Source organism: Acomys minous (assembly GCF_964271855.1).
Source record: "Acomys minous genome assembly, chromosome: 8".
Taxonomy (NCBI): Eukaryota; Metazoa; Chordata; class Mammalia; order Rodentia; family Muridae; genus Acomys; species Acomys minous.
Genome location: NC_140489.1, coordinates 68,401,426 through 68,545,604, shown reverse-complemented (window position 1 = coordinate 68,545,604; position 144,179 = coordinate 68,401,426). Strand labels below are relative to the sequence as shown.

Below are 144,179 nucleotides of genomic sequence, written 5' to 3'. Positions count from 1 at the left end.
GCTTGGAAGAAATGTGGCCTTTTCTTCCCAAGTGAATGGGGAGGAAACAACATCCTTCACCTGGGCATAGTATTGCAAGAAGCAAGCAGTGCCTCCTTGGTGCATCGGAGGATTTGCAAACATGCACTCCAATCTCACAGACACGTATGGTCCAAGGGTTGCTGTTCACTACCAATGATCGGCCATGTCTGGGATGTTTGATATATTGTTATCTACCAGGAAATACAAGTCACCTGAATGGCAGGATGGGAATTTACAACATCCTTTAAAAAATTATTATTCATTACTTTACTGAATATTCTCAGAGAGTCAGGCAAAGAGGGCCTGCTGTAATTTACCTTTTAGAAAATAGAAATTAAAACTTACATGAGCAGGGCATGGTGGGCCATACCTTTAATCCCAGTACTTCAGGAGGCAGATCTCTATGAGTTCAAGGCCAGCCTGGTCTACAAAGGGAATCCAGGACTACACAGAAACCCAGCCTCAAAAAACAAACAAACAAACAAAATATTAACTTAAAAACATTACATGAAATAACTTTCCCAAGCGGGTTTAAAAATTCTTTCATTTTTGTAAATATTGCACACCTGATTTTATTATTGTAAACCATTGTGTAATGTAATGTTTTTCAAATGGATACCTGAGTCCATTTAAGTCAGAAATGTAATTCTTTTCTTTCTTTTCTTCTTTGTTAATTTTCTTTCTTTCTTTCTTTTTTTCCTGAGACAGGGTTTCTCTGTGTAACAGCTATCCTGGACTCAATTTGTGGACCAGGCTGGCCTTGAAATCACAGAAATCCACTTGCTTTTGCCTCCCAAGTTCTCAGATTAAAAGTGTGTGCCATCACGTCTGGCACAAAAATGTGGTTCTTATTATCCTTTGTGAGGGACAGGGCACTGAGTATGATATGAGCTTGTGACATACATGCTTGCACGCACACACACATATATAATACATGCACATATATACATACTATATATATATATATGTAATGAAGAATATATTTTTTCAGTATTTGTTGCTAGTAGATAAGATTTCCACATGTAATACACTGCAGGAAAAATATATCATTCTTTCAACACACATGGACACACACAAATAGACAAACATGTATACACATATCACTCATTTACACCATCAGAGCATAGTTTATCACTTTCCTCTTGATGGCTAGAAAGTTAAGTAAAGCTGCACTCATAAACAATTCCAATCTCTGCATTATCTTTGTTCTCTGTGGTAACCTATTGTAACTTTCTTCAGATGAGTTCTGATTCTCTTAAGTTTTAGAACTTAGATATTTGAGAGAAATTGCTTTAAATATATAATGCAAAACATCAAAGTCTAGGCTTGAAAACTGAAAAAGTGTAGGTAATTAATTTGGTTTGGTATCCTCTTTTTCTCTTCGTGTAAGACTCATCCCCAGTGAAATGACCTTGCTCTGTCTCCCTCCAGTTCTAACACTTTAAGGAATCCCTTGCTGTGAATCACACTGTTTCTCAGTTCTAAAGAAGACTCTTGTGAGTGGCTCTCCCCTGTGGTTTTGCTTTGGCTAATTTGGATGGACCACAATGCTAACTGAACTTCCTAGAATATCATTTGAGTGGTGAGTTGTCATCACACTAAAATTTCAATGTTGTTGCAAATTTGCAAATGTGTATTTTTGGAAGCCAATTTCTCAAAGGTCAATACATTGTAATTTCAAAAGCTGGACAAGATTTTTTACACCTTTATTCTGGCCCAGCTTTTAAAATCTGTAACAATAATTAACAAAAGAGTTTGGCCATTTCCTTTGCTGACAGATATACAAACATTTGTAAATATGTGTACAAATATATATATTTACATATATTTGTACATATCTGACATATGCATGTATAATTTGTACTTATCTGTACATATGCATATATATAAGCAGGATGTACGACTGTATGTATGCCTAGATTTCTCTAAAGCATAGGATAGAAACTTTTCAAAGGAAAAATGTCAATGCAAATTGTGTAAAAGTCAACTATTATCTTCAATTAAAAAATATATCATTTATTCCTGATAAATCACCGGTTCACATGACTTCCTGGAGCAGGAAATAGGCTTAGAATATAGGAACAGCTATTGGAATGTCTGCACATTATGCCAAGTCTGGCTCTTTTCAGTGATCAGAATGAAGGTCTTTTGCTGCACTTTGACAGTACTACACTAAGATCTGTTAGAGAAGATGATTATATCAACATGTGCCATTTGGTACCGGAGAAAGATGAGAACATGTTGGTAATAGTTAGTGTTTCTCAATTTGCATCAGCATTTGCTTTCAGTAATGTCTAGGTTTACATTGTCATTTATCTACAAAGGGAAATTAGTATCTTACAGCAGTATATTCATCTAATGACATTACCCCTCATTTGTATAATTTGAAATATATAAACAACATGGAAACATTTAGGTAAATGATAGAATTGTTAGGATAACTATTCAGTAAGACTGAGCAAATTAAAAAGGTACATACCCTGAAAATTGGCCATTGTGGACTTCCAATGCCTCTTGTCATTGTTAAACATTTTTCACCATCTTTCTTACATCCCTTATCTTTCTTTTGGCTAACAACAATGATAATTTTTACAGTTTTTAAAAAAGGCTTAAATGTTTAAGGTCAAGTTGTTGAGAATTTATGTTTCATTTTATTATGCATGATACAGAGGAGAACATATATGTGTGTGTGTGTGTGTGTGTGTGTGTGTGTGTGTGTGTGTGTGTGTGTGTGTGATCATTTCTTTATTCTAAGTAAAAGCTAGAAGTTGGCTCGTTTCAAATGGAGAAATTTGTAATAGCTCTAACGGTCAATTAAAGAGAAGACCTCTACCTTCTCCTTGTGGATGGAGAAGCCTAGAGAACACTGATGAGAGAACTCCTTTGTCTATCCCAGTTTTTAAGATTTCTTATTCTACATGATTATATGATGTAGATACAATAGGTTATTTGATACAATAGGTTTCATTTGGCATACAAACTATATGGGCAATATATACATGATATTTTTGTCTCCAAAGAAGCAGTGAAACTTAGAGGGATGGTTATAGGCTTTTAGGAGGTGAGGATTATGATTTATGCTCCGCTATAGGTAAGGCACTGCAGCTTTTTCAATTTCATTTTCCCCTCTATAAAAAAACAACTACTCATTTTCTTGGTAATTAAAGTTGTTCTGATCTTATCAGGCTTTGAGAAAACAGTATGCTCCTATAGGCTTCACAATATCAAAATTATAGGGAGTCACCAAAACCAACATTCTGAAAAGTAAGTTATTATCTGACTGAACTTCTCTGCATCCCTTCAAATATTAAAAATGTAAATTTCCTATGCAGCACTGTTATTAAGGTAATGCCAAGTTATTGCTGTTTTCTCAAAGCTTCATTTCCCATTTTATAAATGGACTCTATGCCTTACATATAGCACTGGTTTGTTCTGAGGATCATTTCTCATGTTTAGGTATATTCTGTTTGAGTTTGGTAGCTAGGCATATTCTTTTCTGAACAGTAGCAACTCATTTTCATAGCTAAGTTGCACTATATATACAAGGAACAGATTGAAGCCCAAGGGTTTTGAAAACTTCTCATTTTTCATATAGATGCTCAATCATTGCTGTTGGGTGAAATAATCTGCCAGGTTGAAATAACAGTGTAAGTAATATTGATGGAGCTATGATGTGATTAATGTATTTTAAGATACAAGGACATCAAAAAATAAAATGAGGCATGCTGCATTAAGCCAAACTTTTCACACACATACACTCTCTTTTGAGGGAATTGTGCTTTGAACCTTAGGCCACTTGGTCTTGAAAGGAGTCATAGACTATTATTCATTAACCAAGACTTTGGAAGAAGTGCTACTGGAGCCAATAAATGAAAATAAATCATGGTTTTCTTTCTTTAAAAGGAAGTCTTTTATCAACTGAGAGGGGATTCTGGAAGTGGTTATTGTTCTAGAGGCCTCTCTTCATTTTATGTTTTTTTTTCTTCATAGCAGCCTTATTCTTTTTTTCTTTCTTTTTTATTAATTTATTCTTGTTACATCTCAATGGTTATCCCATCCCTTGTATCCTCACATTCTTCCCTCTCTCCCATTTTCCCCTTATTCCCCTCCCCTATAACTGTGCCTGAGGGGGACTACTTCCCCCATTATATGCTCATAGGGTATCAAGTCTCTTCTTGAGTAATGAAGATAACTTGAGAAAGATGAATAGAATCAAGTAATTCTCATTAACACATGGTAACGCATCACATCTGTGCTCCTATGTCTAGCACAATAAATCCGAATGTATTTTGATACCAGACATATTCACCGAATTGTAAAGTTTTACAGTTACACAATTTATCTCATGTACTAAAACAATATAATATATAAAATTATGGCTTGAGATTAAATAGAGTTTACTAATCAAAGAAGACTGAATTTAATATGAGTTCAAATCTCCTAGTTAGGGATTTTAGAAAACAATCCTGTAGCCAATGGCACTGGGAAAATTTAAGGTGACTCTCCTAATAACCTTATTAGCTCACATTATTGACTTAGACCATATTCAGATCCTTCAAAAGCAGTCATAATTTCCCACAAACTCTCAAATCATTTTAAGTACAATTTGCCTCATTATTTTACATAACTTGTTAATTATAGTCAAGTCAACAATGAGGCCTCTGATTGAGCACTGTTGTTAAGTTTAAAAAAGAAACTAGCATGTAAATATCATGATCTCCTACTTTTTAATAGCTGAGTAGTAGCCCATTGTGTAAATGTACCACAGTTTATTTATCTATTGTTTGATTGAGGGACATCTGGGCTGTTTCCTGATTTTAGCTATTATGAAAAAAACTGCTATAAACATTGTTGAGCAAATGTCTTTGCTGTATAGTGGAGTGTCTTTTGGATATATGCTTAAGGTGGCAAAGTTGGATCTTGAGGTACAACTATTCCCAATTTTCTGAGAAAGTGCCAGGTTGATTTCCAAATAGGTTGTATAAATTTGCACTTCCACCAGCAATGGAGGAGTGTTCCCCTTTTTCCACATCCTCGCCAGCATGAGCTGTCACTTCAGTTTTTTTATCTTAGCCATTCTAATATGTATAAGATGGAATCTCAGAGTTGTTTTTATTTGCATTTCCCTGATGACTAAGGATTTTGGGTGTTTCTTTAAGTGGTTCTTGGCCATTCAAGATTCCTCTGCTGAGAGTTCTCTGTTTAGCCCTGGACTCCATTTTTAATTGGGATATATAAATATAGTTGGTGTTTAGTTTCTTGAGGTTTTTTTGTTTGTTTGTTTGTTTTGTTTTGTTCTTCAATATTGTTTTGATATTAGTCTTTGTTGGGCAAGATCATCCTGAGTGAATTAACCCAGAACCAGGACAACACGCATGGTATGTACTCACTTATAGGCAGATATTAACCATACAGTTCAGGATAGGTATATGGCAATTCACAGTCCTAAAACAGTTAAGTAACAAGGATAGTCCAAGGGGAAATGCTTAATTCTCACTCAAGAGGGGAAATAGAATAGACAGAAAAGTGGATGAGGAGAAGGAACAGGGTAGGAGTGGGAATATGGAAAGAAATGAGGGTGGGGATCAGATGTGGGGAGAGTGTGGCCAAGAGACCAGAGGGCTTAGAAAGAGAAGAGAAACTAAGGGTAGTGACATCTCTGTGACACTGGAGACCTATAAGAGTGTAGTCTCCTGGGAGGTTATGAGGGTGACTCTAGCTAAGACTCCTATGAGGGGGAGATCATGGAGACTGAGGAGACCACCTCTCAGCCAGACAGGGCTTCAACCCAAAATTTACTTTGCCTGCAAGATGGACAGGGATAGAGATAGAGCAGAGATTAAGGGAATGTCCACCAACCTAGGGCCCACCCTGTGGGAGAGAGCCAACCACTGTCACTATTATTGATACTCTCTTATGCTTGCAGACAGAGTAGCATAGTTGTCTTCTGAGAGGCTCTACCCAACAGCAGACTGAAATATAGGTCACAGCCAAACATTAAGTAGAGTGTGTGTGGGTAGTTTTGTGGAAGAAGGGGAAGGACAGAAGAACTCAGAGGGTACAAGAATTCTACAAGAAGACCAACAGAGTCAAATAACCTGAGATTGGTGGGACTTACAGAGACTAAAGTGCCAAACAAGGACCATACATGGACTGTACTTAATAGGACCCTTACACATATGTAGCCAATACGTCACTAAGTCTTCATGTGTGTACTCTAGTAAGGAGAGCATGGGCTGTCTCTGACAGATTCTCTGTTGCCTGATTTCTAATCATGAAAACCTGGTGGGGCTACCTTGCCTGGACTCAGTGGAAAAGGATGTATTCAGTTGTGGGGGGTTCCTTTTTCTGAGGAGTAGGTGAGAGGGATAGGGAGTGTAGGAAGAGAGGGTGGGGCCAGGTGGAAGGGAGGGAGTTAGGTATGCTCAGGATGTAAAGGGAATAAATAAAACTTTAAAAAAATAAAAGAAAGAGAGAAGGAATGAAAGAAGGAAAGAAATGAACTAACCATGTCTTGTCCACTCATTGGTCTATAATGTAGAGCATCGCTGAGGATCTTGGGCAGGCAAGAGCACATTAGGTAAACTACTGATATACCACTGAGTTCTATTTTGTACAACCTGGCACATATTTATTATGTCTCTCCTAATTTTTGTGGATCTTAAGGATAAAAATTTATCTTTTGAGAATCCACACTCAGTTAAGGGACATATTATAAATGTATGTATAGCTGTATACACACACACACACACACACACACACACACACACACACACACACACACACATTCACACACACACACACACACACACACACACATCGAGTATTTGAAGTAAAATACACAGAAAAATAAAAGCTAAATTTCAAAGTAGGAAACTGATGTTCTTCACTTGGAAAGATCAGGAGAATTTCAAAGACTAATAGGATATGAGAGGTGAAAAGGACTAACTTTGGGACTGGCAAACATTACATGTCATATGAATGAGGTTGGGTTTCTGTCATGATGATGTGCTACAGCAGTCATAAACATAAAGAGTAAGATAAATGAGGGCATTTGTTGGCATATGATTAATATTTTAACTATTAAGGATTTTATATCTTAAAAATCATAGAACACACATGTGTATGTTAATAGACATGCAAACTTGTATAGAGGATAAGGCGGAGCTAACAAAGCATAAATGAATAAATACAGCTATTTATCAATAAATGTTATTCATAACAATGTTGATATGTAGTCTATTCTTTCTAATACCTGTCTTAGAGAGTCAAAATATCAGTAACTGGGAAATTAATTGATTTGAGAAGTATATATATTTATAGATTATATTGAAGTGTTTGTTTATAAGTCAGTGATATATAATCATTGTTGTTGATGAATAGTATAAAATCATAGTTAATGCTTATTTTACATCAAGTATTATGTTGTACTTTCTACAGATAGACTTTAAGTTGACACTCACTCGAGCATAGAGATTTTCTTTGAGGTAGCGTATCTTAAAGGTAGTTCCCCTTATGTTCATAAAAGTAAATGCCTCATATACTGAAACTCAGAAATGCCTCTCAATTTGTTCAGAAGGCCTTTGGCTTGTTTGCCCCAAACATACCCATTAATGATCATGCATACCTGCCAGATGATATCTACACTATAGGTAGAGAGATGGATAAAACATACATGACTCTATAGAGCTCATGATTTACTAAAACATAAAATGTGTCAATAAGCAATTGTAATATTAAATAGTATACAGCAAATATATATATATATATTAGAATTCTAGCCATAATAGACCATGTATAGGAAAGTCAACGCTAATATTATAAATATACTATTCAAGACAGTATGTAGGAACATTTCATCCTATATTTCCAGAGGACATTGAAGATATTGCAGGCACAAAAACAAAAGCATCTATGTGTCAGAGACAAATTAACAGCTTCCCTATGGATTTTGCCTTCCACTGCAGTGCATCAGACTGAATGCAATGTTTTTTTAATTGCTTATACAGTGAACAGTTATATAATATAAAACCAGTAATTATGAGAGCAGAGTAAGGGGAACGATGGGAAGAAACTGGAATTTTTTTTTAACTTTGATATATGCAGAGGAGGCATGTGTGCTGGGACTCATGTGTCTGGAGGGAACAGGTAATATGGCTGGAGCTGCTTTCTTCAAGAGGCCCATTATGAGAGTTGTCTAAGTGGCAGGAAAGTCGTAAACAGAACTCAGGTACTTTTTTGTGAAGAAATGGCTACTTTGGGGACAAAAAAGCATCCCTTGTGCTAATGCTCAGAGAATAAGAAAGGAAAGAGAAAGAGAGTGGGAACAAGTGATTTCTCCCTACGTTTTCTCATCTTGAAGCATCCATTTATTACTCTGTATAGGCTGACCTGATGGAGAGGCACCAACCAATGCAGAAGTGCTATGTGCAGAGTCTTTGGTTTCATTTTCACAAAACTGAAGCTGTGGAACTGGGTAGAATTGAAAGGCAAAGGCTGAACAGATCACAGCTTCAACACACAAATGTCTAAGGTGTGTGTTGGGAAGTTATGGCATATCATGGTCTGCTTTTTTACTGTAACAAAAGTCAACTTCAAAGGAGAAAACTGTTGTCTGGGCTCAAATATTTGAAGGTTTCAGTCCACAATTATTTGATGTTTTGCTTTTGGTCTGTGCTGGAGCAGTACATCAGGCTGTGAGCATGTGGCAGAGGGAACTGCTTATCTCATGGCAAGCAGGAACTGAACGATAAGTAAAGGGTTAGAGTCTTAATATCACCTTCTAGACCATCTTTCCTAGTAAGCCAACTTCCTCCTTTTAGGTTCCATCTCAAAATGGTTCCACCATATCTCAACAGTGTCTCTGGCTGTTGACCAAGTCTTCAACACATGAGGATCTATGGGACAGCTATCCAAAGTGTGGGAAGCACAATGTTTCATCTGATGCCAGGTGAGAGGCTCAACTTAACCCTCTCAGGAATGAAAAGCTACCCAATATGTTTGGGAAAGTAAATATACAGGATCCTTCCGTCTTTTATTGTACACTGTATTCTTGGTCCTGGAATAAACTTGCTTAGTGTTTATTTATTATTTCAGAAATATTTTGGTAGTCCTTACAGCTGGATTAACTGCCACTTCACTTTTTTGGATCTTGGGGTGACTATAGTGTTAAATTGGTCTTTACTGAGAGAACTTCTGACTTGCCACTGATCTATCTGCAGAAAAAGTCTTCCCAATTCAGCACTTGTTCTTCTATTTTTATATTGCAGTTATTTTTAGTGAAATATGTTTTATAGCTTGATCTTAGCAGTCTCTATGCAGGGCTTCTGCATGCTGTAAGAATGTATTTTTCTAGTCCAGATACATGAATAAAATTAATACATCTTAAAATATAGGAAGATAATCAAGCATTGGTAGATATAAGTGACGTAGAGATGGGCACATTTGTAATGATACTCTCTTGCTTGCCTTTTTAGACTACTATTCTGGATGAATAAAACAAAAAGGGAAAGATAGAAAGAGTTAAAAGAGTTAGGAATTGTCAGAGATTTCAAAGAGAATTGCTCTAAATAATTCAGGGAATGAGAATAAATCTTATATTCACTCATTAACTTGAATTTTTAAAAATATCTTAAGGACTTTGTAGAACTTTAATGGGGACATTTAAAATGTGATGAGCTATAGAAAGATTGAAACTAATAAGTATATTCAGAATTGTTCACAAGGAAATCATGGGTCTTTGTTAGTCTTAAATATTGGCTCTATTTTTTTGGATGACAAATCTAAAATAATTACGAATGCCTCTAAATAATTTTAAAGCAACTAAAAATTCTGAAGGAAGATGATTTCTTCTGTGTAGAATATTTTTCTATGCCCAGTGTGTCATCATTTAATAGCCTTGATATTAATAAATTATTGCAATAGACTCTAATAACAGTGGGTTCTATGTGACAAGAGCAAATTTTCATTGCAAGTGAGAACATATATTATGATCAGACACAGGGTACTTGAATTGAAGATAACCACTCTATTAAAATAAAAAATAATGAAAGTGATATTAGAAAAGAAAAACATGTCAAGTAGATGCATGTGATAAAGTATATAGTAATTTTAATTTTTTCTCTTAACTCTTTATTCTCCTGAGGATTTAATATCTGAACAGTTAGTCATAAAATATGTGCTGTAGCTAATTGGGTGACATGATTTGAAATCAGACCAAGTAGTTTGGCTCTCTTTTATTTGAACCTCATGTTATAAACAAATAAATAGAAAACCATACATACTCTAGATAAAATACACAGAAATAACCTGGATATTGTGCTACTGTATGGAGGGCATGTAAGCAACACCATTGTGCTCTGAAACTGAGTATATAAGTCAACATTAGTGTAGTGTAGGAGACAGTTACCATAGTGTTGGTATCTCTTCGGGAGGTAAAGCCAAAACTAGATGTGATGTGGAGGAGAGATGTCTAGAGAAGTTGAAATTGTGTTGGGTTACAGGTTTGGAAGATGTTTCAATGTACGCATTCCCATCCTGTGGGCATTTTTTTGGCTTACTTCTGGGCAGGATGGTAGGCTAGTAGTCATCTAATATTAGTTGTATACCTGGGTTAACAAGACAGGTTAGATAAATGAAAAAAAAACATGCAAAGTAACATAAGCCACTTATTAACAAGTAATCTAAAATGTCATGACTCTGACCACAGAACATTAAGGCAAGTGTTCTTTCTTTGAAGGGGTTTCTGTGAACTGCATTTATTGCATGTCCAAAAGATATACCAATTGGAAATAGAAGTATAATTCATTCATTCATTTGATTAATCTACTTTTTTCTTTTTTACATATACATTTATATTATTACATATATATACATTAAACTACATATAGCAAGAAGAACCACAAAACAATCAGGAATTATGTAAATTACATTCACAATGTTTTTGCTATTTGCATTTGGAAACCTTGGAGATAACATCTTTCCTATCTTGGTGAGTCTAGTAAATCAATATCTATCATATTTCATCTCTATCAACTTAAAACATCTAACTAGACCTAAAAACATCTTAATCCCTAAACAACTAATTTTAATTCTAAAACTGAACTATCTGGTCTTCTACTCTATCAGAGACTTGAGAAGGAATCAAATTTAATTACCTGAGCAAACAGGAAATTCGGGTTAGCAGCTTCCAAAATGAAACAATGATAGATTAGTCTACTTTTTAAATAAGTATATTAAGCATCTACTATGTTCTGACAATATGATAAGAGTTAGGAACAGAGAAAGTAACGAACAAGACTAGTTGCACAGCCATTTTATGTGTGTAGTCAGTGGGATTTGATAACAGGCTCATGGACTTCACCTAAATACTTCAAGGTCATGTTGCAAGACCTTACCATCAAATTTATATAACATTATTAGGATATAAACAATATTGTCGGCTTCCACATTTACTTCTCTTTCATTCATCCTTGAAATGTGTCATCCTATAAGTAAAACAAAAACCATGTGTTGTCTCTGGAGACATCTACTGTTACTTATTTAGCCACTTGATACCTGATCATATGTTTCTCTTGTTCCTCAGGATCCCTTGTGCACAATTTAATTAGAAATGCAACATGCTCATTTGGGTTTTGGTTCCTATGAGTATTTACACAATTGATTAATCATTATGGTTTTTGTGAGCACTTGATCTGGGTCTGGTATGGGGCTAGCTAGTGCAAAATTCACTCGCTGAATGCAAAGTCTCCTAAGATAAGGTACAGATCACACGACAGAATCCTGAAGAGAATATCAATATGGGTCCTCATATTGACCATTGGACCCAAACAAAGGTCATTTTTAAGTTGTCGTCATCTACATTGTCATTCCCAATCTTCATTTTAGTGAGATGATTCTCATTACTAAAAAATGAGAGAAAGAAAAGAAGGAAGGAAGGAAGGGAGATAGAAAGAAACAAAAAATAATTTCCTTGAGACTCGACAGCTAGCAGGCTCTGGAGGAAGTATTACATAAAAAGTGCTAAATAGGACCTCGTTTTGAATGAGCAGCATTTGGTAGTCTTTCTGAGGATGTTTCCCTATCTAGCTGCTTTTTCTGAGAATTACCTATCTGCCCCGTTCTCAGTATGTGGCCCTGGAATAATAGTTGTAAGGGAAGGTTACACATACCTTAGTTGTTTTAAGTAAATGCAGACACTTGGCCAAATCTATACCCATTAGATTGCTAATCCAAAATCGGGACCGATTTTTAGTTAGTCTTGCTTTTCTAGGATGCATTTGTGGACAAGGCCTAGAGCTTTCTTGATTACTTTTCTGAATTTAGTAGAAGAAATGTAAGTATAGGGTGATAACAAAGAAAATGGGAGGAAGATGCAGATAGAGGTGGAGGTAGAGAGAGTGGGGATAGATAGATGATAGACAACAGAGATACATAACACTTCACTAAGCTAGGATGACAGAGACACAAGGGTCAGAGCACACAGAGAAATGAATAGAAAAACACATAAGACACTGAAGGGCAGACTCCCATAGTTATGCCACGGAGAGGCTGAGATAGACATGTGTAACACAGAGAACAAGAGCAAGTTAGAATGACAGAACAAGAGTGAAAGAGATGGAGGGGTGGAGCAGTGAAGGAGAACCCAAGGAGAAGGAAGAATAGAGGAGAGTCATCACCATCCATTCTCAGTGCTTCACAGTCTTCAAGTCATTGTGTATCACCGGTGTCTTTGTGCCTCTTTTTCTTCTCTCCATATTTTTCTGTTCCTAGATAAACCCGCACAGCTGGTATTTATTTGGGTTTCCTTTTATAGCTTGAAAAAAATATTTAGGCATGTTTACCACAGTGGGAATTTGGAGACAACTTATGTATACATAGATGCATATATATTTTGAAATGGATTTATAATAAACACTTTAAACTATAAGCAGATTAATATACTATAGAGGTTTAAAATAACCCATTCTCTTGCCACAGCCTCTTTCTTCTTCCAGTTCAAAATGAAAGCTGTTTTATGAAAGCAAGATTCAGGAAAATGCTATTAAGACGTTAAATGTTGGGTATTCTTTCATTTCTAAGGAAATAAACAAGTAAAATTTAATTTCCTTACCAGGCACCAAAAGCTTGAAATGATTTCTATTACTTTGTCAACTGCAGTCATGGATGCCTCTTACCAGGGAGCATCATCTGGCTTGTGTCTCTGCTTTGGAAATTGCTGTGCTTTGTGTTGTGGGTGCATGGTCTTCAGTAAAGGAGGTTCACAACTCCCCTGAGGTAGCAGAAGTATATCTCCTAACTTGACAGAAAGTTCACAGCACATCTTTATTCATTCCTGGAAGCTCCATCCTTGTAGAGCTCAGGAAGGTGTTAACTGTTCTTTAACCCTGCCAAGCACATTTTCAAGCACTTCACATTTATACCTTGTTTGGCAAATATCTTGATTGCCATGTCATTGGTAGATGTGTTTTATTCCGGTCTAAATAAACTGTTTGTTAAAGCTGTTCAGAGAATCCAGTGAAAGTATCAACTCTTTATGGGAGAGCAAGGGTTACCACCTTTACAAGAAGGGAAGTAATTCTGGGCATATTAAAGCCTTCTATGGTGTTATATGTTGAAATAATTTGAAATTCCCTTCTGTTGGAAATCATTCTGAAGCAAAGGGAACCATCTATTGTAAATAAAGGATAAATCCAAGTAGTTCCACAGAGATGAGGAGAATAAAAATGTCTCATGATTTGCAGTTTCAAGAGTCCCAGACTTCTTTGTACCTAAACCCAAATACACTTGTACTGCAGTCATTATTTTCTGTTACTTCTTAGTCTTTGGGTTAGAGGAGTTGATAATGCTTTGGGGCTTACCTTTGACACAAAATGTTACTGTCCTCTGTTTTTCTTCTATCAAGCATTATATTTTTAATATTTGTCATTTTCCTTTTAAAATAATTGTGATTAAACCTAAGTATCAACATCAAATTTCTGTCTATATTCCCTAAATAAAATATTAAAATGTTCAGAATCTCCTTGTCCCTGGTTTTTCTCCTTCTCCTCTTCCTCTTTCTTCCCTCTCTCCCTCTCTCCCAAGACAGTATGACTGTGCTCAAGAAGGACCAAAGCTATAAGTAAATGAGGCAATTATTAATGGCAGATGTGATGATAGAAAAACATGCTCCAGTGAAGTAGCTGGAGCCGTCATATCATTTTTCCATATTTGTATTACAGTGAGCACCTTTTGAAAGTTAAAGATGTCATATTTCTCGTGTCTTTACAAAGTCACTAGATGCTCTTCCATCTGAAAGTTCTGTTAGCCTTATAGGCTCCTACAAAACCCACATGATTGGTACTTCTGCTACTTGACTGAACTCTTTATAATGTGGTAGCCACTTATGAATAACCACTTACATCCTGCATGGCTATAATTATTAAGCATTACAGTGATCATATTACCTTTTGACTTCATGATATTCTCTCTCTCTCTCTCTCTCTCTCTCTCTCTCTCTCTCTCTCTCTCTCTCTCTCTCTTTCGTTTTTTGAGACAGGGTTTTTCTCTGTAGCCTTGGCTGTCCTGGACTCTGTAGACCAGGTTGGCCTGGCATCACACTCACAAAGATACACCTGCCTCTGGCTCCCAGTGCTGGGATTAAAGGCATGCGCCACCACCACTTGGCTCATGATTCTCTTTTCTATACTACAACCTATGTAATATGTCATATGGTTGATTGTATTTCTTTTGTTGAAAAATACAGAATTCACGAAAAAAGTATGACCCTGCCATTTTATAGGAAACATTGTGTTTTTTAAGACTTATGTTGGGGGCTGGAGAGATGCCTTTGAGATTAAGAGCACTGGCTCTCCTCAAGAGTACCTGAGTTCAAGTCCCAGCATTTACATGGAAGCTCATTGCTCTCTGTAACTCCAGTTCCAGGGTATCTGACACCCCTTCTGGCCTGTATGGCACCAAGCACACACATTGCACACAGACATTTATACACATTATATTAAATAATCATAACAATTTTAAAATAATTATTTGGGAAATATTTATAATGCATTGTTAATGACTATAAGTAATAAACCATTTTAATGATATATCCAATATATTGATATTTATTTGTGTACATATACAGAAAAAAAGAATGTGGAAAGATATCCTACAATGTTATCATGAGTATCATGGTACCGGTAGTGTAAATTATTTTATTGTTATTTGCTCTTTTAAGCAATTAAAAAGTGACCATTTAAGTGCTTTGAGAAGAGCACTGGTCCTTGAGAAGAGTGGTTTCAGAAGCCTTACTTCATGTTTTATTTCAATGTCAGCCCTGATGTAGATGTTGATGTATTTAGGTATGACAATTACCACTGAGGCCCAGAAGCCATTTGTACAAATGAACACTACTTTGCATTCTGTTTAGCAAATGTTTTGAATAGAAACACAATTTACAAGAGACCCCAAGGGTATCTCCACAAGATCACAGTCCTATCTGTAGACAGAATACAAGAGGACCAGATAGAGAAGAGGTGGGAAAGGCTATGCCATCACTCAGATGTTTAACGCTTTTTTTGATGTTTTAAGTTTTACATGTCCCTTATAAAAGATGCCACTGTACATAGCAGCAGTCTCTATCCTTTCATGTTCTGCTACTGTTTGGACTGTTTTTTTTTTTTTTTTATGAAAATTGTGTCCTTGCCATTTCAGAAGATTAATGCCCTCAGATCTCATTATTGTGCTGTTGTTCTCTGGTGGTTTCTTTGTTTGCACATTGTAATTATGGATCACATTAATTGCTCATGAAACTACAATTTCTTCTTTTTATCTTTGCATATATTTCAAATACCCATTGTAACTTCCCATGTTGTACGAGGTGGATCTATTTCACTGCAGTGCAGCAGTCACAGTCATTTGTCTTTTGCCAAGCTCTGAGCAGTGAGAGCTGTTAGTGGAATATCCACACTGCTGTTTACAGGCTGCCCTGAGTGTGGGTGTCAGTGCAAGGCTCCACAAAACACTCCATGGCAGCCTGTTTGGGTCTTCAGAGTTACCATAATGTGGGGCTATATTTGTTACTTCCCTTAGCAACCAAATGCCCCATCACAGCAAATTGATGGCTATAAAACTGGCCTTTATGATAGATACCCTTTTTATTTAGTTACCTCAAAAGGGTTTACCGCATTATATTTTGTTGTCACATTGACTACTAATGGGAACCATAAAAGAATGATTCCATCTTACATATCCTTTTGATTTTCTGAAAGCTTTGGCAGTATTTACCAACAAGACTTCCACATTTGAAGATCTCCTTTTGGATAACTCAATGGGAGTTTTATGAAACCAAATCTTCTTACTTATGTGAAGTACATATCCTGCTATCTAGCATCAAAATAATGAAGTGCTTCTTATAAATCTGGCCACCTAAAAATGACAAATGATTGTATACAGAACACTAAAAAAATTCTGTGGGAGAAATCCAAACTACAAAGTAATTCAAATCACTTCATTTGTAAATAATGAGAATTTAATGAGTGTCATATTCAAAACCTCTCTAATTTCCAGTGTTACAGCACAGACTTTCAGAGTACCTGGCTTTTCCCTGCTTCATCTGGAGAGTGCCCACAGAGAAAGGTAACATCTTCAGTCTGGAAGGGAAGGGCATAAGGACCAGGCTTTATTTGCGAACCCAGACTACAAAGGCAGGCTCTCTAAGGTGTTCCTAACAGAGAAAGGATTGTTCCTGGAGGCATGGGCATGGGAACACGTTCAGGAGAGCTGTGGGGAATGACTAGATGGAGTTATCTGAACTCATCGTGGACAACACAATATATGGCCTGTTATAGAGGTCTGCCTATGAAGACAGCGTGAGCACAAGGCAGAAGCAGGGCCAGCTACAATTCATAGTTCTGTCTCTACTAATATATTTACTAATAAAATGATTATCCAAAACTTTTGCAAGTTTCGACAAGTATATTAAAACGAACAAATGAAACAACTTAAGCCCATCTCCTTCTTTCCATAATAATAGTGTAGTTTTTTGAGTTTTCTAATTCTTTTTTTCCCTTTTTTAAAATTAATTTATTCTTGTTACATCTCAATGGTTATCCCATTACTTGTATCTTCCCATTATCCCCTCCCTTCCATTTTCCCCTTATTCCCCTCCCCTATGACTGTTCCTGAGGGGGATTACCTCCCCCTGTATATGCTCATAGGGTATCAAGTCTTAAACATAGGGTTAAACACCATTAAATTAATAACCTGTTTTAATTTCAAATTGGTATTTTGCTATTTAATATTCTAAATTTAACATTTATATTTTGTTTTAGTTCTGAAAAAGTTATACAAGTTTTAGTACTAAAACATGGCTTTGATTCTTCAAAATGGTAATGATAGTAGGGCTACAAATGCCATAAAGTTCTCACCAAAAAGAAGAAAATATGAATGCACAACAATAAAAGTAACGATTGTAATAATTTTGCCAAAAATGAACTGAGAAGTATTTCACTCACTCCTGTCCTCTTTGTCTCCTTTTCTACCCCCATAGACTCTAGAAAGAATCAATACGTCCTCTGTCAATGTAACTCATTCAAAATGATTAGACAAGTCTAAACCTTAGTAATTTCAGCCAATATTTCAATTAATAGTTTGTGTATATGACATTTGCTTTGTGTGCTGTTCTGTTGGCAGAATATATTTCTATGAGTGAAATTGCTTAACCAAATGTAAAATACACTTGTCACTTTATTAAATACACCAAAATTGCCCCATTGGGCCAAATGACAAATGCACTTGCCATTTTGTAAAATAGGCCAAAAGTTGCCCACCCTAGAGTATTACCACTACAGATGCACGAAAATGTTCTCTTTCTACATTATGAGAATGAATTATCATGTAGAAACACTGATTTTGTAAAATCAATATGCAAAAACTTTATGTCAGGACAGTTCAAGTTCGTATTCTTAAGTTTGTATGAATGAAGCTGTGCATCTTTTCAGAGCTTGCTTTACAGAGTCAGGGAGACTTCGGAGACAGGCTGCTCTGGTTGAACATTGGCCAGACCCGGAGCTGATGGTCAGAGGCAAGTTTGTCAGGAAAATGGTGAGCTATGAGGACTTGTTAAAACTACAGAGCTAACAAATGGAAATGCTTGGAGTAGCGCCTTGCAAAGAGTAGGATCTGATGCTTTACAATGTCCCTGTAATGGTGAGAAAATATAAGTGGGCCCAGTGGCTTTTAACCGCTCAGCCTTAGTTCTGACAGGACATAAAAAATCCAGAGGAAGCAGAGATACTTGAAAGACCCTCTCAAAGCCTGTCTGAGATTTGCTCCCAAAGCACTTGTGATCATTTATAAACTATTCTTTTCTCCCTCACCAATCATGTCTGTGCAGCCTCAGTTCTAGTCCCATCAGCCCGTTCACTTCAGAAGATATAATGTCCCAATCCCTCCTGACCTGCTAAGACTAGATTCGTTCTCAGCTCCCGACTCTTCTGCTGAGCACACTGAAGTGTTCCAGAAGAGATTTGATGCTCAGGTCAAGCCTGAGCCATGATCAAGTCTAGCCTGAGAGATGTTAACACTCAGCTTGTAGTCTGTGTGTGTAATCTGAGCCCAGCTTTAATGGGTGTTTGTGGTTTGCTCCTTTATCTTTGTTTCTCTGAAAACTCTAAGCCAAGCTTTTATTAGCCCTGTGGCCAGAATCAATAGGATAGTTTCTAAATACTTTCTCTAAAGATCTGTTCAGAGTTTACCTTTCTCTTAACTTCTCATAACATTCAAGAAAACATAAAACCAATAGGTGGCTGAGTTAAGAAACTTTTTTGTTTCTGGCTTGGGGCTTGTTCACTTAGGCCAGATCTTCCATATTGCAGAATTCTGAGAGTGCTGGAAAGCCCATGTGCTTGGACTCTATGTACGTCATGTTGCCAGAAAGCTTCTGCCCATGGTTTCAAAGTCTGACAAATACCAGAGAATGAGTTTATGAACTGAACTACCAGCTCAATATTTTATCTGATAGTTTATTTACCTTTGAGAAAGGAACAAGATATTAGCAAACTGGGAATTCACTGTATATAAGAGAGTTTTCAGTGTTAACTTCTTGATTTTCCCTTTCTATATGCAAGTTTCCCAGAAAAGTTGTGAGGGGTGTGTGTGTGTGTGTGTGTGTGTGTGTGTGTGTGTGTGTGTGTGTGTGTGTGTGTAGCCGTATGAGTGCAGGTACCAGACATGAGAGTTGGGAACCAAACTTGAGTACTTACAATGCTCTTAGCTTCTGAGCCATCTCTCCAGTACCCTCTTCATCTATAATCTTTTATTATTTGCATTGTGCTAGGCAGAAGGCTCCACTGAAAGGCAATTTTCCTAACTAGTAGTCTCCTAGAGGCAGCTAGAATTCCAACAATTCATAGAGGACAAACTGGATACAGAAAATTCATGAATGTTTCCTAAAGTCTTATCACCAATAATTAGTAAGATTAGAACTTAGAAGAGTCCTGCCGTGAACAAAGGATTCTTATTCATTTGTAATATTATTTTTCTATGAAAGAAAACTCAGCGGATGGCCCCAAATATGCAATCAAATTAGACAAGTGGACAGAGAGCAAGCAGTATTATACAAGTTCCAAGAAGGCTGTGCTTGGGTTAAGAGGACTTGTAACAACATCTCTTGGTGTATAGTCAGGCTATGACAATTGCAGAGATTTAGCAGAAACAGTAACTAGTAGCTGTGTATCTCATATACTCCATACATTTACTGTCCTGAGCCTGACATCACTCTGACATACACTCTGTATGAGTGGACTATATTATCCCAGCCTTAGGTAGGAGATCTAAAGACCCACTGAATGTTTGCATTGAGGCTGGGAGGTTGTAGAGTGAAGAGAATTACCAGGGCAACTGAGCCTGCACACCTTCACCCACTGTCCTTGATTGTGTCCTTTGATGCCGAGCAGATGTAACAGACCCCTAGATAAGTACACTTTCTATCAACACATACTGGTTTTCAGTGGCAGCTTTAATTTGTAGCCTTGACTATCACAAAATGATAGTTTCAAAGCAAAGTTTAAAATTACTTAGAAAAATCACAACATAAAATGTGTTTTTAAACAACGTAAAACAATTTTCGCCGGAACAGTAAAGACCATGATTTAAGTAGAGCTATTTAGAAACTTATTTCTTTAAAAAGCTTCTTCACCTTTCAAAATGTTACATACACAAATGATTGGGCGGCAGCCACTTACGGCAGAACGCATTATACAAATATTTTTATGACTTCCAAACGTCTATAACCTTTACCTCTAGCATGCATTCTCAGGTTTTTCAACCAGTAATGATTTTCTGTTTCCACAGTGATTATTTCAAAAGACAATATGTTTCCAGTAGATGAGGTCAAGGAATACTAGGTTCCCTTCAGTCTTTTATTCTTTGTTGGTTTCATCTCTAGTAATTTGTCTACAATAACACATATGACTTGGAGAACACTAGAGGAAGACAAAAATAATCAGAAGATAGTTAATTATCGAAATAGCCTGTTTATTTCTATACTGAGAAAAGAATTATTATCTGATGTAGAATGAAAGATTAAAAAAGTATGAAGGCTAAACACATCTGCTTCTTTGTTTGATTTAAGAATACAGAGCTCTTGAGGTTTTTTTTTCCTGTTGACTTCACAAGTTAAGGCATAGAAGGAACGTGCCAGAGAGAGTTCATAAAACACCTCAGTATGATAACACATTTTTTCTCCTCTTAAATTATGATTATTTTCTGTTTTTAGCCTGTACACTTAAAAAGAGCCTTCTTTATAATGATGCCTCAACTTGGATTCATGGATCTACAAAAGAAATATGGATCTTGTCAAGTAGGCTTACCATCTGAAGCCATTTCTGTTTCACCTTATAGCTGAGGTGTAGATAAATTCCCAAAAACAAGTTCATGAAATTGGACTTCAAATTTATAATTACCATGACATTAAATTGGTGGATTTGTATATGATTGTATGCATATGTATGTATTTTATATATACATACTTTTGTTTTATTTTAATTCATTTCTTGTTTTCTTTTTATTGAATATAGATTTTTTCCCTCACATAATATATCCTGATTATGGATTCCCTTCCCTTTATTCTTCCAAGTTCTTTCCATCCCCCCTTATATCTGGATCTATCTCCTTTCCATTTGTAATTAAAACAAAAAGGCCTCTATGGGATAACAACAAAGTAAAATATAATAAATGAAAAATAACTATTCAGAGTTGGACAAAGACAAGCAAACAGAAGAAAAAGAGCTCAAGATACAGCACAAAAATCTGAGACCCACGTATTTGCAAACTCAGGAATCCCCCAAAACATGAAATTGGGAAAATAATATATATGAAGAGAACCTGGTGCAGACCTGTGCAGACCCTATGTATGCTGCCTCAGTCTCTGCAACTTCATATGAGCTTTGATCGTGGTGATTTAGAGGCCTGTGTTCTTGGGATCCTTCATTCCCTCTGACTCTTACACTCTTGCTTTCTCCTGTTCCATGGGGTTTCCTGAGCCTGGAGGAAGGGATTTTTTACGTACATCTTTTTTGTTGGAGGTTGCCTAGGGAACTATACAATTCTTTTATTAATTATAAGTGCAGAAGAAATCAATTTTAGTGAAAATAATAACTGTACCATCATGTTCAAGCTTTTAAAGCTACATTGAGTCAATGATTGCAAGATTAAAAAAAAAATCTTTGACTTGAGTTCCTATACAAATGTAAACTATAAATTATATTTTTCAACAGTTCAGATAAGCTCTAGATAAATTTCAGTGCTCAACTGTTTTTGGGTAGTGGTGCCACGTGCCTTTAATCCCAGCACTTTGGAGGCAGAGGCAGGTAGATTTCTGTTCATTTAAGGTCACCCTGGTCTACAGAGTGAGTTTCAGGACAACCTGATCTACACACAGAAGCCCTGTCTAGAAAACCAACCAACCAACCAACAAACAAAAAATTCTCAAATGTTTATTTTATTCACCCATCAGTTTATTTTGTATCAGTTGCTTCATTCCTATCTCTATAGTATTGTGATAGATACATAGGCATTAATACAATTTTCTAATTTGTTTTAAGAATGTAACAATTAGAAAACTGCTGAAAGTTAGCTTTGGCTTGAGCCCTCTATGTATATGTTTAGTTTGCAATCAGTTTGTACATGGAAGGTGACGGCCCTTCTCTTCCTACTCTTTAGTATCTTTATTTTTACTCCACGACACTATAAAGTGTGCACCCCTAAAACAACTAACAATAGAATTGTGGGGAATTCTTAGCAATAAACTAATTTTATACTTATTCAGACAATTCATTTTCAGTATTGTAGGGTCTACAGAGAAATAAAAGTGTAGTCTTTTCCTACCATAATATACAAAAGCAAACAGCAGTAGCCTGGGAAACACTACTGGTTGTGAGTGAACAGGAACCCGCAACTCAAAATAAAGCTACTGTGTATTCAGCCCATGTGCTGCAAAGCATGGGCTAGTACTGCTGCAAGGATGGAAGCTCACTGCACTGTCAGCAGGGACTGGGAAGGCCAGGGGGGGGCCTCTAAGCATAAGAGTAGCTTCTGCCCAATACTTATGAAGCTAGGGAAATGAGAATCACTTCATTTTATTTATTCAAGAGATTAAGTTATGGTTTGCACTTGTGTGGTACTCTATCCAAATACAATTTCCAGTTCTCTAAAGGTTCAAATTCATTCTATGTCCAGTCATGCTAGCCTCCAAACAGTATTCGGTCACAAAAAAGTTTCAATCTTTGTGCTCTTGCATTATTGAACACTCTGAATATTCCCCAGGCCTACTCACTCCGAAAACACTTTTCTACCATATGCAACTGTCTGAGAAAGTCTACTTGTATGCAGTAGATTGCTGTTATTCATTATTCATTACAACATTATTTAGTTGAACAACATACCAAAGAAAGCTTGGTTCTGTTGTGGGAAATGTACAAACTCACAGAACTAAATTATTTTACTATAAATGCTTTAAAAAAGAGCAGGCTTTATGGTCCTCATTATTTGGTCTGTGCTGAGGAAACAAGTTTTCTCCAATGGAAAATAAGCCATAAAGGCAGAAGCTATGTGATACAGTGTATCAATAAAAGCTGGAGGTCTAGATTCTGCTAGCAACACAGCAGATGAATATGGAAATCTCATTAAAAGTTTTACAATTGACAATCAATAAGTATTTAGTGAGGAGCCACTATGTGCCTAGAAGTGCTTTAATTTCAAGAAATACAAATTTTACTGGTCATAAAATGTGGCTGCCTTATGACCTTCGTTGCTATTCCTTACCATGTTGGGATAAAAAGTTTTTTAAATTTTTTTTTTTAGCAAGATGCAACTGTAAACTGCTGTTGTTTCTCTTTGCTACAAGAGAACATCTTCATAAGAAGGCCTTTATATTTCTTCAGCAGTATTAAGTAATAATTTATCCAATTAAACTTATAAAAATTGTAAACCATTAAGTAGAAAATTTTTCCTGTCTCTCAACTTCCCCATGTCTCTCTCCTCTTCCTGCTTTCCTGAGTTAGGTGTGTAGGGGCGTCACTAGTTTCTCCTCATTTTTCTGTGGATTTGACCTAAAGAAAATTGACAAATCTGCCTTGAAAACTATAGTTTCACAAATGACATTAAAATAATAGCTATCTTTACTTTTTAAAAGATTTTTATTTTCAATTGTATGTGGGGGAAGGAATCAGATTCCCCCTATAGCCTGAGGTACTGGCTTTCGTCTTCTGAGTTAGCTGCTTCTGAAGGTCTACTAAAGAATTTGAATTTTGAGTCTGAGAACTTCGGTTGAATAAATGCAGTTGGGTGTGTAACATAATAATAGAGCTAGAGCTCTTGTCTAACATGCAGAAGACTGCTTTCAATCACCATGGCTAAAAGACAATACATGCAGGGACTTTCCTTGATATTGCATGAACTCTGCAAAACACTCTTTTGTGGTATTATATTTCAGTTTGGCAAATTGTTACCATTAGAGAAAACTGGGAATGTAATATAATGGACTTCTTTGTATTAGTTTTTAAAAATTGCATATAAATCTATAATTATTTCAATAGAAAGCACAAAAGAAAAAATAGATAAATGATGTCTTTTCTAATTATGTTTCCAGTGTGACTGATGGCTATCAGGGCAGTCAAAAACTTGCAAGATGGGGCAGGTAAGGCTGCAGCTCAGTGGTAGGGAGCTTGTCCTGCACGTACAAGGTCCTAGGTTCAAATCTCAATTCTGAAGAAAAAGAAAAATAATAAAGAATAAAGGAAAACAATTTGAAGTTGAGCTTAAATTTTACAAACATGAATTACTTCAGATCAAAACAATGTATGTTGGGACTCTCTAAGCCCAGCCAACAGTAGCTTCTATATTAGCTTGATGTGCCTTGGGCAGATATGTATTTTAGAAATGACAGCCATTTAAAACATCTAAATAAAATGAACTTTAAACCAGCTTTTAAATCACCATTTCCACAAATGTAAAACTAACATTTTAAAATTAATAAAATATAACATGTTTTTATTAAAATAATATAAATGGTAATATCTAAGTGACTGTAAAAGCACTTAAACTAAAAAAAAAAAAACCCCTTTAAAGTTATTATTAGTTCTATCTTATGTTGTTGTAACTACAGTCATTTACAGTTAAGACAAATATGCAAGTGTATGTATATTAGAGCATTGCTATTTTTTTCCTGACTTAGTACACAATGGAAATGCTTAGAGCACCTTGGTCTTCAAGAGACAGAACGACTGAGCTGAAATGTAAGCATTTTTTTTTTTTGCCTTTCAGTCTGTGTGTATGTCTACTACAATGGTGCAGGGCTCTCCTTTCCTTTATTATCACTTCCTTTTCAGCATATTCACCTTGTACCATCCCTTTGATAATGTTCTCCTGTGTCTATGACATATTTCAAATGGCGGTGACTTGACTTGTCACCTCTGCCACCCTCATACACCAAGTCTCTCTATGTATTAGGTTAGTATCCTTTGTAGATTTTATGGATTAACTGCTGTCTATCCCTCAAAAGTGTGCCTACATTCAGTTTCTTGAATTCTGCCATGGCACTTATTACTCCATATAGTTCAAATAGCTTGACTGTGTTCCTTTCTTAAGAATGCAGGTTCGCTGTTAAAAATGAGAAATATGCTGTGTCTGTGCCTCTGGAAATTTGGCTGCATTATCTTTATTTTAAAAATGGTAACAAACATTTATTAAGAGTTATAGCCAAAAAAACCCTTAAAATGCTTCGCATTAATATAAATTGGTTTATGTAATTTCATAATACCTTATTAAAAACATTTCACTAACCATATTTTACAGGTAGTAAGACTGAGGCATGACTAATATTATATTATAACTGAAAAAAAGATTTAGTAAGTGACAAAAACAGCATTTACACCAAAAAATCTAATTATTTTATTAAATCTGAATATCCAGGGTGAATAGTGGCTTTGATCTATATGTCCAAAAATGCTAGTGTCAAAACCTTTGGTGTTTGTGGAAATGAGCTGCTTTCAAGGTAGATTCATTTCACATGTAATTAACACTAAAGTCTTGAGGTGGAATCTTTATAGATCAGAATGAGCCATGCACACAATATGATATTTTATAAGAGAATGAAAGGAAAAAATGTGGAAGATAGGATGTTCAGAGAGAGGCCAATTCATTACAATAGAGTGAGTTTTACATTTTGAAATGAGAAGTGAGGCCAAGGTTCAGATGATTCAGCCACAAAGTAAGGAGTGCTAGTAGACACTAGAAAAAGAGAGCAAGGGATGCCATTCCAGAGAAGTTTCAGAATGACCAGAGACGCAGAGTGATGGTTATAGGAACAGCTTCGTTTGGGCATTTTCTCCCTAAAAGTTAAGAAAAATTCTGTTGTTTGGAGGAAAGAAAACCTTTGAAATACCTTCAATAAGAATTCATCCTGCTTATAAAACCAAAGACATAGAAGAAAGAAACGTTCACAGTAAAAACTCTGTTTAATGTAGATGCAAGAACTCCCAACAAAAATGTTACCACATTTAGCTTGGCAGTGCATCCTAGCAATTATATGTCATTTACCAATTGGAATTTATCCCAAGGATATATGGTTGTTTTGAAATACTCAAATTAGTAAGCATGGTGCATCATTTCATCAGAATGACAGATAAAAGCCATATGATAACCTCAACTCAAGTAGAAAACATTTGGCAAAATTCAGCATTTCTTCATATTAGATCCTTCATCAATTGGGTACAGAAGAAGTATAAATCAACAAAATAAATGTCCCATATGACAATTTCATGGGTAACATCTTTCTGAATGGGTAAAAACTGAGACCATTCACTCTAAGTATTGAAAATCTTAGCTAGAAGAATGAGTTGAGTGAATAAATAAAAGATAGTCAAATAGGAACAGAAGAATTAAAATTACTCTTACTGATAGGTGAAGGCAAAGTAAAAATCCTGGTAGAACTGATAAACATGGTAAGGGATATTATAAATAAAATCAGTGTTTTTATACATTAATGATAAAATTACCATGAAAGAGAGAAAAAAAGTATTATTCATAATGTGACAAAGTCAATGAGTAAAGGTTAGAAGAGGCTGTGGAGATACCTCTGTCACTAAAGTGTTTGCTAAGGAAATTTGGGGACCTAAATTTAATCCCCAGAATCCATCTTTTAAAGTAGGTATCAGTGTACACAAACATAATTTTCTGGAGGTTTGCACAACCAGCCTAATCAAACTGGGGAGCTCCAGGTCAGAGTGAGAATCTCTCTCAAAAACCAAAATGGATGGATTGCAAGGATTGGCATATACTCCCTATGCATACACATACATGTATGTATACACAAAGGCACTCCCCTCCCTTGCACAAGTATAAATTGAGGTAATGAAAGAAGAAAACTACACTGGAAATATTAAGTGTTATGGTTCTAACATTTATAAGAACCCCAAAGACCCTGAATAGGTAAAGGGATTTTAAGAGAAAAATCAAAACAGGAGCATTACAATACCTGTCCTCAAAGTATCCTGTAAGTGACAGCAACTAAGTAAAACAATAAACTAGGGAAATACCTCAAGACTTTTGTGAAGGTGGACAGATAGAAATGACCTCAAAGGAGTAGATCATAAAAGCAAAGAATTTGTGAAGAGCATTGTATTAACTGAAAACTTTACCAAATGGAAAAGAGTGTTTTCAAAACATTGAATCAACAAGAGATTGATATATATGAGAGGAACTTGGTACCAAAACTAAACAAACAAACAAACAAACAAATAAACAATGTGACTTAAAGATGGCCCGATATGGGACAAATGACCTGAAAGCAGATGAGCATCAGGTATATGAAAAGTGCTCCATTTGACAAATCATTGGTTAAATACAAATTAAACCCATGATGAGATAGCAATCAGAATGGTATAGACATGCTAAAGAGGATGTGTTGTGTGAAAGACCACAGGGCATTAACCCTACACAAAAACCTACAGGCAACTAAGGAATATTGAGAAGAGGAGAAATAATCTTCCCAAGGGAGGAAGATACTAATTGGTTTTTCAGTATGAAGTAGTCAGCCATGAAACATTCACACACACACACACACACACACACACACACACACACACACACACACACCCCATTGTACAGACTGAGCAGATTATTCTTAGGAATATATGTGTATATACATATATGCAGATAACAATAATTTTTCTCATATATTTTTTGTTTTCAGTACATCCCAACTGCACCTCCCAGTTCCTGCCCCACTTCCTCTCTCCCTCAGATCCACTCCTCCTCCATTTCCCTTTAAGCAGGCCTCCCAGGAATATCAACCAAACATAGTTTAACAACACACTAAGCCTGGGTACAAACTCTCATATCAAGGCTGTATAAGGCAACCCAACAAGAGAAAAAGGGTCCCAAGAGCAGGCAAAAGAGTCAGAGATACCTGCACTCCTGCTATTAGGAGTCCAACAAAACACCAATCTAACAACCAGAGCACATATGAAAAGGACCTAGTGCCGACCCATGCAGGGTTCATTGTAGGTTCAGTTTTCTTAACCAACATATTTTATTACAAACTTATTAACCCATACACCTCTTATAACCCAACTAACTGAAACAATAGGAAAAAAAGGATTAAAGAATAACAAAACCATAAGAATATCAATTCCAATGAATGATTCTCCTGGCATAATCAGCAGGATTTTTTCTGCTGGAACCTGGAGTAACCGGAACACAGAACCTCAGCAGGAGCCCGGAGCCCCAAGTCTTCCCTTGAGCTATTCTCTCTAGGAGCATCTCGAAGTGGAGCGATGAACAACCAAAACTACCCCAAGTCTCTAAAGGCCTTGTCTCTTGTTTCTGGCTCACTTATATATCTCCTTCCAAAGTCTGTTCAGGGAATCTTTTCATCTGGCAACAATCAAGCTCCCATACAAGGTGGTTTGTCTTCTAGAGGATTAATTTCACCTGTTCCCACAAGACCGTTCTGATCCCACACTTGGGATCATATCAAAAGCAGAATTTTCTCTCCTTCAGTTCATGATAGTGGTTCCAGTCCTGTGAGCCCCTATGGGTCCTGCTTAGTTGATGTTTGTGAGTCATGTTCTCATGGTGTCCTCAATCTTTCAGACTCCTACAATTCTTGCTCCCCCTTTCTGTTGGCTTCCCCAAGCTTCAAGCAAGGAACAACTTGGAAATCTCTAAATTGGGCTCTCACTCCACCTAATGTTTGGCTATAGGTCTCTGCCTTAGTTCCCATCAATTGCCAGTGGAAGCCTCTCTGATGACTATTGGGCAAGGGACTTGTGTATGAATATAGCAAAATATCAATTAGGTATAATTTTGTAGGTATTTTCCCTGTCCTAGTTCTTTGGGCGTACCAAGCTTCTGTTTCCTGGCCATCCAGGCATTATCAAGCATGGGCCCATTTCATGGCATGGGTCTTGTGTAAGGCTAGTGATTGTTGACCACTCCCACAAGTTCTGAGGCTCAATTGCCTTAGCACTGAAGGCAGGATAGACTGTAAAGGTTTTGTGGCTAGGTTGATGTCCCAATCCCACCACTGGAAGTCGCCTGGTTATGGAAGATAGCTGGTTCAGGTTCTATATCCTCTATTACAGGATTACTCACTAGAACCACATATAGAATTCTGAGAGTTTCTACTGCACTATTTCCACATGGCCGTAACCCCAAATGCCTCCTAATTCCAGTTGTCTCTCCTTATACTCTCCGTCTATTTTTTCCCCAACTGGATCCCTCCTGTTTCCATTCCCACCTGTTCCCAGTTCTATTTCCCCTTTCCTGGGAGATCCATGTGTCCCCCTTAGAGCCCCCCTTGATGTAACAATAATTAATAAAAAAGAGGCCATAAATTTGAAAGAGAGCAAGGAGCATATGAGAGGGTTTGAAGGGAACAGAAGGGAAGGGGATTGATGTCATTATATTATAATCTCAAAAAATAAAATAAATAATAAAAAGAATATAATGAATGCTGGTGAGCGCTATGAAAATGAGAAATGCTCTACATTGTTGGCAAGGCCTTTCAATGGATAATATGGAATTTCCTCACTATAAAACAAAACTAGAAACATGACTGCCATATGCCCTAGCATCGCCACTTTATATATCTGAATGAAAGGAAGTACATCATCTTGACTGCTATACTATTTGCAAAAATCAAGAGGTGAAACTAACTCAAGTATCTATCAAGTGATAAATGGATAAGTGAAGTGTGGTGAATATTCATGAGGGAATACTATTCCTTTCTAAAATGATAAAATTCTGTCATTTCCAACCAGATGAAAGTGGGTGTTATTACATTAAATAAGCTAAGATAAACACGAGACAGATACAGCATGCTGTCACTCATAGGTGGAATCTATAAAAGGTGACCTCATAGAAGTTGAAAGTATGAGGCCTATTATTATTACACTTTGAAGAGAATTCAGGGAGGTGGTAAAGGAAAGAAGACAGAAGGTATAGGTACATACATAATACAGTGCATGATAGGAACAACTTCTAATGCAGTAGGAGGATCTATATATGTCAGTGGTGGAGTGTTTGCTTGGCCCACACAAGAATTCTCAGTGATGAAAACGAAATCTATAGCATAGCAGAACAATTAAGTGTGAGAGTACTTATAGTGTAGAGAATTTTAAATATCTCAACACATACACACAACACACACACATACACACACACACACACACATATACACACACACACAAATGATAAATGTCTGAGGTGGTGGTGTGGCCATTTACCTTGATCTGCACAGAGGATATATACATAGGATACATACATACATACACACATTACATACACACACACACACACACACACACACACACACACACATATATATATATATTTGAAACCATGAAATTTGCAGATGTGCATCATGATAGCTCTAGGCTACTAATTTCAATTCATTATGCTTTTAGAGTAATTCAGTAAAGATTTTGAAGTGAATGAATGAATACATTTTTTGTTTGCTTGATGTTGTAGGCACGGTAGTGAACACTACAAATAGAACATTAAAATCTCACTATCCCTCTCATGTCTCTACTATGTGGGTATCCGTATGCTAATTCTCTATCCTCTCTTTTGTTTGTTCCTACACAACTACAGACCCCCGCCACACTCTGTTCAAATAACATCTATTATTTCCACTGCAATCATTCCCCCAAATATCTACTCCCACACTGAAAACTTTTAGTATCTCTCAGTGATTTAGGAAGTAAAGTCTTGCCTGTGCATTGCTAGTCTGGACCTTTTGGTGGCATCTCTTTCCACTTAATCTCCCAGCATCTTTGACTGCTACTAGCCTAAGCCACCCTCACCTTGGGTCTGGATCACTACATAGCTTCTCAAATTCTATGTTGGTGAGCATGCACATTAATTCAGATAATATTAGACCTGCACTTAAAGGTTACTGATGGTTTCCCATTCCACTGATGGTAAAACTCCAGCTCCCGGTGACCTTCAGGCATGAACTCACAGAGACTCTTAATTCCCTCTGCTCCTACACCCTGAGCCCCAGGGAGGTAAGGAGACATACTGCAAAGAGTCTCCCTTTTGGGCCACTTCAGATTCCTTTCTAGTTGCTCTGATAAAATACCCCGAAGAAAGCAATTTAGAAGACAACACTTGGTTTTAGCTCATAGTTCCAGATTACAGATCCTTCAGAGTGGGGAAGTCATAGCGGCAGTCGCTTGAGGACGTTGGTCACTTCACATCCATAATCAAATGCGCAGAGCAGGGAATTTTCTCAGCTCATTTACTTTACTCTAATTCACTTTAGAATTCTCTGCTTATGGAATGGTGCCGCCTCAAGTGGGAGGACTCCCCCATCTTAGTGAATGTTATCAAGACAATCTCTACCCCAGACAGGTCCACAAGCCAACTTGATCTAGCCAATCTCTTGCTTCTTTGTCTGGAAGGCTTTCTTGAGAAAGGAAACTCTGTCTCTTGTTTCTCTCTCTCTCTCTCTCTCTCTCTCTCTCTCTCTCTCTCTCTCTCTCTCTCTCTCTCTGTGTGTATGTAGTGTGTATATGTGTTGTGTGTATATATATGTGTGTGTGTGTGTGTTATATGTATTGTGTGGTGTGTGTATGTATGTCTGTGTGTATTTTTTTGTGATCTGTGTGTATTGGCATGTTAACAAGCACATGTGCTTGCAGCTGCATGCAGAGACCAGAGGAAGATGTTTAGTGTCCTGTTCTATTGTGTTCTGTCTTATTTGCTTGAGACAGGATTTCCCAGCAAGGCTTTTATCTCTGCCAAGTACCAATGTGGAATTACACATACCCATTCATAATCAGATTTTACATGGTTACTGGGGATCCACACTCAAGTCCTTATGCTTGTGTGACAAGAACTCTTTCCACCAAGCCATCTCCAATCCTTTGATCTGTATTCCAACTTCATCCCTCAGAGGAGTTACCCTGGCCTCCTTTTCAACAATTCCAACACCCTATTCCACAATAATTTATTTCCATCTGCTAATTTCCTTAGCATTTATCACCATCTAGTATACTATATGTTTTAATTTTTAATCTTTTTAAAAAATTTTTAATCTTATTTGCTCTTGCCACACTTTGAAAATATTGTCCCCATAGGTCAGGGACTTGTGTCTATTTTGTTAAGACTGTTTCACCAAGTCCTATAATGCAGCATACCAAAAGATATTAGATGAATCTCTGTAATGTTTTCGATGGAGAATGTTTAGTCCTTTCACAGAGAATAGCCCAGAAAGGCTCTGTGAGCAAGGGAGGGATGAGTCTTGTGCTGGTTAGGTTTTTGGCATCTTGACACAAACTAGAGTCATCTGGGAAAAGAGAATTTCTACTGAGAAATGTCTTTATAAAATTAGCCTGTTAATAAGAATGTGGGGCTATAATCAAGTCTATGGGTATTTTTTGTTTAATTAGAATTGATGTAGGAGGGCATAGTCTACTGTGGGAGGTGCTATCCCTGGGTAAGTGGTCCTGAGTTATATAAACAAAACAAAACAAAAACAAAAACAAAAAAACCATGAAAAAGGAAGGAAGGAAGGAACTAAAGAAGGAAGGAAGGAAGGAAGGAAGGAAGGAAGGAAGGAAGGAAGAAGGTTAAGCAAGCCATGAGGAACAAGCCAGTGAGACTCCTCTGTAGTCTCTGCTTCAGTACCTGCTTCCATTTTCCTGCCCAACTTGAGTTCCTGAAGGATTCTGTTAGGGATGAGTAATCCAAATAAACCTTCCCCCTCCCCCCCCCCAGCCAAGTACTTTTTGATCATGATGCTTTGTTACAGCAACAAAAAGCAAACTAGGACAATTCAGGAGAAGGGGGCCGCCTCATTATCCCAGAGATTCTAAGCAAGGTCTGCCCAGCTGGGACAGATTGCTATTGATATTGAGATACTTGAGCAGGAGCTATCCTAGTATATTCCAGTAGACAACTGGAGGTAGCACTGGCAAAAAAGCTACAGGAATTCTGAAGGCACAGGCACCCCATGTCTAGCAAAGCATAGAGAACCCAACACCAACAGGCATGCTCAGCAGGTAAGAAGCTTGACGGCAGTCAGCCTGGGAAAGTCTGCCCACTCATGAAAGCACTCATCTCAATTGAAATAGGGCTGTGGACAGACCATCTAACTCTAGGTAGAGAAGCAACCATAGAGATGAAGGCTAATTCTTTTTTTCAGTGCATATGTTCATTATGTAATGACTAAATCAAGTTTATCTGCATGTTCATCACCTTAAAACATCATCATTTCTATACATTTCCAAATGTATATGAGGTATATGGTACAATAGTGTTAACTTTATTCACCTACACATGTACTAGATAGTTGACCACAGTGACATTTATCTTTCGTTCCAGATAGGTGAAAGGATTGCTTTAAACTCACCCAAGCAATGTAGCAAGACTTTTTATTCAAAGCAAAAACACTCATAAAATGATATATTATTATCAATTGAAAGGAATAAAATCTCATCCTCAATCCAAACACTTGTGGACCCACAGCAATTGTGTTAAGGGAAATAAACTAGGCACAGAAAGACTGATGTTGCATAATCTGACATGTGTGAAATTTAAAATATTTAAGAGATAATTTTGATGGATCTATATAATTGTTTGGTCAACTTACAAACCTAGAAGAATACATTAGGAATTTTGCTTCAAAGTCTAAAATATCTTGATATAGGCTGATTTCCAGATATAGACCTGTTAGCATTCCTAAAACAAGTCCAGAACCAATAGCAAATGAAGTTGAGTGTCAGTTCATAGTATGTGGTAATCAACTCTTCTAAAATCCAGAAATTACAAGATAAAGATAAAAAAAAAACTGTGTGACAGAAGAAGAATGACAGTCAGAAAGCAGACAGTCCCAGGCACTTGGGCCACCTGCCTCTTCATCATGCAGAACTTTCCTGATTATTCTTTCCACAACTAAATACAATTCACACAACCAAATGAGGTTTAAATGTACCCACAGGTATAATTTAGTTTGCCAAGAAGCAAGTTTTAAGATTGACTTGCAGATCTGTTTAGCTTGGCATTGATGGTATAGTTTGCTGCAGGCTCTACATCTCCTGAGCTTTTCAAGACTGTGACACCTGGCTTCCCCTGAAGGCATTTCATTTTGCTGCCTTTAATTATTTTTATTATCCTCTAAGACCAAGCCCATGGGTTTCCTGCTTTTTCCCCCTTAGGGTGAAACCTTCAAATTTCTCACTTTTACAAGTTTATTTAGCACATGATGTTATCTTTGTAGTAGAAATACCTGTTTGCATAATCCTATCTGTTTACTGTTGGACTGATGGTCAGGATCTGGGTCTGAGTCAACTTTGTGCTTCTTCAGTGTCTAACGCAGTGTCTTAAATTTGGGAAGACAGAATAAATTGCTGATTCCTATTTATATCTGAGTAATCTTTAGCCACCTAAAAATCAGGCGTCTTCAGAAAGTTACCAGTTTATTCATTTTCACGTCACGTTAGTTATTTATGTCATCATTAAAGTTAATCACTGAGGAAAAAAAGATCAATTTGAAAATATTCAATCCAGTCTGTCTGCTTCATGATCCAAGGAAGTGAACCATGCTGGTTAAGGTCAAGTGATTAAGTTAATTGGATTGGATGACCACTTTCTGAGTGAGTAATCCTTTACTCACCACCAACCTTTGAATAGTTGATGTAATCAATTGTGTAGAGTCACAAATAATTGTAGAATAAAGTGACTTTAAAGTTGCTCAGATTGCATTGTGGATTTATTTGCTATCTTCTTTTTTAAAGGGACTCAGGGAAATGAGGTAGATAAGGGCATATTGGTATATCAGTAGGGAAAAGAAAAACTTTGGCCAGGTCTTGGGCATCTGCAGAAATGAAACACAGTGCAGTTATGAGGATAAGAACATTATTATTATTATTATTATTATTATTATTATTATTATTATTATTATTATTATTATAGTGTGTGTGTGAAAGACAGAGAGAGAGAGAGAGAGAGAGAGAGAGAGAGAGAGAGAGAGAGAGAGAGAAGGGGGGGGCAGGTGCTCCATTGTACATGTATGGAGGTCAAAAGACAATTTTGTGGAGCTGCTTTACTCACTCCATTTTTGTTGGGCTTTGGAGAATATAAACTTAGGTTACCAGGCTTATGAAGCAAGTACTGTCTCCCTCTGAGACACATATCCTGCTCTAGAAGAGATAGTTTTGACCAAACAGTCTGTAAGCACTGATTACAAAGTAAACTTACTAATTGGAAGAGATGAGCAGAGGCAGCTGGGATCTGGGTCCTGCTCTGTGATGGTGATGTAAGCTGTGCTCCTGAGTCTAACCGTTTTGACTGCCCTGTTCTCTAAATGCAGCTTTTTTTTATATATATATATATAGATTGTTCTCCTACAGCTAGATGAGTTACTTCAGTGTCTGCAAACATTACATGAAGGGTAAGACTGACTTAGCTAATAGAAAAGGGAAGGGAAACGGGTGTGAGTCCCAGTTTCTCCAGCGCTATTGAACTACTGGTAACATCCAATCCCATATTTATGTAGTTGCCATTTTAAAGGCTCGGTGTATAACATACTTTGTGAGAGAGCCACAACTATCCATTCAAAGAATGGATATATTTCAGTCTTTGAGTATCAGCAGCACTAGTCCCTGACAAGCTCTCTACTTAAGTATGGTTGCATTAGAAAGTAGTAAGAGAATTTCCCATGTTTCTTGTGCAGGGATGGTACCAGCAAGCCATGCAACTTGTGACAGGAGATCTGTGTTGGATTACCCTGATTGTCCTGATCCCACGCTGAGGCACAGACATTTCTGCTGTTTATTTTTATTTGAGTGTGTCACTGTTAGGTAATTTTATTACTATTTTTGCTGCTGTGTCCTGTGACAATGTCTGACCAGTGTTTGGGGTGAGTGTTTTGTTATTTGGTCAAGGAGATTAGCTGCTTGTTTAATTGAGATCCTAAAACAAGTTTTTACCTTTCTGGCTAAGGCAGAAAGGGCATAACATATTCCATCTCGCTTATTTCCCTAGGATTTATTGGCTTTCTTCAGCCTTCAGGGATCTTATGAAATCAGGATACCATGCTTACAAGGCTTTGGGGAGGAATCAGCAGTTGCAGCGGTGATAATCATACAGTAAATAAAAGCACAATTGGCCTTTTATGTAAATTTTGATTTATTGTTATGTGATTGACGATTTGAAGCAAAAGCCACAAAATCAATTTCAAAGATGACAGCAGCTGCCATGTCTTTTATTGTTGTAGGGATTAATTCCATGTATTTGTACCGAGTAGGTCTATTTTTAATTGAAAAAAAAAAACACTACAGAAAATGTGTGGTGACTAGGGATCTAAAGATTCTGAAGCTGAAATAGATCTGAAAGATTTTCTATCAAAACTTCTCATTTCACAAAGGAGTTTAAAACGACACACCACAGCTTCATAGAGCTATTAGCAAGAGGATTAGGGATCCAGTTACTGTCTTGAGTGTACGTGTAGTTTCATTTTCCACAGCCATCTTCCAATATCTTCTAGATATACGCCCATAGAAAATGACACAAGTCTGATTGGTAGGTTCTCTCAGAATACACAAATCTCGGAAGACTGAATGAAAGAGTGCAATGCGAGAAAACTCGGGATGAGCTGTGCTCCAGCAATTAGGCTTCGACCTCTCTGCGGGTATTGCTGAGTCTGGTGCCACCACAGCTGCCCTTGCGGGGGGGGGGGCGTGGGGGTAGGGGTAGGGGTTGGGGTAGGATTCTGCGGTGGTGGAAGTGGTGGAGACACCGCAGACTGATCTCCCTGAAGCTTCTTTTGGGGTGCTCTGAGAAGGCAGCAGAGGGTGCAAGGCTTTCACCTTTTTCCAGGGACTATGGTGGAGCTGCCTGTCTTTTTAGCTTTCATGATCCTATACCTATGCTTTTCCTGCCCCTTCCCTCTGCTCTGTAATGTTCTGTACCAATGGTATTAGCACTAAAAAAAAAAATCACTTCCAAGAGTTTTACATACGGCTTCTGGGAGGTTTGTAAACCGCCTCCTTCTGGCCTGCTTATCCAGCCAACTTCCCTGAACTCTTTTAGCTGCTGTAGCCATTTGACTTTTCTGCTGGGCAGGTAGTAGTAATTTGGGGGCAGGGTCCTTAATTAGATTCCAGCAGCTCAATTCCCTGGTTCATTTACCCCGAAGTACCTTCAAATTGAATTGTTATTTTGTTTTATTTATTTTTTTCCTCACTGCCATTCCAAATAGGGGTGGATCCTGGGGAATTACACAGGCTTCTCCTTTTCCCTTGCTTCTGACGAATCCTCCTGCCCTTTTGCATCTCTCTTTTCCGTTATACTTTCACAAACACATGCTCTGTACCTTCTGCTTAAACTGCCTGCGTTTCCTCCGTGAATCAACGTGCTGCACAACACGTACAGTCCCAGGGCCAGATGAATGGTTTTCCATTAGAAGTACACTGTGCCATCTGGGGCACCCGGGAAGATAATGCCACAAAGACACCCCCATCTCTCACACACTCGGAAGGGAAGATTTGTGCCTTCTTGCCTGCTTCTCCTCTACCTCTGCAGTGCAACGTGCCTGGGCTCTGAAATCTGTGTCATTCACTGCAGTATCCCAGTGCACTTTGCAGCTTGGGGTGGGCGAGCTTGAAATGGGATTCTGTATGCAGGAAAAGGTAAAATACAATTGCAATCCAAACTGTCAACACAGACACAAGGGTTTCGTTCACTTGAAGCAATCAGGTGAAATCCTTGCTTCTGAAAGAGCTTACCTGAACAAGACGACTATTTAACAAGAGCAAGGCCCTTCACTGGACCACAAAATTAGCATTTGCTTATTTCAGCACCTTTGTTATTTCTTCAGTGATTGAAAGTGATTGGTGGAGAGAAGTCTTTTTTGCTGCATAAGCCTCCTTAACTGATTTTTGTTTGTTTGTTTGTTTGTTTGTTTGTTTGTGCTTGCGTGCTTGCATGCGCGTGCGAGCGTGTGTGTTTGTGTGTGTGTGTGTGTGTGTGTGTGTGTGTTTGTGGCACGCGACCTGTGTGTGTATACACTTCCATTTTTTAAGCCTGTTAAGACAATGCTGTTGCCTTAAAAAAAAAAAAAAAAAAAAAAGAACAACCTGTGATTAGTATTCTGCATAAGGCACAGTCTTCATTGCAGTAGATACACAGAATCTATCTTCACTTTCACCACCTGTCACCTGAGAGTTTTAGAGTGATCTAGCTTTGAGATTGGAGGAAGCAGTCCTTCTGATTCGCATCTTTGCTTCTCGCACCCCTCCCTTCTGTCATTGGCACTACATCTACAGTGACCTCCAGTCCATTTTTTATTCCTTTGTCAAATCCTTTTATTCATGGGAAACTGAAGGCACCTGTTTACTAGGAATAGAAATAGAAACACAATAAAAAAAAACAGTTTGATAGATGATCTAGCCTATTCTCCACACTTCCCTGTTGTTTTATTGATTTACAGAACACAAAGGCTAATCCGAATTTACATTGCTTGTATTTTCCCCTGATCTCTAAGGAATTGTTCCCCTTTGCTCAGATTAACCAAGCCAATTTTTTCTTTGTATCCAGTAGCTCTGTGACAGTCAAATAGCCTGTCAACTAATCAATTTATACAGCAAAAACTAATTTTTACTTTAAACAAACATCCTAACATTGTGTTGACACAATTAAATGATTTCTGAGTTATACCATATATCTAACACACGCCCTAGGGAGCAGGTAAGAGCTAGAGCTGAAAACAAGCGCACGTGCTCCGGCATCAAATTAAATATTTTTCCCCTTAATCCTAGCACCAGCAGCTGTTAGGTATGGTGGCTTATTGCACATGGCCTACATAATGAGGCCGATCCAGGCAGTTCCACCATCTCCACTGAATGCTGAGTAGCTCTGCTCTCCCCAAGGACATTACGAGTTACTGAGATTGGAAGTTCTCACGCCAGTGAGGAGCCTCGCATACATGTTTGGAGATGAGGGGAGAAAGCGTTCAAAGCTGGAGCTTCTACCTTGATTAAAATAGAAGGGATTGGCTTCCTGAGTGACTGGAAACTGGCAAACTCCCCAGAGTTACAGCAGGACAGAGGAAGGAAGGAGGAGGCAGGGCAAACAAGGAAATCTTTGCTCTCTTTGAAACCTGTCAAAAAATTAGGTCAACATGATTTTGTATTTTAATGAAATAACTTAAGGGTAAGCCTGAGACCTGGAGGCCACTAATACTTTTATGCTAGAGTGGTTTGTCATGCTTGACGTAATGTCTGGCTTTGCCTAGGAAGTATTGAAGCTAATGTTCTCCATGGCTAATCGGCCCTTAGCTGTTCCCGTCCTTTTAAATTTTCAGTAGCTGGAGTATCAATATGGATGTTCCCCTTTCTAACAATATAAACACAGTGCAGGCTGCACATCGTCATTTCAATTGTCAAAACAGATGAAAGGATTTCTGATACTCCAATTAAACTAACTCGCAAAAATCATTTTAAAATATGCTCCATAAAATAACCTGAATGTTAAAACACCCGCACCTCCAACCACTCTTCCGACTGCATCGTTAGCATTTCCCCTTCCGCAGCCGTAGCCCTTATCTGATTTGATTACTTTTAGAATGAATTTGGTTTTGAACATGAATGCTGAGGAAGCTAAATTGGAAGAATAATGGCTTGGCATTTTATGTCATTTGGTTGAGATTGCAGGTGTGGGAGTCAGGCCGGCTCTTGTAACTTGTGCTTGGCTATTTCCCCTTTAATTTTCCAAATTTGAAATGGATTGCCTGTTCCAAATTACACCACACTTAAGGGACTTGCAAAGAATGTTTATGATTTAGGATCCCACATTATTGCCTTGATGAAAAATTATGCAGACACAGTTAGAGCCCTACAGGAAAACTACATCTTGTAAAACAAGAGTATTTGACAGACCCCAGGAAGCTGAGGATGATAAAACGCATTCTCAGCTCCTTTTGTTATTAATCAAAAACGAGTATGTGCTAATGGTGTCCTGTAGGATCGGATAAGAGGGCTTGCCCAAAGATGGTTTATCACAAGATCATTGTGGTCAGAAAAAGTAACAACTGTGGTCCAGATGATTAATAAAGTTTTCTCCTTTGAAGCCATATTGGTTGAGGGATAGTTTCTCAGTAGCAGGATTGGTAATAATCTTCAAGTTCCCAAAATAACTCTTGGGTTAACAAATAGGTATATCCTTAATAAAAGAGTAATATTCTATTTATAAGCCACATTTTTTCAAAATGTCAATATACATATCCCCATATATTGTTAGTTTGGTTTTCTGTGTTAGAGCTCAGTATTTGTTAGGTTTGTTCTGTCTCCTTGGAATGCCCTGTAGTCCTGTGTAAGACTGCTCTCCAGCTTGGGAAAGCTTGCTCACTCTGAATCATATTTTACCCTATTTACATAGCATGTGGAGCTTAGTCTCACTGGTGTTTAAAAAAATACTTTTACTGTGTCATTATAATAAAAATAGGTTTCTAGGTGATGTGATCTTAGTACTACTTTTATTCTGGCTATTCTTCTTAATTAGTAATTATGATCATTTATATCCAGAGGACTTACTGGTGCATTTATACTTTAGCCTAGTCACTTCAGCCCCCTAACTATTGTTTCCTGTCTCTGACTTTTGTTTATATTTTAGCCTAGTCACTTCAGCCCCCTAACTATTGTTTCCTGTCTCTGACTTTTGTTTTGCCCCTTTTTTCCCTCTGTTTTATTGTTGCTGTTATTGTTTTTTGTTTGATTTGTTTTCATTTGGACTAGCTGAGTATTTTTGATATATTTAAAAATCCACCCATTAGCTATTTGATTGTGTCTTTTAAAAAATCAAGTTTTAGTTCCTGTTCAAAGGGATATGGCATGTTGATCTAACATTCTAAGTATTTAATATTTTACGATTTCAGTAAGTTATAAAAGCTTATAATCAAATACATTAATTTTACTTTCTTTTCTTTTTGTTCTGGCCCTTGTACATTTGGGTACCAGGTAATGTTATATATATTAACTTTTATTAATTACACAAAGCTAACACAGTGGCATCTGTTTGTAATCCCAGGTCTACAGCAGACTGAGGCAACAGGATTATGTGACCCAGGAAATCTGAAACCCATCTGGACAACATAGTGAGATCCAATCTCAAAAACTAATAATAATACATTTGAAAAATGTGTATGGGATTTGTAGTTCTGTTGTAAAGCCTAAAAAATGCAAGAAGAAATAAGTCTGTTTGTTTACCAAATTATTTGTCATGATAAATACACTTGATTTTCCTTTAGAGGAATACATTTTTATTTCACCTAATATCCTGGGAATATTTTCATTGGAAACAGAAGTCTTGATTCACAGAAATATTTTGTTTGATGGCCTACTTTGTTTTCTGTTCTTAGCCTACAATATGTTCTTTTATCTGTTTCCTAATTTTCATGATTGCTGATGAGACGCTTGCCATTATTTCTGTGAGTGTTTCTCTCTTTGTAACATCATTTTTTTTCTGGCCACTTTCAAGTTATTTTTCCCATCTTGATTTTCTGTGGTTTGATTATGACATATCTGAGCATACTTCTCTTCAGTTTTCTCTGTTTCAGGTTCACTGAGTTTGAATTAATACATTTGTGTCAGCAATTTACTTTCAATATGATTCAAAAACATAAAAGTCCTTGGTATGATATTTGTGGGCATTCTTTCTACTTTATCAAAATAAAGGAAAAAAAAAAAAGACACCAGGCATTACAATTGATATTACAGAAAGGTGTTAGCTGTTGATCACATTGATATTGTGTCGACTAGAATGCTGCTAAATTGAGGAAGCCTGATATGAGAAGTAAAGAATAGTGACAGGACAGGAGTCATATCTGAAAAATTAGAGGAAAACTATGCAAATTGAAAAGGCAGGACAGTATCACAGGGAGATGGCAATGGTGAATGTTTACGTCCTTTGTAGCACAAGGAAGCCAGGTATATTTGACCCTGCTGAGTAGAAACTGCAAACACACTACTCTGGATGAATGACTTAGGAGTGCCACCATGCTGGTCTTACCTATTGTGTCTTAGAGGAACGTCTGCAGATGGGGCAGAGGTGGCAAAAGAAAAATGAGCTACTGTGGCAAATTTTAAGGAATACATATGTATATATCCAAGGTATACACAGGCATATGTTTTTTGCCACATTAGCGATTGGAAATCTGAATGCCTGATAATTTTCCACTGACATTCGTCAGAGAGTTATAAATGGAATTGCATATTTTATAGCCACAATTTTATGAAATGCTTGATAATAACATTATGAAAAAGAAAGCCCTAGATAGAGATAGAAAAATGTGGGTAATTTATCTACAGATGCCATTAATTGATCCCTTACTCTTTCTTGGGTTTCAGGTTAGAATCATACAAATGATTTTAACGATTTCTCCTAATAATTAAAAAAATCTCTTCATTATTTACTTCTTTTATAACAGGGAAACAGAAACATGGGTGGTAACAAGCTTACCTATAAGGTGATAGAAACAGATAGTAAAGTAAGCATTTGGTCTGAGAACATTAGCTACCAATCATCAGGTAACACTACCAGGTATATTAACTATGGATTTCTTAATAAACAGAGAGAAACTGATATTCCATCACTGACCCAGAATTTTAAAGGCTGGAACCAATGGATGATAATCTAGATGGTAGATGATAATTATTCTGGGATATATTGGAAGTCTCCATTTAGTAAAGGTATATTATGCTGCAAGCCCCATAGCCAATTGCTGCACATTCCAGGCCTCATGGAGTAAGTGAGGGAGAAGGAAGCCTTTTTGCTAAATCTAAAGTAATTAATTAAACAGAAGTACAGAAATCTTTGGAGAAATATCACAGTTCAACATATTGTGTTATCAAAGGAAATAATCAATTATGCACACCACATTCAATCACATCACCTTTCAAAGATGTTCAAAGAAAGTTGCAATGCGTTCATGAGTCTTTGGATGGATAATTGGGTCAGAAAAGGTGTTTTTGAGAGTTAAATGAACGACTCTAAAAGGCAATCTTTTTAAGAGGGCAAGAAAGGCAGCATTCTGGAAATAAATTTTTCTTAACTTAGTACTATTAGGTCTGACTTCTAAAGAAATCATGAACACCAAAGATGACAAGGGACAGAGACTCAAGTAGAGTGATGTTCCAGTGACCCCTCTGGTAAAACTCTGAAAGAAAAAGACAGGGCATAGAAGGGTGGTATAGAGGGACAGCCTCTACTTGTTTTGTTACTTTTTCTCTCTATGAAGAGAGTGAGCTTTGGAAAAAGGAACTAAAAGCCCCCCAAACTGAAGGAAATGATGAGATGGTATATTTTGCATTACTCTTTAGTTATTCTATCCAATCCCTCATGTACTTTTAATTAGTTAATAAATTAACGTGTGTGCAAGTGTGGTCCTCTATGTACACATGGGTATGGAGGCCAGAGGCTCACTTCATCTCTTATTCCTCAGAAGCCTTGATTTTGAGACATAGTCTCTTGCTAGTACTTGGGTTTCTGCAGTTAGGCTAAGCTGGACAGAGAGAGGCCCTTCTATTTCTGTGACCCCACTGCTAGGAATATATACATGTACAATCATGCTGTGATTCTTAAAATAGTGTATTTTTGAGAATTGTATGCACTTTGATAACTCGTGACATTCCCTACCTCCTTCCAGATCCTCCTCCACCGAAGTAAATGTTCTGTCTCTCTATCTCTGTCTCTCTGTGTCTTTTCTCTGTATCTCTCAATTTGAAAAGTAGAGTCCAGTTTGTATTGGTTGATTATTCCTGAACGTAGGACCTGCTACTTATTTACTAATTTATTTATTTATCTCTTTAATTATATATATATATTTTTTTTTCTTTTTTTTTGCTTGCATGTTTGTCTGTGTGCCATGTGTATGATGCCTGCTACCTGGGCATGTAAAAATAAGTTCTTCTGCATCAGGCAAAGAGTCAAGTCTTTGCTACTCCTTGGGGGACAGGGAGAAATACAGATAGTATAATACATCATAAAACTATCATAACTGCTCCAGCAGCCACATGAAAGCAGGTGCTGGTTACTCAAACAATCTAAGCCTTGGAGAGCCATTTCTTACAAGCCTGTCATCTATTTTAACTCTGTAATTGAGCCAAACTCTTGAAGCTGGAATATATAACATGAAGTTTGAATGACTGAATCATGATCTAAAATAACATCTCTCAGCTCTTGAGGGTCTCCAGCGCCTAAGCTAGTAAAAATGGTTTTGTAGATAAGGTATGAATTCCCAAACTGTCCAATTTCTCAGCAGGATCCTACAGAAGGAATGGTAATTAACTGTGTGTGTGTGTGTGTGTGTGTGTGTGTGTGTGTGTATGTGTGTCTGTGTGTGTATGTGTCTGTGTCTGTGTGTGTGTGTCTGTGTGTGTATGTGTGTGTGTATGTGTATGTGTGTCTGTGTGTGTCTGTGTGTGTATGTGTGTGTGTATGTGTATGTGTGTCTGTGTGTGTCTGTGTGTATGTTGGAAGAGGATGCACTGTGAATTTGGGAAAGATTGGGGCTTGGGTTATATATGGGAGGATATGTAGGAAAAGAAGGGAATAAATGATGTGTCTTAGTTAGGGTCTCATTGGTGCTATGAAACACCATGGCCAAAAAGTAAGTTAGGGACAAAATGCTTTATTTCAGCTTCCACTTTCATCATTGAAGGAAATCAAGACAGAAACTCAAACAGGACAGGAACAGGCAGGAGCTGATAGCAGAGGCCATGGAGAGATGCTGCTCACTGACTTGCTCTCTATGGATTTTTCAGCCTGCTCTGTTATAGAGCCTAGGGCCACCAACCCAGGTATGGAATCACCCACAGGGCTGTCCCTCACCAATTATTAATGAAGAAAAATCCTCACAGTCAGATCATAAGTGGGTATTTTCTCAACGAAATTTCCCTTCATTCATATAACTCTAGTTTGTGGGTCAGGTGACATAAGATTAGCCAGCACATTATTAATTATATTTTTATTAAATTGTAAAAAAAAAAGTCCTCCTTTACAGATGAGCACTGACTCCTGTGCCCCTGCCTAGCTCAGCTCACTGTCCTTTCACTCTTAGTGCCTGTTGCTTTCTTTCCATATTAGAGACACAGTATATATTTCTTTAGTCCATTTTCATTGAAGCTTACAAATTCCTGTGATTTATAAGCTTCCCAATCCCTCTTTCTCTCTGGCCTAGAACTTTCTTTCTCATGAACTATATTTTCTTCTATTTTCTTAGTACTCAAAAGTCATAGTCAAATAGGCATCCAGCTTAATATGTCTAAAAACCTTTGAACATTGTACCTTTATCAAGCATCATTAAATATCTTTTCTTGTGACACTATATGGTACCCTAATAATATCCCCAAGCTTCCCATTGCTCTCCAGGTAAATTTTCCAATGTAATTAACATTTCCTTTCCCATTAAGAATGGAAAATGAATCTGGGAGAAATTAAGAAGGTCTTTGGCAAGACCTTCAGCCCAAACAACCCCCCCCCCCAAAAAAAAACCCTAGTGGTCACCGAGGTTAGATCTGGGTGCTGCCAACTACCTCCAGAACTTTCTAGTCCTAAATAAGATTATACTGAGGTTCTGGGCTCATTTCCCCCAAAATAATACAAAATGTGTAGCTCAGAGGATCATGGTGCTTCTGTTATGAGAGGATTTGATTAACTTCAGCATCCTTCAGAGAAAGGTGGTCACTGATTGGGGTACTTTAATAGTAAGCCAGATTCATAGACACATTGTCTTCAGGTTAATGAAAGTGCCACTGTGCTGTGTTCTTATGAAAGACGGACATTCAGTGTTCTATTTTATTTTGAAGAATAATTTGAAAGAGATGATAAAATTCGTTTATTGAAAAGGCATCAGAGTGATAAGTAAATTCAAACTCATGACTAATGACTTTTTGAAAGAACCATTGCTATTTGATTTGGAAGTAAGATGGCATGAGTGTCACAATTTTTATGTCTGCATAAATTCTATTCAATAGAGAACTTAATGAAACTACAACATTTCAGTTTAGCATGGGAATCAACACAGAAATTCAAAGATATTCCAAGATGATTCTTTCCCCCATCATCAAAGAATATGTATAAAAGTTACAGATGTATAGAAAGACTTGTCCTTTGGATTGAGCCAAAATTTAATGGAATTACTCAAGAATGAAATGAGCTAGCCTTTCACCTACCACTAAACGTATTCAAGCACATGGTGGAAATCTACTTGGTATAGGAGCTAGGGAAGTAAATTACCCATCATGTGAGTGATTGAATAGTCTGACCTTTAAACACTTCTAGCCTGAGATGCTATGATTCTTTCATATGTGCCATCTCTGTCCCTTAATATCATAAATAATAGAGATATAACTGCCAAAAATTACAATTACATGGTACATGTAAATCATCTGCTTGCACATATAAGACTTGTTCTTACTCTTTTAAGTTGAATAAAATTATAGGGAACCCAAGGCAAAAATATAACAAAATTGTGAATAAAAGGGAAGTCAAATGTCTATATGTTTGCACATGTCTATGCTGATATACTAAGCCTATGTAGCAAATACAAACTTGATGGGTAAATATTAAGTAATGTTTTCAGAAAATACTTGTTTTTTGAAGTATTGTATGTGAAATGACTTATGAATTAATTAACATTACTTCAGCACTTTATTATATTCCACTGAAAGATCCTTTTGCTCAAACTGAAAAAGTAACACTCTCCTCACAGTGAGCATCCCCTCTAATGTTATCATGTCTGAGGCAGTTGAACACACTCCTCTCAATGAATTTTATAAGCCAAGACATTTTTGTAAGGTGATTTGATCAGGTAGGGAAAAAACACAACAGTGAACAGACAGAACAATTTTGGAAACACGGGAGCAGAATTTGATAAGTTCCTGATGTTTCGTAAGAAGAAGAACAACAAAATGCTCAGTTTTTAGGTCTTGCAAAAAGTAAAGACAAGAAAACTGATTATCAAGATACATATGGAACTTCCCTGAATATGATCATCTTAGTAAGCCCTATATGTAGTTTCCTACTATGCATTATGTCATTTTGCAATTTTCAATAGCAACATGACTTTTTCTCCAGGTGGAAGAAGTAATAAGATGCAATACTAGTTGCTTCAAGCTAGCAGAACAGCTAGCAGAACAGATCCTAATTATAAATTGGATCAGGGGCAAAAAAGAATGCATTACTGAGTGCTTTATCCATAGAATCATCTGCAATGTTATATAATCCTAGGAGAGGCCCTTGATTGCTAGGGTTGTAGTAAAGTTTTATTCATAAAAATGACTGGTCATAAAACACAAGCTGTATTAGTTAGGGTTCCCTAAAGGATGAGAACTAATAAAAATGTGTTTGCATGTGTGTGTGTATGTGTGTGTGCATGTATGTGTGAGTGCATTACACACACACACACACACACACACACACACACACACACTCATGACTTATTTGAGTGATTTACAGGCTACCATTATAATGTTGAACAATGACTGTCTCCTGATGGAAAGGCCACAAATCCAGTAGTTTTTCACTCTATAAGACTGGATTCCTCATCACTATCAATGTGGTGGTGGAGGCCTAAAGGATTCCTAGAGAGCTGGTGGTCTTGAGTTGATGTTGGAATCTGGAAGAAGGTCATAATACCAGCTAAGAGATACCTCAGCAACATGATAGCTGAACATGCCAGAATAACAACAAGCAGGAGAAAAGCAAACACTTCCTTCTTTCATGGCCTCTTATGTGGGCTGCCACCAGAAGTTGTGGTCCAGATTTAGAGTAGGTCCTCCCATCTCAAATATTCCCATCAAGAAAATTCCTCACAGGCATGCCCAGCTGCTTAGGTTTTAGTGTGTTCCAGGTGTAGTCAAGTTGGCAACCAAGTATGGCCATCATATGTCAATCCTTTTCTGAGTGTGTCTTCTGATCATGCCAAAGTCCATGAAGGAGAATTATAAAATAAATTGAACATGAACTTTCTTTTGTATATGGGCTAATTATTTTGTGCATTTCACTATTTCTCACGTGTAGAATGACAGGGTTGGCCACTTTCCTGCAAATATCATTTATTTCTCTATTGCATATCACAATTTGAAATGAGAAATATGAGCATATCATTAGTATGGAGAGAACTTTGCATTTCCTTATGAAGCTGAGAAATGTACTTTGAAGATCTGTAAAGGGGTGTGCTAGAATTTGGCTGTTATTGCTTTCAATATGTAGACTACTTTGGGTAGGATGATAATTTTTACTATGTTAATTCTACTGATCTATGAGCATGGGAGATCTTTCCAAATTCTTATGTCTTCAATTCCTTTCTCCAAAGACTTAAAGCTTTTAGCATACAAGTCTTTCACTTCCTGGTCAGAGTTATCCCAATATATTTTATATTATTTGAGGCTATTGTGAAATGTATTGTTTCTCCGATTTCTTTCTCAGTTCATTTGTCATTTTTATATAGAAAGGCTACTGCTTTTTGTGAGTAAATTTTGTATCTATCTACTTTGCTAAAACTATTTATCAAGTGGAGTAGTTCCCTGGTGGGATTTTTGTGGTCATTTATATCATCTGTAAATAAAGGTACTATGACTTCTTTCTTTCCAAATGTGTCCTCTTGATCTCCTTAAGTTGTCTTATGGCTTTAGCTAAGACTTTAAGTACTGTTGTGATTATGTTTGTAGAGAATAAACAACCTTGTCTTGTTCTTGATTATAATGGGATTACCTTATGGTTTTCCCCATTTAGGTTGATGTTGGCTATGGGCTTGCTATAAACTGAATTTGCTCAATCATGTTCATGGCTGTTCTTGTCATAATAACCAAAAAGCAGAAACAACCTAGATGTCCCTCAACAGAAGGATGAATAAAGAAAATATAGTACATTTATACAATGGATTATTACTCAGCTGTTAAAAAAAGTGACATCATGGAATTTGCAGACAACCAGATGGAACTAGACAAGCATCATCTTGAGTGAGATAGATCAAACCCAGAAAGATAAATATGGTATATATTTACTTATATGTGGATATTAGCCATTAAATAAATAATAACCAAGCTACAACCCATAGATACAGAGAGGTAAGATTACAAAGAGGAGAGACTTTGGGGGACACACATATATGCCTGAGAAAGAAAATTAGAATAGATTTTATGGGTGCACTGGAGGGGGGAGGGGAACAGAAAGGGAGAATCAGATGGGGAAAAAGGGACTAAAAAGGACAAAGTCGGCCAGGTCCTAGGGGACTATCTCTGAAAATGTCTTTAAATTTTAGCACATCACTCATCACTCATCCTCTGAATCAGGGAAGCCAAAGAGATCCCACACAGTAGGCTTTACTCTGTGTACATAATATAAAGAGGAGAGTCAGCACAAAGGGAAATTTACACCATACTTCCAGCAGAAGCCATAGTTAAGCAAGTCATTCTCACAAATGAAACAACTGGTTTTAAAAAGGTTAAAACACTTGGGGGTGGGGCTCTCAAGCCTGTGACCCCTAAGGATCATATCCTCAAAAGGCCTTGACTTAAAAAAAAAAAAGAAGAATTTTATTTTTGGCTATTTTCATGGTCTTAAGCACACAGGAAAAAAAAATAGCCAAAGATTAAATTAATTGATATGCTTGGCTTTTTAAGAGTTCAGAGAATGATACCTCTAAGACATTAGACTTAAATCCATGCAAAAGTTATATTTAGACAAATATAATGACTTTCCTTCCCAGATATAAGAGAGTATGGCTATGGCTTAGTTTTGAAACTGAAACACTTAGACAGCACCTGAAGGTGTGGTCTTAGGCTTAAAATCAAACAATGGTCCAATCTCTCTCCCCTTTACTCTCTAGAAACCACCTTGGAGGAGGGGAGATATCAGATGAATTCTAGCCATTTTGACAGTATCAACCTGCCTTGAAGGTTTATTAACCTGGAGTCCAGCCTGGGAGACCAAAAGAAAGTTTTGCAAAAAGAGAAGGAAAGAATCCCACTGAATGGATATTTACAAAAAGACTGCACATAAAGGGACCGAACTTACAAAGAGGTCCTGATGGAATGTAATTCAGAATTAAAACTCCCCTTTCTTCTGGCTTCTTTGGATTATTTGCATATAGATTGCAGTATTAATTACTCTTGCCTTTATTTCTACCTCAAATCTCTCACCAAACAATAAGCAAATACTTTGTTTTCCTCCTACACCTGGCTATTATACAAATGAAAAAGCAGACTTGATTTCAGGACCATAGGTAGGTCCACTTGAAGGGTACGCCAACTCCCATACTTGATGATCCCACTCAGCAGTAAGATACTAGATTCAATCATTGTAAATTTTCTAAATAACAGTAAGGGTAACCTCTTCAGAAAGGGCAGTGATGAGGACAGGTCATAGAAATGGAATAGTTTGCTGACAAGGGCGTCAGTCATGTTATTAGCCATAAACCAAAAATGTCCTGTTTCTGGAATGGGGGCCAGGAATGCCACAATTTGCAGTGTATATGCCAGGGAAAGAGGGTGGCTTGATGTTTGGTATGGTTAATTATTTTAGGCATAACTTTCTAGAGAAATGCATGTTACAGTAGCCTTTATGGGGGTCCTATGAAGGCACATTAAAGAGAGCTTCCTCTTTGGCCTGGAGGAGACCTAACATTCCAAGCCATGTAACATATAAAAGCTAGTCTACGTGGGCCTGACAGCCAATCACCTGAACATTAGACCAACTCCAAGGAAGGAAGTTTTACATTAAGCCATGGTAAAGAGATAGGAAGAGTAATTATTCCTTTGATGAAGTAATATATTTTACTTACTGGAACTCCTGCCCCTAGTACAGTTTCTTTGAGAAATTCACCCTTGAGATTCTGTTGGGTCTGCCCACACTCTGAGTCCTGATTAAGAAATGCTTGTCTTTTCCTACTACTTTACTTCTGTTTTTCTGTCAGATGAAACCAAAAGCTTAACTGTGCTTTTTAAGTTTCACCCTTTCTCCAAAGTTCTCCCTGCCAGGAGATGGCTTGTCCACCTGCCAGCTTAACTGGCACACTCAAATGGCATGGCTTTTTCTCTATTTCTTCTCCATTGTCCTCTTCACAGATGCTTGATTTATAGATTACCACCCTGGAGTTTTTCTTATAAATTCTATTAAAAATGTCCTCGAGTGAAAGAAAGAAACAAAGAGACAAAGGAAGAAGACTGGAAAGAAGGAAAGAAGGAAGGAAGGGAATACATAGGAAGGAAGGAGAATAGACTTGCAGTGTCTGCCAGTGTGACTTTAGGAAAGAGAATAGCTCCTATAGGCTCGTTGTTTGAGTGCTTGCTTGCCAGTTGGTGAACTGTTTGGAAAGGATCAGGAGGTAAGGCCGTCTTGGCAGAGGTGTATCAATAGTGGTGGGCTTTGAGGTTCACAAGCCCATGTGATTCCCAGAGACTGTCTGGCTCTGTCTCCTATGTGTGAATAAATGTTAAGTTCCCAGCTACATACCTGTCAGCCTGTCGCTCTGCTCCCTGACATCATGGTATGGACTTGAAACCTTTGCAACTGTGAACCCCAAAGTAGATGTTTTCTTTTATAAGTTGCCTTGGTCTTGGTATTTTGTCATAGCACTTGAAAGGTAACTAAGATAGTTAGAAATAAGTATACTGTTCTTAAGTGTGTCTCAGGGATAGGAATTAAATGTTGGTTAAAATTAAAAAGACAATTAAGATCTCAGATCAAAAGCAACAGTAGCTGCAAGTCTACTGAGAGAGAAAATCGAAATTTGAAATTCTAGGCAGGTGGTTCTGAGACCATGACACCCCCAAACCCTCCTTCCTTAGCTCCTGTATCTCTGAGCTTGACCCATATCAGCAGTAGATGCAGGTTGCAGACTCTGAGATAACAGTTGCCTAAGCAGAGAAATGGGTGGATGCAGGGGTCTCTCTCTCTCTCATACACACACACACACACACACACACACACACACACACACACACACACACACACACACATCTGCTGATTCTGCCTCAAGGCCAGCTCCAGTAGCAGACATGGCCAACTAAAACCTGTGAGGAGAAAGCATTTTTCTAGATTGTTTTATGTAAGACTATGCCCTTGTGTATAGGAAATATACACTAGAATACTGAAGTATAATAAGAGTTTCATGTTGTCAGTAACTCAGTTTATATTTTTATGTGTACATGGCAAGACCAAATACATATGAATGCCTTTACTAATGTGGATGTTATTCCTATAGATGCTAGAGTGCTACTGTTTATTTTAGAATTCTCTATGTGTAACTCCAGTTTCATTAGTCAAAATTTTAAGTTCCTGCTTGCGTTAGATGTATCTATTCTTATGGCTAACCTCTCTGTGCATCACATCCTCTTTAGCTTGTCTAGTGTGTGGGCTAGATTTCTGTTACTAACCACAGGCTTTTAAGATGAACTCAATAGAGTGGTTATACTCTGCTGACCTAGTCAGGGCACCCACTGTGTTGCTTCTCTGCCACTGAATTATTTTATTTCTCCTTCCTGAGCCTATCTTCCACCACTCAGTCATGTAGAGGCAGGAATGTGTGCACTTAAACTTTAATATTTACCCTTTTCTATCAAAGAGCTTTAGGGTTTTATCCTCAACAACTCGTTGAACTCCAGCTGTTGGTCCTCTGTCTATTCAGTGGCCATCGGATGAAAGTCTACCCTCAGGCTTTCTGACTTCATCTATAGCTTCACTATGAATCACTCTCTCTGACTCAGTTCATACGAGCTTCTGCTTTCAGGAGTTACTATTCCATTCCTGACCCTGTTTTGCCCTCAAGCCTCAGAACTATGTTTTCTTGACTATGCCATAGTTTTTTTCTAGTGTCACTGCCTAACAGTATGCAGCCTCCTGGACAGCTCAGGCACAGAGACTACCTATTAGCATGGTTCTTATCCTTTTTGTTCAAGGAATTATCTTAAATCCTTTGTGTAGATCTAGGCTACCTTGAACTGTGACATCTCTCCCTTTTCTGTATTAATTCAATGGTCTTCAGGTCCACTGCAAAGGTGTCTATGGCTATTGAGAGCTGGCAGATCATGACTGGAAGACAAATGACCAAGAGTAAGAACAGCTGAAGTGCATCATTAATTAATATTGAATTGTATGAGGATGCTGAGAGAAGGTTATCCAAAGCAGAGGAAAATGCAGTAGCCACTTCCTCAAGAGAAGCAGCACCTAAATATGAGCTACCAATATCAACTGTTTTTCCATGAAGTAGATCAAGATTAACTCCCAAATCAGAATGATTCCAGAATCCTTTCATATGGCTATGTATACCTATTCATTCATATTCTGATTAATTATATTGTAATGGAGCTATGCAAATCCAACTAAACATTGAACGGCATGGAACTGCCAATCTAACTTTGTTGTTCAGAATCTGATTTCCCATATACAAAACTGCTTCCTCAAGAGCATTAACTCTATCCTGAAGTCCTCTATCAATAGTTTCCTGATAAGATAATTCCAGGGAGACAATTCTCAGATAACTGATCCACATAATGACCTGCATGGACTTCCTTAATAACTGATGTGGTGGCAACAGCAAAGCTGGAGATAGTGGCTATAAGTGCTGAAATTCCTAAACTAAGAGAAGCCACAAATCTTCCTGCTTACTGTCATCCATCTTTCCATCTCTCTTCTTGCTGTTTCCCCCTTCCCCCTCTCTCTTGCTGTCTGTTTCACTCGAGCTTACTCTCTCATGCTCTACAGACTGGATAGTCAGAGGTCTCTGGAACTTTGTTAAGCAAAGCCTCTATGACTTATGCTCATGTCTGTGACATTGAACCTACAGAGAGTATTACGTTTCTACAGAAGTAGGGGTATAGAAAGGAATCTTCAAGTAGGGATGGCTACAGGATTTACTGCACTCCTGGTGCATGTTTACGTCTAGCAGTAAAATAAACTTAGAGCCCCTCTGCAGGGTATTGTAATCGACTCCTTGCACTTCCATACCTTCAGGTTGTCTAGTAGAATTATGGATTTCCTACTGACTTCCTTAGCATAACTCCAGAAAAAACTAATTATATAGTACAATTCACATACAGCCCTGCTCTCATAATAAGGTAGCTTTAAATTTTTTTCTTCCCTGTAATGTTTCTCTACTCTTTTCTCCATTATATAAGGTCACATTTCAGAAACTTGGCGCAACTATCTCTAGCCTTTGCATTTGAGCATGTAATCCATTGTCTCTTATCAGCTGGCAATGCAAAAGAAAACCCCTGAGTAATGTTGAAATGTACAGACAATTCACCATCTCATATTTTCCTCTTAACTTTAGGAAAATTTTCCAACTCATTTCCTACCTTGATAGTTAATAAGGAGGTGGAAAGAATTAGCTAAATTTTATTTCATTTTCCTTCTTGTTTATAGTTGTTGATAGGAAGAGAACGAAAGATGTCTGAACATGGTCAAGAAAATTTACTGAGTTTCTTGAACATACCAGGCACAAAGGTATATGGAGTTTTGCACAGAGATGAAAACACTTCCTGACTGAGTAAGTAGACATAAATGCAGAGAAAAGAACACTGTAAGTGTTGTTAAGACATATGAGAAAAGGGTTAGGGAAAGCATCCAAAAGAGATGATGCTGCCTGAGCTGAGCCATTTAAGGATTAGCAGGGATTTTCCAGATATAGATGGAAAAGTTTCTTTCAGGCCAAGGGTACAGCCTCAGCAAGGGCATGAAGCATGACAGCCTGAAGACTGTGCTGGAAGGGCAGGAAGTTTGGCAAGTCTGGATGGTGAGGGAGCGAAGGTCCTTCATAAGAATGAGGGTGGTTTTGGAGAGGCACTGACTTTCTTCCTCAGGAATCTGAGCCATACCTAAAACTCCCCAAATGCCATTGGGAATTTAGGCAGTACAACCAAAACAATGGCGGGGTGAACTCTTGTCGGGCCACTGGGAGTCACAGGCTTGAACATTAAGTTGCGGAGATGAGTCTTCTGCAGAAAAAGGGCTGGACTCAGCCTAGATGAAGGAATGAGAGAATGAATAAATGGCAGTTCTAGAGAGAAGAAGAGGAGGAGGAGGAGGAGGGGCAGAGGAGAGTTGAGTAGGCTGTGTAAACAGTAGAAGCAAGCAAAAATGAAGCCTCCGGTGGCAGTCAGAACTGTACTTTTCTTGTCACTCCTTTATACATAAACTGGGTTGAGCACTTGAACAGAGGCCTACACCTTTAAAAGCCAGTAGTCACTTTCAAAGGTCAGGACACCCCCCCTACCCCCCAGTCCAAAAAGATTGGGCTAGTCTTTCCTATAGCTCTCCCCCTGGGCAGAGCTCATAGCTGTGCTGACTTGACAGCCCTTAATTTATCATACCAGGCTCTTCCATGCTCTGAAAGCTGCTTTCTGAAAAGGCTTGTTCTTATTTGCTTTCTGCTGCTGTGAAAAACACTCAGGCCGAAAGTATTGCAAGGAGAAACGGACTTATTTCACCACGCTACAGGTTACAGTCTTCCAGACCTGAATGAAGCCAGAGCAATAACTCAAACAGGCGATTGAAGCAGAAGCGACAGAGGAATGTTGTTTATTGGCTTGATCCCTCCAGCTCACGTTCTGCTACCTTTCTTATCTAGATCCGTGTGCCTAAGGATGCTATTGCCTACAGTGGGCTTGAGCCACCACACATCTATTAGTAATCAAGAAAATGTTCCCTCCGCAAATGTGCCCTATAGCCACAGGGCAGTCTAACGGAGGACATTTCTCAACCGAGGTTCCATCTTCCCAGATGCCTTTGTCACTAACACCCAGGATTAGCTGTCAAAAGGCTTCTCTGGCCCATTTTCACCACCCTATCCCTGTCAAGCTATTTGGTCTCCTCTATGTCTTTGTTTCTTACTCTTAATGAAATTTACTCACCGGATTTTCAAGGCTTTCCATTTAAGGCCAGAATTATATTTAACTCTGTCTAGTGTTCTCTTCCTCCCACCTCAAGACCCTTGATCCTTATAAACTGCACCTTCAGAAGAGAATTTTGTGTCTACTTTTATCATATTTAACAGTGTTTAGATACCAGGACAGTGAGAATGCTGCTATTATAGTGTTAAATGTCCATCACTTTCTCTGGTCCGAGTGAGGTAGCTACATCTTGTCCCCCATATGGTATGTTTTTGGTTCTGGTTTCACTTATATGATATCAATACCCCTGTATAGGGCTTGTGGACAATGACTCCAGGAGAAGTGACATGGGACTAGTGAGATGGAGCATGTTTATACCCCAGAAATCTCATGTTTGAGATCAAAATCTCATCCTGAGAACAGAAGGTATAGGGCACACCTCTCTCCTTGTCTCTGAGCCTCCCTGAGGAGCACATGACATAACCCCCAGGTGGCTACAAGTGGTCAGTCACACGAGAATGTCACCTATTATCTTTTCCCATGCAAATAGAGCATTTCCATCATCCTAAATCCCAGCCAATGGCCTCGTTCATCCTCAAAGCCCCTCCTTACTGTTCAAGGTTTATAATTTGCCGTTTTACATGAGATAAAATGAGCACCACCTACTTCACTGAAGGATGTCTGAGACTGGTTGTAACACTGGGGGAAAGAAGGGCTCCTTCTCCCCGAAAAATTCATCACTGGACCCCAGACTCCACTGTCAGCCAGACACTCACTGCAGATCACCTCACCACTTTAGAGCTGCGAACAAGCTGCTAGCTGTTCCCTAAGCAGCCACCTGCTTCATCCAAATCGGGTTGGGCTTCTGTCGCCACCTGACTACATCTTGGAACCCTTAGGCTGGTACCAGCAGCGCTGCTAAAAAGAGCAGCAACAATTATTGCGGAGAAAATCTCCTTTGCCTGTACCCCCAGCTGGACCGGAGATATGTGACAGGACATCATTCAGCACTCGGGACCCCATGCTTCATCCTTTTCCACTCAGGACCTTCTGGCAGAGAGGTGAGCACTTTTGGTTTGGTTGGGCAGCCCTTTTGGAGACGTGGAACCACACCCCTGTGCGTCCCTACTGTTTCATCTCAGCCTGATAAAGTTGTGGTATCTGTTCTATTTCCAGGAACAAGTCATTTATCAGTATGTACTGATGGCTGCTGCTGAACTAATGGTATCATTTTACATGACTACCCGGTACATGGTCATCCTCCATCTTTAAAATAGACCCAAAAGCTGCTTGTAAAATGTCACAGCCAGAAAAACATATCTTTTACATAATATGGAGTAACTTATATCAGGGAGCTGCCTGTTATCAACACCACTCCGTCTCCATTTTGCAGTACCTAGGCATGGTAACCATGGTAACTAGTTACAACCACAGCCAGGGCTATAATAATGATAGTAGAGCTACAGATGGTCCTAAATAAAAGGGAGAAGAGAAGATTATAGGTCTCTCACCTAGGATTCCAGCCATTATTTCCCTTGCCTGAAATGTAGGATATAGACACAGGCGTCTTCAAAGTTGTGGCAATACTCAGTCTCTAGAGTGATATGACTGCAGGTGTGAGTTACCACACCCAGCATGTATCTTTATATTTCATTTATTTCTTTTGCCAAAACAGTTTTTTTTTTTACAAAATATATTCTGATTATGCTTTCCCCTTTCTATCAGATCCACCCCATTTCTGTTTCTCTCATTAGAAAATAAACTAGTATCTAGTGGATAAATGAAAAATTATATAAGAAATTGAATATATAGGTTGCTTTGGTAGGATGGAAGGATATTTTTATTACATTAATGCTACCAATTCATGAGCTTGGGAGCTCTTTCCATCTTCTGATATCTTCTTTAATTTCTTTCTTCAGTGTTTTAATGTTTCTATCATACAAGTCTTTCACTTGCTTGCTTAGAGTTACTTCATGATATTTTATATCATTTGAGGCTATCATGAAAAGTATTGTTTCTCTGATTTGTTCCTCAGTCTGTTTGCCATTTATATACAGGAAGTCTACTAAATTTTGTGAGTTAATTATATCAAGCTACTTTGCTGAAATTATTTATCAATTGTAGGAGTTCCCTGGAGGAATTTTCAGGGTCACTTATGAACACTATAATATCTACAAATAAAAGTTCTTATATTTATGGTTGTGAGCCTAGCCTTTAACGGCTGAGCCATCTCTCCAGCTCAACTAGAAATGATCATAATGAGTGAGTTAACCCATAAGCAGAAAGAGTCAAATGGCATATACTCACTTATATCTGGACACTAGCCCAAGGGGCATGTCCCATGAATGTCTTCGCTTATCAGGGAAGTGGGACAGAGGGGAGAATGTCCTATTGGGACTCTAGGTGAGAGAAGCATGGGAGAATGGGGAAATAGAAGGATCCAGAGGGTCCTAGAAACTTACAAGAAGAACATTATGATGGGTGGATCTGGGTCCAGGGGTCCTGCTCAAACTATGGCACCAGTCAAGGACAATACATGCAGTAAACTTCGAACTCCTACCCAGATCTACCCAATGGACAGGACATTCTTCACTGTCAAGTGGAGAGTGGGGTCTGACTTTCACATGAACTCTGGTGCCCCATATTTGACCATGTCCCCTGCATCAGGAGGCCTATGGCACTCAGAGGAAGGATAGCAGGCTACCAAGAAGAGACTTGATACCCTATGAGCATATGCAGGGGGAAGAGGTTCCCCTCAGTAACTGTCATAGGGGAAGGGAGTAAGGGGAAAATGGGAGGGAGGGAAGAATAGGAGGATACAAGGGATAGGATAACAATTTAGATGTAATATGAATAAATTAATAAAATATATTTTTAAAAAGTTCTTTGACGTCTTCTTTCTCTATTTGTATCCCATTGAACACCTTCAGCTGTCTTACAACTCTAGCTAAGACTTCAAGTACTGTTCTGAATATGTATGAGAGAGAGGTAAACCTTGTCTTCTTCCTGATTGTAGTGGAATTGGTTAAGAGTTTCTCTGCATTAAGTTGATGTTGGTGATGATCTTGCTGAAATCTGCCTTTACTATCTTGAGAACTGACCCTTTTATCCCTAATCTCTCCAGGACTTTTATCAGAAAGGAGTTTTGACTTTTGTCAAAGGCCTTTCTTCCATCTAATGAGGTGATCATATGATTTTTATCTTTCAATTTCTTTTCATGATAGATTACATTAATCAGTTCATATGTATTGAATCATCCCTGTATTTCTGGGATGAAGCCTACTTAATTATAGTGGATAATCCTTTTGGTGTGTTCTTGGACATGGCTTTTAAACATTTTGTTGAAAAATTTTGCATGTATGTTGATAGGGGATTTTGTCTGTAATTTTCATTTTTTGTGGGTCTTTATGTGGTTTGGGTATCAGGAAAACTGTGTCATCATAAAGAGAGATAGGCAATGTTCCTTCTGTTTCTATTTCATGGAATAATTTGGTGAGTATTGGCATTAAGTCTTCTTTGAAATTTGGATAGAATTCTATATTAAATCCATTTGGCTCTGGGCTTTTTCTTTGTTGAGATTATTCTAGTTACTGCTTCTACTTCACTAAGAGTTATAGATCTGTTTAAATTCCTTATCTGATATTGACTAAACTTTTGGTAGTGTTTTGTATTACAAGAATGATTCACTTCTTTTAAACGTTCTAAGTTGGTAGAGTAAAAATGTTTTTAAAATAAGCTTGTCTTTACATTTCCCTGGATTTCCTCAGTGTCTACTGTTCTTATCGCTTTTTACTTCTAATTTTGTTAATTTGGATATTCTCTCTCTTATAATTTTGTTAATTTGAATAATGGTTTGTCAATCATATTGATTTTCTCAAAGAAGCAACTCTTTCTGTTATTGAGTCCATACATTTTGGGTTTTTGTTTGTTTGTTTCTCTGTTCTTGATTTCAGTCCTGAATTTGTGTGTGTGTGTGTGTGTGTGTGTGTGTGTGTGTGTGTCTGTGTTTTGCTTTTGTTGTTTGATTTTGTTGTTGTTGTTGTTCTAGAGCTTTCAGATATGCTGTAAAGTTAATAGTATGAGTTCTCAATGTTTTTTAATGAAGACACTTACTGCTCTGAACTTGCGTCTTAGAATTTCCTTCATTGTCTACTATAAGTTTGGATTGTTGTGTATTCACTTTCATTCAATTCTAAAAAGTCTTTATTTTCTTTCTTGACCCACTTTGCATTCAGTAGAGAGTTGTAAAGTTTTCCTGACCTTGTGAACTTTGTGTTGTTTCTGTTGGGGTTGATATTCACCCTTAATACAGAATACTCAGGTTGCAGAGTATTATTTTATTTTTTTGTGTCTGTTGAGACTTGCGTTAAATCTGATAAATTGGTCAATTTGGGAGAAAGTTTCATGAGATGCTGATAAAAGGTATATTCTTTTTGTGTTTGGGTTAAATATACTGTAAATATCTGTTAGATCCATTTGGTTTATAATGTTAGTTAGTTCTTGCACTGCCCTGTGTAGTTGTTGTTGGAATGGCTTGTTTATTGGTGAGAATGAGGTACTGAAGTCTCCAACTATCAGTGTGTGAAGATCAATATGTGATTTTAAACTGTAGTAGTGTTTCTTTTAAGAACATGGGTGCCCTTGTGTTTGGTGTATAGATATTATGAATTGCAATGTCCTCTTGGTGGACTTTTCCTTTCAAGAGAATTTAGTGTTTTCACATGATTCATTTTAGTTCCAAATCTATTTTGTGAGATATGGAATTGATGACACCATCTTGCTTCTCAGGTCCATTTCTTTGATATAACTTTTTCCATTCTTGTACCCTGAGGTGATGTCTTCCCTTGATGTTAAGATATGTTTCTTGGGTGCAGAAGAAGGATAAGTCCTATTTTCATATTCATTTTGTTAGTCTGTGTCTTTTTGCTGGAGAATTGGGGCCATTGGTGTTGAGAAATAATAGCAACCAATGACTATTGATTCATGTTATTTTGTTGTTGTGGTGGTGTAGGTTTTCTTTTTTGATATCCTGGTCTGGGATAATTTATTCCTTGTGTGTTTTGTTTGGGTGTGAATAACCTCTTAGGTAGGAATTTTCCTACAAATGCTGTCTGTATGAATGGATTTGTAGACAGATATTGTTTAAATTGTTGTTTCACTGTTGAATATGTGTGTCCCCATTTTTGATTTTCTTGTTTGGGATTATTTATTACTTGTGTTTTGTCTGTTGTGTTCATTGTTACTGTTATATCCATTTCTTCTTCTATTGTGTCTTCAGTGCCTAAGATTCTCTCCTCCATCTGTTAGATTCTATTGGTGAGGCTTTGCTATTAGGTTCCTGTTCAAGTTCCTAAATTTTTCATTCTCAGATTTTCTTCAGTTTTAGTGTATTGTTCTTTTTTGATTATCTTTATTGATTCTATTTCCAGGTTCATGGCTTAAATTCTATTATTAATTTCCTTCCAGTTTTTGTGTCTTCATAGATTTCTTTAAGGAATTTTATTCATTTCCTCTTTAAGGACCTCTATCATTATGTAAAGGCTACTTTATAAATATTTTATAATATTTATACTTATAATACAATATATTTATCATATACTCATTTATAATTTTAGATAAACATTTATCTATATGTATATATATAACATAATATATTTTAAATGTCTTATAAGTATTTTATAAATAATCATAAAGAGCCTTAACTTAGGTCTTTATCTTATATTTTAGCTATGTTGCAATGGTGGTAGTGTTGCTAAGGCTCTTGTGGAGAATTGGTCCTGGCTATTAATTGTGTTTTTATACTGGCATTTAGGCTCCTGGGTTTGGGAAAATTTAATTCTAGGTATTGATATTTAAGTGGGTGTTTTCTTCTTTGTTTGTTTGGTTTTGTTTTGCTGTCTCTGCATTTTAGGAGTGTGTGCTGGCTGTGTGTTGTCTGGTAGGACATTCTTCTGGGACCCTGATATGTGTGGTCATTGGTATTTCCGGGTAAAATGTGTCTTAAGGTATTGGGAGATGGCATTTAGGAATGGGGATGGGCTATGAATGGTAGGCTTTGGAATCTGTAGGAGGGAGAAAACTTAATTCATAGGGAATATGGACAGAGAGTGAGGAGAGAGAGGCTACAAAGGTAATGTGTTACAGAGCTGGGTGATATTGGGGGATTGGATATGTAGGAGAGAAGAGATAGGTAAAGATCGGTAGCTTTTCTACCTTCTTCCCTGCATGAAGTCTCATACTTTATTAAAAAATAGCTTAACTTTAATTATATCCCTATGTGTGTCTGACACTGCCTGCAAACAACAGAGGTATTAAGTGATGCCTGAGGCTATGAGCCACAGATTATGAGTGCTGGGAACTGAACTCAGGTCCTCTGGAAAGCAATATGTGCTCCTAACTGCTGAGCTATCTCTAACTCTTTCATACTCCCTCTCTCTCCTTCTCCCTCTCCCTCTCTCTCTCCCTTCCTCTCTCTCTCTTTCTCTCTCTCTCTTTCTCCCTTCCTCTCTCTCTCTCTTTTTCTCTCTCTCTTTCTCTCTCTCTCACACACACATAGATAGATAGATAGATAGATAGATAGATAGATAGATAGATTTTAAGGTAAATTGATAGATCTTGGCTCTATCTTATTTGTTTAAATGTGATAGAAATCTATACATATACATTTGAATATTTATCTTCTTTTATTTAAGTAATGATCAGTTAAATTTTATAATCATAAACATTGTCATTTTAAAAATAGCTAATATTTTTGAGCACTCATTAGACACTCAATAGTCTTAAGTGTATTGTTTTATTTATTCTTAGTATAACACCTGGATTCGACCCGGGTAAGCATGTTTTGCAACCAAGAAAATGGAAGCCTAGAAAAGAATGTGTACCTTCCCCACAATCACTTAATAAGTGACCAAATGGATTTGAACCTGAATGTATGCACTCTCATCTTGTTGTGTAGCTGTTTCCTCTGGCTAGACTGAGGTGAACCCCTTCCACTGCTCTGTCATTGTCCATTCTCTCTTGAATGACCAGAAATAGATTCTCTGGGATAAGAAACGCACACACAAATACACAGTGTCTTCTTTTGTTCCAGTGTGGCGAATTTCGTTTGAGCATGGGGGGATGAGTTCAGCTTCAGTGATACAGGTGGATGCACTTTAGGCCCAGCATGTTCCGTTCCACTATGCTGAAGGTTTAAAGGTCATGTTAGTAGTCTGAATAAAAGTTATGCTATCTATGGAAGTAGACAAATAGACATCCAGGGGTCCGGTGAATGATGTAAAAGGTGGCCTTCATGTTCCCACAATTAGTTAGTTAGTTAGTTAGGTAGGTAGGTAGGTAGGTAGTTAACAGAATAAGACCCGGTGATCTTCACCTGAGCAAGATTGAACTGCCATTGCTTGTCCCTTAGCCTAACTCATGTCATTACCATGCTGCTGTGACAGGAACGGGTTAAGTATGCTTCACTTTCTCTTTTCCATATGATAATTTTTATCATGAGAACACATTAATCTTGTGCTATTTTCTGTTTCCATTACAATCGTTGTCACACAGGTGGAGCCTCAGAATGTTAATGCCTCATGTCTTCTGTGAAGGATAGTAGAATTCGCCACTGCTTTGACCTTTCTGATGTGCTGCACTTCGATTGGGTCTGGAAGTTGATGATTAATGATAATTACAATAATTACACCACGGGACTCTGTTCAAAGGGAGCCACTTGAAACATTTAATAGAATCTTGAACAATCTCTGTCCCAATGTTCCTGTTTCTCTTCCTGCATCTCCATCACACATTCCTGGGTGAGTAGGTTGGGAAAGATTCAGCCTCAGTTGAAACCAGAAGAATAAAAGAGCTGTGATTTGTGAGTCATGTTTTAGTTATATGCAGGAGAAAAAAAGAAATCAATTTCTAAATCAATAGAATGGTCCTTTGCCCAAACAGCTTTGCTTAACAAAGAGTGAGCATTCCATAAAACACGGCTTTGCTTTCGATTCAGATCATTAACTCCAGTTCCCATTAGCCAGAGGTGCCACGGGGAAAGGGGATATTTACTTGTCTCCTCTGCTCTGGTTGCTTGCCTTTAATTTTAGGGAAGTGTAGTTCTCTAGTATGAAGGGGTTATTCTGTGCAGGGCCTGTACCTTTGTGTTTCGAGGCCTCCCAAACCGAGTACTAATTCTCATGCATGCGTGTTCTATTGGAGCCTTTGCAACGAGCAAGATGCAGATTCCCCGAGGGCTTTTGCAAAATTCATTTTTAATACAAAAATAGTAATAGAAAGCCGAATGTGGTTTGACTTGGAGACGGTTAGCTATTTTTTTCATACTGCAGTAAATTCTGACTTACATTCCGATACCAGCACAGTATATCTCTATCAGAAGTTTGGAGAGGTTGCTATGCTACTGAGCATTCAAAAGGGATCATTTAAAAAAAAAAAACATGCCATCAGATGGTGTGCTGCGGACAGCCTCTCAGCAGAATGTAGATTCCTTAAATTTGGGTTCTGTTTCCACTGAGACAGAGTAAAAAATATTTAGTTATGCCAGTGTCTTTGGCTGCTAGGCCCTGGCCTCTCCTTTTTGAACTCTGCAATGGCCTCTTGCCGTTCATTCTCAGAGGCACCTCTCCAAGGAGGTTCTGAGGAGTATCAGATCCAGGTAGAGTGGCTGACTTTGAGGTAGGGATGCTTTGATGTTTGGGTAGATAGTTTAGGGTATATTTCTCTTCTGCATATTTCTATGGATTATGCTGGAGCACACCTTCCTGACAGCTTCAGCTAGCACCTAATTCTTGAGGAATATTTCATGTGGAGATATGGTGTGTGTGTGTGTGTGTGTGTGTGTGTGTGTGTGTGTGTGTGTGTGTGTTTCTGATCATCTTTTCCTCTTTGAGAGTTGTCACACTTCTTTTTGGCCTTCAGACTACCCATAGGACATTATAAGGCAGAAGTCTAGTCTATTCTATGACCCCAGTGGAACATGACCTTTGAAGTTAGGTTTATCACCATGGTTACCCTTGGGTCAGTACTTCTCACTGGTAGCAGATTCAGAGCTTTAGAAGGAACTGTGCCTGGTCAGCAAGGGATCTGATAAAGAAACATCTGGAAGCTCCACTCTTCAAGGGGAGTTATGCTTTTTTTTTTGTGAGGTTTTTATTCTGTAGAGATAGAGCGTGTAAACATGAACTCAAGAACATCTAAATGGTGACAGTTGATCTTATAACCTGGCCGGTTTCTACAATATTAAATTGCATCCTGATTATTTGGAAAGCACAATGCTTTTGATAAGCTACTGGGGTCATGCATGTAGGGTCAAGTATCTCATTACACTTGTATTTTCTTTCAAATGGATTTGTACCTTTATTTAATTCTGCTGCTTGTTTCCCTGGCCTATTATTGCAGCCTATTATTGCAGTTTTAAAAATAACTTCCAGTCCCACTCCTAGAAGTTAAAAGAAACATTTCTTAAAGAAAAAAACAAGAAAATGTAATGACAAAGTTAATATTCCAGTTACCGTGTATTGTTTGTGTGTGTGTGAATGTATATGTGAAGACAGAAAAGACGTCAGCTAATGGATAAGAACCTGTGCTAAGAGACTCAGTGGTGGGAGGAAAATCCTCCTTTCACTCGCTAGAAAGTGCTGTTCCAGTATGGCAATACTGGGCAATGTGCAAGGAACCAATGCACATATTATATGCTAGCATTGTTTGGGGATATTAACTTAGTTTGGACAACTACTTACATTATGAAGTGCTTTAACTGATGTGTTCAGCCTTGATCTTTCTAAGCAGTCTCAGTTATGGCCACTCCTCTCCACTCTTCTGTGTAACACAGGTCAGCTCATATATGAAGGAGGAGATGCTATATACAAGTTGAGATTAGATGTAGAATTTATTTTAAAAAGAATGATGGTACTCATCCTGAAGATCATTTTTAAGCATACTGGAGCTGAAGACACAGCAACAAGAGCTGTGGAAAGGAAGAAAGTGCTCCTGCTTAGGCTCAGCTCACCATTTGTAACTGACATCCCCAAGACTGGGCATTCTGATCCCCAGTTGTGTTTGAGCCTACACTGTCTAGGTTTCTCTTTCCTTGGTTGCATGTCTCTTGCATCTAGATTGATTTTGCTTTGCTTTGCTACTCTATGACTTTATTTAGACCCTCAGATATACTAACTGACTTTGTATTTTAATACCAGCTTCAAGTCTCATTTTCTATCTTTGTCTTAACGTGGAGAAGGGATGTGTGTAGAGGAGGGAGACCCAATTCATGGTCTCTCAGAAGTATAGATTTTGGGTCATCATCCTGCAACTGCATCAGCTAACATTTTAAATGAGCTGGCCACAGCACAGCCTGTATGTCCTTGGTTTGATGTGAGGTCATAGTGATGTGGCTATGTACAACTGAAAATTTGAAGGGCTACATTAACCAATTAGCAAATATTAACACATATTAAATCCAATGATCAATGTTCTGCCCATAAACCAAGTTAAACAGGCAAAGAAGATGGATAGCTTCTCATATTGGCTGTCATCGGTTGTTTTTTGTCTTTCTTTTTCTTGCTCATGTCTTGTAGGCTGTGGTAGACCCTTGCTCATTGGCTGGTGCTGTGTTTGAAGCTTTTGTAATCAGTAAAAGTTATTAGCATTCTATTTGTGTTCAGCTGCAGCATCCAAGAAAGAGTTACTTCGAAGAGCCAAACTCTCCCAATTAAAACTTCAAAAGCTGGTTCATTGCATTTCCTGGTGTATTTTATAATACACTAAGATATCATCAATGACTTTTAACTGACCACCCCTGGTTGGTGCCTTTGTCCTGTCAGTGTACACAAAGCATACATTGTACTAATGTTATACACAATGTTACACACAACTGCAGCATTTCTACCATGTGTGCATGCTCTTTAACAATAGGAATCTGCAGATACCATAATAAGCAGGAAACAATCATCCTCATTGGTGACTCCTATGAACCTAGATCACTCCATTCAGTGGGTGGCTTCCAGGCTCTGGGCTCCTCTTGCTGCTTCCTACGGCTTGAGAAGGCGACATCGAACTTCAAGACTAACATTTTCCTCCTTTGTAGGGCTCCTGATAGCTTAATTCTTCCCTGGCATTCTTTAGTAAAAACCTTCACTTTGTGATTCCTCTAAAGACCACCAGCTTAAAACATTAAGCAAACTGAAAAGTCAGAGCAGAAAGCCTGTCTTCCTCTTGATGCTAATCACTGGCTGGGAGTGAGTCAGAAGTCTGTGCCACTCTGATTTCACTCCTGTGCCCTCCAGGCAGAATCCTAGCCTTATTTGTATCTTCTAGAGCACCCAATACGCTGCTGGAGCTCCATAAATAATTAATTCCCTCATAATAAGGGGAAGCAGCAGCCTTGGAGAGGCTTCCTCTCCCTGCACTGTGAAACTGGTGTTATGGTATTTTGACTATCAAAACAATGATTAAACCGCTTTGGCACACTTCATATTTGGGCTAAATGCGACTCTGCTAATGCACCATCTTGTGCCTCCCTCCCCCAACACTCGTATTTTAATGATTTCTAATTAATATTGTAATATTTCTTGAATAATTCATGGTTTTAAACAAGAAAGGCTGGCACAATTTATGTCAGTCTGTTTGTGTATTGCAGTGCTGTGCATAACAAACAAACACAGTCTGCTTCCCTTGGCGACTGAGGAAGGGGAGGCAGGAAAGGAATGCTCCCAGGGAGGGATCTGGGACAAGGTTCCCTGCACAGGAGAAAGCCCATCCTGTAGCCCTTGGAGCTCCCCCAGGGCACCTTTGTCTTTGCTGCCACCCTTTATAATTTCATCTTTTCTCCAGGCACACGCCCGAGGCCCTCAAGTTCCTTACCGGAAACCCTTGTCATCTCGGAGCTCTGCTTCCCCTCTGTCCCACCTGTCTTTAACTTGTCTTTTAGCTTAACTAAACATTGCTCAGGGACAGGTGTAAACTATACTGTGATCACTAGGCAAAGCTAAATTAATAACAATCGGGCATGAGTTTATTCATTTAGCCAACAAATATTTAATGAGCACTGCTGTTCTCTGCAACAGTGAAGCCCTGAGGGCACAAGGATTAAAGCCCTTTTGAGAGAGTCTTGGGCAAGTCACACAATTCCTCTTTGCATAGACTCCTGAAGGATCCATCTTTAAGGAAGGTAGAGCTACTAAGGTTCCTTAGGAAAAGCTTCTGTTTATCCTTCTAGACAATTTGGGTCACAGTTGCTGTCATATGGGGTATTATTATTATTATTATTATTATTATTATTATTATTATTATTATTATTATTATTATTATATCTTTTAGGAAAAGCCAATAAAAATATGGCACAATCCCAACTCTCTTGCTAACCCCTCATGTGATGGCCCTACTTGTCAGGACTAACTTCATGTTCAGTTGAACTAATTATGAATTCTTCCTGAGAGCCAAATACAGAGACTTCTTCATGGCTGGCACTTCTTCCTTCTCTGGGGTCAAAAAGGCTGCTGCTACAAAGGCTGTTTCCATGTGCTGCCTGTTGTCCAGTAACCTCCAATTCCACCCTCCCTCTTCCAAGTGGCTGGGAAAAAACATTGATATCTATCATTTCTGTTGGCATTAAGACACTACCAATGCTGTGCTGACCCTGCTGCTGGGGCCATTAATGTGTGTCACTGTTAATTAGTAGCCATTGGAATACTGAAGCTGGGACATGGTTCACTGAGATGGATGTGCTTGTTTTGATTGCTTCGCTGTGGCTGGGCTAACTACCATTTGTACTAATGATTTCCAAGTAGGTAGCAAAAGGGTAGGAGGGAAATGGCTTAATTTGATTTTTCCCTCTACTGTCTCGAAGAGCAGTTTCAGTTGTGAAAACACGGTGGAGGCGATGGCTCCTGAATTCCTTGCGGTCCTTGGGAAGACAGATTGTTATTAACTGACCATAAAGAGATAGGGAGTGTTGGTGATTATGAATACAGTATAATCTTCCCAGAATAGAGATAGCATACCTGCCTTATGATGTACTGCAAATGGCCTCTGTGGACACAATCATTCCGTACGCAGAAGCAACTGCTGTTGTTGCAAGTCCTAAGGACACTGGAAACTACAACTAAAATCGGTTCAGGCTAGCAAGATTATGTGCCTTTTAGCGGTGGGGAAATTTAGCTCGTCGTGAAGGTCAGGAGAGAAGTTTGTGACTTTGAAAACTTTGGGGAAGCCCACTTTTCTTCACTTCTGCACCCAGGTCTGTGATGCTGTATCTCCCAATGCTCTTGCCGCCCTTCTCAACTGCAAGGCAGGACTGAGAGTGGTCGTTCTTCGTGAACCTGAATTTAAACCAGAAACCCATGCCCCTAAGCTCAACCGCACTGCCAACCAATGAGCCTTTGTAATACCAAAGCCTGTGAGTGTGGTTCCTGTCCTTCGACTTTCCATGCATGGAATTCCCCAAACTTCTGTCTTTTTAACCTCTTGTCGCTCTTACAGCATTCCATTGTCTGTGCTGCACACTGGCGGATTTCACCATGTCAGTTTGTAACCATCTTCCACCTAATCAGCGCTGTAATTGCTTCCTGGGCCTGAGGAGGAGACTTGGCTCCTCTTGCTTCTGTTCCTCTCTGTTTTCCCTTCCCCCGCGTTTTAAGCTCTGACAGTTTAGCTGACTGATCGCTCTCAATGCCTTTCCATCATGAAAACGTTCTTAGTTTGTTTTTGTTGCTTGCTTTGGTTTTTGTTTTGCTTTGTTTGTTTTTTGTTGTTGTTGTTGTTGTTTTGTTTTGTTTTTTTATTTTGAGATAAAGTTCCCTGCAGCCCAGTCTGGTACACAGCTCACTGTGTAGCCCAGATTGGCCTTGAGGCACTGATGCTCCTGACTCAGCATCCCAAGTTCTGGGATTACCAGTGTATGTTACCACTATTGGTTTCATATTTTAAATTTTATTTCACATTTTGCCACGTACACTTTGTTTTCACTTCATTTCCTAACAACATTTCTTGAAAAAAAAACCACTTCATTCCTTACCTTATAATTCTTTATCAAACAAAGGCTGGTTTCTGCTGTCTTTGTTTCATCATTACATTGCAAGGCCATAAGCCTCCTATTGCAAAACACTTGGTGATGATCCACTTACCTGATTCTCTACAATGTGACCAGCTTTCTCTCCTCTTCTCTTCTTTGGTTTGCATGGCATCTATCTCTCCCTCTGCATTGTCTGTACAGTTTTGTTTGGCCCCTTCTTGCTCTTGTTAGCACAGGTATTCTGTTTATCACTTAGATACTTAAGTCTGAATGCCTTCTCATCTTTTTTTCTTTGATTTTAGGAAATTAGTTTTCATGGCTTCAGCTACTACAAACAAGCTGACGTTGCCTTCTGCTTTCTTCTCATTTCAAGTATCTTTCTCCCAGGGTCTTGTAGTATTTCATCTGAAATCATGGCCACTTCTACTGGGACTCATTCTTTTCCAATCATGCATATTCAAACCCAAACAGTCCTTTTTTACTAGGAGCCTGAAATCTTATGTCCCTTCTGTTTCCCCAGTTTAGAACCTAGCGACCATCTACCCCATGGTCCCAACTGAACCCTACCCTTCTGTCTGTGTCATCCACCTTCATTCATCATACCGAGGGTATAACTAAGTCCCTTTGATTCTGTATTTCATTTTTATCCTCAAGGTCACAGTTTGTTTTGCATCATTCTCATTATAAAGGCTATTCTTTTTTTAAGAAAATAACGAATGTCAGTTTACTGCTTAGAAATCTTGAGTTCTCCAAGAGTCTCATAAGGCAAACGCTTGTCATCCTCTGTACTCCCCACATCCCCCCACTTCCCTAGTTGATGTTCCTGTGTGGCCCTTTCAGTCCTCCATGATTTGGAAAGTAAGATCTTTTTCTTAATGTCCCTTTTCTGACTTCCATGCGTTCCACATCATTGTCAAAAAGCTATCACGTTACTTAAGCATTCCCTAACAGCCTGAGGGAGGTGGAACTCCATTTCTGCATTGTGCTTTGCTTTGTATATCTTCCGACCAACTGAGTTTTAAGCACCTTGAAGGAGTAAATCCTTCAACAGGAATGCCTGTTGCCTGCCCAGAACTGTGTAAATGATGAGGTGTGGTTTTTTGTTGTTGCTGTTTTGTGTGTGTGTGTGTGTGTGTGTGTGTGTGTGTGTGTGTGTATGTGTGCGTGTGTGCATGCACATGAGTGTGCAATCACATAAAGACTGCTCATTTACTAAAGGATATTCTACATTCTTCCACATCAGAGTCACATTTAACAAATAAGACCTGAGTTATCTATAATTCTGCATGCAGAAAGCTAGAATACAGTTGTGTCCTTGTAACTTAACAGATACATGACCTGAACTAAAGTCTTTGATCTCCCTGGTCCTCAGATGTGGCTGGGTTACCACAGGGTTCGGATTATTTTGAGGACTAGGTTTCTGAAAGGCTGACAAGGGACTTTTTACCCTTCTTTGTTTCTTAGAACAGCCTGGTTTGCATAAACTGCAGGTATCATGATGCTGTGTAGAATTTTCTTTAAGCCAAATATCCCATTTCTTAAATATAACGTAGAAAGTACTTTGGAGGGTTATTGCTAATTCTTTTCTAGCTGAAAAATGTCTGTGGTTCTGTGAGCTGCATAGTAATATCAGCCAGACAAAGCACTCTCAATGCAGCACAGTGGAAAGGCATCATGTGATCACTTCACAAACATTCAATTTTACACTTTCTACATAGATGAAAGTGGTGGGCAGAGGGAAGCAGGGGAAGAAGGGAGTTAGGTCCACAGAAGGGATGGTTCAGAATGAGGTGAGTTAGCTGGAGGTAGATGAACTCCTTGATCTTCTTTCTGAACACAGGTGCTGGAAAACCATGCTTATGTAGTCAGGTGAGCAGAGGAAAAGCAGTGACTCTCAGGAACATTCCTTATTCCAGTGATAACTAAACAAGCAATGGTGGAAGTAACACATTCTCCTTGCAACAGGCTCCACACTGTATGCCCACAATTTCATGTTTTGTAATGTGAGGTTCAGTTCCAGAGCTGGGGGATGTGGAGTTTAAAGTTTAAAGAATGAGCTTGTCTTTTCAGAGGATGCTATGTGAACTGTTCTATGTGCAATATCAGAGCTGTGGATTGGGCTGAAGATCTGGAGTTGCATGATTTTCTGTGCTAATCATTAAGAACTTTCGATTTGGAAGGTGTGTTACGTGTAAACTGTACTGTTTATTCACTAAGTATAATGACGATTTGTGCAATCTGTGGAGGGCAGGTCAGGCCAGGCAGAGGCTGAGAATCTCTCAGATTGAGTTCTGATTTGCAGCATTTTACTTAGGTGTTAGTAGGAATGTTGATTTTGAGGAAAGTCAAATACATTAAAACAACATTCTTTGCATTTTAGATGCATACACAGACAAGCCTGAAACATATCCCTGTTTAAATGTTCTTGATAGACAACAGAAATTTTACCTAACCATGAAACTAAGGAAAGAGAAAATAAATCTAGATGCTTAAGGGTAGAAAATGAAATGTTACAGATTTTACAAGACAGAAACGTTTTCTATTCAAGAATTGGGGTTGAAAATCTCATGAAATGTGCTGTGTAAGTCAAACTGTCCTCAGACCCTTTACGTGGACAAATGATACAGGCAATGGCTGTTATTTCACAATATGAAATAGCCTGATTTTCAGTAACCTAATGTAAGGCCAAACTCTACTGGAAGACTGTCTGACATTTTCTACCAGGTTATGGTGGGCACACCCGAAGTCATTCACCTACACATGACTAGACTGAAATCTAGATCGCTAATAGTGGATTTGAGATTTGTTGTTTCCCTTACAAAATGTTGCTGCAAACAGAGGAAGAGGCAAGATGTAAACTTTCATTACAGCAGTCAACATTTACTGTCCTAAAGCCTCTGAATGTCAACATGCTCCAAGCCATAAGTGCAGTCAAGTGCTGCCTTTCTGAAGCGTCAGAACATGGCATGTTTCACAGTGCACAGACCCAATCTTACTGGAGAACATTCCATTAACTGGGAATATCATTTCCTTGTTTCTTCAAATGGCATTATCTACTTCCTAGCACTTGATCTGATGAGCCTGGCAGGACATAAAGGACCTGCTTTACTTGCCTGACACTTGCAATGAAGGCAAGTTAGTTTCTCATGAGAAGACTGGCTCTGTGCTAAGAAAATGCAGAATAATTCCCCGGAAGTGAGGGCTGGTCACTGCCCTTTCTGTCTCCTCTCTGAAGCATCTTGTGTGTACCTATCATCCTTTCCTGGATCCTGACTTTTGCTTTTTTCTATACCCTAATAATAACCTGCCTTTGCCATTACATACCAAACCACTCTGTCCTTCTTGTCTTTACACCTTCCTGACCAGTGGAGTTTGTTAGAAAACAGCTTCCTCTGGGTTGTTTTGTCTCAAAAGGCTGCACATGCCTCATTTGGCCCTGCATTATCCATGTGTTGTGTTTGTAGCACAGAACTCTTCAGATGACAAGCTTCCTGGCCCAGTACCCTCCTTGATAAGCAAGTTGGAATGCACTGCAGGTGTATGAGACTTAGATTCCTAGTATCTGACTCCAACAGCTCAACATCTGAGTGCAAAGCTCCTCCCTCTAGGGACTACACTCCAGTCTCCCAAAAATTTGCCACTGGTTGGGCTTTATATTGTCTTGTGTGGTTGATTCGCCCCTGGACTCCTGCACATGAAAGTACAGACCATGACTGTCTCATTGGCATGTTTCTCACCTCTATACATAGTCTTGGACACTTGGCAAGTATAAACTCAACTAAAATAGAGATTGAAAAACTAAAAGAAAGTATATAAAGGTATCTACTAGCTCGCATGCTTTCCTGCATTCTATGGTGTGTTTGGAGCATAGTGTTTGGTGACCTCAGTGGTTTCTGAATCTGTGTGGGAAGCTAACATATGTATTCTTGTCTCAAAATTTCAGGCCACTCACATGTGTAAAGAAATGTTTTTCTGTTTTATTCCTGTAATATAATACTACAATGCTATGAAATATTATAATTTTAAAGATTATTTAATATTATGTTTCAAAAAATACTCTATACATAATATTATCCTAGAAAAAGATGCAGTTTAAACCCATTACCAAACCTAATTTATAGTATGTAGAAATTATAAAAAGAAAAATCAAAATTTTACGAGTGACTATTTTCTCTATAATAAAATCATGAATTATTTTTCACAGTAAAAGAATCTTCAGTAGAATGCACATATTTATTTTAAAATAAAATTTTGACATACTCAGAATTAGAGGAGAGGTTTTTTTTACATATACATTTATATTGTTACACATATATACAATAAACTACTTACAGAAAGAAGAACCATGAAACAATCAAGAATTACATAAATGTTACATTCATAGTGTTTTTACTATTTGTATTTGGCAGCCTTGAAGAAAACATCTTTCCTATCTTGGTGGTCTAAATTTCTGAATGTAAATCAATATCTATCATATCTCATCATTATCAACTTACAACATCTATCTAGACCTAAAACATCTTGACCACTAAACAAATAAGCTTAATTGTAAAACTAAACTGTTCTTCGACTCCATCAGAGACTTGAGAAAGAATAACCTGAGTATAAAGGGGGTGCAGGTTAGTAGCTTCCAAAATGAGAAGATGACAGAGATAAAATGGGACCTCATGAAACTGAAAAGCTTCTGTAAAGCAAAGGACACTGTAAATGGAACAAAACGATAGCCTACAGAAAAAGATCTTCACTAACTCTACATCCAAAAAAGGGATAATAACCAAAATATATAAAGAACTCAAGAAATAAAACCCCACCACACTAAATAACCCAATTAAAAATGGGGTACAAATTAAACAGAATTATCAACAGAGGGATATAGCTGAGAAACACGTAAAGAAATGCACAATATTTCTAGTAATCAGGTAAATGCAAATCAAAACAACTCTGAGATTTCATTTCATCTGAATGGCTAAGATCCCCTGGAGAGGGAGACCTGGTGGCACTCAGAGGAAGGACAGCAGGTTACCAAGAAGAGACTTGATACCCTATGAGCATATACAGGGGAAAGTAATCCCCCTCAGGAACAGTCATAGGGGAGGGTAATAAGGGGAAAATGGGAGGGAGGGAAGAATGGGAGGTTTTTAAAAAAAATCACAGAGACATACAGAATATGGCATTTAAAAATGTTTTTATTACTTTAAAGATTCATTGACAATGAGACAGATTATTTCTTGGCAATACCCAGCATACCTCAAAGAAGACGACGAACATCAAATAACCTCCTTATGGAGATGGCTTCAAATTTGGTAAACAAGCCACTGGGCAAAATGTCCTCATTTCTACCACAGACAGAATTCTGCCTAAAAAAAGGGCAAGCTTGGATGCAGCCAGAGTTGACCAAACTCTGCCAAGTCAGGGTAAGAAAGTCCTCAATAGTTCCTGCCTCACAAATATATCTCTCAGACATACTGGGCCAGAAGGCTGAATGAGATGCTCCAGTGTTATAGAGAGTTTTGGGTGACTATTCAGGTAGAAAACCATCTGTCATCTTCTCGTTTGGAAAGGTACTAACCTGCACTTATGGCATACTCACATAATCCAGTTTATTCCTTCTTAAGTCTCTGAGGGAGTTGAAGACCAGGTAGCTTAGTTTTAAAATAAGGCTTAATTGTTTAGGGCTTAAGATGTTTTTAGGTCTAGATAGGTGTTCTAAGTTGATAATGACAATATGTGGTGGAGATTGATTTACATTCAGAAATTTAGACACACAAAGATAGGAAAGATGTCTTCTTCAAGGTTGTAAAAAAATAGGCAAAACACTAAGAATGTAATATTTATATAATTCCTGATTGTGTCATAGTTCTTATTGCTATAGTTCTTATTGCTATAGGTAATCTATTGTATACATGTGTAATAATCTAAATGTATATGTAAAAAAACCCTCAAGTGACAGCACATGCTGTCGAGGATGCAGAGAAAGAGGAACACTCCTCCATTGCTGGTGGGAGTGCAAACTTATACAACCACTATGGAAATCAATCTTCTGCTTTCTCAGGAAACTGGGAATAATTCTACCCCAAGACTCAACCATACCACTCCTAAGCATATACCTGACAGATGCTCCACCATACAACAAGGAAATTTGCTCAACTGTGTTCACAGAGGTGAGTTTAAATCTGCAGTATAGTCAGTATACAAGTAACAGAGACAGTTAACTGAAATGTGGAAGAGTGAACAGAGAAAGGTTTTAATAAATATATTACTATCTAGGATTTTAAAAAAATGACTACAAGCATGGAAGACTTAAAGATGAAACTATCAATATAAAGCAATACCACAAACTTGGTCATCGTCTCTTAGCTTTTCCTTACTTCCTTATTTTAAGTCAATGAGTCTATTGGGCACAAAGAAAACTTAAGTTTGCCAGTGTATATAGTGGAGCTCTGTGTCTTGTGTCATGGAAGCCAGTGACCCTTGGGTCAATGCCTGTCTAATTCTGCCTGAATTCAACTCTCAGAGAAGGTGCTGTGGTATTTGTTCTTATGTCTATGTCTTGATTATTTAACATAATCTCCTCAAGCTTAATTATCTGTCAAAAATGTGAGGTTCTCCTTCTTCAGGTCTGAGTAATATTCCATATGCTTCATCTGTATAGACCAAAACTGGCTCTGCTAGTGTTCATAACTGGAAGGCAAGAATGCAAAGTTGTCTTTAAGGTAATACTTTCAGTCTTTCTTGTAAACTTCTAGAAGTGAAGTTTTGGTTTTGGTGGCGGCCCCACTCTACACTGTTTCACCGTGCTACTGGTTTACTAGGTTTATTGATAGGCCTCACCAGTTGTTCATCATCTCTTTTATAATTGGCATCCTAACAAACATAAGAAGGGTTATTTTTACTTCCATGTTGATTAGTATGTTGAGAAATTTTCTTTGTCTATCAACCATATGTATAGTAGTCTTTGTGACAAGTATTTCATGCCTTTTCCCAGGTTATTTGTGTTGTACTGATAAGCTGTATTATGGAATTAACTCTCCAGCAATTAATTTTGGGGGGATATTATCTGTCATTTTGTGTTGCCTCTTTATGATGTGTGTATATATGTTCACATGTGTGCATGCTTGCATGAAGAGGTTTTTTTTTCTTTCTTCATACTGTTTTCTCTTGTCTGTTTCTGTCCTTTCTAAGTCATGCCATGGAGTTGATGGTCCCTTCAAGCAGTGTGTTTCAGGACTTTTCTGGTTTCAGTTATTTTATGTCAATCTGGCCTGTATTGGGTTTTATATATAAAACATGATAAAGATTTAGTTGTATCCCATTGGATTTAGATGCCCAGGTTTCCCAGCACCATTTATTGAAGAGACTGATCTTTCTGCCAGCATATATCCTTAACTTCACTATTAAGATCAGTGTATGGGTCATGAGCATGTTTTAGTCACTCTTTTTTGATGCCAGCCTCATGTTTCTTTGCTTGCTGTAGTTTTGCAGTATAGTTTGAACTAGAAAATGTAATACTTCCAATTTTGTTCTTCATTAACATTGTTTTGAGTCTTTGGGACATTTTGTGGGTGTGTATGAATTTAAGGTTTATTTATGGTCCTGTTTAAGATGGAAGTATAGATCTTTAAAAACGTATGGTGATTCTTTAGAAGAAGCTAAAAATGAAAATCATTCTTTTAAATTTTTAAAAATTATTTAATTAATTTATTCAGATTACAACTAAATTGTTATCTCATCACTTGTATCCTCCTGTTCCTCCCTCCCTCCAGCTTTCACCCTATTCCCCTTCCCTAGGTCTATGACTGAGGGGGCCCTCCTCCCCCACTATATGGTCATAGGCTATCAAGTCTCATCTTGGTAGTCTGCTTATTCTTTCTTTGAGTGCCATCAGGCCTCCCCACCAAGAAGAGGTGGTCAAATATGGAGCACCAGAGTTCATGTAAGATTCAGTCACCGCTCTCCACATAACTGTCGAGAATGTCCTGTCCATTGGGTAGATCAGAGTAGGGGTTCGATGCTTACTACTTTTATTGTCCTTGGTTAGTGCAATAGTTTGAGCAGACCTCCCCTATACCCCAATTCACCAATCACGATGTTCTTCTTGTAGGTTTCTATGACCCTCTGGGTCCTTCTGTTTCCTCCTCTCCTATATTTCTCTTACCTAGAGTCCCAGTAGGATGTCCTCACATCTATCTCAATCTCCTGGTAAGTGAAGACAATGTGGGACATGCCTTTTGGTTTAGTGCCCAATTATAAGCAAGTATATACCATTTGAGTCTTTCTGCTTCTGGGTTAACTCTCTCAGTATGGTCATTTCTAGTTCCAGCCATTTGTTCACAAATTTTGGGATTCCCTTGTTTTTAATATGAAAATCATTCTTATTAAAATATAATTGTCTTTAGTTTCCTTTTGCCTTCCTCCTATCTTTAAGGAAAATCCTCATTGTTTTAAAAAAGTAATTTTATATCGTGAACAAAACAGAATAGATGGCATGGGTATTTATTACATGAACCCTGCACAGTCTCCCACAGGAGCAAAACTCAGATTGACACATTTGTTATAATCTAGAAGTATCCATTGGTGTTCTGTTATATTTAGATACAGGATATGTGTTTTTATTCTTATAAAAATTCTGTTCCATGAGAAGAGAGTCTTTGAAGTTCATGGTCTTATTAAATCATCTTTTTTGAGTTCTGTATATTTTAAAATAAAATAAATACCAAAGGTTGAGGCTTTATTTAAGGTTTGCTTCATAGAGGTCCTAAATTCCAAGGAGCAGGGTAGGGGAAAGGGCCCTAAACCCAGGAAGGTGAAGTCTGGCATTTGGAAGGCATGGATCAGTTTTGCTCAAGAGAAACTTTAGACTCTGGTTGGACATATGTACAAAGTTTGTGTACAATGGTAGATATTTAGTTTCCAAAGGGATGTTGACAAATTGCAGCATGATATAGGGAAAATATGTACTTATACACACACACACATACAAAAATGAATGTAGAAGAAATCATAATAACAATAGGGTGACTTTGGGAAACAGAGCTGGAGGGAGAAGGAAGTGGAAATGACACTGAAACATTACTCATGTGTGAAATCTGAAAATAAAAACAAAAAACAGAAAACAAAAATAAAATAAAATAAAAATAGAGAAAGGTAGTACAGGACCAGAAAATATGAAATCAAAGGGGCTAAGTTTTATATTCCTAAGTTTTTATTTAATTATTACATATAATATACAAAATTTAAATATCAGGTAAAAGTATAATCAGTAAAATTTAAAACATATTTACAAACCAAGATTGAGGTACAGGTATAACCATTTTAATCAAAATGTTTGTGATACCGGAGAAAAACTATTGGCCTTTTCTATGCTTTCTAAAGCAGAGTAGGAACTACTCCATGCAACTGTTTTGCTAGAACTAGCTAAATGGAAGGAGTAGCTTCATAATGGCCTGAGCCTGCTCTTGGGTCATCTAGTGTGTGGATGAATGCCTGACACTGTATTGACAACGGTTGGCCTACAACAGAGACCATATTTCAGATCTCTGTGGCACCTGGGGAAAAGTCATGACCTCAACCTTAGACATATTGGACAGCAGCCACTGACCCTTCCAGTACGTAGCTTACCTTTCTATAGAAGGGAAACATATTCCTGATATCTCCAAGGTCTGTGAAAGTACAAAATAATAATTATACAGAAAGTTACAAACACATTATAACTTTTAAAATAATATTGCACTAACTTGACATTACATTAACTAGATCTCAACCTACGCATCACAACTTCTTTGGGGGTCAAAGGATCCTTTCAAAAGGATTGCATATCAGATATCCTGCAAGTCAGATTTCTCGCATATCAGATAGTTACATTGCAATTCATAACTGTAGCAAAATTGCAGTTATGAAGTAGCAAAAATACTTTAATGGTTCTGAGGTCAACATAACATGAGAAAATATGTTAATGGGTCACCACATTAAGAAGGTTGAGAGCCACTACATTAGATGAAACAAATCTATAAACAAATTTTGCCTGCGACATATACAGACTAGCGATATTACTATGTTTACATCTGTCTTTCATTAGTCCTTCCTATACAACTCATAAACCATCAACATAACCAGATATTTGGGAGGAAAGCTTTTATAAAATATCCACAATGTATTCTAGATAGACATGGAAAATATTAGCCAGTACCTTAAATAGCATTATACTGTTCAAATTTTACTTTACAGCCTTCTAAGCTGTAGGCCTAGGCTTCTAGGACAACTTGGAGTTTTAGTGTATCAGTTAATTTCATATTGATTGATAGGAAACAGTTGGAAACATTGCATCTATTTCTGATCCTCTTCATAAACCTTGCTGGATATCCATGCTTTATTAACCTATTGTATATACCTTAGAGGCGAGGTGTTTAACTTGTCACCCAAAGCATATGGAATAACTTCTACAGCACCATCATTTGGAGGACAGACAAAAGCCTTGTCTAAAATCATCTTCTAAAATTTAAGTCTATTTATTTATTTTCTTACTTATAACTATTGACTAGTCTAGCTTAACTAATACAGAAATTTATTCCAAAATACAGTAGCTAAAATGGCCTCCTCTTTAGGTACCCCTGATGTGAAGCTTGACATTCTTATCTTGTCTTATCTTCTTGTAAATCATGTCTATAGATCTATCCTGAGTCACTGTTTCTTTGCTTTTCTTTGTTTGTTTCCAGTAGGTTCTTTTTCTTCTTCAGCTGTTATTTAAGTGGAAGAGAGACTGGAAGTAACAATAAACATTTATTGACTCTTCATATACCAGGCACTGGGTTAGATTATCATAGCAACTTTGTGATGAGAATGCTAATATCTACTATTTTATTTTTCAGATAAAGAAACTGAGAATTGAAGGATAATTTTCATGTCAGTAGGGATACAGTGGAAAACATGGCAAGTTGAGTTTTCCTTGATCTAGGGATAGGGCTGGAGAATATGCTAAGAGGAAGTATTTACCTCAACTGGTAGGCTGGAAGGAGCAGAATTTACTTGGAAATAGTTTAGATAATAGAGCATAGGTACACTGCTGCACATGCTTAAAACTGGGACATACATATGTACACACACACAAACACACTCATATACACACACACACATACATGTATATACATAAGCACCACATACAAACACAAACACACATACATACACACAAAAAACAGATACATACATAAACACATATAAACAGACACATACACAGGCATATATACACATACAAAAGCAACATTAATATTATGATAAAAAGCAGATCTCAGAGTCTAGCATCAAAACACTAGTTGAAAGCTATGAAAGTATGATTCCCTGGGTAACTGGATTAGGGAGCATGAGTTAAGGCATGATCCTCACCCCCAAACTAGTACTCTGCTAGTTCATACTATAACGTCTGTTATATGTATCTCCTAAGTACTAGACTTGTGTCTAATTCTGACCAATAGATGATCAATGCATGAAATACAACCAAATGTTGCAGTGCTAGGACAACTACAAAGACCCATAAGCTCTGGCTCACAAATAGTAATTTATTTCATCAATATTTTATTTTGATTTTGTTTTGAACAACATTTCGCCATATTAGGTGAAAGAGTATGTTATTGTAACTGTTTCCTGTCTATATTTGCTTTCTTAATGTAGAAGCTCAATGTGTGGCTCACATTTGAATCTCATGTTACATGGCTGTCAAACAGCACCGGGCTGAAGTAGCAAGAAGTGGGCTAAGCAAAGCAGGCATTCAGAGAATGTTTTTGTTTCATGTAAACTCAGATTTGTGTGTTTGAGAGGGTTGAGATCAGACTTTCTGGAAGCCTTGGTCTGTTCTTCCAAAGAATTTCTTGATCTCAAACCATCAGAATACCTCAGAGATTGATGTAATCGTGAAAACTCAACGAAACCCCAAGTAGTTAGTAGTTAGATACTTCTCAGGTCAGCAAGCATATAGATTCATGCTAGGTGGGAAGAGCTCTTGGTGTAGGTGAACACAGGGTTAGGTGGTGAGGTCTTGAGCTTGGGAAATACACATTAAAGCGGGTGGGGGATGGAGGGCTTCAGACCCACAAGACATTAAAATTTGGGAAGAGAAACTATCAGAGAAAACCCTGTGTCCTTAATTAACTCACTCTTCTTTCTCCTCACAGATTGAGCTGTATCTATGGAAGGTACAATGAGCAGGCCACAGTACAACTAATCTCCTCAATTCTCCTGTTGCAAAGATTGATGGAGACCATTGTGTGATCAATTTGGTCATGACACTGGGTATCAGTCATGGGCCCGACTGAAATGAATGGAATCGCTTTACTCCACTCTGGTTTGCTTTCACTGTGTAAACTTAGCTGGTCCAGAGCTTTGGGGTCATGGAAATCAGTGCTGAACCTAAGTCTACTAACCTCCCTGGATAATTTATTAAAGGAAGCTCAGCTTATTCATGCATATTAGTTAGCAGAGGACACATCCATCAGTTCACCTGTCTTACTCACAGTCTCTCCTCACAGGGTGTGCTTACCTTCTCTAGAATTTAGAAAAATGTCACAATATAAAATGTAGAAAAAATAATTTTTAAAATTAGATAGTGGTACCTAGCCTCCAATTAATACATAAACAAGGTCAAGAAAATAATTTTTAAAGAAAGTTTATTCATATTTTAATAAGTTGTACAGCATTTGGGATAAACTTCCAGCCCCTAAAAGCAGCCACCTAAAAAAAAAAGCACTCTATAATTTAAATTTTTCACCACTTAATTCTCTTCTTACACATGTTCAGAGTATTGCTTGTGATGAATATAGTTTCACAGTCAATCACACAACAGATGCACAATCAATATTTCATGACACTGGGGGTTTTGAAATTTTCTGTGACCTTGAACTTCATTTTCTGTCATTGATAGTGTCAAATTACTTTACTCTTGATTCTTTTCCTTGTTATTCCTGCAGTGGCATCCTTATTTTCATTCAGATCTGGTTCAGAACATTGGCTGCTGCTTTGACCTACACTGACATTTCAAAGGCTGAAGAATAATTAGTGAAATAAAAACCTCATAATTACTTTCTTGCACACACCCACACAAAGGCTTTTGTTGAGCTGGCAGAGTGGATTGAGATTTTGTTGTGTTGTGTTTTGTTCTAACTGACTGAGTAAGGAACTAAGGGAAGTGACAGGCATTTTCTAAAGACACAAAGTGATTCAGAAGCTATGGCCTTCAGTGTTCACCTGGCAGTGTTGAAACTTATGTCTCCTTTTAAACCCTACATTCTAGAAAGAAGTCCTGCTTTGCAGATGCCTTTAAAATAGATTATGGCACAGCACTCAGAATGGCTGTCTAATGTCAGCTGCTAGCTTTTGGCTCAGTTGGAAATTCTTACCTATGGATTGTCTTGATTTGGATATTAAAATGGCACCAACTGCTCAATATCTTAGGAAAATATTTTTAACAGAATGGACATGATGCAATGTTCTCCCCAAGTACTTTGTCTCTTCGTCTGACCTAGTGGACTTTGTACAGGAGTCTAATCATATCTGTAATCAATTGATAGATTGCATAATCATGGCTTTCAGTGACAAGAAGAGAAAACTCAGATGGCTTCTGCCTCTTCTGGATTGAGTCCTTGGTGCTTTATGGTCCTCATGTTTATCTATAGACAATTATCATACCAAATAATCTGTGGTGTGACTCTACAAGGAGCCTACTGAAAACTGCTGTTTTGTGTGTCACACTCTCTGCTCTGAGGTTTTTTTTTTTCTTTTCCAGAAAGGTTTGGCTTTGTCTATTATGATTGACTTTTCTACTTCTTGCTTGAACTATTTGCAGAATATTTAAATTTTACTTCATGTAATTTATATGTTGAACAAGCATGGGTTTTTGTAAACAAAACACAAATCTAAAATAGGTACTTCTAAAATTTTTTCTCAGGTTCCCTATATTTTCCTATAATAAATCTGAATGTATTGAGAGGCTTTTTATATGTGTGTTGTGGTTATTGGTTATAGAGATTAAGTTAAGAAACTTTAAATATCCATTAACTTATCTAAAATTGTAATTCATATGTAAGTACCATATTTACAAAAGAATGCCTTTTCCCCTTATATTAAAGAATAGATTCTTTTTTAGGATAGTATTTCCTGATTGCACTTTTCCCTCCCTCTACTCCTTTCAGTTCCTTCTCATCTTCTCTCCCACTGAAAGCCCAATCACTTTCTATCTCTCAAAGAATAACATTAAAAAAATAAGTTATAAAATAATCATTGTTTTATATATCTTTCAGTTTTATTTAATACCTGCTTACTTTATAATAAAAATATGACAGATCTTGTAGTCAATAAAACAGTCTTCTGTATCCCACAAGAAAAAAAAAGTGGATCATGTCTTATTATTATGAAAAGGGTTTGGACCTCATAGATTCTGTCAATGTGTCCTGGGTCCTTGAATCATATTTTGAGAACTCTTGGTTTTGGAATGAAAATGAGACGATTGGTTAAAAACGTTGTTTAAACCCCAGAAACATGTAAAGTCATGTTTCAAAGAGAAAATGCCAAGGTTGTGCTTCTGAGATGGAAGGCTTGGCCTTTGAACCTTTGTGCATGGTGAGTGTACAGGCAGCCAAAGTAAGCATTCACAAGGGTAGCCTTCCTTCTAGTAAAGTGAAACACACAGTTTTTTTTTAAACAGAGCATTGCTGTTATTGGAACCATCCCTTTGAATTAGAAGACACATATTACAAAGTGAGATGAGACCTTTGGATCTATACATTTCTGATAGGCAGGAAGCAGATTTGGAAATCTCTGGTTGTTTATTGTGAGAAAGGAAGAGTAACTTAGAAGCTGGCACAAAGACCCTCGAAGCTCTGCTCATAGGCCATGAAGTATCTATTTAGAGCCTATCGCAGCGGTAGAACTTGAGATCTAGATAACTCTACTGAAGGAGTGAGCATAGCCAAAGAGCCTCATCTATATCTAAACCTTTGCATGTATACGGAGATTTGAGATCATGTCTGGAAGAAGCAATGGCATCCAACATTTGTGGGCCTCAGAAGTGAGTGAGTGTATTTTCACTGGATTACTAAAATAAATCATTGGGAAGTCTCTGGAAAGAAGTTTCCAGTTTTGATTCTAAAATACTGTATTGACTAGTCTTGATGTTTTTAGTAGTTCCTTTCTCATTAGCCTAGGACTGGTCTTGTATGACAAGCCTTGGTATCATTAGTAGTTCCTTTCTCATTAGATTAGGACTGGTCTTATATGCCCAATGGTGGAAGTAACTGGCTATAAAGGGCACTAAGTTACCTGTACCTCTTCATCTAGGAGTAAAATCTTGCGAGATTTCTAGGACCTATGGTTGCATGTTGACTGGTGTTGTCATAGTTCATGTCTCATTTAGGCAACTGTACTATTGAGAGTTCATGGGAGCAATCTTTCATCAGTTGTCCTGGTACTCTGGTCTTATGGTCTTTCCTCCATGTCCTCTGGCATATTCTGTAGGAATTATACTGTATATATCTCAACTGGGGCTGGCAGTCCTGTGGCCAGTTATTCTCTGCATTTTTATGAATTATAGCTTTCTGTAATGGTCTTCATCAGTTTCTTTGTTGAGGGCCAAGAGCTATACCTACTTCTCCTTAGGCATCAGGAAACTATTAGAAAGCAGATAGAAAGTGGTAATAGTAGGTTTCTATTGGCCCCATAGTTGGGCCATCTAATTGATTATCCGATACCAAGAGAACAGCCCAAAACCATATACATACAAGCAACACTGAATGGACTCAGCAGGTTGTACTTATATGTTTACATGTTGTGATGGCTAATCTTGTTTGTCAACTTGACTACCTTGTAATCAACTAAAACTCAAGTAGCTGGTCATACCTCTGAGAGATTTTCTTGACTAGATCTTTTGAAGTGGGAAGATCCACCCTAAATCTGGACCACATCTTTTGGTAAAAGCCCATATAAAAGGCTTTTCCCTGTTTGCCCTCACTCTCTCTGTCAAGCTCATCTATCTGCTGCTGAGGCATTCCTTAGCTGGTATTTGAACTGACTTCTTTGGAATTCCAATGCAGATTAAAGAGCAGCTGAGACATCTAACCTTCGGGACTGAACAACTATTGGATTCTTGGCTATTCCATCAAAAGACAACTATTGTTGGAGTAGCTGGATCATATCCTATAAGACATTCTAATAAATCCAAAATATATAAATAAAAATTCTAATAATTAAATATATTTATTCATTCATTCATTTGTTCATTCATTCATTCTATCTTTTGGGAGCCCTGACAAATAAATATGTATATGTTTACCTATAATAATAATTAAAGCAAAACAGAATATGGAAGGGAATGGGGCAAATGAAGAGTTGGATGGAGGATAGAGAAGGGGTTGGCTGATGTAAATACAGTACTTACATATCAAATACTCCAAAAAGGAAAAAGGCACTGAAGCGTCACCATAGAGCCTAGAATTTCTCCTTCTAGGTGGTTCTAAACCTCTTTGGAAAATGAGCCCAGGAAGACAGGAGCTGTGACTCTGCCTCTGAGCATGTAGAGCCTGCTGGTACTGGAGAGAGAGAGAGAGAGAGAGAGAGAGAGAGAGAGAGAGAGAGAGAGAGAGAGAGAGAGAGAGAACCTTACGAACCTTACAGTTTCTCCCCAGGCTCTGGTTCTTGTTTTTCAGACATCATGAGGACATTCTAGTGGGACTCTAGATGAGAGAATCATGGGAGAAAGGCAAAGTAGAAGGACCCAGAGGGTCCTAGAAGCCTACAAGTAGAACATTATGATAGGCAGATTTGGGCCCAGGGGTCCCGCTCAAACTAAGGCACCAGCCAAGGACAATACAGGCGGTAAACCTTAAACCCCTACCCAGATCTAGACAATGGACAGAACACTCTCCACAGTAGAGTGGAGAGTGGGATATGACTTTCTCACATACTCTGGTGCCTCACCTTTGACCATGTCCCCTGGACGGGGAGACCTGATGGCAATCAGAGGAAGGACAGCAAGTTACTAAGAAGAGACTTGATACCCTATGATCATATAGACGGGGAGGTAATCCCCCTCAGGAACAGTCATAGGGGAGGGGAATAAGGGGAAATTGGGAGGGAGGGAAGAATGGGAGGATACAAGGGATGGGATAACCATTAAGATGTAACAAGAATAAATTAATAAAGGAGAAAAAAATGTAAATAAAATAAAATAAAATAAAATAAAAAAACAAAAACAAAACAAAACAACAACAACAAAAACAAAACAAAAAAAAAAAAACCCACTCACAAACAATATCCAAGAACACATCAAAAAACCTCATCCACCACGATCAAGTAGGCTTCATCCCAGGGATGCAGAGATGGTTCAACATACAAAAATCCATCAATGTAATCCAACATATAAACAAATGGAAAGAAAAAAAACACATGATCATCTCATTATATGCAGAAAAAGCCTTTGGCAAAATCCAGCACCCATTCATGTTTAAAGTCTTGGAGAGAGCAGGGATACAAGGCCTATATATAAGCATAATAAAGACAACATCAAGTTAAATGGAGAGAACAGCCGTGACCTAATAAGGCTGTAAGGTTAACCTTTACTTTTAATATGGAGATGATCCAAGCAGGTTTACGGAGGTGACGGAATCAAACAGGAGAGTGCCATAGGCAGAGGCAGAGGGAACTGTTAGTGTAATCGCTTCTAAGCCTGATGTGCTTTTTTTTTTTTTAAATCAAGAAATCTCACATGGGCTGGACAGATGGCTCAGTGCTTAAGAATGCATACAGTCCTTCTAGGTCTGATTCCCAGCACCATTGTCAGGTGGCTCACAATTGCCTGTAGTACCATATGTCCTAGAACTGGAATTACAGATGTTTTCGTGAAGGGCCTTTATTAAATGGTTGGAATTGATTTGACCCTCGAAACAAAAAACATACAAACAAAAAAAATATATATTTTGAACTTTTAAAACCAGGTGTTAAGAAAATAAAACTTTAACCATATTGTTTTGTCTACATTTTTCCTTTCTCTCATTCCAGTTGTTCTATCTCCTGGGAAGAATTGCAGAGTCATGGCTCGCATTCTCTTTCCTATATTTTCCCTTTTGTTCTACCTTGTCTCATTTGCTTCTCCAATTCTCATAAGCATCTCATACTGAAACTTCCAGAAAGCAGAATAATGATACATTTTTAAAGAGTATCTTGGATTTTAACCCAAATAATATCTCATAATTTGAAAATACTAGGTATTATAAAATTAAACATATTTTTAAACATATTTGAAAATCTGTCATTTTCTTTCCTTTGTTGGTTTGCTGTAATTTTCATTAAATTTAGTGAAATAGCATATTTAGTGTCATTTCAACATATCCTTCATTGAGACCTTCTACACAGACATGATAGAAGAGTTTTCTAGCTAAGTACGAGACATATATGGTCCTACTGAAATTATTCTTAACTTGAAAAGGACAGCTTGACAATTTAGCTCCATATCACCAATAGTCTTTGGTGTATATTATCAATATTTTAAAATATATTTCAAAATAACTACATTGTTGTAAAGATGCATTTTATTTAAGAAATATTGATATGGTATCAGCCATAAAATAAAATAGGACATTTTGCTAAAAGACTGCAAGAGTACTATTATATTAAAACTTAAAATTCAGACTAGCAGGTGGATTTCTAATTGCTAATATGGTTTATTATGCGTTCAATTTTTTCTGAATAATTGGTAAGTTCTGAAAGCAATTTGGGCATTTAAACATGTCTGCCTTTATGTATCAAGAAAAGGTAATGGAGAGGAACACCGTCCTTTCATATTAGAGTCCTGCTAATTCAGCAATAAATATTCACCAAAGGCTATGCTATCTTGAGATAAGGTCGCTGTGACCATCCATTCCATTAAAAATATGTTTATTTTACTTACAGGTGTCATCCATTAAGACAGGCAATTGACGTTTTAGCTAGTGGCCTTTGTCAAGCAAATGAAACTTACTTTTAATGGAATGGAACTTGCTAAATGACCTAATCTCAAGTAGCATGCACTTTGCTGAATATTTATTTATTATGAACTAGTCAGCTGAAAATACAATTTGTGCTGCACTAGGTGATCTGGTTATTTAGGAATAGCATTATATCACTTGTGTTCACCTACTCAGGAGAGACTCCTTGAACTACTCAGAAAAGCATGTTGGTGTCTAACAATCTCTTTAACTGTTCTTGTGTTTAGTTTCTTTCCCTCCCTAGTGTGCTTTCTGTTTGTACGTTTTCCTACCACATGCATCCCACCTTTCTCTCTCTACTTACCATTCCCTTTATTAATTCTAGTCATTCTTGTATCTCCTGAGAACAATTCCAGTCACTGCATGCATACGTCTTTTTACATTTTTCCTTTCACTCAGCTTCCTTCAGCCCATTTGCTTTTCCATGTTACATAGCATCTCACTCATGAGCTTTCAGGAGACAGAAAGACCCCATATTTTTCAACAGTATTTTGGTTTTCAAGGCAAAGAATTATAAAGAATAGTATCCTAGAAAAAGAAAAAAGAAAAAATTCTGTGAGTCTTAGACTTTGATATAATATTTTAATCTTAACATTTCATGTTTTGTTTTGCTTTGGTCACAGCATGGAAGCACAACGCCCACAGTTAGACATTGTTCTGAGTCTTAAAGTCATATGATGCTTTTAGTTTTCCAGCACCAAGCATCCTGCTTTTTGGACTGGCTAATGATCTAATGCCCAATAGCTATTTCTTGTTCTCTATAAATCCTAGAATGGGCTTTTCCCACTCAAGTTACTAAGTTACTATGTGACTGTTACAAAGTTACTAAGTACCTATGGCAACACAAACACTAATCCCCAATCTTAATTTCATAGCTTAGTTATAACAATTAACTTTTATTTTACATTAATTTTTATTATTAAGTAATTGTACAAATCAAGTTTTGCTATAACATTTCTATGCAATCACATATGCTGCTTTGATCATGTCCACTTTCCCTTCAGCTTCTGAGCTTTCTCTTCTTTCTTTTGTCCCTCTTCCTTTCCCTGAAGTACTTCTATGCCCAGATCCCCTCCATGATATGTGATATGCATACATAGGAGGAAAACTGAAATACTTGTGTTTCTGTTTCTGAATGATCTCATTCAACACAGTGATCTTCTCTATTCTTTCTGTATTCCTGTGAATGAAATATATTCTTCATGGCTGAATAATACTCCCTGCATATCTGTCTGTCTCTGTCTCTCTGTCTCTGTCTCTGTCTCTCTCTCTCTCTCTCCCTGTCCCTCTCTCTCTCCCTTCCTCCCAACTATGTGCCAACTATGTGAATTTCAGTGTGGCTGATGACACAAATGCTATTTTCTTGGGTTCTCTGCATGACTTGCAGGCAGTTGGGCAGGTGGAAAATGTTCATCTCCCCAGAAACTCTTTCTTGTATGTGTGACATTGGGAAGAGATTATGCTTTCTGGGATTTTAAGTTCTCCGCCCTCCAGGAGGGAATATTGGAAGATAATATCTTAATTCAGAAGTTGATATGCAATGGCATAGAAGGAAGAGTTCTTTTTTCTTCACCATGAGTTGGAATCTCTGAGACTTTGTATATTTCCCTGATAGCCACACAATTCTTGTCAATTGTACCTCTTTTGTAAACTGTCTGTTCTGAACACCTGGCAACTTTTTGGCTCATTTACTTAAAACATACATCATCATTGACATGCCAAGTAGGTTTTTTTTTTTAATCTGTGTTTCCTGAGGACTTTGGGCATTATAGTTACTTGGTAACTCAAGAGTGAGACCTTTCTTTAACACATGTGTTCCTTTTGTGGAGAAGTAGTCCATAGTGGACTAGGCTACACCTTTCACTGAGTGACATTATTACTTCTCTTCATACTTCAGTTATTAGAGTCACATATCCTCACCCACTGTCAAATGAGTTGCAGAGTGCATTCCTATCCTGAGCTTGAAAACCAAATGAGAATACGATCATGCCTGGCCCCAACCACTGCATGGGTCATTAATACACAGAGTCACTATATTTGGAGATTAAAAGCTCAAGGGTCACTGTGACACCACTACGCTATCACTTTTCCTTGACTGCACTTTGGTTATAAATTTTGGGACATTTATGGGAAAAATAAGAGATAAAGAGATTTGAATATCATTTCCTGAGAGTTTCTTATTAGTTTTCCTGGAGTCAACTTTAGGATAGGAAATATTTGCTTTTTTAAAGTACTCCTGCTTCAGTATCACTAGGGTTTCATTTTTATATTTTGAAGACAAAGCCCTAGGTAGCCCATGTTGGCTTCAAACTTGCTAAATGGGTGCGGATGTACTTGGACTCCTGATTTTCCTGATTCTGCCTTCCAAGATCTGGGATTATAGGCATGTATCCTCATTCTTGACATCATTTTAAGATATTGAGAAGCAGACTATATAGATCTATGTCTGATTCCTTCACAGAATAAGTTTGATTAATTAAAAGGGCAGGTTTGATATCTAGAGGGCATACTGTAAATACATGTGCAATGAACCAAGCTTCTTGTGGGAGCTAACTTTTCTGGTTAGTAAAATAAAATGCTAAATTTTCTTTTAGGGCCTGGATTTGCTATCTTGTAGTTTATTTGCACATGAATGATCCAATGGGATGTTCCGTCAGATAGTCACAAGGATTAGCAATGGCATTTGCACAGCTGTTAAACAATCAAGAAGGGAAACAACTCCTATAAGGTCACACAACTTTGGAGTGTCTTCATTTACTTCCTTGCATCTGTTAACTGTGGATCAGTTGACACACAGTAGTCATTTCAAAATGTGCTGGTCTTTATGTGACATCAGAAGATGAAAAGAATGTTTTCAATATTAGCCATTGCTATTTGAGGAGCTGCTCCATGCCAGAAATGATAAGGAATGTAGATGTGCTAAGTTGCTTTTTATTATCAATAATGACATAAGATAGTGCTATCACTCCTCTTTGCAGTGGAAGAAACTGACTCCCAGATCTTATGTAATATCCTTCCCCAAGAAAAGCAGATATCCACGGTAGAGGGATTCAAATTCACATATGTCTGATACCAAGGCTTGCATGCCAACTGTGTGAGTAGCTTCAGTGTCTTGCTAGACAAGCAGTTCAGCTCCTTGAGGGAATGTGTCTGCATATCTTTGTTTAGTAACTAAGGAGAAAGCAGGTAGCTGTTTCAATTGAGTGATTGTGATTTAATGACTGGGCCCTGAGGTTATTGTACAGATGTATCCTTTATTGTGTTATTACAGATAGCATGGTTCAATAAGAATCCAGAAAGAACCACTCCAAATTTTGGTGTGTCTCAGAATATTCTGGAAAACTAACAAAGAACATAAAGTTCCAGATCTAAAACAAAAGCCAAACCAAATAAAAAACAAAATAAAACAAAAATGGTCTGAGGTCTTGGTACTTTCACTGAATCTTTTAAGTGCATTTCTTTGATAATCATCAAAGTTTAAGAAGCACTTTGATGAGGTATTTGTCAGGGAATCACTTATGGTATTAGTTTTAGAAGGTGGTATAGAGCTGCAAGCTAAGTGGTGGTAAAAACAGAGTGTTGTGTAGATGTGATTATCCAATATTCAATGAAGACTTTCTTATACTGCTCAGGGAGTATAAAAATGTTAATATGTGTGGTATGACTATATTGTTTCCAACCCATCTGAGTAGTGCTGGTGGTCTGATTTCTTTCATGAATATTCACAATTCTCAATAATATATATATTTCCAATAATTCCTGAAATAACAAAAATTCAAGTTTCACTGAACTAAGTTCTACCAACATTTGTAAGCTTATATTTTCAAAACCCAAAAGGATTTCTATATGTTTACACACGTATGTACATACTCTGGTCACTGGTTTGAAAAGCATCAATGTGAGAACAAAACAATGGAACAAAGTGTGAAATAAAATTTTAGAAAAACTCTGTCTTGACATATATGAGACAATTCTTGGTACATGTAAAATGTGAAAATGTAATGAAGTACCAGAATATTAACACTGAAAGTGTCACAAATATATAATGAAGGGCTATGTTGAAACAGTAAATATTTTAATGAGTGCAATTCTGATTCTACAACAAGAAGAATATGATAGAAAAGAAAAGTAAGATTTGTGGCTTTCAAGATCTTAATGAGATTCATGGAGAGTTCTATGTAATAATCTGTATATGTTAAAAAGCTGTAATGAGGTGAATACGTGAGATGGTTTAATGAGCTATGTCTCAGGAAGTGTCCTGTGAGATGGGCATCCTTCAGGCTGAAATGAGATGGGTGAAAGGAAAGTGTAATGAGCTGGTCACATAAAGGAGAAACATTATAATTAGATGCATAAAAGAAGGAAAGGAGAGTATATAAATTTTCAAAATATGTAAGATATAATGGGAACTAGGGTTTAGTGTAATAAGATGCAGAAATGAAATGACAATGAGATACAAAAATGGAATCACGTAATGAGATATGTAAGGACTGTGTAATGAGATGTGCATGTTTAAGGGGTCTAATAAGATGCAAGATGGGAAAGGTGTAATGCGATGAGCACGTTAAATAATCTAATGAGGGGCATGAAGGAAATGATGTCATGTCACATGAAAATTGAAGGAAGAAATGAGATGTGCATTTTAAGGACCATGATAAAATGGGTAAACGAAAGCAAAGAGTAAAAAGATATAGAGATCAAATTTTGTTATTATAGCCTGTGTGTGTGTGTGTGTGGGGGGTTAATAGAGGAGGTGTGTTTTTCTCATGATCTTTGAGATGATTCTTTTTCAAATATTTATTATTTCTTGGAAAATTCAGACATATAGTGTGCACATTCTTTTTTTCCAAGATATATATTATTTTATTAATTTGTTCTTGTTACATCTCACTGGTTATCCCATCCCTTGTCTCCTCCCATTCTTCCCTCCCTCCCATTTTCCCCTTATTCCCTTCCCCTATGACAGTTCCTGAGGGGGATTTCCTCCACCTGTATATGCTCATAGGGTATCAAGTCTCTTCTTGGTAACCTGCTGTCCTTCCTCTGAGTCTCCTCCTCCAGGGAAAATGGTCAAATATGAGGCACCAGAGTAAGTGAGAAAGTCATATCCAACTCTCCACTCTACTGTGGAGAATGTTCTGACCATTGGCTAGATCTGGGTAGGAGTTTAAAGTTTACAGCCTGTATTGTCCTTGGCTGGTGCCTTAGTTTGAGCAGGACCCCTGGGCCCAAATCTGCCTATCATAACGTTCTGTATAAAACTGTAGAGATATAAATAATTCCCACCTTCAATGGACCACATATACATACAGGAGTATTCGAAGTTAGGTACTGATGGGGTAAAAAATGCTACAGAAACAGAGATTGTTTATACATAAAAATATCTGCATATCCAAGTGAAATATTGCCTTGCACTCAATTCCACTTGTTTAATTCTGTTACACGTTTATTAAAAATCCTTTTGATCCCTTTCCTGTTTATTCTCACATTAGTTGATCTTATCTTTTGAGAAACTCAGTCTAAAATCAAAACAGCCTAATCTGTTTTATTTCCTGTTGTATCCCTTAAAAACAAAAGGCAAGCAAACAAAAGGTAACACAAATGTGCTTTTATGATTTTTCCTTGTAAAATATAGTACAATATATCTATTCTCTTGAGGGATGATTATAAGAAGTTGCTTGCTTTTCCTAATGAGGGCTAGACGAAATGCAGTTGTTTTCATCCATTGGCAATAAAACTGAATATTTATTAATTCTTGAGTAATTGGTAAAGCATATTCTGGAAGATATTACTCATAAGACTAAAAATAAATAACAGGCTGGTAATACTGACCAAGTAATAGATAGAAACTAGAATCAGTTTACTTCAAAGAAAGTTCTCCTACACTAAATCCAGAATCTTCAACACAAAGCGCTTATGAATTTCTAGAGAGGACTACCCTTTACTACAAAGCAGCAACTCCTGTATGAGTATGCCTTGTTTTCTACCAGGCATCTCTGCACTTCTTATACAAACACTTCAGTGTTTTCAGGAGCTCAAGTGCTATTTTAATCAAACCCGGAAAGAAAGAGCAGAGTGATTCATTACTGATCTTCTCAACCTGAGTAGCTGTTGTTTCAGAGATCACTCTTGAGGATTCTTCAGTCCACAACAGCCTCCTGGCATGACAAATCCAGGTAAAACTGTGGTGGTCTTGCTTTTTGTTTTAGTGTTTGTGTACTATGTTGAATTCACATGCGAAGGCAGGCAGTGACAAGGAAATCTTGTTCAATCATGTACAAACTCGATGCAGCTGAGAAGTACTTATTGCAGTAATTCCAATCTTTTATATAGAGTGAGCCCTGACAGGCTGTGCATAGTTGATCCAAGGCCCAGAGCCAGGTGCACATTGGCCCTAGGAAGCACAATAGTAGAGAAAGGCCCTCTCTACTTAGGACACTGGCCTTCTGTTTTCTCTTCTTTGTCTAGTAAAACACTATCTAGGGTACTGATTTATTCCAAGATTTTTGCTCAGGTGTCCCATTCCTCTTCATTCTCCTTGACCTTTGAGATAATTCTTATGATACGTCTCTTGTGACTTCAGCCTACACTTCAACCTCATAGATCACAGTTGTCTTTGTTGGCGAGGTCTATCAATTCCTTCAGAGATTGGCTTACTTTTCAAATGATGATGAATATCAAGTGCAGCATTAAATGTTCTATGCACTATATTCTGCCAGGACCCATTTTTCTCACTTTATCCATTCTTGACTATTCAATGCACCCTAGGCACCCCAGGGATGCCTATAGTATGCTTTAACACTTTGACCTCTTATGTTTCTACTGCTAGCATGAACATGTAAGACTCCCAGACTTGTGAAACAGAGGTGATTCGTACTTTCAGCAGGGGTGGCATTTTCTAACATATAAACAATCAACTCATATAAGCAACGAGACCTTGCTTTTACCTGTTCTCCAAGATTTCCATATAGAACTCTGACTTTAGAGAACTTTTGCTTTTTGTTTATTTTTAAAATGTTTTAAAGTGAAACAGAATTATATCACAATCCCCTTTCTTTCTCTAGCTCCTCCAAGCTACTTTCCCTTGAACCCCTCCTGGGTCACCTTTCAAGCTGATAGCATCTTTGTATTTGATTATTCATATATATATATATATATATATATATATATATATATATATATATATCTATATCTCCTGATGAGTCCATTTTTATTGGTGGTGTATATACCAAAGCTGAACATTCTACACTAGACAACCAATAACAGGGCTTAACTTGAAAAGAAAATAGTTCTCTTTCTCTTACAGTAAGTAGTTGTTTGTTTTTCTTTGTCTAAAGGTAGGACTGATAGAAAAATTTCCCCTTCCAAGGGAAGGAAGTAATTCGTCAATCCTGCCCAGCTGTAGCACCTGTGAACCATAACAGTTACCAGCCAAAGAAGACACTCACATGTTGGTAGCAACCAGTAGCTGCTTAATTGAACATACTCTCAACTCAACATGTGGAGCATCAGTCTTGGCACTGGAAACTTAGCTGGAATCCCAGGGCCTGTGAGGTCATGGACCTTAGAAAAGACTCTAATGCTGCCACTTTGATAAATCTGCATAAATCTTTACAATATTTAAATTTTTTCTTTTTTGTACTAATAACTGCACTTATCAAAGGAAGTTTCATTTTGGGACAAATAGAGACCATCACAGAAAGCAGTAATTGGATACAATGAAGATATCAATCGACAACGGGGAGGCCAGCCTCTAGGAATATATGTACATCATATCTCTTGCATCAGTGAATCAGAAAAGGAATTGAGGAAAAGAGGCAGAAAGTTTGTGAGATGAGCCATAATACCAAGAGATGGCTGTGAAACAGTGCCTCCTGGAAATAACTGCACAAACAAGATGGGAACAATAGCAACAAAGAATAGTATGATTTAGAAGGGCAGATCGAGTTCAGCTCCCAGACATCTGCATCCTGGAATGCCAACTGCTCCTTCTCCTATTTTCCTCCAAGGAAGGACAGATGTTGTGGAGCCAGAGTTCATCTTTTAGAGGGCCAAGTGAGCCGAGTTCTGGTGCCTGACGTTGAACTTTGGCTTCTTTACTAATGACAAGGCTTCTGGGGATTTTAAAATATGTTATCCATACTGTTTGTTCAGCTATGATCGTTTTTTATTTATCATGTATTTTTTCATAAAGTCTTTTGTTTTAGTAATTTCCCTTCTGCTTCAGTCCCTCAGGGTATAGGGTGCTGTTGCTGATTCCTTAGAACTAAGATAAAAACCTTTCTTAATATTAAATTTTGAAATACATCCTTCTCTGATTTTTTTGCTTTGTGTTTCCAGTGATGTGGCACAAGCCCAGGACCTCACATGTGCTAGGGAATGAGCACTTTCCAATCTGAAATATATTTTAAATCTCATGCTGTTCCTTTATCATATACTGAGTGTCTGGTCAATAATATGAATATTTTTTAATGTTTTTAAAATTATAGGTTTAGCATTCCCAAGACAAAGATTTTAAAGCTTCCAAGAATTTGAAAAAAAGTTTGAATACCAACATGATGCCACAAGAGGCAAATTCTCCTCTTGACTATATATAATGAGTTTCAGTCAAACATGGCTACACTACAAATGTGAAAACTGGCTTCCTGGCTTTGTATGTAAGATATATTTAAAATAGAAATGATTTTATGTTTGGTTTATTCTTATCCCTACTATGACTCATTGTGCCTATATAAATACACTAAATACACTAAATACAATAAATACAATAAAATTTAAAAATACTAAAACCCAAACAATTCTAGTTCCTGGTATTTTGAATAAGTGATACTTAGCCTGCACTATACAATTTAGGTAATGAGAATCAACTTTGAACCTTGACTTATTCTTTGAAAAAAGTCAACTTATGATTTAAAACAGCAAAGAGTATATGAAGGAAAAATAAATCTCATGAGTAAAATAAAGAATTTAGAAAAGACATATGAACAACCCTATATAGGAGGCCAGGGGAAAAATAGAATGAAAGAAGAGATAAAATCAATGTGATAACTAAATAGTTACAGAAGAAAATTTCCCAAGATGCCTAAAGAAAATGAAATGACTGTATAGATTTAAATACTTCATCAAGTGCTATGTGTGATAGACAAGAAATAGACACGCAAACACATGTGGTAAGATTGCCAGTTGTGACATAAAGAGAAGGTCCTGCAAGATTCAAAGTGGAAAATAAAGTTGACTTAAAAATGTTTAATAGATGAATTATTAAAGATGGAAATTAAAGATGAAATATTAAAAATGTGGGCAAAGGAACTGTATATTAAGAGTTTTCCAACCAAGAGATTCAGGGGCTGCTGTGAAAAACAAATATTTGTGAACAGACCTTATCATACTTTCTCATATAAAATGTGATTAAAAAAAACACTCAATATTATATTCTAAATGTCTCATGACTCAAATCTATCAAAATTGCAGAACAAAAGAAACAAAGATACTGAAAGCTGCTTTTTTCTCTCTTCTTTCACACTCTTGGAACTATGGATATGTTATTTTTAATTAATTAATTAATTAATTAATTAATTAATTAATTAATCACTTTACTTCCCAATCATAGTCCCCTCCTTCCTCTCCTCCTGATCCTACCAGCCATTCCTCTTCCTTCTCCCTGCTCCCCTGTTCCTCAGAAAAGGGAAGAACCCCCTACTCACCCACTCCATCTCATCAAGTCGCACCAGGACTGAGTATATCCTTTTCCCCAAGGCTTTGTGAGGGACGAAGCCCAGCCAGGGGGCCAGTGATCACAAAACAGACAGAAGCCTCGAGCCTGTGCAGAGCTGATGAGGCAGTTCCAGCCTGGAGACTAAGGCCAAAGGCTGTTGGCTGGGGGATGCTCAGCATTTTAGTTCTATTGATTTCTTCAACCAAATAGATAAAGCTCACCCATCATACCCTCACAGAAATACTAAGAATGACGTTAGACTAAATACCTGGACACCAAGATCCAGCAAGTAAGTGGTATATATTAAGAGATACATTGAACACAAAAAATTTGGAGAAAGTGATGATATGTCCATAGGAAGAAAATAAACTTTATAAACAAGGTTTTCAACAAGAAAAAGCTAAAAAAAAAAAAAGCTATAAGAGTAATATGTACTTGTACTATACTGATTAATGCATCTGTGAACAAAATTCACTTTGTATGATGATGGAAGCACTGTCTTGAATCTTATTAAAGATATTACATTATTTTTTTAAAAAGCAGGGACAATCCATGTCGGAGCCAGCCCCTACTCCTCTTAATAGGTGACCCACATAAAGCCTGAACTGCCCATTTGCTACATCTGTATAGGTGGCCTAGGTCCAATATATTCATGGTCCTTGGTTGGTGCTTCACTCTCTGCAAGCATCTCTTGGCCCTAGTTAGTTGGCTCTGTTCGTCTTCTTGTGGAGTTCCAGTCACCTCCAAGTACTTCTATTCATCCCTCCACTCACTTCACCATGAGTCTCTTCATCTGTTTTGATCTGCTGCTGGGTGTAGCTTCTCAGAGGACATCTATGCTAGACTCCTGTCTAGAAGCATAGATGATTATCGTTATTAGTGTGAGGGGTTGGCTCTCTCCCATGGGCTGTGTCTCAGGTTGGGTCAGGTGTTGGTTAACATTCCCTCAATCTCTGTAATCTTTATCCCGGCACATCTTGTAGGCAGGTTATATTTTGGGTAAAAGTCAGAAAGACACACATGGTATGTACTCACATAAGCAGTTTCAGCCATATAGTATAGGATAAACACACTACAATCCACAGATCCAAAGAAGATAAGTAACAAGGAGGACCCAAGGGAGGATGTTCAACTATCACTCAGAGGGGAAATAGAATAAAGAGCAGAAGTGGTTGAAAAGAGGAAACAAGGTGGGAGAGGGAATGCAGAGAGAAATGAGGGTGGAGATCGGACCTGGAGAGACTGGGAACCAGAGGAGAGAGGGCCTGAGGGGAGAAGAGAAACCATGGGCACAAGCATCTCTGTGTCAAGCTGGAGGCATAGGACAGGGTAGGTTTCTGGGACCATCTGGGGATGGTTCTGGCTGAGATTCCTGGTAGCAGGGGTCCTGGAGACTGAAGACGACACCCTCTTGCTAAACAGGACTTCTAGTTGATGGAGGGGAACACAAACCCAGCCACAAAAACTATGGATATATTAAGTAAGCAATGCTTCTCCAAATAAAAGGCATAATACAAGGGGATTGAATGAACTATAAGAATGAAACTGGCATGAAACCTAGCATATGAGAGGAATTGGCTGATTACTTTAAAGTATTTTCAAAATTTCCTTTTGTAGGCATGGAGGTAGAAAAGTGAGTCAAGGGAGGGATAAGCATTTTAGTAAAAAAAAAATAAGTTTGATAGTTGGTAGATTACTAACAATAGAAATATATGTTTGAGTGTGAGAATTTTGAAATGAGGGACACACTCAAGAAAGTCAAAAGCCTAGATAGCTTATACGGTGTAAAGAGAAAATAAGGACCATTCCAATTTCAAAAACTGCAAGGAAGGAATTGCAAAAATAATCCAGATAAGCGGGAGGAATGAGTGAAGCCTGCTAGTGAGGCAACGGAATGGAAGAGGACTGACTTCAGCTATTAAAAATACACATTTATTATTGTGCTGTAAGTCAGAATCCAGTTATACATAGTTCATGAGAGCCATCAAGACAAGTTGAAAAATAATGAAATGGGATAAAAGATACTAAGAAATGCAAATAAAAAGAAAACAAGGATTCAGTATGAATATTAAGCATGGCGAAATCTAAGAACATAAAGACTAAGTAGGATAAAGAAAGATTATGTGATCCCTAGAGCTATAATTTATCAGGAAGATATGACAGTCATAAATCTTTCAGGTCCAAATAACAGTTCATCTAAACATGTAAATTGAAAAGTATTAGAAATACAAAACCTTGATTAATATGCTCTTTGAGAAGAGCGCTTTAATTGAAGTTTTTCATAAGATGGTAGAAAGTTATTAGAAAAAAAAGAAAAACATAATTAAATAACCCAATCATCAAGACTATTTAATAAATATTCATATATTGTAGCATCCTCTATAAAGGAGAGCATAATTGTGGCATTTGCTGTTAAGGCATATACAGAAATTCTACCAAGTATTCAGCACAAAGAAAAGCTTAGCGTATTATACAAGGGGAGTTACATGTATAGTTTATTTTGATAATAGTCTAGTAAATTTAAAAATTGAAAAGTAAAAAAAAATCTAAGAGTAAACTTCTGCAACAGCCTTGGATTACTGAATATCAAAACCCAAATTCTAAACAAACAATTTCCCTGGCAACAAAATGGAAGTATAACGCTAAGGTTAAGCAAAATGGCTGTAGCTTAATTAGAGAGGCTACAAGGGCCAAATGCCTTCATGAATTTAGAAAAAAAACCTAAGTATATAAAAACACTTATAAGGTTAGATGAAAATCGTTGAATGTGTACAGAATATGTGAACACTAGACATAAGACAGTGTTCTTAGCTGTGAGAATGGAATCACTAGTTATGGGATGCCTTTGTTCATTTCAGTACTGTAGAGTTTGAAAACCATCAGAAATATATTCACATCATCCAACTAGTAGGAAGTTGAAAACAATTGCCAGAGAGGTGATTGCAATAATAACGATATAAGTTTTAGAGTAAAAATAAACATAATCAACACATATACCAGGAGGAATTCACAGCTGAGGGCCACCAGTTGCCGTACATTAGATATGTTGGCAAACCACTAAGCCATCTCTCTGAACATAGAAAAAAAATTTTTTTTTTTTGGTTTCTACAGACAGGGCTTCTCTGTGTAACCATGCTTGTCCTGGATTTGCTTTGTAGACAAGGCTGACCTTGAACTCACAAAGATTCCCCTGCCTCTGCCTCTCCTAGTGCTGGGATTAAAGCTGTTGTGCCACCATGCCAGGCTAAGATGCCCACTCTTAGAAAAGCTGGCCAGTGCTATGTGACATGTTGTAGAGATGCAACTGTATGCAAAAATTCATCTAGTATTATCTAGTATTACCTAAATGTATTATTTTAGTTAATAGGCTTAGTAAATTTTATCGAAAACTATAGCTCTTGTACAAACACATAAAAATTCAGACATTGGAGGCTCTCAAGGATAGAGTCTACGTTTCCGCAAGTGCTTTAAATCTTTAAAAGCAGAACACAAGCTCTTGTTGTTGATTATCAAATTTCTGCTTTAAGGAACTAGACCTGCAACCAGGCATTGATAATGTAGTCTGGTTTCCTTTCACTTATCCATTGACCTCCCTTGAAGGAAGCAGGCGCTCCACTCTGCTCCTGCTTCCGTGCTTTGCAGGAGAGATGCCCACCACACTATTATGGCTGCTGACAGCTAACAGGAAGCAGGCTTGCCTGCTCTCTCAAGTACCTGTTCTGTTTTGTTTGCTACATAGATATTTCTAAACCATCTCTTGATCACTCCAGCACCTCACTAGGGAGGAAGGGTCTTTGTGCTGGGAATCTGTTTTGGAGACAGAAAACACACTAATTTAAGGAAGACTACAGCCATCTCAGCAATAACTGAGCTAGCACTATTTAATTTGGGTAAGAGGGTAGACAATCTGGAATGAAATGTTAGAAAACATAACGTTTGCCTTTTGAAGGAAGCTACTGGACTTGAAATACTATCAATGTGTAGTCTGAGTATTTTATTCAGGAGGAAACAGTATGCTATTTAAAATGAAAACATCCTTAAGTGGGGATGTTAAAATGTGACCATAATACCTAAAGCTTGGAAGCCAAATAGGTTCCTTAAATAGTGAGGAAATAATTTAAGGAGGTGCCAACAACAAAAATCTTGACTTTACCTATAGCTATAGAAGACACAAGAAAAAGTAGAAGCAAGGCAATGCTGTGGCAGAAACTATTCCACGGAAGGAAATTGTTGTGATGAAAGACGAACTTCAGATTAGAAAAAACAAAGTGTTCAGATTGAATAAAAAGTATGCAATTGCTATGTTTAAGACTTAAGAAGCAGAACAAAGAAACATTGGGAATGTAAGCTAGTAAGAGAAGTAACAGGTGAACAGCCTCCAAACACGGAAGCTATTCCAGTGCCAGATCTGGTGGACTCTGGCGGAAACAACAATACAAGAACCAGGAAAACCAAACTCATACCCACAGTAGTATTGGATATAAAGAGGATCAGGACACATCAGTGAAATGTCCTATTCCGGGAGCATTAAGTCTATCATTGAGCAAGACTCTTGGCTTGTAAATATATGTTTGACAAAAACCACAAAAAAGCAATGATGCCATTCCCACTGATAGACTGTGACCTTTGCCTCCATTGATCAACAAAAAACAGCAGCCCCCAAAGCCAGTAGACATGGAGATTATCTGAGCACAGTATTAATAAAATTGATTTGAGAAACTAAAACCCGCTGGTTCCACTGAGACAGCGGTGGTGCAGTGGGAACTCAATGTACTCTGTGAGACTCTGTCTTGCTTTTTGTTTCAATCAGCTTGTTTTACTGTGAACCAGTAATTTTTTTAAGCTGTTAGGAAATTAATGTGAGCGAACTTTCCCTTTATTTTCTTTTCTTGCTTGTTTTTTATTTTTATTTTTTTAAAATTATATTTATTAAGATTACATCCGGATTGTTATTCCCTCACTTGTATCTTTCTGTTCCCATCCTCTCTCCCTGTTTCGCCATATTCCCCTCCTCTAGACCTCTGACAGAAGGGGACCTCCTCCTCCAGCATATGACCACAGCATGTTGGGTCTCATCCGGATAGCCTGCTTCCTCTTCCTCTGTCATGCTTTTTAAGTAATAGCTTTACCATTACAGTAAGGCAGCAAACACACATCGGATCCACGGTGAACAAAGCTCAGCACCAGGAAGAGTTCCCTTTGTGGGTGAAGCCTTGACTACACACTTCAGGTTTCAACACAACTGAGGGTCCCTGCAAGCAATCAAGCCCAGAAGGGAAACTGCTCTGACGTGAAGTAGGAGAGCAGGAAGGTTGTAGATGTACTCTGGCCACAGCAGGCTGTTCCCTCCCTCAGAAAGCAACATGCTCATCAACATGCGGTACCACCTCACACTTGATATCGGATGCAACATCCTTCAGAGTCTTGTTAATTTCCTTATTTTTGGCACCAACATTCATGTTCATTTTTTTTTTTTTGGTTTTGTAAATGAAATTCTTAACTTATCACCAAAAGCAAATTTTAAAAGAAAATAATGTTAAATTGGACTTCATTAAAATGAAACTCATTATTCAAAAGATACTGATAATAGAACGAAAACATAAACCACAGGAAAAAAGTATTTGAAAACATATATCTTATAAATACCATATTTGTAAAATGAATGTTCAAAACTCAACAAAAACAATCTAAAATCAAATGGTCCAAAGACCTGAACAGATATCTCACCAAACAGATACAAATAGAAAAAAAACCTTATCAAATTCCCATGTTCACTATTGTTCATGTTTGATTTTTTGAACAAAGACAGTCTAACAGAAGTATTTCCTAAAATTCTTTTTTTGTTCTTCCAATAATTTATTCAAATTATATCTAAATTGTTATCCCCTCACTTGTATTTTCCAATCCCCCGCCCCTTTCCCTCTTTCACCCTATTCCCCTCCTACACCTGTGACAGAAGGGGATCTCCTCCCCTACTATATGATCACAGCCTATCAAGTCTCATCCTGGAAGCCTGCTTACTCTTCCTGTGAGTGCCACCAGGTCTTCCCAGCAAGAAGAAGTGGTCAAATAGGGGACACCAGAGTTCATGTCAGAGACAGTCCCTGCTCCCCCCACAACCATGGAGAGTGTGCTGTCCATTGGCTAGATCTGAATAGGTTTATTGTATGCATTGTCCTTGGTTGGTACAGCAGTTTGTGCAGGTCCCCTTGGATCCAGATCTGCCAGCCTTGATGGTCTTCTTGGATACTCTGGGTCCTTCTTTCTCCCTATTCTTCCATACCACTCTGACCCAGAGTCCCAATAGACAGTCCCAGCATCTGTCCCGATCCCCCCACTAAATGAAAACACTCAGAGGACATCCATGATCTGCTAGTATCCAATTATAAGTGAGTATATACAATGTGTGTCTTTCTGGGTCTGGGTTAACTCACTCAGGATGATCATTTCTAGATCCATCCATTTGCCTGCACATGTCAAGTTTCCTTGTTTTTAATAGCTCAGTAATATTCCATAGTGTAAATGTACCACAGTTTCTTTATCCATTGTTCGACTGAGGGGCATCTAGGTTGTTTCCAGATTCTGGCTATTTTGAATAAAGCTGCTATGAACATAGTTGAGTAAATGTCCTTGTTGTGTGGGGGAGTATCTTTCAGGTATATGCCAAGGAGTGGAATAGCTGGGTCTTGAGGTAGCCCTATTCGCAATTTTATGAGAAAGCACCAGATTGAGTTCCAAAGTAGTTGTACAAGTTTGCACTCTAAGATGCCTGGTTTGAATATTCTGCTAGGACAACTGGGATGTGATGCTGCTCTCAGGAGACAGCCCAGTTAGTGAGCTTTAGCACCTGAGCCTTCAGTGGATCAGCCACCCTAGGCTACAGGAAGCCAGAATTATCACAGCTGTTTTCAGTCACTCCTGGAATCTGTCTATTTCCTTAAAGCCAGCAGTGATTTTTCTCTGCTTTTGATCTCTTAGGCCCTAAGTGGTTTAGGAAGTGCCCGATCTCCATTTTTACGCTCCTTGCTTGAAGTATCTGATAAGTACCAAGAGGAATTTCTTTCCCGCTATATCAGAGGTAGCAAGTAATTTGCTTCTTTAAAGTACATATTTTATACTTTGCATACATATGTATTTCTACAACTAGTGGTTTAGTAGCAGTTATTTTTGAAACAAAACCAAATGATTTATGCAAACAACATATATTTGACTTCAAAAGTCTCAAAATTTTCAAGAGGATTATATATTTCAGCTCTCTGACACCACAACATGATTATAAGTTCATAATAAAACATTTGAAAGAGAATAAAACACATTTATAATATCTTTCTAAATACATAATGAGTTCATGAAAGCATTATTGTGTAAGTTGGAAAGTACTAAGTCATTATGAATAAATCACATCTCAAGATAAGTAGAGTATAGGTAAAGGTAATCCTTTTCCTGGATAATTTCCTGAGAGGACTCACAGAAATCAGTGCATAGCTGTGTTTATAGCTGTGATAATAGTAAAATAAAACCAAGCACAGTTTGCATAGAGAAAGGCACAGAGGGTGACTCTGGGAAAAACAAAAGGAAGTTCCAAAGAAGCTTTCTCTGGAAATCACAGGGTGATGCTTAATGCAACCAGCAACAAACTAATGACAGGTTGCCAGTCTTGACATCTCACTGAAGACTCAATGGCCAGTTATTTTGCTGAACTGATTTATATGTATATATAAACATATACTACACATATATAAATGTATATATTTACACATATACAGATGTATTCCTATGGTGTCCCATTTCCGTAGATCTACAAGGAGAAATTTTACTCTATAAATACTTGCATCAAAAGAGTAGACAAAGTAAGAAATTAAAGTGATGGTTAACAATAAATGAAACAATGAGACAAATAGAGATTAATGAACTAGCTGAGCTATGACAAACAGCCAGGTAAGCTAAAATTGGTCTAATTTTTCTGAAAAAAAAAAAGAGGTACAAAATAAAAGTTGGAAAGATTGAAGAAAAAGAAAAATGAACAATAATGGGAATGGAAAATGGAAACCCTGTTGTAGCATGAAGTGTAACACAGTTACATGAACCCTATTTTTGTAAGTTGATATGGTAGTTAAGACTCCTTGGCATTCTCACAGTGTCAATGTCTGTTTCCTGAGAGCTCTATGACAATTCTACCAAGAGACTAGGGGAGGAAAAATGGGCTTCTTTTCACCTGGATTCAGAATTAAAGATGCCTCTGCCTCTTGGAACACTGCGCTTGGACCTGATACACTATGGTCTGTTTAATTCAAGATACACACATAGAGAATAGTGGAAGCTTCTGTCCAACGGGGCAGGCTCAGGTCCCAGTGGAGAGCTTACCAGCCATGTGAAAGAGCTGTCTTGGAAGTGAACCATTCAGCTTCAGCAGCCTCCATAGCTAATGCCACGTGGAGTACACGCAAGCCATCCGAGTAATTCCTCCCCAAACCGCAGATTAGTGAGCCCAGTGAATTATTGTTTTGCTTTAACCAACTAGAGTTGGGGGTTGTTTGTTGCAAAACAGTTGTGGAAAAATAAATAGTGATGAAATGATTTCATAAGAAAAAAAAAAGTACTTGTCAGTAAATTTATTCAAGATGAAGATGAAAGCCAGGACAGTGCCCAGTAAAAGTATTAAACTGGGGCATCAAGGTGCACACCTTTCATCCAACATTTGGAGATAGGAGTTCCTGGCTGGCCTGGGTTACAATAAGACTTTAAGTACAAAGAAAACGAATAAGGAACAATGAGAAGTTAAAATGTTCCCATGGGAAAAAAAATGAAATGATTATGGAAATCTCTGTCATGCAATTTAAATGTTGGTGAGGATGGGAACAAAGAGGACCTTTTGCACGTTGCTGGTGGTAATATAAATTAATGCAGTCACTGTGGAAATCAATATGGGAGATCCTCAAAAATCTCAACTAGAATGACCGTCTGACTCAGTAAGTACTTCTTTTGGTTATACACTGGAAGGGTTCCAGTTAACAGACCACTGAGATATCTGCATTGTCACATATGTTGCAGCAATATTCACAGTAGCAAAGTCACAGAGTCAGCCTAGATGCCTACCACAGGAGAAGGCATAAAGGAAATATAACAGATGTACACAATGGAATTTTATATTGCTATTAAGAACAAAATAATGGTATTTGCAGGAGCATCTATGAAGCTGCAAATATCATATTAAAGAAAGTAGATTTACAAAGAATAGTGTCATGTGTTCAGTCTCATTCATGCAATCTTTAAATAATATGATTGTGATATTGTGGGCGGAGGCATGTGTTAGTAAATACGGCCAAAGTCCTTTATATGCATTATGGAAGTGTTATAAAAGGCATGAATGTAGATAATAAACAACTTTGGGAGGCTAGGGATACGTAGCAGTGGGAGCCTCAGTTTTGTTTCCTGTTGCTATGATGAAACACCTTAAGCCCCTTAGGAAAGAATAGGTCGACTTTATTCCACACCTCTGTCTTACAGGCTATCATGGTAGGCAGATGAGGGAGTTTGCAATATCATATCCACAGTCAGAAACAGAGTGATGAATGCAAACTTGTTCATGCTTACCTTGCCTTCTCCATGCCCAGCCTATGCAATGGTGCCACCCACATGCCAGGTGAGTTTTCCCACCTCAATTAACCAAATTAAAAAAAAAGTCTCTTTACAGGCCAATTTAATGTAAGCAATTCCTTATTCAGACTGTCTTCCCAGGGGATCTGCGTTGACGTTGCAGCTAATAGCAATGTGATTAGTGTACAAGCGTGAGTATCTAAGATGCATGACATTAACTTCTAACCTCCATGCATATGCATGCACATATACATGTATACCCACCCACAAACACACAGCAACATGCACACATCTACATGAACATGTACTTATATACCATATGTATGTGTGCACACACACATATACACACAAATCATGGGAGAGAAAACCACTAAAAATGTTGACAAACATAGAAAGTGTAAGGAAAAAACTTCATTAGTTTGATATTAATATAACATACAATAAGAATATATTAAAATGTTAATAAACCATTACTAAATTTTATCTTATCTCAAAAATGAGAGCATGGTTTAGCAAAGGGAATTTTTAAAAAGTTATTCACTACGTTAATATCTTAAATTATAAAAGCCAACATAAATTATATCAAGGCACAAACAAAACTATATAATACAAAACAAATCAACACACTGAAAAGTATCTAACATCCATAACAAATGAACCAACAAAACTCTAGAAAGTCAAGAAGGTTTTCCTTAATTTAAGAAGAAATTTCTTACGTTTTACCACTTAAATCTTAATTTTACCATTGTATTTATTTAAAGATAATTGGCATGCTTTATACAAAATTCTATATGTCAAACAATTTCCTTATTGAGCAATGTAACTCATGAATAAAATTTCCACAAGCGTCAAATGTTTCACAATGAATAAAGCCTCTTATGATTTGTTTCGTATTCTAGTATTTTTGAAACATTCACAGCAAGCATTTCATTATCTGTTTTAACATGTGTTGGGACTATGCTTGAAAAAAAATAAAGAAAATTCTTTGTGAAGTTTAGTAGTATAGTGCCTGCCCAACAAAACAAGCTAGCACAAAATAGCTTTTATTTTCACTCTGATTTCATAAGTTAATATACTGCACTCAGGAGAATGGTGTTTTTATGATATTAAGCCATCCTATGGAAGAGGTTGGCATGCCTTATTTTCCTATTTGTTTGCTTCAGTATGAAGAGCAGAAAGTCATCAAATATAGTAAACAATGATCAGAAGACTGACAAGAACAGAAGCATCTGCCTGAGACATTTTTTATTAATTTGTATGTTCCTCAGAAATTATACTAAGTATTCTTGATGCCCATGTCTTTGTAAAATTTTGGTATTATCCCATCTGTAAATAAATACAATATGCAAAGGAATCATTAGTCCTCTACATAGCTATATAAATCAGGCAATTCCTTTGTACACTAGTCTGATAGCTGTCGCTATAACACAGACCCTAACCAAAAGCAGTTTGGGGAAGAAAGTGTTTGTTTCAGCAAATAGCTTGCAGTTTACCAAGAAGGGGATCAGGAACTGAGGCACAGACTGTGCTTACTGGCTTACTCTCCATGGCTTATACAACCCAGCACCATCTGCCCGTTACCCACAGTGGGCTGAGTTTCCCACACAAATTATAAATCGAGAAATGCCCACAGGCCAATCTGATGGAGGCATTTTCTCAGTTCAGATTCCTTTTTGCCTGGTGACCCTAGTTTGCATCAAGCTGACAAAAAGCCTAACTAGTGTCTATCCATTTTGTTTTAGGGATCATTACAGGAAAACCTGATTTTCTAAATACAGCTTGCTCTAGCCAATTCCAGGGTTTCTTTGAGTTAAGTTCAAAGCAGCAAACTCTCCTCCATGTTTTAACTTACCTGAATGTATTCTAAAACCATCCTCATTTTCTAGCAACAACATGCTCCAAACCCAACTTTCTATTTACTGCAATCCAAAGAGCAGGGTTGCTTTTAATAGGAATTAGTTCGCAAGGATATTTTGGTAGGAAATTTGACTCCCCTCCTAGACAAAGTAGTGATACTCTACAAAAATACTTCTTTCTTAAAGTTATATTTTAGTATATAAGAACAAATGGTTTAACTGAAGCATTGCTATTTTGTGTTTTCTATTAATACAAATTATTTATTTTCATCAGAATATTCTGTCTTTATTTTTATTTACTTAACCAAAGTGCATGGTTCTGTTCTCTATAATAATGTCAACAAGTTTTTTGTTATTATTTTTGTTGTTGTTGTTCTGTTTTATTACAGTGTCTACTATAAGACAAGAATGCAAAAATAATTGCAGTAAATTCTGAGAAAAAAGATTTGAATATAGTAATGCTATTTACTTAATTAGCTTATAAATCAATAAGTATACAAAACTTGAACATTTAATAAGAAAATTTAATAATGTAGTTGGACCCAAGGTGAATATGAAAAATTAAGTTAATATTTATTGTAATAATAGTGCAAGAAGGTGCTATGCATATGACCAGAGGATATAAGTAACCTTCAGTCCTACCTAGCTGTGAACCCTGAGAGCTAAAATAATGATATGCCTGCCATATCAAACTACAATAATGGCAAACCTACTGACATAAACTTACTGGTGCAATAGTGGTAGAAACACCACAGGAAAAACCAAACACTTGCTGCTTGGACTTAAATATTTCTATACAGGAAGAAGCCCATATTTGACAGTCATTTATCCCAAGGACATTGGATCTCTTGAACTTCATCAAAGAAGCTTCTTTTGCAGTAGATAACAATTAATGCTCACACTGGTCAAGGTGCAGGAATAAGTTGAATAAGTTTTAGCAATTTAAGTCCTAAGTGGGACATCTGCATCATCTTCCATTCTTCTAGTACTCATAAATCATTGTAGAAGAGATAGGTAGGAAGATTGTAAAAGCTACAAGGTGCTTTCTGGACGGACGTGTTTTCTGGACAATAGGGCCATAGGTTACACATATAAAGTATCATGCATAGGACCTTTGCAAGGTCAGTCTGAGCAAAGTTCTACCATGAAGGGGAAAGGTAACCAACAAGCTTATCTCTAGCTGAGAATTTGTTAGCAATTAATATCCACTAGGAAAGATAGTTTTCTTTAAGGGTTTAGTTTCTAGTATGACTAACATACTCCAATGGGTGGTTACACATCTGAGTATATAGACAGTGCTGAGGGGAATCAATGAATTAAAACAAACAAGAAAGGTGGGTGAAAATACAATGTATGAGAGTATCAAAGAATTAATAAAAATATAAAATAGGAAGCATGTAAAATTCAATCATATAATATAAAACAAGATCTGAGGAAAATGGAAAGGCGTTATATATTTATAAGTCGCAATGGTTTTCCTTTTTTGACCCATGTATTATAGGTGCTATTAAACTTTATGAAAATATGTATCAGAGAATAGATAAAATATGGGGGAAAGGATAGATATGAGTTATTTTCATAGATATTAAATCCTGTGCAATAAATACATTCATTCTCTATAAAACATCTTTTGTTGTCATTGTGGTACACCTCAAATGGCCCACATCTCAGTGGCTTACAGAGAAAGCCCCTTTCCTTCTCATGTGTGTACAGGCTGGCTGAGATAACTACTTCATATTATAATATTGGCTTTGATCCAGGTTTCTAGTTGATTTAAATCTGCTTAATTATGTCTTCACATTTCTCTGGGGCCAGCACCAACCAAAGCTTGCTGTTCACATGGTGGCTCACACAAAAAAGACAAAGACCTTGACTCAAAATAAGCTTGTTAAAGCCACTGCACATAGCAAGCAATGTACCTGAGTAGGGGCAGCATCTTAGCATACAGTTCCATTTGTGTAATAACAACACTTTAAATTAGCATGCACTGCCGACTTCAAATTAAAACATTATCCATAAAAAGAGAAGTAATTTTCCCAAGATGTCACAATAAGAAACTGCTGATGGATCTGAAATATTAAGAGTCTTACTTCTCACAGTTTCACTTACCATCTTTACTTCCACTCCTTCAACTGCCACCCATTAGTGCTAGTATCTATTCAGATGGTAGCATGTCTGTTTTATCTACTGAAGTACTCATCCTCAGCCTTTATGACTCTATCAAACATTGTTTATAGGAAAATGTTTGTTGGTAACTGTATATTGTGTATATTGTTATTCAAGCTTACAGAGAAAACACATCATGTAAATATGTTAGCACTTGAATAAATGAATACTTCTTTTAAATAAATTTATATTTCATTAATCACATAAAGCCTATTAACATTTTAAAACAATAGTGATGCAGGGTAGAAAATTATCTTTTTATTTGAAAGTGTCTGGAACAAATGTGCATCTGAACATTCTAAATGAGAGTTTGGGATCTCCCTGGGGAAACTCTACATCAAGGCTGGATGTCACTGTCCTGTGAGATGTCAGCATCTGTTCTTCCTGTTCTCTTATGTTATCAGCCTCCAGTGTGCACAGGCTGCCTCTCACATTAATCGTTAATCTATATTGATCTTTGACTTATTAATTACTTCAGTTCCAAGGCTCATTCTGCATTCATTGCTCTATCACGCCTACTAAAGTGCTCTGCTCAACACAGCAGAAGGTGATATTGAATGCAGCTTTCATAGTTGTCAGCACTGTTTGGTCATGATGCAACCATTGAGATACTTGTTCTGACAGATTCTTTTCTCTAAAGTCTCCAAACATTGAAACAATACTCAAATGTTTTCTTCTATCTACTCAACTTCTCGCAAAGCATTTCTAAACAAGTGTTTCTTTGTGCCATTAGCTCCTGTCTTATTTCTTTCTCTTTTTTTCCTGTTCTTTTTTTAAAATTTTTTATTAATTTATTCTTGTTACATCTCAATAGTTATCCCATCCCTTGTATCCTCCCATTCTTCCCTCCCTCCCATTTTCCCCTTATTCCCCTCCCCTATGACTGTTCCTGAGGGGGATTTCCTCCCTCTGTATATGCTCATAGGGTATCAAGTCTCTTCTTGGTAACCTGCTATCCTTCCTCTGAGTGCCACCAGGTCTTCCCCTCCAGGGGACATGGTCAAAGATGAGGCACCAGAGTTCCTGTGAAAGTCATATCCCTCTCTCCACTCAACTGTGGAGAGTGTTCTGCCCATTGACTAGATCTGGGTAGGAGTTTAAAGTTTACGGCCTGTATTGTCCTTGATCCTGTCTTACTTCTTAGACTCATGCATTCTATCCAGCACTCTACCTTCACCTCTACCAGCTCAATCATAACACAGTTTAATCTATTGGTTATGTAGGGTGGTCTGTGCAGTTATATGGTTTTGCTATAATCTGGAATGTAGGCATCAGAGGTAAATGATAAAGGAATTCTGACCTCTGTTAAGTATAGAGATTGTGTTTCCTGTTTACCATGAGTGCAATTCTAATGCAATTTATGGCTTTTAGCCTATTGTATAGTTTACAAGATATATATTATATATTGAGCACATTTACACATTATATATATTTAAAAGTTTTTCCATTGTTGTAGAAATATTCTATAAACACAATTGGTTATAAGAAGAGCTCATGTCAGAACTAAATTTTCATCACCAGGGGTTTTTGGTCCAGAGAATTCTGGTCTGGTCTCCAGACCAATTAGGTGCCAGAAGCAATCTGCTTTACTTTTCTTCACAACCCTATTACATATTCATGTACAAATTTTATTTGATTTTCTTTTCACTTTCTACTTTGCCTCTACTACTGGAATATAAGTTTTAAAGGTATAGCTATTTAACAGGATGTGGACAGATCCTATTCCCTCTTGTTTTTCTGTTCTTGTCCACACTATGAATGAAATTGATCACAACCATAGAAATCATAATTTCTCATTGTGAGAGAACATTTCTGTAAAGGAACAAATGTCAATAGTGGTGAAGGTAGGATTTTTCTTACCCATAGAAACTTGAGATCAATAGAGTCTGATAAAGAGCAAAGTGTTATGAGACGAGTTTAAGTTGAAAGTTGCACAAGAACCAATGAATAAATCACAAGTGAATTAAAAAAGAAGCCATGTATAAATATGCAATGAATGTAGAGGCTTCTGAATTCAAAAGGGTCAGATAAAACTGTCACCTCTATCTCTATGTGTATATAATAAGTTTTCATGAATAATATTTACTGTTTATTAAATTAATTACTATCCAATATAATGGCATTTGCCTAAAATTCCAACATATAGGAGGGGAATCACTACAGTTTATTTTTGGCTACCCTTGTTTAGAGAGCAAGTCCTTGACCAGTCATGGCTACATAAAAGGAACTTGTCACAAGAAACAAAACTTGCCTTCTATGCTTCATGAACTTGCACAAAGATACGATTTCTCAGAGTAAGTGTCCAGATGCATGGTACCATGAATCTCCTCTTATTACTGACTCTATGGAACTGTAAGGCAAAATGGATTCTTCCTTCCATTATTTGTTTTTTTAATGGCATTTTATGACAGGAACAGAACAGTAACTAATACCTAAGTTGGTACTAAGAGTCAGATGCTGGAATGAAGAAACTGATCATATATTTTTTTGAGGAATATAAAAGATTTTGGAACTTTGGAATAGAGAAGTTGTCGAATGCCCTAAGAATAACTTAATAGACCATTCTAATAGGATCCTGGAAGAAAGATGCATATTGCAGAGGCCCAATGGAAGTGATTTCAGAGGAAGCAAGTTCTTTAACAGCAAGTGAACAAGAGTATTTCTGTGACATTTTGTCAAATAACCTGCCTTCTTTCTGCCCATGTCCTAAGAATTTGCCTGAGGCAAAATTTAAAAGTAATGGACTAATTTCTTTGGCAGAGAAAACTTCAAGACTTCATAATGTTGAGATTGCAGTAGTTATCTCTAATTTTTTTTATGATGGTCTACAATAAAAATAAGGTAGTACAGCAGAATGAAATACAAAATGTACAATTTAGAGAGGAAAAGGCAGCCAAGCACTTCATGCAATGGTTAAGGTATGTGCTGAAAGAAAGACTATACTTCTAAGGAGATTAGCACCATTAAAGAAAAAACTGCTCTGCCGTATAAAGATAAGAAAGGCACTTCCTAGATAAGAGCCTACTGAGCCGAGTTTCCAACATGGGAGAGAACCCAAAAAAGTTTTCAGCTTCTAGAAAGTGCACAAATGATGCTGCAAATGAGATTCCAAGGACAAGAGTTCATCCCAAGTGGGCATCTAAACTTGGCAGGACCATCCATGTGGTCATAGCTTTGGAAGCATGAAAGAAGTAAGGATGGGGCAGTTGTAGATTCTTTTCCTCTGGAATGTCAGAGTGGCACTGATGCTGAGCAGCATGTGCCAGGGGAGTCCCCATGAGGGACTTTTTAATGAGGTTGTGAAAGTGAAGCCTGGGTTATAGTAAGCACCCCATAATGTTGGAAATTACATACATCTGCCAAGGACTGCATACAGAGAGTGTAACACTTTGAAAGCATCTTTATTTTATATGCTGATTATTCCTACTATACTTTATTGTGTGGTTCTATGGTTCAGAAACAAAACCTGTAGTTTCTGCAATGATTTATATTTCAAAATTAAGATGGAGGCTTTATCTACTTAGTTTGGATTATTTTACAATTTAAACAATATTTTCACAGTTAGCTTTTAGTTTTGAACATGACACTTCTGATGAGAGGCTCACTTAGGGACAGTTTACATTAGTTTAGTCTATTAGCATGTCTTTGGAGATTTGTCTTAACTTTGCTATTGATAGGACAATCTGTAGCCCACTGTGGGTGGTACCATCTGATAGTCAGGGTATCCTGGACTGTATGAGAATGGCGAGCTCAAGGAGAGAGCAAGTAAGTGAACCAGCATGTATGTGCTTATTTCTCTCTGCTCTTGAATGTAGATGGCCCTTTTAAGTTCCTGCTGCCTTCACCTCCCTATGATGGAATGTAACCTGGAGTTGTGAGCTTTTGCCTTTATGGTAATAGTATTAGGGTGTTTTATCATCAAAACAATAGTTAAAATAGAACAAAAAATATTATCATTTCTGCACTTGTTGTGGCAAATTTAGAAGTTTTCCCTAATAAATATTTATTATTAGGTTAATAATTATTATGGTGGTATTTTCTAACCCATTTTCAAACAATAAAAACACAGACATCTGTTAGATTTTAAAATAGCCTTGGTTCACCTGGGACAGGCAGATATTAATCCCCTAAACTACCTTCCATACTGGGGCAGGTGTCCCATACCCTGCCCCAATCCCATGCCATTTGCTTCTAATAATTTCTACTGATATATTTCCCATCCATAATCTCAAATACTGCTAACGTTCTACATTTGGGCTGAATCTTCCATCCACACCGGCCGTGTGCTTCTCCTCCACTCTACCCAAGCAGGGCCTTCCTTCTCCTTTTCCTGTCTCTCTCCATTTCCTTTCCCAAGAACTTCTGTCTGACCAGTCCAGGCACCTTAGCCACATCCATCCCATTCACCTTGCCTGTGTGTGTTTTCTTTTTATTGGCCAACAGAAATAAGTTCTTAGGCAACATTACAAACATTTTGGGGTAATTGAGTCTGCTCATTTGGGCAGCAACCAGACCAAACCCCAACATACACTACTAAGTGTTAGTTACAAATTTGACATATTATTAACTTCTAAGCACCTTTCACTTGAGAAGATACTTTAGGGAAATAAATTACCTACTGTAATTCATTTTTGGAGAATATTTTCTCCTTTGATAACCACTTACAATCCTTTTTATAGATAGGAAAATTACAATAAAATAGTGAAGAAGGATTTATTTTTCCTTAACATTCACTGATAGAGTTATTAATTAAAGCATGCTTTCTATTATCTTGCCAGAAACAATTACAGTTAGCCCTAATCAGAGTATCTTAGCCTTAGTTAATTCATTGATTGAATTACTAAATGGTATGCTAATCAAAAGGTATTAAGGAGGACACAGAACTGGCAATAATTTCTAATATTTTGCAAAACATAATTAGTATTTGAAATTAAGCTCAATGGACTTAAAGCATAACAATAATAAATATAAAGTCTCACATTTATAACCAATTAAAAAGCCTAACTTCCTAATGATATTCTACTATCTACATTATAGGCAATGGCAAACTATACAATTCTTATATCCACTAGAGAAAGAAAAGCCAAAGAAGGGAAAATAGACATCAGTTGAGGGGCAACAATCACGTAAGCTAGAGTGAATGGCTGAAAGACTGAGACACCTCAAATTTAGGATTTGTTTTTTTTATGTAAATATTTGCTGAATAAAGGGACAGTGATATGGAGCTTGGGGAGCTCAATTACCAAGATGATGTCTTCCAAGATTTCATGATGCTTAGGAGAAGAAGTTTCAAGGGGAGGGGGGAGAGAAAGAGAGAGAGAGAGAGAGAGAGAGAGAGAGAGAGAGAGAGAGAGAGAGAGAGATACAAAAAATAGAGAAAACTTCCTCATTTGAACTGAGGTAGAATGACTTTAAAATTCCAGCTTTCACAAAGCTGAATGCCTGATAGAATGCCACAATCAACATTTCAACTCACCTTGCCAATACAAGAATGGAAAACTCTCTCCTGGGGAAATTTCCATCAGTTAGAAAATATTAAATTCATATATTGATTTATTTGTGTGTTTTTATAATGGATGCAAGTGCATGTGTCTCATGGTGCATGGGTAGAGCTGAGAGGACAGTGTGTTGGAGCAATCTCTGCTTCTCTTTATACCTGTGGACCCTGGTAACCAATCTCAGGCCTTCAAGAAGTGCCTTTACCATCTGATCGATCTTAAAACTTTCATGTAAAACATAAATTCAGTTTACCATACATATTCTATCTGGCACACAACTTAAGCGTTGACTCACACTAGTTAGCAAGAGTATGCTCAGTAATTTAGAAAAATTCATATCCACAAGAAAAAAAAAACCCTGATGTCCAGTAGACAAAGACCACGCTACAAATGGATTGACTAAGTAAGAGAAAAAAAATTGACATAAAAGATAAAAGGAGGCAGGTCGGGTGATACATGCTTTTAATCCTAGCATTCAGGATGCAGAGGCAGGCAGATCTCTGTGAGTTAGAGGCCAGCCTGCTCTACAAAACAAGTCCATGATGGTCAAAGTTACACAGAGAAACCTTGTCTCTAAAACCAAACCAAGCCAAAATAACAATGACAAAACAGAAAAAAAGATAAAAGGATAATTTATTAAATAATTACAGCCTATAAAATTAACTAAGTGCTAAAAAAACCCTAATACTTTAAATTAATTTATACATATACTAGAATAAACACTGAATTCACAGTCATGATATAGTCTCCAAGATGAAACACAGAGAAAGAAAGATTAAAGAATGAACAAAGAAAGCATAAAAATATAGACAATTAGTTCTATTAATGTGTCACTAGATCATCAGTAAGCTATGAGCTGCAGAGCACAACAGAAGCAATATTTGAAGAGATAGTGACTGCTAAGTTTCTAAAGTAGATAAAAGAAATTAAACTACAGACAAAAGAAATGTAGGAAAAGTGCAAAGAAACTGACAAGTGTATTGTGACCAAACTGCCGCAAATTGAGGAAAAATAGAAAACTTTAACACCAGACTGGAAAACAAAACAAAAGAAAACCCACACATCATCCTTATGAAGCGAGGGTAACACATTTGGCCACCATACAACCTTTAGAAACAAAATCCAAAGCTACACACTCACTCACTCACTCACTCACTACTCAGAGAACAGTGTGAGCTTGCTGATAGAAAGGAATTGAACAAGAAACCAATAGTAGAAGAAAATCTAAAGGTTTATCGAAATGCAGAAAATGGGTAAAAATCTGGAAAGCTAGAAGGAGTTTGAGAATTCTATATGGAATTCTGAGAGAGCTCTATTAGATTTAAAACATGTGTGTATTACATAGGCAGACAGACTACAGTAGAGTGTTGGCATGTTGCAGAACTCACCTGAGTCAGCACCCTCATTTCCTCCAACCTGTGCTTGACAAGCTGGGCATCTAGTAGTATAGGGTTCCTTTAGGGCCTAGAGAATGTTTAAGAAATGCAGTAGACTAGAACATATAGCTCTAAGGTATAAATATAACCAACAATCCTCATGACTGGGGCAGAATCAGGGTGTCAATCCCAGGCAGATGCACCACAGCCCTCATACACACAGACACCCTCATAAAGAATAGCTTGACAGGTTCAGGGCACATGTATGTCATCCTATCATGGAAAAGACCGAGGCATGGCTATTTTAGGCCAGCTGGGTCTACATTGCATAGTAAATGAATTCAAGCATAGACTAGGATCCAGAGCAAAACCTTGCCAAGAAATGGAATACAGTCAGTGGCAAAAAAGAAAAGTGAACTTGTGTGCTTCTACTTCCCATTGCTATCCTTTCATTGGAGCCTATTTTTGCTATAATCTACCACATCATACAATTCCTTTCCCTTCCATGTAGATTTTACTACAGCAGACATTTTGCGTTTCATTAAAATTATTCATCACATAGTTTATAATGCTCCTTGAATGTTATAGTGTCTTGCCTTTCTCGCCATGTATCATTCCTCATACACATTGCCATACATGAACATTTATCTGTATGGGAAGAGTTAGGTCATCTAAGCTTCATCACAGCATCCACATGTCAGTGACTTTGACAACCTTGGCCAAAACACAGGGTGAAAAATTCCAAATGGAAGTCAGGTAGGCACTTGAGAAGGTGACAATAATGAAAACAAAGTAACAACTAAGAGAGCTTCCTAGGGGAAACCATTTCTCCAACAGAGGTGGAAGAATCTCTCTCTCTCTCTCTCTCTCTCTCTCTCTCTCTCTCTCTCTCTCTCTCTCTCCTATCCCTCTCCTTCTCCCTCCCTTCCTCCTTCTCCCAACATCCTGCAGTGGGGAAACTTGTGTGAGACACTGACTTTTCTCTTCTGTCTATGGATTATCACTGTGAGATTTCAAGTTTATAAATACCATACTGACTCATGCAGGAGCCAGACCGAAAGGGAGCCATATCAGAAGTGAGTCCACAATCAGGAGGCAATTGGAAGGGCATAAAAAATGGTGGTTGTTTCCTGGTTAGTGAAAACTTTCATGGGACATGCCCTTCAGGCTAGTATGCAGATATAAGTGAGTATATGTCATTTAACTTTTTCTGCTTTTGGGTTAACTCACTCATTATGATCATTTCTAGTTCAATCCATTTGTCCAAAAATTTTTGGAATTCCTTGTTTTTAATAGCTGAGTAGTATTCCATAGTGTAAATGTACCACAGTTTCTTTATCCATTCTTCTACTGAGGGACACTTAGGCTGTTTCCAGGTTCTGGCTATTATGAATAAGGCTGCTATGAACATGGTTGAGCAAATTTTCTTGTTGTGTGCTGGAGCATCTTCTGGGTATATTCCAAGGAGTGGAATAGCTAGGTTTTGCGAAAGCCCTATTCTGAGTTTTCTGAGATAGCACCAGATAGATTTCCAAAGTGGCTGTACTAGTTTGCACTCCCCACCAGCAATGAAGGAGTGTTCCTCTCTCTCCACATCCTCACCAGCATGTGGTGGGACAGAGGAAAGGACATCCTATTGGGACTCTAGATGAGAGAAGCATGGGAGAATGGCAAAGTTGAAGGATCCAGAGGGTCCTAGAAGCCTACAAGTAGAACATTATGATAGGCAGATTTGGGCACAGGGGTCCTGCTCAAACTATGGCACCAAGCCAGGGACAATACAGCCGTAAATTTCAAACCCCTACCCAGATCTAGCCAATGGACAGGACATTCTCCACAGTTGAGTGGAGAGTGGGATATGACTTTCTCACGTACTCTGGTGTCTCACATTTGACCATGTCCCCTAAATGAGGAGACCTGGTAGCACTCAGAGAAGGGATAGCAGGTTACCAAGAAGAGAGCATATACAGGGGGAGGAAGTCCCCCTCAGTCATAGTCATAGGGGAGGGGAGTAAGGGAAAATGGGAGGGAGGGAGGAATGGGAGGATACAAGGGAGGGGATAACCATTGAGATGTAATATGACTAAATTAATAAAATAAAAAAAAAGATGGTGGTTGTATGGACAGAGTGTGCAGGCTGCCAGAAGTGATGGGTTATTGTTGAATTCCTTCACTGCTTAGGTAATACCACAGAGAATGCCGCAGATGTGATGTATGAAAGAGAGAAAGAATGCTAAGTAACCTCAAGTCTTGGGTTGTAACAATCAGAACAGTTGGTAGAACATATTGCTGTGGAGAGGTAATTAGGATCTCATTGAGTGTGTTACATTTCAGACTGGAGTTGAGATGGCTGAGGGGCAGGAGGGGTTCATAGGTGTGGACATCGTTGTAGATACTATGTCAGGATACTGCTAATTTAAACTCATGGTGCTAGAATGCCTTCTAAGAGGGGACGCTTTTAGATAAAAAGTAGAATATATTTAAAGATTAATATCTAAAGTCTCTTGAGTGTTAAAAGGCCTTGGGACAAAAAGGAACAAACAAGAAGAAACAAAAACAAAACAAAACAAATGAAAACAAAGGGCATGTGTAGTGTAGATAGTTCTTCAAAGAGTAGGGAGTGCTAACGTCTGCCACTGCCCTGCTGTTACTACAATGTAAAATAAGAGCTGAAGACTGGCCATTGGTTGACCTTGCAGTCACTGGTGACTACGGTGACACAATGCCATGTAGGAAGGAGCTCCTTGGGTTGGTTAGCAGTGAAAATACTCCTTGTAGCCTGCTTGGGTGAGCAGTGAAAACAGTCCTTGTAGCATGCATGAGCTACTCAGAACACATCTATTCATATGTATAATTTTTAAATTGCTTTAGTAACTTAGAAAACACAGCTATTTTTACTCCATCACTTCAGAGGAGCACCACTTTAGCAGCTGAACAAAGGTAAAGCATTTGCTGTCTGAGGGCCTGTTAACAAAGTCAACTTCTGGAGTGGAATCAAAAGAAAAAGAAAAGGGAAGAGAGTAAGGATGCACAATTCTTATCAACAGGAAGCAAAAAAAGTAAGTTGTCAATTAGAAAGGATCTAGAATCATGGCAATATCAGACCTCTTATGTTTGCTTGCCAATAGAGCAACTCAGTGAAGATAGGTTTTCTGTTCTTTATACTGGTCATGGGATATGCTATTATATCCTTTAATCTTTTACCATAGAAAGGTAAAGAAACAGAGGCAGATAGTTAACAACCATAGCTAAAACTACACATCTGACATTTGTCCATACTTATAGTTACAGCACCCAGAGAATGCCCAGCGCACAGTACGCAGTCAGTTAGGGCTTTGTGAGTCTATCTGCAGTTTGAACCGAGCTTGCGGTCGCGCCATCCTTGAACGCTGGCTGGAGGGTCTCCAGTGTGCTTCCCTTCACCTTTCGATGCTGCTTTTCACTTGGATGTCTTTAGTTGGTAGAAAGAGCATCAGAGGGCATATTTATTCACAAGCTAATTTCTCAATAACCAAGAGAATGCTTTCCTATTTCTCCATGTGACCTAGGACATGTTTGGCACAATTTCAGTGTTCAACATAATCACAGATTTGTACATTCAAAAGCCACTTCATTATGCAGGTTGTATTAACATTTGTTAGCCTGCCAAATAATTCATTCAATAAATTTAAAATTAAAATATGTCTTAAATGCTGATGTTTTACTGATTATAAAATAACATATGCTTATTATAGGAAGTGTGGAATATGCAGAAAAATCCAAAGAAGAAAAGCAGCCCACTCTGAGTGCCAGAGTCAACAGAAAACATGTTTTATAGATTTGGTGGGTTTTATCTTTGCCCAGTCATTTAAAGTTCATTGTTCTGGAAGTCATTGTAATAATATCTCTACTGCTTATGCACATACAACTTAAATTATCCCACTTAATTGTACCAAAAAAAATCAATGGAAAAGGAATCGGTATTAGAGCTTTCCAGAAGGACACGGAGTCTGGGCTGCTTGTTTAGTGCTACGGTTTCAGCGCACCTCATGCCCTTGAACTCAACCCTCTGGTTTCAAGTGCTGTTAAATCTAATTTTCTCTCAGGTTGATAACCGTCTATTATGTTTTTAAGTGTCTGTTGTACACACTTTAACAATTAAACATTCCTCTTGAAAGCCATCATTAATTGAGCCTCTCAAAGACATAGGCTTTCCTGGCCTTGCTCTCTGATCCTGGAACCTGGTTTATAAGCACATACTTGCTTCTTGGGTTGTTGGTCTGCTTCTGTTATTTGTATATATAAAAAGTAAACATATTGAAACCAATATAAGTTACCATCAAAACAGAGGTGATGAATAAAACCTTGGTGCCCTCCTACATGTTCTTTGGTGTCCATCCCCTTCTTTCCTGCCCTGAGTATCAGTACAGGGTTAGGTGAGAGGGGATTGCCAAGGCTTTTCCTTTCCATGTAATATTACTTTTAAAATTTTATGTGGAAAATGGCTTAGTGCTTTTCAGTTGCTAGGCAGTGGCAGATTTGTCAGACATGGGTTGACACTTCATGAATCCATCCCACAGATAAACAGCGACAGTCATTCCCCAACAACATGAGGGGTTCTCTCAAGGAGAGCGTTGTTAGACTTATTTTCTATAAGTGATCCCTGCTGGGTTAAAAAGGGAAATAAATACCTGGGTTTCGTTTTAATTTTATTTTTTCTAGAGAAGACAGAATCGGTTCTTTGAGATACCCAGCTTTAAAAGGCCTGCCAAGGTTTCTATTACCATCATTTGTTACAGTGGCTTTAAGAAACAAAACAAAGGATGCCTATAGTCAATGTATTTCTTCAGAACTTCTTTCATTTTTAACACCCACTCATGCTTCTTCGCTGATCTTTTGTACTGCTGCTGTGCTGGCACTGGCTTTGCTATTTATGATTTCTGCGTTTCCATTTTGATGCTGACATGTTCATTTCTGTGCAGAAATATATTTGACCTGCCCTAAAAACCCAATCCATTAGAATATACATCTGTCACCCAAATCTTGATGATGTCATCCACACACAGAAAGGGAGGAGTCCCCTCTCCATTTTAGGCCATTAAAATGGGGAGTTCATTACTTTTTTCCTTGTCTCTAGGAGACTATCTATCTATTTCAGGGAGATAGAGGGTAATTGTTCACCAAGACAAAAACAGTAAAACCTGTTTGCATTTTAGCTATCAACCTTGAGGCATGGCCCTGTCTCATTTAGTGAATGCCTTCACATTGCTTAACTCTGTGTTCCTATAGAGTTCTTCTGCATAAAACATAAAGACCAAGTTGAAAACCTGGCTCTCCTACTCAATAGTTAGACTGGAAAAGAGAGATTGCATTTATGCTTGCTGCAAGCAGCCAATCTTTTTGTTGTCACTGACCCCTAAACTGTCACTTTGCTGTCTTCAGCCCATTTCTTACCTAATATACTTCAGTTGGGGATAAATAAGAAATGGAATGCTATGCATTCCCATTTCCTGACATTTCTGGTCATACATAAAAACTAATGTGTTTTTTATTTGTGTGTATATATCTATATCTATATCTATATCTATATCTATATCTATCTATCTATCTATCTATCTATCTATCTATCTGTCTATCTATCTATCTATTCACAATTCTTATGAATTCTGTTTGTTTCATTTGCCCAAACATGGATTAGACAAGTAGTTTCCAAGCATGGGGACATTGGCCCAGGGGAAGACATTAGTAATTCTTTGATTTGTTTATTGTTATTTTGTGTGTATGACATGTGTATGGGGTGGGGAAGGTGCTTATATTCCATGGTAAACATACAGGGTCAAAGCTCAACTCTTTGAAATTAGTGCTTTCCTTCTACTGTGGGTCCTGGGAATCAAACCCAAGCTGTCAGAAGTATTCAGCAAGCACTTTTACCAGCTGATCTATCTCATGGGCCTATCATTGACAATTTGTCAAGGTCTTCACTGTGGTGGGAAGTTTACTTCTTCTTATTGGAGGTCAAGGGTGCTATAAAACAATCAAGGATGCACAGAAAATCTCTTCACAAGAGAAATATCTGTTCCAAAATGTCCTCTATGCCAAGGTTAAGAAATTTTGTTGATGAGTCCTGGACATGAGAGCCCTGAAAGACAAATGAAATTTAACTCAAGAAAGCAAAGGTTGTGTAGGTAGTATATGGCCAAAGGTGTAATTGATTAGGGTATAGAAGGCATAACAACTTATATTCAGACTTCTGTTGGAAGAGCTTTTAGAAGGTCATTGAAGAAGAGAAAATTATTTGTCTCATGCTTGAATAATATCTCGAGATTTCTTTTGGTGAGTAGGAAGCAGGCTGAGCATTAGAACGAAGCAAAAGCAATGGCACAGGTCAGCGCATCAAGTTCAAGTTGGATGGGGGCGTAACAGGAGCTCCCATCTAGAGTTCTGCTGTAGAAGGGCTCCTTATATTCTCTATTACTGCTGCTTTCCCTAAGAATAGTACGTACCAAAGTCCAGGAAAAGACTGAGAGTAAATATTTGGAGATTAGGCCTAGGAATTCAATTAAGAAATTATTTCATATTGTGGTTAAAAAAAAAAAAACATGGAGCTGGAGAGAAGCAAGAAGTCCATGAGGAATACCGTGGGCACTGGCACTTGCTTCTCCATTTTCTCTACAGACTATGGGCAGAATGCTATAACTAAATACTTTTCTCTCAGCTTAAAGAAACATTTGCTACAGGGAGACCAGGAAGCATATCCTGGGCATAGGGTTCGCTCTTGTCCACCTGGTGAAGCTAGTTTTCCTTAACAGTAAATCTGTAGGTCTTAAAAACATTTAAAATTTTTATTTCATGTATATAGGCAATTTTGCCTGCATGTATGTCTGTGAACTGCCTAAATACAATGCCTGTGGCTACCAGAATAATGCATTGGATCCTCAGAAGCTGAAGCTGCAGACAGTTGTTAGTTACCACGTAGGTGATGAAAACTGACCCCAGTTCTTCTGGAAGAGGAATTGCTGTTCAGAAAAAGTCTATGAGTTTAAAGGTGATGAGCAAATGTAACACAACACAAAACAATAAAATAGTATTGAGAAAAACAAGAGTACAGAATTCTGAAGAGAATTTCTAGTTACAAGCCAGCCAAGTCAGAGGAATCAAGACTGCCCTGGAGGAGCACAAATGTGGTCCACAGCAAGGAAAGCCTCGTGTCAGAGTGGTGAACAGAAATAATCTTTCTGCTACTGTTTACATCTCAAAACTGAATTAGGGTTGGAGTCATATTACTTGGTTTTTAAATATAGTTTTATACCTGAATTGGTTACAATAAGTGTATATTATTTTAAAAACTAACACTATTACTATTGGTATGTTATTTACATATAGTAGAACATAGCTTTTTTTCATCATATAATTAGATAGTCTCTGTTTTTTTTATAGCCTTGCAATCTCCCTATAATCAAAACAAAATAGTCTGTTATCTTAAAAACTTTACTTAGATACCTTAAAATTTTAGGAGACACTATGTCCAGGCCAATTTCTGGGCTGTTGCCTTGCTATATGAGTGTCTTCTTTGCTGACTCCAGTAATCACATGGAGGCAATTCTTTAAAATCAATCACATCATATGGAAAATAAATATAACTGTGAGGGTCTTGTCTTTGCACTTTCATTATTAGTTGTTGTGGTGGTTTGAATGAGAATGTTCCTCATAAGTTTATGGATAGGGATACTTGCTCACCAGGGAGTAGCACCATTTGAAAGGATTATTAGGTGTGGCCTTTTTGGAGGAAGTGTGTCACTAGGGGTATGCTTTGAGGTTTCAAAAGGCCCATTCCAAGCCCGGAGACCCCTTCTTGCTGCTGTGAATCCAGAAGTAAAACTCTCAGCTATTTCCCTAGCACCATGCCTCTGCAACTGTAAGCTAGCGCCAATTAAATGCTTTCCTTATAAGAGTTACTGTGGCCACCATGTTTCTTCATAGCGATAGAACACTGACCAAGACAGTTGTATACTCCTGTTATATGATAAGTAGATGATTCTATTATTAAGTAAAGTTCTTAATTATTTTTTATAGTTTACCTATCCTGGAATTCTAATGAGTTGTTATCAATATAGTTATTCCTACTTTCTTATGGCTAGTTTCTGTGTTGTAGTTTGTTAGAATTTTAGTGTTTCTTTTTATTTAATGTAGATTTCATTTATCTAGTATAAAATTGGGTCTTTATTCTTTTATTAAAAAATAATTATACATATTATTGAGGGATATGGTGGTACTTTAATGCATTCAAACAGGATGCTATGATTATGCCTGTATGCCTCTCTCCTTATAATTCTTTTATGATATGACGTTTCCTCTCTTTTACAGATCTTTGTAAAATACAGAACATATTGTCACAAACTATAGTCTCTCAATTATACCATATACATATATAAGTTGAAGAAAGAATGAAAGAACAAAAGAAAGAAACAAAGAAACAAAGAAAGAAATTGAGTTTGTTCATCCTTTCTGGGAACCATTCTAAAGGAATGCAGAAGAGCAAGCCTTATCATAACATTTTGCCCAAGTAAGTGCACTGCATTACAGTGGTTTAGCAGGCAGTTTGACTAACTGATGTTCTTCATGTCTTACAGGCCCAGGAACTGTAACTTGTCAGAACTGCAGGGACTAACACAGGTGGAGCTGCAACACGATGACTTTCTTAACTGTGGTAGTTAGTGGAAGTTACTGGGATACAGCTTGCAATCATGGGGCCTAATTAAAGATCTCACTTTCAATCTCACTGTCACCCCACCCTGAGTTACGCACAGTGCAAAGAAGTGGTTTCTTCTCTTGGCACAGAGTGCTGATATAATAATGTCCAGGTTTCCTGATCTCCAGTTACAGCAGTGGCAACCAAAGAAGAGGACAATATTTTGAGCTGTGGTAGTTACTTGTTAGGACTGAGATATGCTGTCTATATGTGGAAAGGGTTATTCTGTAGCAGTGGGAACGCATTTGTAAATATATGTAATCAGTTAGACATCCTCAAAAACAGTGTTGGGAGGGAGTGGGACCTTGGGGCTTTGCAAGCAAGTATTAATAACAGTTAATTAACATTCACTGTAAAGTACCTTGGCATGGTTAGTGGCAATACTCAGTATTAATCTTTATAATTTAATTGTATAATAAGGCAGTTTATTAAATTAGAAAAGTCTTATTGAGTCCTGTTTTGAACAAGACTTTGTAGTAGATTCCATAAAGGATTAATGCTTGGCCTATATGAAAAAAAAATGTGTATAGTTTTCTAGAAGGAACTAGAAGAGTACAAAATGTCCACAGTATAAGACAGAGAACAACATTGTATTTTTTATGAGTGCTGCATACAGATATGTAGTTAGATTGTTCGTTTCCAGTTTCTGCAAGACAATGGAAGAAGTAGAAAGCCCTGAGGAGGCTGCAGCTTATTTTGTTTACCTGATACAGAAAAAGTCTTGAGAAGGAGGTGGTATGAAGCCAGTGCTCGAATAGCAGACAGTGTTTTAAACAGCTACAAGAGCGGTGCAGGAACGGAATCCACAAAGTGGAAAGTTTAGAAATGCTTTTAGGCTGGATGGATTACTATCAGAGTTGCTGAAGAGAAGACTAGAAAGTTCAGCAACACAGTGACAATTTTATTGACCATTAAAGGCAATAAAGAACCATCTAGTGTTTTAAAGTAAGACCATAAAGGATTATTAATCTGTATTATTTCTCCAGTTCTGGATGATTTGCCTATTTAACACCATACACAGCCCTGCCGTAGTCTTAGTAGATCACATAAAAAGCTAGAGTAGTTTAAGGAATGCAAGACTTTACCCCTACTCCCGGAGGGGCCCAGCTGTGATGATCACTTTCCACGATCTCAGGAGCTACATGTCATTTCCATTGTATTTCTGCGTTCCAATCAGAAGCTCTGGTGGCTTCCGGCATACTTGCTGTGGTGTGTGCTTTGATCTGGGAATACTATACACTTACGATTCCCCAGTAACCAAAGGGGCATGCTTCACACCACCAGTTTCATACCACTCATCATTTTCTTCCATCTTGGCTAGATTCATCAAATAAGAAAGGTATATGAAAAAGCAGTTTTTCAACAGAAATCCATGTAGAAAGCCACTTCTCATGGAAGGAAAAGATTAAAAAGGCAACAAATAGATATTAGAATAGCACAAAGGACCCTCTAACGCTGAATAAGGAAAATACATGCAAGGTTTGTAGAGGAAGAGTAAGTTAGGTTTTGGAAATAAACCACAGAAGTTACAACAGACTTGAGTGCCATAGTTAGGTTGCTGGAAGTAAAATGATACAGACCCATTCAGGTAGATCCAGATCAGAAAGAAGAGGATCAGTCACTCAAACAAAAAGCAAACAAACAGCAAAGAAACAAAGACAAGAAAGAGATAAGAATTTGAAGTCCAATGATGAGAGCTTGGAGCAAATCATTCTTTATTCAGATAAGGCAAGGAAATGGAGATTTTTATATGGAAAGTATTTTTCCTAATGATGAAATTTTATTTTTCGATGCCTGAAGGAATATGACTATTTGTAAAGGAAGATTGGCAGAATGCAAACATATTAACATGGGAATTCAAAATTTTGATGTCACTAAGTTTTCTTCGTAAAAGAGGCTTGTGGAAACAAAAGTCAATGCACTGGGCATGAAATTTAGCTGTTGCATGCTTAATGTGCATGTTCAAGGCCTTGATTTTTTTTCTGTAGAAACACACACACACAACGCACGCACACACACACACACACACACACACACACACACACACACACACACACTGTTAAAAGATGACAATGGAAATAAAGTATTATTTCAAGGAAGAAAGAAAGATAAGAAGGGAAGGAAGGAGGCAGGGAAGAAGAGAGGGAAGAAAGAAGAAAGGGAGGGAGGGAGGAAAGGCCTGAAGATTGTTAGTGTATCTACAATTCAGCTGACCTGCCTTGGAGTCCTAGCAATGTCCTGTTTCGCTTGCTGCCACCTCTAGATGGTCAGGTATGTGCTGGGGTAAATGGATCAACCTGACACCACCCCCACCCCAAACGCTCTCTCTCTCTCTCTCTCTCTCTCTCTCTCTCTCTCTCTCTCTCTCTCTCTCTCTCTCTCTCTCCCTCTCCCTCTGCTTTTCTCTCTGTGTCCTTCTCTGCCCTCATGGCTCTGTCCCAGTCAATCTATCTGTCTACATGTCCAGACATCACCTCTACCTCTTCTGTGGAGGTCCTAACTCCTCTCCCCTTCCCCTGCCCCAAATAAACTTCCTTGTATCAGATATGATGTATGTCATAAGCATATTGTACAACAAATGTGAAACCTATTTCTAATCATGTGTGTTATTAAAAAAGACTTGAAAGAAGAGAAGATTAATACCAATGGTATCTAAGACTGGGGAGAGCCCACAGAAGAAGAGCATTCTACATGCACAGTTAATTGGGAAACCAGTGTTTTTGCTAAGAAAACACAGTTCCATTATCAGTTCCTTGGACTTTTTCTCTACCAAAATAGCCCTTCTATATGTATATGTATATGTGTGTGTGTGTGTGTGTGTGTGTGTGTGTGTGTGTGTGTGTACTTATCAGAATATGTATAGATATTTAGCATTCTATGACTGGCATCCAACATCCTCAAATAATCTATTATATCACACCATCAAAAGTGTTATTTTAATAAACCAAATGGTTCAGCATTTGTATGTGATTCAACTACTATGGAGGGTAGATTTCTAAGAGAAATGTGGAGAAGAGACACTCCCTAGCAGTATATATTTCTGCTTCCCAGACCTCAGCCAGGTCTTACATTGTGACAAACTGAGTACATTACTTTAGGAACTTAAAAAACTGTTCCACCAGAGGAGGATGTACCAGCTAAGTCCCAGTGGTTCTCATAATTGATTCTGTCTGTTGTTACCCATTCTGACCCCATGTATTTTTTGCCCTCCAGCTTCACATATTCAGAATCTACTGGAATGTGTGGTCAGTGTGGAGATTAATAAAGAATAACTCTACTAAAAATTAGCATATTCATATGCCTGGAAGGTATTATTCCAGCTAAACTATCTTGGGAGAATTGTTATTTGAAGGGAAAGAAAAATAAATATTCTCCAGAAAACCAGCACCATATCTGAAAACGCAAAGTAGCTGAGCTAGCTACCTGCTGGTTGAGCTGCTATAGATCATCCATAGGTTCCTAGTGTACTTTCAAGGAGTCCCGATACTGCCTATAGACCAGGATTGTGCAATATTGTCTGGTTTTCAAGATACACCACACTGCCTTCCCTCTCACTCATCTCTTTCCTGGAACGAGGTAGGTTGGCAAACAGCTTAACTCTCTCTGCTTTCTCAGGCTACCTAGGAAGCACTGCATCCCTTCTTTTTCGCTTTTTCCACAGTACTTCTCTGTTCACCAAGATCTTTTTGAGCAATGAATCTTGTTGAACCTTTAAACTAAGAGATAATTCATCAAAAGTACCCTTTCTTCTTCTTGAAGGAAAAGAACATTTAAATCTAAGCTTCAACTGTGTGGCAAAAGAATAAGGTAAAAGTCACATTTCTGTATCCAAACACCCCTGACATTGGTAACCTGACACAATATGATAATGCCCTCAAAATGCTTACAGTAGTATCATGTCTTTATTCTTTATGATAAAAGGTACATTTGTGAAGGTTTTTGATTTTTTTCTTTATATATGCCTGAGAAATGAATGACTAGGAGAGTTTTCTATAAAGGTTTACTAAACTTTGCAAAGAACACAAAGAAAATGAAATCTTTCTTGTGATAAATTCATTTGTCATGTAATGCTTGGAAAAGTGCTTATCTGCATATTAAAGGGATTTGTCATTTTTTTCTGTTTCTTTTGTTTGATTGGCTACTATATGATGTCATCTGGAATAAATGGAAAAATTTTAAATTACAGTACTTAAAAAAATTGCTAGGTACTTTCAAGCAAAATTGACAAAACACAGCCCATTGTATAAGCAGTGGGGATGTAGGCTACAAAAGGTAAGAGGCAAAATGTTTCTATTCATTGCCCTAAATTCAAACAGACCTACCAGTATGTAGTTTCCTTAGAGAAGGAAGAACATAGCATTTTACTGTTAGACAGTTTTCTGAACTCAAAGCAGGACAGGGTTTCTATGAAGAGAGAGAATGCCTGGTCTGTACAAAATGAAGAACCGAGATTTTCGTTGTTAACTGCTTGTTGTCTGAGGAAAAGGAGTAGTCAGTTTTGATGTTTTCCTGAAAAAAGATCATGGCCCCCACTTTTTTCTATTCTTACCCTGCCTCACTGTCTTCTCTAAAATGCACACATACATGCTTGCATGCTATTAGCCATCTGGTGGAGCCTTCTCAGCTAAGCAAGGTTCATGAGTATTATGACCTGTATAGTTGTGTTTACATCAAAATACATACATTGAAATATATGTATTTGTGTTTAGGGATGGTAAGTTTCAATGGTATTTAATTTGTGAGAATGGAGACCTCGTGAGCAGGATCTATGTTCTTCTAAGAAGATGAAGAGCTAGCTTGAACCCTTTCTAAAATGGATGAAGACAGACTTTTCTAAAACCATATCACTCTGTACCCTGATCCTGTTCTTGTGCTGTTGTCCTTCAAGAATAAGGCACATGAGCACAGACACACACAGAAAAAATAAGGAAGGAGGGGGAGGAAGAGAGAGAGGGAATATGAAAGGAGGGAGGGAGGACATCTATGGTTTGGAAGCTACTCAGTCTGAGAGTTTGTTATAATAGGCTGACAACCATCTGTAATAGCAGGACACTTGGGGTGGGTTTGCCAACTATCCAGTGTGTGTTATATGCAATTGTGATTGATTCTAACTCACCCAGAGTACCTGGCATATGTCAGGACAGCTGGTCACTGAGCGAAGATGATCAGGAAAGCACTCCAACACCTGTGAGCACTTCCTTTCTCCATTGCTGGAGTCACACTCTGAACGCTCTCTTCACAGTGACGGGATGTAGGCATTCTTTCTCTAAATATTGTTTCTGGCTCTCTGTTGTCCCTTGAATGCTTTATGTCCTTGGAGGAGAGGAAGAAAAGGGAGTTAGAGAATTTGAGCCTTTGTCTGGGAAGGCAGACCTGGAGAAGAAATGAATGCTAAGGACACCTGGATATGAAAACTCCCTGCCAAGGCCAGGGCAGCTGCTGTGACAACCAGATCTCCAGCACAGGTGGCCCATGGAAATATAAGAAACTATAACAGCAGCATCGAGATAACAGAAGACAGATTTTATTTTTTGGTTGTTTAGAAGATGAGGAGAATTGGTTATCAGTTATCTATCCATTTTCTATGAGAACCAGCCATTATTTAAGTCAACAAGTAGGCTTTCACCAACATTTGCCCTTTCTCATAGGGGTTGAATTCCACATTCTGAATTACAGTTATTGGAGCGCACAAACAACCTCTCAGAGGATCAATTAAATAATTTTTTGAAGCTTAAAAGTTACTCAAGCAGATCATAAATATTTTGTTAATGCAAATGAAATTGGGTAGCAGAGGAATGACCTTGGCCAGGGGAGAACAGTAGTTGTACTCCACTTCTTGCCTGGCTGGCAAGCTGCAGCATCCTATCCCCTTCTCTGGGGAAAATCAGCTTGGGTACCAACCTTCTGGGACTTCAGTGGTCCCTGTTCTATATAAGGAGCTTCATGGTCATTTTCAGAGATAATAATCCATCTGCATGGATGTGTATGTATACACATAGTTGTGTGGGAGAGAGGACATACCCCTGCATATGTGTGCAGAGACTGGAGGAGAATGTTGAGAGTGCAATTTTATCATTCTCTTTCTTATTTTCTTCAGTCATGATCTGTAAATAAAACCAGAACTCACTGCTTTGGGCAAGGCTGGCTTACCAACAAGCCTCAGTGATCTTTCAGCCCTCAGTCATTCCACTAATTCAGGGGTTACAGGTGCATTTGGCTACAGGTGCAGTTGCGTGGATGCTGAACATCTTAATTCAGGTCTCCTTGGCTATGTAACAAGTATACTTGCTCACTGGATCTTCTCTCTAGCCCCAGAAGTAAAATTTAACCTTGAAATGGTGTAGTTTTTTCAGTAGGACCACAAATATTTCTAGCTTTCCTCTTGGCTTAAAGTTTTCTTTTTAGCACAGTGTATGGCTACATGTGTATCTTGAAGGAGAGACTTTAACTAGAAAATACAATCTTTCTTTTGTTATCAATGTGTAGCTAGTACCTGGGTGTGTATCCCTGAATTCTGTGTGGTTCTCAAGGAAGACTTTGAAAAAGACAGTCTAGAACTTACAAGGACCTTGAGTTGGAGGTGGTTCTGAGCTGCCTATATGACACTGGGAACTGAACTTAGGTCTTCTGGAAGAGCACTAAACTACCCCTCCAATGTCAGTAATTTTGTTTTTTGTGCTTGTTTTGTTTTCAAACTGTAGTTTCCTACACAAAGAAGCTGAGGTGGGGATGCAGGCTGGCTCTCTGTGCTTTTCTGAGTCTGAGTTCTCATGTCACTGGCCAGTGACCTCTGAGCCTTCCAGTGAAGATTCAAACTAAATGAGTTCTGAAGAATTTAGCTGTCAAGTAGATACTAGGAATCCTTTCTTAAAGTAAAATTGCTGTCTGTTTATTTGAATAAAAATGTTGGCTACACTTGAGCTTTTGAGAAAGACTTCTTGACCCATGGAAAAGAAGCACCCACTTCAAAAAATATTTCAGAATGTGTGTGAGGGGAGGATAGAGGGAGATAGGAAGACAGACAGAAACAGAGAGACAGAGACAGAGACCTTGTTCATGTGGAAGTCAAACACTAGCCATCCTTGGTATAATGTGGAAATGGGTGGTTAGAAGGGGAGGCAGTAAGGGAGGAAATTGAATGAAAACAGCATATAAAATGACATAGTGAAAACCAACATTTCGTAGGCTACTTTTTATTACTTAATAAAGTAAACAACAAAAGCAACAGAAAAGACAGGGTAAAAGCAGCACAGATCCCACTCTTTCCTGGCTGTAGGTATAGAGTATTCTCCAATCTGTGAGCTTCCTGGGAGCTTGCATTTTTTTTAAATGGCCATCACCATAGCAGAAGCCAGCTGTGGAAGCAGACACCGTGCAATCCAGATGTAGACCGCTACACAAAAGCACCAGAGGGCAAGTTTTAACAGCCAGGGAGAGGGATGCAAAGAAAGGATTTGGAAACATTTCAGTGTTCTCAGTTTCAGTTCAAGTATTTCAAAATGCCAGCTCCTCTACGAACATTTCTGCTGAAAAGCCAGCAGCAGACCACACTGTCTGACTCCTGACCCATGTGGAGATGTTCAGTGTAATCAAGAAGAGGGTTTGGCATCTGCAAGCCAACAGTGTATATCTTTTGTAGAAGCAGTGTTTGAAAATCTTGTGATATGTGGCCTTTCCTCACATCTAAACACATAGCAAACCCCTACATCTATAAAGTGTTTCCATGTTGAAATCTCAAGGGTTGAGAAGAGAAATGCCAGTAGAATTGTTTGTGACAAGATGATATGCAAAATAGTTTTGAATATCAGTTCTCTTGGAAATCCTCAAATGTGAAAGCTTATTTATTTGGAATAGAGGAATTCTCTTTTGCAGCAGAGTAAGGACACAGTCGAGGGGGAGTGAACGTAATTAAAAAGAAATAGAGTCAGGGAAACAGCATTGCATTATATTTTCCTCTTAATCTAAGCTACTATATCTGAATAGGAGCCGAAAGCAGAAAAGCTGGTATGCAGAAAGCACGCGTCCATCCTAATATCCCTACACACTGGGTGTAAGAAAGCACCAGCTACATGCCATAAGATCTAATTACCAAGAATTGCCTTTCCTGCCCCACAGCAATCATTTTGATGACAGGCTTCTCTGCACTGTAAAACAAAATGGGGAACCTGTGCTATATAAACTGCCTCATGCTTCTTTCCTTCCTCTGCTATCAGCCTCCCTATCTCATTTATTTTCCACACATTAATGGTAGCAGTCACCTTGAGCTGGTGATGCAGAGTAATTTTCACAGAAACCTTGATCAGAAACCATAAATCAGCCTGATGTGCTTTTATGGTCTAATAACATTCCGTTTGCTCCTACAGGTCTGTATGTAAAACTGCATTGCAGTGAGTCCTCTGGATATATATTTTTGCTTTTTTTTTTTTTTTCACAGCTCACTCTTGTACTCATGTGCTTACTCTCCCTTCCCTCCCTCCCTTCCCACCTCCATTTTCCTTCTCCCTCTCCGCCTCTGTACAATGATGTTTGCTAGGCGCACATAAGCACATGCACATCAGTATAGTTAATGTCTCACAAAACTGCATTTAGCTGGCAGTATATGAATGCTAAGGTAGCAGGGATGCATACTCCTTCAGAAAGGTAAAATGATATGTGTATTAGGTTCTCAGTGACTCTCTCTTAACAACGGAGCATCTCTGACCAAAAATCTGACATGGAAGGAGTCACTTGGGTATTTGAAATGATTTGGCTACTTGTGCTTGTTCAAAACGGAATGCCGCAGCTGTACAGGCTGTGCTGTGGCTTGGTGAACTTCACGATGATGTTTTTTCTGTGTGCGATTGTCTCCTGCAAGGGTACTAATTGACAGAGGCTTGCACTCTCACCCTACTCCTTCAGGAATGGTGGGATATGGAGGGGAATGGAGGCTAGTGGGTTGGGAAGAAGGAGATCTGTGAGCTCCAGGCAAACATGACATGAGTATGAAACAAATGGAGCAGGAGCAAGGTAAAGAAAATGGTCAGGCAACAGTGAAGAGGTCTGTACCGACAATGCCAGGACTGATAGTGAAGCCTCGGCATCGGCATCTCATCATCCTGGGGTGGGGTGGGGTGGGAGGAAGGGATGTGTACCAGTTAACTGTGGTCACCATCTACCTTAGCCTGCTACAAAAACAGGCCAAAAGTAACAGGAACATAGTTAAAGCACAGTCTGTACCATCTCAGGTGGCTGGGTATGTACATTGTGATGCGTAGCCATTTTCCTCCTTTAGACTGAAGAAAGAGCACTCCTATCAGTGTTTTCAATATATTTCATCTTTTTCAATTACAGATGTTTTCATCTGTAATTGAAAAATATCTCGTCTGCATTGCAACTTGGTGAATTAATGCGGGGAATGAAGGAAGACCCTTTGACTCAGGCTGGGGGAAAGTCAAGCTTTGCCTTGGAAGGGAAGAAAGCTGGCAACAAACTCTAATTTTTTTTAACTGCTAATGTAGTGAGTGCTAATTACTCCCCAGTAGACCTCAATAAATTTCAGCATTCTTAACTGGTGCTTCATGAATATACCAAAGGGCTGAAATGTACCCAGGTGTATTAATCAAAATTTCTAAGACTCTATTCCTTACTTGGTTATAAGAAACATCTCCAATTATTCAAACCTATATCTATTTTCATATCTGCAGGCATTGCTTGTGTGCATGTCAGTGCACTCTTGTATTTGGGATGCTGCATAGCAAGCATTCATAAGGACACTTAAAATGTCAATGAAAGGATAACTGTGGAGCGCCGACACCAGCTTCATCGGTGGGGCTCTTTGTTTTCAGCTATAAATCATACCAATCCCCTGCCTCACGTGCAATAGTACTCAACTTAGGCAGTACTGCTGTTCCTATGTGTTTAAATTTATTTCTTTTAGCAAGAAAACATTTTTTTTCTTCCATCATATCACTGAGTCCTGTAACCACCACTACATCCCGAGTCCTCAATAACAGTTTTGCACTGAATTTCCCGAATCTGACAGGCAATTTCTCCTTTTGCACTAGCTGGGGCTTTTCAGTGCTGCAGTGGCAAGGGCCAAATGTGAAAAGGAAATGGGGTGCACGTAAGTCCTTTCTCTCCAGTTTCTATTGCCCTTGGATCCACAGCCCAGCGTTTGCTGTCTGTCTAGGAACGAGGTCTAAACCCTCGTAGCTAGAGGCAATGTACACCAGACCAGTGGGATGGGAGTAATAAAGGAGAAATTTAGTAGAGAACAAATTCTTTTCAGATTAGCTGATTGGCAGCTGTGAGTAACTGGGCTCTGGCAGTAAGGCAGGAAAGAGCAGCCTCAACCTTGGCACTCATTATTTAGCTGTAAGCCTTTCCTGCCAGGAACATTTTTCTCTTTCAAGTCTTAAACTACTTTAACTCCTTATGATCCAATCCTTCATCCAAAAGAGTACACTAAAAAAAAGGGCCTTTATTGGAACCCCTAGGTTGCCAATGAGAATTGATTGCAAGATACACCTGTTTTCTCAAACAATTCTAATCAGGGCTGAAATTACTTTCGGAAAGTTTGTATTGTGCAGTGGGTTATATAACGTTCATTCTGTGTCAGCTCTGACAGATGTCTTGAGGAAAAAAAAGAAATTATCAGCATATGTAGATGTTTGTATCTGACTTGATAAAGAATTTTGCTTCTCAAAAGGAGCAATAGGGGACAAGAAGTGATTATTTAGTGATTTGAAAGATGTCTCTTCTTGGCAGTCAACAAAGGTAATGTTCTTAAAACCTTCTGACATAGACGTGAGGCTTCATCAGACAAACCAGAGGCCAAGTTGACTCTGAACTTCTGTAAGAGAAACAAACAAACAAAAATTAATCTTTAAATCCATAGTCCTATGATTCAATCATAATCTGTTTATACATATTCAATTAAGCTATCTATTGACAGAAAAAGAACTTTTAAAAATCATTTGTCTCTCCATGAATATTGGAGGTGTATATTGTTATATTTCTATAGATATTTATAATAAAATTGTTTTTAATCCAAGAAGCTCATGGATTACATTCTAATTTTAAAATATTGATGATTATTTTCTTACTATAAAATCAATAAATGTTTGAATAAAGTATTGAATAAGGATATAGTTTGTCAAAAAACTGCTTTGTTAGATCTTATGGCTGTAAAAATACCAGCTACGTATCTTCAATAATCTTGTGGATACTGTTTAGAGGGAAGAACTAATGGATCCTTAATGGTAAAACCTGATCCATGATTTATTCTTTCCTACAGTGCAACATATGAATTTAAAAGTGGGAGCCAATGTCAGTCATCTTCTTGCTCAGTTTCAGAGAGGATGTGTTTGCATTTTGTGATGGACACACATATTTTGTATAAATGTAGATTATGGGTCTTTAATACCCTGGACAACATATAATTCATTCCTAAAGTGTTTTGTTTTCCTAAGTTATATAATAAAATGACTTATATAAGCATTTTTATACACACACACACACACACACACACACAGACACACACACACATATACAAAGAAAAAAAAAAAACAAAAACAAACCGAACAAGTTGGGAAGACTATAACACTCTTTCAAAATGACTAGCATGTAGCTTTATCAGGTTCCTTCATGATGTAGATTAAAAGATCATTTTGTGGGCTAATGTGTAAATATCAGAGGTTATATCTGATTTTTATTATAAAGCTCAAAGCCTGTCAATAAATTATCATTGAACACTTGGTATTTGATAATTTGATAATTTCACATGGTATTTGAGTTCTCAATTTTCCAATGATGCCAGAGACATGAGACAATTGAACCTAAGTCTGTCTTTATAAAAGACAGTTCTGGGCCTTTATTACCACAGCTGTTGTTGTATAGGTGTATTTCCATAGTTCGTGTAGGTAGAAATATTTTTTTCTGGAGTTGCATGGTAGACCCTCACTTCAGTGAAATTCCATTAACTGTTCTTATGCTGAAATTCCATAGCTGAACTAACAATTTAGGTCCTCAGTCTTTCCCCCCATCCTATCTGCATTTTGGTGGCAGTGGTTGACTCTTCTACCCTGTCATCTACTGCAGTGGTTCTCAACTGTCCTAATGCTGCTACCCTTCAATACAGTTCCTCATGCTGTGGTGACTACAACCATAAAATTATTTTTGTTTCTACTTTCTAACTCTTAATTTTCTACTGTTGTGAATCATAATGTAAATAGCTGGTGCTCAGGATATCTGATACGCAAACCCTGTGAGAGGTTCTTTTGACCTCCCAAGAGGCTGTGTGTGACCCACAAGTTGAGGAACACCGTCAGTATTTTATGCTCCTTCATTTCTTTGAGGAAATTTCTCCGTCTTTACATGTCTGTCTTAAATAACATCTTCCCAAGAAAGCTCTTCATGTGCCTACTGCCAAATATGACCATCTGTCACTCTGGTCTCTTACATACTGACAACTCATGTCATGGGCCCATAGTGCAGTCACAGTAGGCTTATGCTTTTCATTATTCCGACTGCAAATGATGACTTTTGCGTACTTTTTTTTAATAACTGCATGGGAAAGGAAGTAAAGCATGTCATATGTCTTAGGCCTGTGGATGGTCATGTTCTGTGTTTACTGCTGATCCAAAGTCCTACACCTTTGCCCTCATTATACTTAGCTTTGATTCATTGTATTTGTCCCTTTTGACTGACTATTCTAAAGACAGAAATTCTGTTTTTTTCATCTTAGTTTTTCTGAGTCTGGTAGCATATAGTCTATAAATATGGATAAGATTCTATAAAAATTTAAGTTTAATTTAATTTAATGTAATATGTAAAGAATACATAAAATGCATTAGAAGCATAACATTTTCTTTATAAATTACTTTCCAAATATCCAGTCTGGTTGAAGGTATAGAAACACACAGAATACAGCTCCTTCCTTCCAGTAACCTAGTATTTAGGAGGAGATAGACCAATAATTACAAATAAGTACACTTTATTGTAAATAATAGGAGACTAGGGTTAAGCAGAGCTTTATGGGAACTCATAAAGGCACACGTATTATAAAGGTGTTAAAAATATATTGCTCTTTATAAACATTTTCAAAATGCTTCAAGTTCCTGAGAGATAGAAGTAGAAAGAAGCTAATATAAATAGAAAGAGACAAAAAAAGAAACAGTGAAGGTGAGAGAAGGAGACAAAGAATCTTGTGTACATAACTACATGTATGGGAAGAAGCCCTAAGCAGTGAATGACTAGCTTCTAAACTAGCCTCGCAGAAGGCTCCCTAGAATGAATCTCTCTTCCTCGATAGGCATGAGGAATAGCAAAAAGAGCCATTACTATGCCTTAATTTTGTATCCCTGGTCCTGGTGTCAAGGTTTTCATTAGTTGCCACGAACAACTCAGTTGTACAATCTATGCCCTGTGCAGAGTTATATAGACTTAAAAGGTATTGTTAACCCTCTATAGCCCATCTAATAATTCTTTTAATATTTTTGGTTGTTATCATGTCCTTTGAATGTTTTCTATTTACTGCCACTTCTGTAGCATCCACAGCAAATTCAGCTTCCTGTCCAATGTGTTTCCTGGTGTCTTAATAAATATTTGTTATAAAACATAAGTAAATGAATGTGAAGAAGATACATGTCAGCCTATTGAAGGAGGTGATCAATACATTTTCCATTTCAGGACAATTTAGGTCATAGGATAAAGGAATTTGGTGTTCTTCATAATTTACCTAGCAGTCACTATTATCCCAGGCAAATGAGCATGTGGCCATTTCTCAGGATGAATCGGACCACGTTTTAATAGTTAGTTCTGGCAGTTCAAAGTGGAATGGATTTATTTCAAGAGGTTCAAAAAAATCTCATTTTGAAGGCTCTAATAAAAAGTAAGGATGATAAAGAACACTGTTTTTTCATGATAAGGAAAATTCTGCTTTTCAAGAGAGACATCATAATTTCTTCTAATTATAAGAAAAATGTTGCTGCCTTGAGTGCTCTTATTCATGTGTACAGCCAAAGGGATTTTCTGCATAAAAGAGTAATTAGGTCCTATCCCTTCATACTAAAAAAAAAAAAGTAATCTATTTTATTTTTCCTTTATACCTCCCCTGCTTCATATTCTTTGACCTCTACTCTGCTGAATCTTTTATGTCATGGAAAGAAAGATTTAGAGGCTTTGATTGCTCAATGCCTTCAGTCCCTGGCAGTGTTTGCTGTGCTGAATTGGGAAGTGCCTAATTTGGGAGTTCTGTTCATGTGGGGCTATAAACTGATCAGATTTCATTTTATGTGTGAAGATCATTTTCAGTCCATGGACTTAAGCACTTTATTTGCCTGAGATACAGTCTAAATAATGCACTGGGAGCTAATTTTTAGGGTACCTCAAAGGGCGGCTTTCTTTTCAAGAAGGAAGGTTTTCCTTTTAGCTACCGAAAATTTAAAGATAGGCTGATGGGCCAGTGTCACCCAGAAGCTATGGAATGGTGACTTAAGATCACCTCTGGAGCTGTGGAATTGAAACGAAAGACATAAAAGCTAGGTACAATATCACACATTCGTAATCTCAGCTCAGAGGATGCTCAGCTTAAATAGAGCATTCCAAAGTAGCTTTGATTTTTACCTTTACTTAAATTAACACACACACACACACACACACACACACACACACAAGTTAGAACACCTCACTGATCTGACTTCTGTTACCCACCCTTTTCTATTGAATAGATAAGCACTGTGAAGGGAAGTGTGTAGCTATAATAAATTAGATCCATAAACAAAGCCAGTAAAGAGGATGAAGGACAACCGAATGACATTAAAATTGTTTGAGATTTTTTGGAGTTGCTATCCATTAGCATTAAATATAATAATTGTCTTTGGAATGGAATGATCAGTGATAAATACAGACCAGAAAAAAGTCCTAGGTGTTAAAATTCCCTAAGCAAGTTTTATGGGTTTTCAAATAATAATAATCACCACCATTTATTGATTGTTAATTCTCATCTAGACATGATTTTTAAGGATTTGAGAATATTATCTTTACTCCATACAGCAAAAGTCACATGGTTAGGAACTTATTAAACCTGATGTCTAAATGGCTTTATGTGCTATCAAGCTCAACATGTAAAAAAAAAAGTGGAAGTTTTCATTTGAATTTTTGTTATATAAGCTATACTGAGATAGTTATGAAATAACAGGTTTTCTTTAAGTTAATAGGACTTTGAAATTACTGCTTCTAGTCAGTGTAAGACCAAATTAGATCATGTAGAATAATGATTTGTCTTGTTCCCGGTGAATGGTCTCTTCCACTGAATAGCTGGTAAATTCCTACCTGTCTTTTTATACATTTTATGTTTCCATCTCACTGTTTTTTAAATTAGGCTACCTGTTATTTATAAAATTTTGTGGGCTAATATAACAGCAAAGGTAAATGAAGTTGACTTGCACACAAACTACAATGCCCACTGAAGCAGGATGGTCACTGTGCTCAGAGTGGTAGGATAGTCTTGCAGTTGAAAACAGAGTCTAGAGAGCTGGTGCAGCACTGACTTCCAGGTACTGTATGTGTGGTTTGGATAAGTCATTTACACCCCTATGCCTTAGTTTCCTCATCTGTAACGTAGTTCTCACCTCATAGGATAGGGGGCTAACTGAGTTCATGTACATAGAATATGGAGACTAGCTCATGATACGCAGGAAAGTGGTACAGAATAAATGAGTGTGAAATGTTTAGATTCCTCCCTTCATTGAACCCTCACTATATTGTACAACGAAAGCCATGTGAAATTTATTTAATAGATTGCTAGATGGTCCTCATTGCAACTGACTTGTTTACAATCAATCAGCTCCCACGTATTCAAACCTACAGTCTTGATTCTAAGCCAAATTGGTATATGAATTTAGACTCTGTGATCTTGTTTTAAGCCTAAATGAGACCTTTAAAACAGCCAGTTGCCCTATTCTAAAGGAAGTCCAATAAATTTTATTATCATCTGGAATCCAGTGCCTAAAATATTTCAGTAGTAAGGCTTTCACATACGGCTACTTGATGTTCTCCTCCTGACATATCCATAAGTCCTCCCTCACAGACTTCCATCAGTAAATACATACAAACCAAGTATAGTAATATCCTGACAATATCTACAGTGTGGAAATAATCTTTGCCTTTGTTGTTGCTGTTAATTTGAGTAAAATATCCTTAGAACTTTCACACTCTCACAGGTTATCCTTCAGATTGAGTCTTCACATTGCTTTCTTGCTGGGCATGGTGGCAGCACATGCCTTTAATCCCAGCACTCAGGGAGGCAGAGGCAGGTGGATCGCTGTGAGTTCGAGGCCACTCTGGTCTACAAAGTGAGTCT

The 144,179-nt window shown here is 37.7% G+C and overlaps 1 long non-coding RNA gene across 1 annotated transcript; it reads left to right on the top strand.

The window, feature by feature from the left end:
- The first annotated feature begins 56,569 nt into the window (after positions 1-56,569).
- LOC311603570 lies at positions 56,570-128,199 on the top strand. The gene is made up of 3 exons (XR_014781134.1): positions 56,570-56,959; positions 63,450-63,694; positions 127,453-128,199. It is a non-coding gene; the product is annotated as an uncharacterized lncRNA (long non-coding RNA).
- The last annotated feature ends 15,980 nt before the right edge of the window (positions 128,200-144,179 follow it).